The sequence below is a fragment of the Micrasema longulum genome, unplaced genomic scaffold (assembly GCF_059751315.1).
Source record: "Micrasema longulum isolate JH-2025_06_02 unplaced genomic scaffold, ASM5975131v1 h1tg000196l, whole genome shotgun sequence".
NCBI lineage: Eukaryota > Metazoa > Arthropoda > Insecta > Trichoptera > Brachycentridae > Micrasema > Micrasema longulum.
The window spans coordinates 125,559-269,737 of NW_028277401.1; the positions used below are offsets into that span (position 1 = coordinate 125,559).

The following is a 144,179-nucleotide window of genomic DNA, read 5'->3' on the forward strand; positions in this document are numbered from 1 at the left end:
GTAAATAAATTTTATACGTCCGTCGAGTTTTTTTAATCCAGGCGACCTCCCAGCAATAATTTTTTCGCGTGCATTTGTTTTCATATCAGCCCTGTCGTGGGGGTTAAGGGCGCATAAATATTCCATTTCTTTAGCGGAATCCTTCGTTAATTCGTCACGTGACGAGTGTAATCCCATTTCCCCGCTTACGACGACAGCGTTATTAGCCGAGACCCGTTACAAGGACAAGTCCGACCGTTACATGAGCGATAACGGCGTAATTTTTAAGCGGCCCTGATCCCGCCCCCAGTAGTAATTACTGATATTAGCATACTCTGCATATATTCGCTATAAAAGTGTAAACATAAAAATTATTACAAAACCCTTCCTTAATGACTCTATATTTCGCTTAATTTTAACCGGATGATCGTGAATGAAGTATTCGAATAGAGTAAAAGCAGCCGCCCTTTCCCGAAACTGTTTATAAAGGCAAATAATAATGTTTTCTTTAGTTTCGCACATTTTTCTAAGGGACGCGATATTTATTTATATGCCGATACACCAGTGGCGAACGGTTATTTTATTTACTGGTAAGCTATTGAAAAATATAATTTATTTGTAGCTTCATAGTAGGTACATAATATAAAGTGAATTTTGGAAATGAGAGAGCGGATGAACGAGCAAGAACCGGCACCTTTCTTCTCAGAATTTCCCCTTAGCTTTGCCAAACGCTGTATAAAACAAAATACGCAGTAGCGTTGGGAGGATCATTACCGCGCTTCTTCTACAGGTAAAATCACTAAAATGTTTTTCCCAACGCTGGCTGATGCAGCAAACTTCCGTCATCATCACCAAAGTACTTTCGAAACGACCCAAATTTTTACCGGACACGGAGCTATGAGAAGTTATCTATATAGGTTTAAATTAAGGAGTGATGACTATTGTCCATGTGATGATATTTCTTCACAGAGTATCGAACATCTGTTATTTCAGTGCCCATTTTTCAGTTTGCAACGCCATAATCTTGAAGCAGAATGCAGAAAAGATGGAATATCCTTAACAGATATCCACACTGTAGTTAAAAGTAGTTATCACGCGCCATTGTTCTTGAACTTTGCAACAATGGTGATTGGACTCATAAAGGTAATAAACCAAAATCAGTGATCGAACATCCCATTTCCAAGACAACAAAAAGGTTTTTTTTTCGAGTACCTTAGCCTTGTACATGACACGTAAGGCTACTAAATACAGGGGTCCAAATATATAAAAAAAATAATAAAAAAAACATAGTATAAAGTAAGCGATAAATACTATAAATTGCTATTTTTTCTGTGGTTCTCAGCTATGAAATCTACTCAAACGACGTAACTTTGTGATATATCGTGTAGCTATACTATCCGTTATTTTAACACATAACTTATATAAATGTTTATAAAATATAGCACAATGAATTCAGTCAGTATTTGGTATTCTCATTACTTTATTTATTTAACAAATTTACGGACAATGTCCAATTTAAACAAATTATCTAACGAAAAACAATATTAATTTAGTAACAATATAAGAAGGAATACAACAAAGAAAAGCAAAGACAAGTTAATACATTAGACATGCATTATGGAATCCAGGTTCATTCTACAAATATACAGTCAATTTATTGGGAATATTTCTTCAGCCTATTTATAAAAAAACTCCATTTACAATCAAAATAATTTAGATCTTATTTTTCATTTACAAATCTAATCATTCTGGGTAGAGGCGCATGGAAACCATAATAAAATTAGTCTTATGATGACCGAGGAACAGAATTTCATTATTTCTGAGTCTACGTGAAGGAACATTCAGAGATATTTGCTGGAGAATAGTCGGGACATCAAATAAACTATTAAGTATCTTAATCATGCAAATAAATTTACATTAAATCGACTTTGTGAGAGACTGGATATATCCAGAAAAAGTTCCATGCCGGTATAGTTATAGTGATCTCTTGTGATTCCTAGTTTGAACGCAATTTTTCTTATAAATTTATGCTGAACTGATTCGATGCGATTTATATGAGTAACATATGAAGGAGACCATTACGATTGAAATGTCAACTGGCCGATTTGTTCTAATAAATTAATAATGCCAAAAACAGTCGCGTCGAGCGCCATATGTGTTGCGAGTCATATTTCAAAATGACATCTCAAAGAAAAATAGCCCTTACGAAATAATGTTTGAAATACTGTTTTCCAAATCGAAAATCTTCAAAGAACTTGTGTAATCTGCAAGTTTACTCTAGGAGAAAAATCCCGCCACTGGGTTTAAGGTGTTCAAAATATAGTACACTTAATTAAATGAAGTATTTAATTTTTTTTATTATGTCACAAGAGGCAAAATTAGCAATTTACAACTGAGTCCTGGTCCCGACCCTGATGTATGGGAGTGAAGTATGGACTTGAAAAACAGGGATGAAAGTAGGCTGAATGCTGTCGAAATGCGATCTCTCGGGATAATGTGTGGTAAAACTATGTTCGATAGATGCACAAATGTTGCGATCCGTACATTATGTAAGGTTGAGACAAGTATTATCGACAAAATCAAAGGAGCTTTGCGCTGCTTTGGACATGTAGAACGAATGGACAGCGAAAGAACGGCTAAGAATATTTACAATGCGAATGTTGATGGACGCAGAAATAGTGGAAGACCGAAAAAGACCATGGCATGACCAAATCCAACAAATACTTGAAGACGGACATGTCAAAAGTTCGAATAATCGACGCGCGTGCATGAGAAGATGTATGAATGTAGAGGAAGCGAGATCTGTATTCAAAGATATAGTGATGTGGCGTTCTATCCTCTTAACCTACCCTTACGGGGAAACGGCGTAATGGTTTGTTGTTGTTATTTTTATTTATATTTTGGATAAAAATACAACTTCAGAATATTCTGTATTTTGCTTGAGGTGACACGATGTTACATCTCCGCGTGTAAAGAAATTTTATAGCGCAGCCTTTTTAAATTTTGGGTACATGTTGTATATATTTTTGAATAAAAATTACTTTCTCATTAAATATTTTCAATGTTTTTATGACCTTTTCTTAAACATGTTTTGATATATTTTTTTTCTTTTTATTTCAGACGTGATTCACACCATCAGTGCCCCACATGGCCAGGTTCAGCGGATCGTGGTCTTCAAGAAAAATGGCGTCCAAGCCATGGTTGAATATCCTTTTCAATATACTAATCCAAAATTAATTTCACTCTTAAAATATATTCTGGTCTTCCGACTCACCGTTTATTTACTCGGTTTTTTAGGTCTTGTGTTGAGAAACGGGAGATTCTTAGGGGTGCCCAATAAAATAGTGACCGATACTTGCAAATTTCTCGTTTTTGAGAGAATGCGCAGATGGTTTGTAAATTAAATTTTTCAAATTGTCCAGTGTCTCTCGGTATGAACTGAACTAATGTTTTGAGCCATCCTTTCACATCAAGGGAAAGTAGTGTAACCCTTGATGTTGAAATTGTCAAACGTAGTACCGACCTACTAACAATCCTTTCACTGTTAAGCTAGGGTTTCCTAGGACAGCGGTGCCCGTATCTTAACGGCCGTAGTGAACGGTAATGCGGTGGACAGCCGTCGTAACTGTAACTAGAGAGTGGTTTTATTTTTTAACGGCTTTATCAACACCGTTTTCCTAGGAAACCATTTTTTAGGCACCGTTACGACGGCTGTCCACCGCATCACCGTTCACTACGGCCGTTAAGATACGGGCACCGCTGTCCTAGGAAACCCTAGCTTAACTTGATGAAATTGATGTAGTCAATTACCTTTAAATAAGCGGTGCTACATGCATTATTGTGGGATTTATCTTTTGGTGACTTTTACGAAAGGCGTCGGAGTTAGGAAATTTTAAAACAACGAAAACTCTAACGTTGTTAAATTTATTTATTTATTTATTAATATACACGGCACGTAGTGCCTTTTACTTAACAAAAAATATATATTGTATGGAAATAAACACTTCAATGCAGTAGATAAATGAAGAAAAAAAGCATAAAAAGTTTAAATGTACATTTATTAGCTCCACGTCTAGTATTTAGTAAACATGGATAAAATACTCGTAAAATAGGAAATATTTCATTAGTTACGTAAACCTTGACGAAGAAGCTTGTTTGCTTTGAAACCGGTCGGTAGCAAAAAAAATTGTGGTTAAAAACAAAGTTGTTTTATTTATTTTATTAGAAATCTCCTTTGAAGGAGTACTGAGATGCTTGAGAAAAACTTTGAAAAAAGAATTGTGAGATTTCTAATAAATTATGCTTCACTTACTCAATGGAGAATGCTGAATTTGCGGTGTCAAGTGGTATAGTTGAAATCTGTTTTTGCAAGATTTAGAGACGGTTTTGAATTACGCTATTATTTAGATAGGTATGTTTTTATGTAATGTTTATTTTGGCATTAACACTTTGAGCACCGACCGAATACACATAGAATTTACCCTGTGCCCGGCCCATTTTTGTGAAATTTCATGCTTTGTGAAGGGGTTTTTAAAAGTGTCGTAATTATGAAAATACTAAGTTAAATCAATTAAAACTTCCGAAATTTATTTAAAATAATTAAGTAAGTAATTTTTGTATGACGGTTTTGCCAACATTGGCCTTTATTCAGAGCCACATTGCGCATTGCAATGTTCGCACATATACAGGGCCTCACCCCTTTTTTTGTGCTTTGTATTCCGGAGCCGTGTAAACACGTGATTGTAATAGCCACGCGTTGTGTCCCGGTCCCGTGTTTTCACGTGGTTTACCAGCAGCGAAAAGATACTAATAAAAGTCTCTAGATGTCAATAAAATACACTTTTTTAGACAGCTGGGAAACCACGTGAAAACACGGGACCGAGATACAATGCATGGTTATATAATCACGTGTTTACACGGCTCCGGGATACAAAGTGTTAATAACTAATTTTTCGTTTTTGGTGGAGATTTAATTTAATTCCCCTTATTTACTATTATAAATTCTGGCAATATTATTTAAATATTAAATGTGATATAATACTAGGAGGGTAATAACCTTTGATGCCTCACTCAAGTTATTTCGATAGTCGTCTATAATGTATTGTGCTTATATTTATATCCACCCTGTCATAAATTCTGGACTTAACGATTGGAGTCCAAAATAGATCATTCTAATTGTGACGTCAGACCGGCGATATCTGTGACGTCATTGCTAAAATCTCACACTCATTGTATCCAACATTCAGACGTCTATGGGTTTAAGTAAAAATATTTTTGTAGTCGAAAGGAAATATTGAAAGAATGTTAAATGGCGGAATTATTGCCACTAGCCGTTTGACCAAAAACAAATAAAAATCACAGTAATGAAAATAAATAAACAATTTTTAAAAAATAATGAAAAAACAAAGTAAAAAAAATAATTAGAAAATACAATCCCGGTCACTGGTAAAAATTTATAATTAAAAGTGGAATAAAACTAAATGCGTATTTTTATTATTATTATTAAAATGCAGTTTCACCGAGAAATGTCTGTAAAAAAACTCAATCTATTAAAATAAAAACAGTAAAAAATAATTTCTGGAAAGCTGTGAAAAACTCCAGGAGTAGCAGTGAAAGCGGAGGCATGACAGTTGTTAAAGATAAGGATGGAAAAATGGTGACTAGTGAGAGTGGAATAAAAGAGAGATGGAAGGAATACTTTGAGGAAGTTTATGAATCGCACACTGGTAACTCGGGCGGTGCCGATGTATCGACATTATCCGAGGTGTGTTTGAACGCAAATGATGAGGTAAGTCAGATTAGTATGAAAGAAATTATCAGTGTTGTCAAATGTATGCGGAATGGTAAAGCGCAAGGGTATGACTGTATTGCAGCAGAGTTTATTAAGTCGGGTGGCAAATTAATTCTCACATGGCTACATAAACTTTTTAACTTGTGTCTCAAGGAGGAAAGGACTCCACCTGATTGGAGGAGGGCAGTTGTTATGCCGTTATACAAGGGAAAGGGTTCTAAGGTGGAGTGTGGGAATTACAGAGCTATCAGTCTTCTGAGCGCTGTCGGCAAAATGTATGGAAGAATACTGATAGAAAGAGTAAGAAACGTGACCAAAGAGAAAGTATGGGATGTACAGAGTGGATTTATGAATGGTAGAGGATGTATGGATCAAATATTTGCATTACGCAATATGACAGAAAAGTTTTTGGCGAAAAACCAGAAGCTTTTTTGCGCTTTTGTTGATTTGCAAAAAGCATTTGATCGAGTTGATAGGAAAAAATTATGGATGGTTCTATCGGAGTATGGAGTGAGTGACAACCTTGTCCGCGCTATTGCTTCTTTGTACAAAGATAGTGTAGCGTGTGTAAGGGTAAATGGGTCATTAACTTCCTGGTTTGACATCCCTAAAGGAGTCAAACAGGGATGTGTAATGTCACCGTGGTTATTCAACATATACATGGATAAATGTATGAAAGAATTGAAAAGTATGGATGTGGGAGCGAAAATGAGTAATCTAACTGTCAGTTGCCTTCTGTACGCCGATGACGCAGTCCTCCTAGCTGACAGCGAAGAGGAACTGCAATCCTTGGTTACAAAGGTTTACGAAGTGTGCAAGGAGAGTGATTTGCTAATGAATGTGCAAAAGTCGAACGTCATGGTCTTTGAAAGAAATGTAACTATGACTGAATGTAAGATTGTAGTAAATGGAGATAGTTTGAAACAGGTCGAAGAATTTGTATATCTGGGTAGTATGTTTACTAGAGATGGAAATATGGACAAGGATATTGAAAGGAGGGTTAGTGCCGGTAACAGAGTTAATGGTGCCTTAAAGTCTGTCGTAGCAAATAAGTGTCTATCGCAAGAGGCTAAATTAGCAGTTCATAATGGAGTTCTGGTACCAACCCTAATGTATGGAAGCGAAGCATGGAGTTGGAAAAAAAGGGACGAAAGTAGACTGAATGCTGTTGAAATGCGATCCCTCAGGCGAATGTGCGGAAAAACAATGTATGATAGGTGCCCTAATGTCGAAATTAGAGCAGAATGCAAGGCTGAGTTAAGCATTATCGACAAAATTAAGAAAGGTCTTTTGCGATGGTTCGGTCATGTGGAGCGAATGAATGATGAAAGAACGGCTAAAAAGATTTATGATGCGAATGTGTCTGGTTGTAGAAGTCGAGGAAGGCCGAGAAAGACATGGCATGATCAAGTACAACAAATTCTTGAAAGTGGTCATGTGAAAAGTCGGAATAATCGACGTGCGTGCATGAGAAGATGTATGAATGTGAAGGAAGCAAAGGAAGTGTGCCAGGACAGAGTGGTGTGGCGTTCTATCCTCTCTGCCTACCCCTCCGGGGAAATGGCGTGATGGTTAGTTAGTTAGTTAGTTAGTTAAAAAATAATTAAAACAGTAGAAACAGAAACATTATGTTGTATTCCAATTCAAGACAGGGCTCATGGCCTCATAGAGTTTGGGATACGTTATTTTAAAAGTCTGCTACACTAGCCACGGGGCCACAACCCGACCCAAGTGTTTCCATCAACGAGAATAACAGTGTCTATTTATAAAGCTTATTATTTTCATATTTTCTGTTAGAGGATTAAGGTCATTTATATACAGTAATAAAAGAAAAAAATTGGTCCCAAAACGCTAATCGTAATCGGTAATCTATAATGGTCCACATCCAATCCACAACCTACGCTGTATTCTACAGGAGAACAAGGAACTTAATAGCTCCTTGGCTGTGTGCTTTGTAGATAACGAAAAAGCGTTTGATAGTCCGCACAGACCCATGCTCTGGAAAATACTAGAAAAACTAGTCGAACTTTTCAAAGCCCTTCACTCAAATAGCGAATGCCGAATCAGAATCAAGGATGTTGTGACAGATCGGTTTGAGGTCACCACCGGAGTTCGTCAAGGTTGCGTCCTTGCACCGTTCCTTTTTATAATCCTCATGGATTTCATCTTAATTCTACTAGATCGAAGAATAACCATCTCCTCCTCTCGAAAACTCTGCGACCTAGAGTATGCCGATGGCGCGATTATAATTAACGATTCAGTCACGGATCTTCAGGCCACTGTAGATAGCTTAAATAGGTACACCGCATTTAAAAATCAGTATAAAAGCTGTCTGGAGATCGGATATTTACTTAGTGAAAACCAAATGCCGCCTATATAACGCCTGCATAACACCTATTTTTCTCTACGGATGCGAATCGTGGAACCTCACTAGGGCTCCAAACAGCAAAATTCTGAGTTTTGAGAATAGGTGTCTCAGAAGAATCTTAGAAGAAATTAGAGCAGAATGCAAGGCTGAGTTAAGCATTATCGACAAAATTAAGAAAGGTCTTTTGCGATGGTTCGGTCATGTGGAGCGAATGAATGATGAAAGAACGGCTAAAAAGATTTATGATGCGAATGTGTCTGGTTGTAGAAGTCGAGGAAGGCCGAGAAAGACATGGCATGATCAAGTACAACAAATTCTTGAAAGTGGTCATGTGAAAAGTCGGAATAATCGACGTGCGTGCATGAGAAGATGTATGAATGTGAAGGAAGCAAAGGAAGTGTGCCAGGACAGAGTGGTGTGGCGTTCTATCCTCTCTGCCTACCCCTCTGGGGAAATGGCGTGATGGTTAGTTAGTTAGTTAGTTAGTTAGAAGAATCTTGGGTGTGCGGTGGTGTTACTTTGTGAGGAATGAAGTAATAAGAGAACGGACGCAGAAAACTCCGGTGACAACTGTCATCAAGCGGAGGCGATACGGTTGGCTATGTGCTGCGAATGCCTCCTGAGAGCCTTAACCACGCTTGCCTACTTTACAAGGCATCAGGTTCTCGACGTCCCGGACGTCCGCTGCGTCGGCATTTCGTGTCAGAACTGCGGGGCGCGAACCTGACTTAGGAGGATGCACAGGAGCTGGCAGCCGACAGAAATGCTTGGAGGATCTTTGTGTACACCATATGCTTCAACTAGGGAGCGGACATGGAATAATGAAATGAAGTAATGGTTTGACACCTGATAAACATCGGCAGAATCGTGAATGTTATTGTCTTAAGTGGGCACTTAAACCAGCCACCGGCAGGTCATAAGCCCCGTAAATGCCTAGACTTTCATATTACCTTCTCGAAAATGTTTTCCCTCTGGGTTGCAACAAATTTAAAACAGTTAAATCACTCATTTTCACTGCCATTCTTAAATCTTTCGGTTCTTTCATACATTTGTCGTTGATCGTTAATTTGAATATAGAATTTCTCGAGACTTTGTCCTTTATATTTCCGAGTTCCGGTTCTAATGGATACAATAATTTAGGCAATTTTCCGGAATTATGATATCCGACTGTCCGCCTTATGATTGGCCCTAATGTACGCACGGGGCATGTTGAGCATTTCGCGAGCCCCGATCTCTATTCCGATGGGCCAATTAAGAGGCGTTCGACCGTTTAAAATTAGAACATTTTGAAAAATTATGACGCCAGACGTCGCGCCATTATGAATAATTTAAAAATAAAATTCTCTTTAAAATAATAAAATGTACCTTTATATTCATTACCAAATAATTAGTATTATGTGTTGTGTGTTAACATAATTTGTGTCTGTTTTGAATGAACACCAAAAGTAAAATAAACTGGTTATTTACGTCATCTGAAAGAAACATATCTGCTCTAAAAGATATTGTGTTTGCTTTTTTTAATTTATTTTTTATTTAATGGGGATATCAACATGTAACAAAAATATAACAAATAAAATATACAGAGAATAAAACCAATGACAGATATTCACAGAAATACATTAAATACACGTACAATACATACTAGTGTGTTTGTGTGAGTGTAAGTGAGTGAGAGGGTGGGTGAGTGGGTGTTATATTGGAATGAGGGTGGAGATGTGTGTAAATATTGCACAAGTGTCAAGTGTCGAAAATATAAATACATATAAAATATTAAGAATTAGAGATAAAATAAAATAAAATAAAATAAGATAAAATAAGACTTTATTATTGAACTATTATGTACTTTATTATGTAGGAGTCACCCGGAAACTAATTCTCAGTGTCGGCACTTATTAAGGACAATGCAGAAATTAAAACATCTTTATTTTTACAACTCGGTTACTATTTATCGGCCTCGTGGTGTAATGATGTCAGCATGTTTCTACCATCCGAGAGTTCTCGGGCTCGATTCCCGACATAGTTAATATGAAATATTTATTTAAAAGGATTTTACACTAGAATATTTCATAGTCCCTGGACTAGTACCTAATGCGCAAGACTGATCATCTTACTAATATTGGTGTTTTTTGTTGATATTTCTTGGTAAAACTCCATAGTTAATGATTTTGATAAAATTATAAATAAACTTATCAATAAAAAATTTTAATTTTATTTTTTACTTTTTTGTTGTTTTGACCAACGAGCGCTTTCGTCTAAGTAGGCATCTTCGAGACTGGTAAATTGTTTACAACGTTTACAGCTTTTATACCATTTCTAACATATTTTGGAGATAAGAAGATCAAATAAGTATTTTAACAGGGGACAGAAAACATTAATATTTACAACTAGTTTGCCAAACAGTTATTTTTTTAATGCTCAATCCCAATTTCGATCCAATAACTCCCAAAAATAACTCTTAAAATGATAAAAGATACTGACTTGATAATGTCGCCACTTTGCTAATTAAATTGTCGATATGAATTGTCCATGTCAATTGTCTGTCTATTGTTAGTCCTAAGTATTAAACATGTTTTATTTCAGTTAGTCGTTCAATATTTATGTAAGCATCTATTTTATCCTTTCTGCCTACCCCCACGGAAACGGCGTGATGGTTTATTTGTTAAAAATCGAGGAGTTTATTCAGCCCTGACACGGAAAATATTTTTATGTATTTCACTATTTTAATTTCAAGATTATTTACTTTGTGAATTTAAACCGGTTGCCATCGGCTATTAGTTGCCTGTCAGTTTGTTCGCATATCCGGTTCCCGGCCGGATATGACCCGCGCACACACGGCCCGGCCTGCGCCGGACGACGCGGCGCGGTGCACAGCGCCGCGACGCCCCCCGGAAGCGCCTTCCCGAAAGGCCGCACTAAAACCGGACGTCCGGGGGTCTTTGTCCTGGCGAAATTGTGTACAGGCGACGTTTTAAAATTGTCGTTTTCGAACGAAAGCATCACCGTTGAAGGCACGTAGCGAAAATACATCAAAAGCAAAAATTATGTGCAAAAAGTTTACTGTGCCTTTTGTCAATTACATTTATTTGTACCACGACATAGGAATGTTTTATAAAAATCAATCTGACCAAAGCGTTAGTTAACCTAGCCGGACCGAAGGGGGGGATTCGAATCCCCCATAGACTGATTTTAATTCGAAAACTCAAATATTATTGAAGCTATTTACCGTATATTTTTTATAATCGTGAAATTGATAGAAATAATCATTTTCCTGTTTTTGTTTTTAAATTTTAAAATAGTGTTTTTTTTTTTTTAAATATCAAATCAAAAAAAGACGTTAATTATCCAAGGGCCAATTTTACTTTATGAACATAAGCATTCGGCATTCGGCAAACTAACAAAAAATAATAAAATACACGAATGAGTAAAATATGTGTACGCGAAAACATGAATAAATTATTGCACGGTCATAAACACTTCCAACGTTTTATTCTCCTCTGGGGTCGTTTGGTCCCCCCGTTCGGATCATGTGTAATTTTTGGATGCTAAGTGAGGGAAAGGTTAACGAACTAACGAACCCCTAAATGTGTTGACTTAATAGAAAAACACAAACTTAATTACCCTTTTTTTTTCTATTTTATTTTAATAGCATAATTATACATTTTTAAGATTTAAACAAAATTTCACTTGTTATATTTTTACTAAAACTAAAATCCCACCAAGCCACTTTCTGTAGCTTGTTGGTGAAGATTATATTTATACTAACTTAATAATATTATTTACATTTATAAAAAAAAATGAATAACAGATAAAAATTAACAGCCGGAAAGATCAGAATAAACATGTTTATACAAATAATAATATATAAATTTATTTTTTAAATACAAGAAAATATATGAAAAAATAAAATATTTACACCTAAGCTACTATTTATATATAAACTCTTGATCGAATAGCCACTCTCTTATTTTGCTCTTGTTACAATGTGAGTTAAATTTAAGTTCTCTTAATAAATTAAAAATTCTAGGTACTAAATATTTGAGAGTTCTATTTCCATATTTATTACATACTTTTGGTACTACCAAGCCATCATTAGACGTGAAGCGTGTATTATGGTTATGTTTGAGAGGAAACTTGAATGTATTACTATTAAATTGTTCCAAAATGATGCAAAGCCACAGTAGTCCTCGAACAGGCAGAGTTTTGATTGTTTTGTACAGGAGATCATTATTACTTCTTTGTTCGATTTAAAAAATCACTAAGATAGACCAGATCTTGTCTTGAAGTAGTAATTTTTTTTTGGCCTAGCTTTAATTTTATTTGATTAGTGCCTATATTTATTGTAAGAAATTGTATTCACCATTGTTAGAATGGCCTGCATAAGTCCGTCAATTAATTAATAAATAAATAAATTAATTAATTAACATTTGGTCAAAGGTGCAATAATTATTTTTCTGCCAAATTGTTTAATATGCTACCCCGTACAATTATGTTAATGGATTTAAAAAAATCTTCAAAAAAACAAATCAATCTCTCTCTGAAGCAAATTAGCAGAGAAGAAATATTTTAAAGAGTTTAAATCGATGTATGTAAATTAAATTTTGAACACTGCGCTGTGTACAGTCCTCCCTAGAACAAGTTTCCCTTGCGAGACGGACTCTTAAATATTTTTTTTATTTAATAAAATCTTATGGTGGAAATAAAAACAATAGTATGCTTTAACTTGGGAGCTGACAATAATAAATAAATTCTGTCTCTTTCCCGAGGATTTAGCGAGGGGTTGGTAAATTTACAAAATTAGATTGAAATTAGTAAATTTCACCGTAATTTATGCCAAGTATCCACTAATAGACCTTACCACCCCTAAGCACGCTATTAATCACCCTACATTGCTTTTTAAGTGGGTTTCGCGCACATCCTTTTGAACGTGGAGAACTCTCTTTTGAAAGGGTTTTATAGCCAAAATTATACGGGGTTAGTCAAATTTACAACTTATATACAGATGTTAAAACCATAACCATTTGATTAAATTAAGGGACAGGAGAACTATTAATAATTTATTAGTTCTATTTAAAATCGTTAATTCAGTATTCTGGACAGCCCTGAAATTTTGGCCCTCAATGCTACTTTAAATAAAGTACCAGTAAGAGTGACTGGGTAGTTCAACTTTATCACTGCAACAGTCATATCTCAATATATTCTAGCAATTCAGTACTGAATCGTCTACATGCGCTGGGTAATAAACATGCGGATTTAGGTGACATATTTTTATTGAAATTTCCAGCTTATAAACAATTACTTGTAAAACATTTTAGTGTGGAATCAATATTTTAATTATGTTCTTTCTAAGTAAGCATTGAAAAAGTTGTTACTGTATATACTCCACTGTAAATAATGTAATGTAAAAGGTACTTGTACCGTTAATTCTTGAAAAAATAAATAAATAAAATAATCAATCAAAGATTTTTAAACTTAAACTTTATTGATTTTTATTTTTTTATATTTTTTTTAATTTTTCTTAATTTTGTCTTAATTTATTTTTCAACAAATTTTCTATTTCTTTTTTACATTTTTAAAATTTTTATTATTCTCAGATTATTTTTATGTTTTAAAGAAACTAAACTTAAGACTGTTATTTTTACATTGTTGTTTTTGGCATACATTTTTCATGTTTTGTTGCTAAGAAAAGCGTGCAGTTTACAATTTCAATTCAACGTTATTAGTTAAAAGAACAGTCATTCAATAATTATGTTTTATTGATATTCCCATTGTCCATTCGTAGGCATTAAAATTTTGCTAAAAACGTACTGGAGAAATTCAATATTTACAATCAAAATATTTTTCCTTAAAAATTAAAAACTGTAATGCCGTAAAAAAGGTTTGAACTTAACTAAATTAACTTTTGATTTTATTTAACTACACAATAATTTACCTAGAATTAATGAAAAAAAAAATAGTTTAAATTTAAAAAAGCGTAATCTGTCGGTCAAAAAGTAATTATATTTTACTTATATAAATCTTTAAAGTATGTTTTTTTTACCAGAAATACCTTAGAAGTCAATTCTAGTTATCTTATGTTTATATAATTACTTTATTTTTTTAATGGCGCGATTTTGAAATATTGGCTTTTAAAATGACAAAATCGCACGATTTCCGCACATTTTATCAGAATACACCCGTAATCCTTTAAGCCCGACGAGGCTAGTGGATTAAAAAAAATATCGTACTAGTCTGTTTCTGAGTCTGTTTGTTTCCATAAAACTTATGGGTTTAATGACGATTTATAATTTAAGATATGTTTTAAAACATCACCATCGCCTAATGCATCTTTTTCTTTGGATGTTTTGACAGATGACGGTATTCCGACTGCTCGACTGTCGGCCGCCAACTTTTAAACAACGAGCAAACTGTCACAACACGTGAATTATACATTTCTTGACACGTGCACTTTAGGCGAGTTTGTTCCGATCGTTTATTCACGGCGCACAGTGTTTCGTTTCATACAAGCTAGACGTTCAAAATTGCGAAAGGTCTCTTTGATGTGAAAGATGTATTTCATGCGACGATGAAAAATTGAGTTTTATATAATTATTTTGGGAAAAATAAAATCTCAAGAAATTCAAATGTACGTAGTGTTATAAAATCGTAACATATTTGATTTTTTGTCAACTTAGGTATTATCATTCATAAGCATTTAGGGTGACACGATCAGGTTAAAGAAGTTGGTCGTAAACTTTATAGCAGTTTGCACTCTCTTAAAAAAATACAGAATTTCTTGCCAATTGATGTTAAGCAAACATTAGTCCAGAGCTTACTTCTTCCACTCCTTGACTATGCGGATGTATGTTATCCAGATGCTAACTCTGAATTACTTGATAAGTTAGAACGATTGCAGAATATTTGCATTCGTTATATCTTTGATTTTCGCAAATTTGACCACATAACCGAGTATCGCACGCAACTACACTGGCTCAGTATCAGGCATAGAAGAAACATTCACATTCTATCACTTCTTCACAATATTTTAAATAATCCCACTTCGCCTGTTTATCTGAGAGAGCTCATCCAACCTCTTTCACAACACGGACTATTTCTTCGTTCTAGTAACGCGAGAACCCTCTTAATACCCTGTCATCGCTCTAATTTTCTTGCCCCCTCTTTCACATTAGTAGCCGCTCGATTGTGGAATAATCTACCTACTAATGTTAGAGACGCCCCTTCTTTATTTATATTTAAGTCAAGATTAAAATGTCACTATCTAAATATTTAAATAGTTCCTTTATCCTTCGTATTTCCTTCCTATTGCCTCTCCTCTCTTCATACTATCGTGTTAATTTTTAATTCTTAAATTAATCTTTCTATAAAATTGTAAAATGCAATATGTCCATGTATTTATAATTTTCTCAAACTGAACGGTTTGGGTAGGTAGGAAGAAATTGCCTTAAGGCAATATGCCCGCCCTTATATGTATATATATTGTATATGTATATTAAGTGTCAAATAATAAATAATAAATAATAATAATATTTATTCATCATCATCAATACCTTTCCGCACCTGATGGTGCATATGGCACTTCATTTGTACACCAATCGCAGCCTGTTTTGATCATTTCTGTCACATGAAGGCCTATGAAATATTCTGGTTTGAAAACACTCTTTTACATAAATATTTCATATCAACCATGCCGGGAACCGAACCCGAGACCTCTCGCATGATAGGCAATCGCGCTGACCACGAGGTCGTATCCATTCGTTATTTATTCATAACATTATTACACACTGCCCCAAAAGTATCTTGCTTCGAAAAACTATAACATGTAAAAAAAAATCTCTTGCCTGAAAAGCATCTACGCAGTGTCTCAAAATAATCTAATAAACATGATGCAAGGTTTTGCAAGAAAAAAACGAAAATCAATTGAATTGAGCAATAGTTGCTGTGTAGCACACAAATTTTAAAAAAATACGGTTTTTGAAGTTTTTGAGAAGAACTCTCGAGAAGGGAAAAAACAAAAAAAAATCGGTCCTAAAATGACCGAATGTGTTATTTTTTGCAGGAGAACCTACGTCGTTTCAAAACAAAATATGAGAAAAAAAAAACTATTGAACATACTTTAAAAAAATTTAAAAATATTTTTTTTATTTTTTTTTTTATTTATTAATAAAACATATAAGACATGAATATCATGATATTATATTCCCAGGAGTTGTACGAGAAAACTCATTTGGGACGGTACATAAAAAAAATAGTACATTTCTTGTAACAATACATAGTATACATTTAAACAATAAAAATTTTAACAAATTTTAACAATCTATGAACTTAATATTAAAAAAGGAAAGAAAACATTTAAACAATCTGTGAACTTAATATTAAAGAAGAAAATAAAAACATTCAAACAATCTGTGAACTTAATATTAAAAAAGAAAGGAAAAACATTTAAACATTCTGTGAAATTAATATTAAAAAAGAAAATAAAAACATTTAAACATTCTGTGAACTTAATATTAAAAAAAGAAAAGAAAAACATTTAAACCTAAAACACAATATATAGACTATTCACAGAAACTGAGCTAAAAACTATCACTTTCAAAAAGATTCAAGAAATAGGTCTTCATTTCTGGTCTATATATATATATTTGGACCCCTGTATTTAGTAGCCTTACGTGTCATGTACAAGGCTAAGGTACTCGGATTTTTTTTTGTTTGTCTTGGAAATGGGATGTTCGATCACTGATTTTGATTAATTACCTTTATGAGTCCAATCACCATTGTTGCAAAGTCCAAGAACAATGGCGCGTGATAACTACTTTTAACGACAGTGTGGATATCTGTTGAGGATATTCCATCTTTCCTGCATTCTGCTTTAAGATTATGGCGTTGTAAACTAAAAATTAGGCACTGAAATAACAGATGTTCGATACTCTGTGAAGAAATATTATCACATGGACAATAGCCATCACATAACATACTTTTCAAAGTAATCTCCATTTTTTATGAGCAAAAATATACACTTAAAACTTAAAATTCAACCTTGACCGTAGCGCTACAATTAGCGAATCAATGCAACTGAGTAATAACAAATGAATATACATATATACTTTGAGATGTAATCATTAGTAAACGAATGAATAAGTCAGACCAATTAAGCGTGCACTTGTCAAGCTGATTATCCTAGAATACTTCCATGATTTTTTACTAAAAACAGTAAATTTGTTAAAACTTAACGATAGAAGAAAAATTATAGACCTTTTCAATTTATTCAAAATTGTAAATTCAATATGGGTGCCTGGAAGAATGACTAGACAGGTGCCACCGTTATGTAGCAACAATTCACGAACAGTGTATACTTGTAATGCCGTATTAAATAGACTACATGAACTCGGCAATAGTTATTCCCACGTATCTGATATATTTAGTGTAGGGTATTGTTCGTATAGAACAAACCTTTTGAACTTTTTCAACGATGGTGAATGGTAATTATATTTATTTATTCATGCATTTCATAATATATATATATATATACAGTTTTTTGTTCTCTTTGCCCAGCTGTATGAAATATTACTTATGATTTTCTTGTTGTATTTCTGTAGAATGATTTATTATTTAAACTTTCTACTGAATATGCTGTATATTTTTTTAAATATAAAGCTTGTATAATTTTTAGGTTTAATTTTTTTTTTCATAAATCTTGGGTATGAGGAAATTTATGTTTTTTAAAATAAAAAATTAAAAAATTAAGCTAAATATGTAGTATTATAAATGTTTGTAAAAGGCAGATTTGCCGTTTATTTATTTATTTATTAACGGACATTGTCCATGTATACAATTTATAAGGTTTAAATATTACAATAAAATAATAGTTTAAAACATTAAAAAAAAAAAAAAGAAAAGCATTGACAAACATAAGGGACATCGAGACAAGATCTGGACTATTTATTTAGTGCTCGTTTAAATCGTTGTAAACTTAAACCAAAAAAGTCCAGATCTTGTCTTGAGTTAACAATACGACAAAGACGGGTCATAGGAGAATTAAGGCCATAGTTTGTTCTATGCTGATCGAAGAACAGTACTTCATTGTTTCTCAATCTACGAGTCGGAATATTGAATTCTACTTGTCCCAGTAATGATGGAACATCGATAATACCATTAGTATGCCGAACATATATATGGAGTCAATATTAATTAGATGTTTATGTTAATAAAATAAAAATAAATAAAATGACGTAATTGTTCAGAACTGTGTGAATTGTAGTTTGTATGAAGCGAAACAGTGTGCGACGTCTGAATTATTGGGGGTTTTACGAGATTGTTCCCAGGATTTAGAAAAATTCAACCCTTCAAATTGACGTAGAAAATTCCGTGTTCTGAGGTTTGTTAGCGCAGTGTCTTTGGAATGAACTGAATAAATATTTTCGTAAAATCTTTTCCCATCAAAGACAAGTAAAGCTTCTTTTCAAACCACTGGTCGCTAAAAATAAAAAAAAACCTACTGACGGGTTTATTCAATTAATCCTTATGGATTGGAATGTAAATAATGATTAGTTGATAATACACGGTCTTTCAAGGCCAGACCGCAAGATTTCAGAGAAACATTTCTCATTTTAAAAATTCTTTTCTATAATTTAAAAATGGAATTAATTTTAAATTTTTTGGCCTAGCATCCCCTCCACAAACCTCTACCCTTCCATAGCAAAAAAAAATTGACATCTAAAACGTATTCGACCAACGAAGCGATACGCACCGGCCGCGAACAAGTGAAGCGGCTGGGTAGGGAAGGAGGGGGGGGGGGTTCGTGTAAGAGATGCTATTTCGAGAAATTAAGGATTCACTCCATTTTCAGATTGTAAAAAAAAGAATCATTTATTGAAAAAAAGGCTGTTGAAAAAATTTTAGGGTTAAAAAAAAGCAATGCAATCAGCTGTGGTACTCAGGTCGAGAATTGCAAGCGCAAACCGAAACCGTCCGTTACACGTTTGTTGTTAAGCTAATCACCCAAAAATTTTGGACGCTTTTTTCCGTGCAATGGATTCTAAGCGGTAAGCTATATGTTATTGTTAAATCATTATTATATGTTATTGTTTAATCGGGTTGTGGTCCTGTGGCTAGTGTCTCGGACTCACGGACCAAATGTCCGTGGTTCGATTCTCTCTCTACCACAACTCGATTCCATTTTCCAATAGTGAGTTATTTACAACTCGTTGAAAATGGCCCTCAAAATTAAATATTTGGGTAAATCATAAGAACGCAAATATTTCTTTTTTATTAATTAAAAAAATAAATAAGATATGATAAATGGAAATTTAAAATTTACGCAGTTTTCCCACTTTGCATGGAATGTCCCAAACGCAAAAATAAGTTTTTTTTCTAAAATAATATGTTGGGTACTGTTTGTCGGCCTCGTGGTGCAATGATCAGCGCGTTTACCTGCCATGTAAGAGGTCTCGAGCTCGATTCCTGACATGGTTAATACGAAATACTGATTTAAAAAGGGTGTTTTTACAATGGAACATTTCATAGTCCTTGGCCTGGTACCTGAAACGCAAGACTGATCATCTTTCCTTCATGTAACAAAAATGATCAGGATGCGCTGAAATTGGTGTGCCAATGCAGTGCCGTATGCACCATTAGGTGCGGAAAGAAAAATATGATAACTGTTAATATTTGTTTATTTACATTAGATTTTCTGTCAGTTGCCTTCTGTACGCCGATGACGCAGTCCTCCTAGCTGACAGCGAAGAGGAACTGCAATCCTTGGTTACAAAGGTTTACGAAGTGTGCAAGGAGAGTGATTTGCTAATGAATGTGCAAAAGTCGAACGTCATGGTCTTTGAAAGAAATGTAACTATGACTGAATGTAAGATTGTAGTAAATGGAGATAGTTTGAAACAGGTCGAAGAATTTGTATATCTGGGTAGTATGTTTACTAGAGATGGAAATATGGACAAGGATATTGAAAGGAGGGTTAGTGCCGGTAACAGAGTTAATGGTGCCTTAAAGTCTGTCGTAGCAAATAAGTGTCTATCGCAAGAGGCTAAATTAGCAGTTCATAATGGAGTTCTGGTACCAACCCTAATGTATGGAAGCGAAGCATGGAGTTGGAAAAAAAGGGACGAAAGTAGACTGAATGCTGTTGAAATGCGATCCCTCAGGCGAATGTGCGGAAAAACAATGTATGATAGGTGCCCTAATGTCGAAATTAGAGCAGAATGCAAGGCTGAGTTAAGCATTATCGACAAAATTAAGAAAGGTCTTTTGCGATGGTTCGGTCATGTGGAGCGAATGAATGATGAAAGAACGGCTAAAAAGATTTATGATGCGAATGTGTCTGGTTGTAGAAGTCGAGGAAGGCCGAGAAAGACATGGCATGATCAAGTACAACAAATTCTTGAAAGTGGTCATGTGAAAAGTCGGAATAATCGACGTGCGTGCATGAGAAGATGTATGAATGTGAAGGAAGCAAAGGAAGTGTGCCAGGACAGAGTGGTGTGGCGTTCTATCCTCTCTGCCTACCCCTCCGGGGAAATGGCGTGATGGTTAGTTAGTTAGTTAGTTTAGATTTTTTTAATGAAATTTTGAAACTTCGAAAAATCTATTTCAAATTGTTTTAGCGGGTCATGTTAAATTTTCCTTAACTCAGTATATGCACGTTCGAGAGCTTGGAGTCAGCAACCAGAGCCAAGGAGGCTTTACACGGCGCGGACATTTATTCCGGATGCTGCACACTCAAGATAGAATATGCCAAGGTAAGATAAACATTTATTTATACGCTATTCTATACATGAAATTTACTACATATAGAACGGCTCTTCTCCTGTATTTCATTGGTAATAGTTCTAGGTAACTATTTGTTACTATTGTTAAACATTGTTTAAACTTCTTTAATATCTGATGTTTTTTGATAATATTTTTTGATAAAACTCCATAGTTAATGATTATGATAAAATTATAAATAAACTTATCAATGAAACTTCTTGGTTTAGTTTCACTTTTTATTATTTTGACCAACGAGCGCTTTCGCCTAAGTAGGCATCTTCAACACTGGTGAATTGTTTACAACATTTTTTTATTTTTATTTATTTTCTTTTATTCCGGAAACGTACAGTACAGTTACAAAGTTTAATATTTTACACAATATACCTGTATGCAGAGACATACCTTAAGGTGAGGAGAGTACATTCTATTGTCTTCACCTTCGGGTTATTCTCTGCATTTGAAATTAGAATGTACTTTCCTCACCTTAAGTTTTGCCTCTGCATACGGGTATTAATTCTAATGGACCAGTGAAGTTTCCATATTATAAAGCAATTATATGTTAGGTTAATTATGAAAGTATAAAAAAGAGAAGGAAAAAGAAAAACATAAATGAAAGTTGTTTAAAAATTTAAATTTAAGTGAAAAAAGGATATTTTAAAGTTTGTAGTTTGTAGTGAGTATTTACAAATGGAAATAATTTTAAAAATGAAGAAAATTTGTAAGAGTAATTAAAAATTAAGAATGGAAATAAAGAATGAAAAACATGCTCAGATGTAAAAATAAAATAAAATAGTAATAACATTTTAAAAAAAAAGGAAAAACATAAATATACACATATTTATTTTAAGGGATTCAAAGAAACGATGAGAAGAATCTTTAAGTGAAATATAAGACAATAAATTTAGGTCAATTCAAAAAACATCTTCAAAATTAATGACACATTGTAGTAAGAGCAGCAATATATTGATTTTATTAACATATATAATATAAGTAATTAAAAGTATAAGAACATGCCAATGCAGCAGAGAAAAAAGAAAAAAGAAAAAAATATACAGTTTTTATACTATTCCTAACATATTTTGGAGATAAGATCTAATAAGTATTTTAACATTTTTTAACATTTTTTTTTTGCACCACAACAGGCCAGGAGGCCTAATTACAGTGGTGAATTACACCACAGAGCACCCAGGCTTGAGAAAAATCACATTTTAATTTTTGTGTTCTCACCGGGAATCGAACCCGGAACCTTCCGTGCGTGAATCAAACGTCTTGACCACTACACCACGGAGGCCGCCAGCTTTTCAAAAACTCCCAAAAATGAACCGTTTAGCGAACTAGTTGTAAATATTTATGTTTCTGTTCCCTCTTAAAATACTTATTTGATCTTATCTCCAAAATATGTTAAGAATAGTATAAAAACTGTAAATGTTGTAAACAATTCACCAGTCTTGAAGATGCCTACTTAGGCGAAAGCGCTCGTTGGTCAAAATAATAAAAAGTAAAACTAAACCAAGAAGTTTTATTGAAAAGTTTATTTATAATTTTATCATAATCTTTCTTTATTAGTGTTTTTTTTCTTTTTTCGTTTCTTTTCTTGAATTAATTTATAAGTACGAAATATATCGCTTCATCATTTTTTTTACATCATTATATATTTTTATACATAAATATATATTATTTACCTAAGTATTAGTTTAAAATAATAATACATATACATATATATATTTTTTTCGTTTATTGTTATTCAAAATTGTTTTCTTAGTTTTCTTTTTTTAACTGGTTCAAAGCATTTCTAATACCAAATTATATTTTTTTTTATCGATAATTCTATAACTGGTAATATTTTATTATTTTATATAGTTTATCTTTTTTAGACTTTCTTAATTTGTTAATTAATAATATTTTTATAAATTCTCTGTTTTACTTATAATTATGCTTACATGTATGTATATTTAATTGTATTTGTAACTAATATGTAAAAGGCACTAAGTGCCGTTTATTTCAATAAAATAAAATTCTGAAATTCTAAATCGAGTGGAAGAATTTGTGTATCTGGGAAGTATGTTTAGAGATGGAAAGACTGAGAAAGATATTGAAAGAAGGCTGAGTGCCGGGAGCAGGATGAACGGTGCACTAAAATCTACTTTGGCAAACAAATGTTTATCGTAGGAGGCAAAACTAGCTGTTCACTATGGAGTTCTAGTGCCAACTCTAATGTACGTGACCGATGTATGGGATTGGAAAAATAATGATGAAAGTAGGTTAAATGCTGTCGAAATGCAATCTCTCAGGCGAATGTGTGGTAAAACGATGTATGACAGGTGCACAAATGTCGAGATCCGTGAACTGTGTAAGGCTGAGATATGCAATATCGACAGAATCAAGAAAGTGGCGCTGCGTTGGTTCGGACATGTAGAGCGAATGGACAGCGAAAGAACAGCCAAAAGGATGTACGATGCGAATGTTGATGGATGCAGAAAACGAGGCAGACCGAGAAAGACATGGCACGATCGAGTCCATCAAATACTTGAAGATGGACGTGTCAAGAGTAGGAATTATCGTCGTGCGTGTATGAGAAGACGTATGAATGTTGAGGAAGCGAGGTCTGAGTGCAAAGACAGAGTGATATGGCGTTCAATCCTCTCTGCCTATCCCTACGGGGAAACGGCGTGATGGTTTGTTGTTGTTGTTGTTGTTGCTGATTTTTTAAAGTTTTGTATTTCTGAAATTACTCCACGTGTGACGTCTTAAGTTCGCTTCCGCTCCCTGCAGAAGTAAGCAACCATTTGTTTTTTAAATATTTTTGTAAATTTTATTCGTTCTAAAAATTTATTTTAATGTGCAAATATTTATTTATTTTTAGATAAACGGCATAAATTGCCTTTAACATATATTAAACATAAATATGAAAAAAAAAGTACAAATATAAAAACATAACAAAAAATTATAAAATTGCATAACTATAACAATAGTAACAAGTAGGTAAATACACATAAGCAACCAAAAATATTAACGAAATAAATACATAAATATGAAAAAACAAAAACAGGAAAAACATTTTTAAATATAAAGAAAAGTTTAAGAATAATATTGCGAGAGAAAAAAAGAAATCGGACTCGTTTTATAACTATCAAGTCCAGAACCAAATACATATATCAGCCTTGTCCTCACACTGATTGCCATATCTATGGAGCCTAGGGATAGGCGAGTGCATGTGATAGTTGGTCCTAGAACTTGCAGAACAAAAAAAGGAGATCTGTGGCGGGTATGTCGACCAGGTACGCGGAAACACACCAACTCCAGCAAATCTGGACAGTCAATGAATGAATGAATTTTTTTAAGTATGTAGTATTAGGTCAGTTAGGATTCTTCTATCGGAAAGTCTTAAAAGATTTGCTGAAGATAACAATTGATTATAATTAAACAAAGCAGCTGGAATTTGTCTTTTTGCTCATACTGATTTCGGATGTGACAGGGTTTAAATAACAGCCTGTATTTTTTTTCTGTTACTTGAATTACTATGCTGAATGATTACTATGACTGCCCTCTTCACGAGATGTATCAATCAAACCCCAACACCAATTTACGGAGTCATGGCTGAAAGCTCTATCCCCCCCAATTCCACCTCAATACCAAGAAAAAAATACTTTTCAGCAGGGTACTTTCAGACTTGAATGAATGGTCAAGCCCGGTTGTTCATTTCATTTCAGGCAGCCGGTTCAAAAACCGTTTGGATGCTGTGTTGACGGCTAAAAAACTTAGACAAAAAGCAGTACACGAGATATAGGCGCACGAGCAAAGGTTGCATGCCTATTATAAATCGGAATAATAATAATTCCTGTATTTTTTTGTTTGTCAAAACGTAAAAAAATACGTGTTACTCGAAATGGCCACACTTACACGGCAGTTATAAAATATTTTAATGCTGTGCTACGAAGTATTCAAAACTCGAATTTTAGAGAAATTACTTAGATGCTTCTACCGAAATAATTCTCATTCATATAAAGTGGTCATTGGTTTATATAATTCTCCCCAACCAACAACCCTAATTTGCGGGAAGAGGCTTAATGCGAGCGGTTTCTTCTTCATTATTCAGAATATTGCGGAAAGATAATGGACTAATGCTAAACGCGAACCAACGAAATAATGCCCAATTTAAGTTATAAATTAAAATACTCGGTACACTTCCACTTGCTTATTTGACCAATTAGCGCTTTCAGCCTCTGTTAGAGGGCATCTTCAGACTGATAAATATTTTATACTGCTTTATTTATTTATTTACGGACTCTTGCACTTCATTTAGTTACACTTTTGTGCAAATTTATGTAGACCACATACTGGTATCAGTGGCAAATGGTGATTTATTTACAGGTAAGCTATAAAAAAAAACAAATATTTGTACCTACATAGGAGGTAAATAATATAATGTAAGTAATATATCCTATAAATTGATATTTTTCTGTGGTTCTGTGTGATACAACAACTCTCATCCATGAAATCAACTCAAACGATGTTACTATATTATTATTATTATTACCATACCTTTATGTAAATATTATTCTGTCCCAAAATGAGTTTGTTGTAACTCCTGGGAGTACAAAAAAAATGTTATGATTTAATAAATAAAAAAATTAAAATTGAACGGCGCTTGTCGATTGCTGGTCGGCCCAGCTTTTAGTGCGCTGCGAACTACCGGAGAGGGCGCACGTGATTATTTGTCCGCTTTTGACCATTTTGGAAATTTACCGTTACCTTTCCAGTATTATAACTGTCGATGACTGTAGTTGTGGAGGGGGACTGTCACAGACAGGTTCTCTGTCTCGTCACCCTCCACGCAATGTGTCTGGGGGTTCGGGGTCTGCTACTGTACCTTTTCGGAGGCGGAAGTTTAGATTTTCGTGCGTGGACTCGGATCAACAAAGGCGCCAGGCATAGATAGACATGATCATGGGTGTAATTGTGAAAAACACACGTAAATTTGTACGAAACGAGATGCTCTAGGTGATGGATACATGCCTCCGACGGGGAGTATTCCCCAAGGGATGGAAGCGTGACACATAAAGGGAATGACAAGCTGAGGTCCGATCCCGGGGTTTATCGGCCGATCACGGAAGGTTCATGAAAAACTGATTAGGGGAAGGCTTGATGTCTCCCTGTTTCCTCCCTGTGACCGTCACTTTGAATTTGTCCGAAGGAAGTTGGCTGAGTACTCCATCTTATATGCATTGAATTAAGTGAAGAATAGCAGTAAAAAGTACGTCATGGGGCCGATGGTTCTCTTAAAACTGAAGAACGGGCTTTGTCCGGGGAAGCCTTTTAAGATTATTGCTAATTATTTTGTTGATAGAGACGTGTCGATCAGGTATGGCGATACGTGTGTAGTTCAACCATTTACTATTGGCTGCCCTCAAGGTCCGGTTCTTGAGCCGACCTTCTGAAACATTTGATTAAATTACCTTTTATTACCTCCGCTGCAGAAGGGTTGTAGGGCGTCGGCTTATGCGGATGATGCTCTACTTCTTGTCACGGGAGGATCGAGAGGTATCGTAGACAAGAAGTTTAGCGATGCTTTGAACGACATCTTCAAATGGGGTGAACGGAACAAACTCTCTTTCTCGCCTCACAAGACTATTGGCTTGTTGCTGCGTGAGAACCTGAATAGAGAGCGAAACCCCGTCGAGATGGACGGGAAGAGCATCAGGTTTCAGGACCATGTCCAGTATCTCGGTGTTATATTTGACAGATCTCAGTCGTTCCTCACGCAAATCAAGACCGCCTCGGTAAAGGCTAAAAATTTGTTTTTCTATTTACGTCGCCTAAGCTGTGTTGAATGGGGTATTCGCTCTCCAGCCCTTCGGATCATATATTGTGGTTCCTAAGTGGTCCAGGTTACGTATGCGGCCCAGGTATGGGTTCATCGTTTGGATGTGGGGGTGGCTAAATGAACACCAAATAGAACATTACAAAGTGCAAAAAATAAGATGTCATGGGTTTTAATTGTATATGTTATCTTTTACTGTCGAGATGGGGTTCCGCCAAGAAAAGATAGATCAATTAGGGTTATATAGCCAAAAATAAATTAGGAACTGCTGCTCTAAGGTAGCAAACACAATATCTTGTAGGGTGGAAAATTTTCTTTCGAATGACGTATAACGTATAACCATTGTGTTTTATTTGTGGTGCCCATTTTTTTATTTGAATACAAACAAACACAACTTACGTTAACACCCAAAGAAACCAGTTACTCTCCTCAGTTTTATTCCCCTCAGTTTTATCAATATAACTTGAGATGGGTAGATTATATGTGAGGGGGTGAGAAGAAGCAATGCAGAAAACATGAAGTGAATCTGTTGGAACAGATAAAATATTCCATAGAAAATGTAACCGACGAACTTTGGCCGAAACTTTTCTAATATGTCCCGAAGCGGATTCTCCGGTATCTCTTGCGGAGTAAGTTTGCTACAAGTTTGCTTTCTTGAGAAAGAATAACTCTCTATTTGTTCAGGATTGATTGAGACATTTCATCCAAACCAAATCGTTTCGGTGTTTATCTTAATTCTTAAATTTTGCAAAGTTACATCGGGGGTGCGTTGCGTAATTTAAGAAATCAACCTCAAATGCTGGGTAGGAAATTAAACCAAATTAATCAAATGAATGCGAAAGTATTTTTTCAGTTGAGCATATTCACCAATGTTCTTAGTATGTCCAAACGTTTGCAGACATTCTGGATCCCTTGGGAGTTTTCTTGGACAACTTTCAGCAGCTTTTTTTGTCGATAGGCTTTCAGCAGCCAAAATTAAACTTATGATAACTTTCTGCGGGCAAAGTTATGTGAGTGGTTACTTTCAGCGGCTCTGTTTATACGTCGTTTGATTTTCAGCAATCAAATTAGGGCCGGTTTTATAAAAATCCGTTCGTTAACTTGATACCATTTTTAACTAATATTTGTTATACCGGCCGATTATTGCGTTTTATAAACGTTCGTAGCGTTACGAGCCGTTAAATCTATGGTTAAATGGTTACTGGCCGATTTTGGCCGGTTAAATGCATAACGATCCGTTACCTTCAGCTCCGCTGCCGTATTTGACATGACAGTTGTTTTATCACATTGTTATTTGATCAAATCTCCGCCCAATTAACATGCAGATAGTCATTATTTTGGGATTTAGTTTAATTACCAGTTTTATATGTTTTTTACTCTGCATGGAGGTACAAAATCAACTTTAATCTAATGGATAAATATTCAGTCGTTAATTTTTAAACATTTTAAACATGGTTTATTGATATAAATGTATACTAAAATAACAGATAATAGTAAAAACTATCCATCGCTCGCTTTTAATCATTTTAATTTCAATTCATAGTACTCTCAATTCATAGCTCTTTTTTGTGTAAAAACTTTCGAGTTTTAAAAGAAGTTTTAAAAGAAAAACTTGAAAAAAAATGTCGAGTTTTTGCATTTGATGTATTTTTTCATTCAATGCGAATGCGCACCGTTCGCATTCGACAGAAAGAGCTTAGATAAAAAGTTTTTCCATAGACAATTGACAAAAAAAATATAGAAGCTGCGACTAAAATTTCAATTTCTATGAAAATGCTTACCGGTGACCGTTCGTTAACAAAAATGGTTTATAGAACACAAAACCGTCGATTATCGTAACGAACGACCAACGGTTCGTTACACTTACGGAAGTTTGATTAGATGTTTATAAAACCGACCCTTAATGTACTTTCAGCAGCTCTGTTCAAGTGTCATTTGATTTTAAGCAACCAATGTTAAATGTACAGTAACTTTCAGTTGCTCTATACATGTTACGATTGATGATGTTCAGCAGTCAGAGTAAATATTATAACTTTCACTCCCTCTGTTTATATGTCGATTGACTTTCAGCAGCCAAAATTAAGTGTATGATAATTTTCAGCGCTTTTTCTGTCGCTTTCATTCACTTTCAGCAGATAAAATTAACCTAAAGGTAACTTTCTGAAGCCGAAGTAATGTGCATGGTATATTTCAGCAGCTCTGTTTATGCGTCATTCGATTTTCAGCAGTCAAGGTAATGTGTATGATAACTTTCAGCAGCTCTGTTTAAGTTTCATTTGATTTTCAGCAGCCAAAGTTAAATGTAGGGCAACTTTCAGCTGCTGTTTATATGACGATTGACTTTCAGTAGCCAATTTTAAATATAGGATAACTTTCAGCAGATCTATTTTATTTTCGTTCGTCTTTCAGCAGCTAAAGTCAAATATTGGATTACTTTCAACAGACAAAGTTAAGTTTAAGTAACTTTCAGCAGCTCAGTTTAATTTTCGTTCGTCTTTCAGCAGCCAAAGTCAAATGTTGGATTACTTTCAGCAGCCAAAGTTAAGTGTAGAGTAACTTTCAGCAGCTCTGTTTAAGTGAAAAGCACTTTCAGCAGATCCGTTTATGTGCAGGGTAACTTCAGTGAGGTCACATTGTTTTTATGATTTATTATTGTTTATAATGTGAAATAAATAAATAAAATAAATGAATATATAAAGGAAATGAAAAAAAAAACAAATGAAATAAATAAATCAAATTAAATAAACAAAAGAAAAATAGATAAAATAAATAAAATATTTAAAATAAATAATAGTTTTATGGTTTTTCATACTTTTTAAGCTTGTATTATGTATATGTAATTTCAATACGCTTTTTTTAAAAACCTAATACATACCTACATATATTTTGTTAACGTTTAAAACTTTTTCGTTCTTGTAATTTTTTTAACATTTGCACTCTCCTACTCGTTCATATTGTAAATATACATGTAATTTTTAAACTTTTATATTTTTTATTTTATTTTTATTTAATTTTTTATTTTTTTGATAATATTTACAGGTCTTTATTTATTTTATATTCACACTCTTTATCAAAATACAATTCCATGTTCACTTTGCCCAGCTAACAAGGGTACATACCCCGTTCCAAGCTAGGAAATTACATTTTAATATATTATAATAGTTAACAAATTTATGTAGAGCACAGACAAACAAAATATAAACTTATTCGGATACACATTTTGATTCATATACATACAGACATACACATATAGTCACACATATATACATACACCCATGCGCATACACATACATACATTCATAAAAACATAGACAATTTATTTATGCGAAACTTCATGGTTGTCATCTATATATATTTTTTTAAAATTATTCTTTATTTTTTATATTTTTTTTTTGACATCCAGTAAGATTCTCCAATCCGTGGCATGCATCAACTTTTCTGACTCCCTACGACCAATGTCATGAAAGAGCGAGGTCAACACCTTCCGTAACTTTTCAACACTCCCGTCTTTCCACGATTCTGGCAAAAGGTTATGCACCTTTTTGCCTACGTAATAGTGTTGTCTCGATGCCAGAACAGTGTTGACCCCTTCACTTAGTATCAGATCCCTATTAGAGCATCTTATATTATGGTTGTGGTTGACGCTCGGGTAAATGTCTCTATTTATGTGTGTAACCACTACCGTTTTCTATATATATTGTTGAATAATATTCAGTACTCTGAATTCTTTGAAGAGCAAGTCACTTGGATAACGAAATGTTTTTTTTTTTAATGACTCGGATTAAAGATTTCTGTGCAATTGCTACAGGTTCAAGGGCGGTTTTTTTAATTTTTAATTTTGTTTTTTTATTGATTGTATTATGTATATATCATTTTGAATTCGTTTCCATGCCTTGTATTATGTGTATTTTGTAATTTTTTGAAACTTTTTCAGACCCTTTTAATTTGTAGTGTATCACAATTTCTATTCTGCTTTTGTAAATAATGTTATAGTTTAAAATATAAAAATAAAAAATATATATTGTTATCTGCATGTCCCTCAATAAGATTTTTTTACAAAAACTCCTTTGGAATATTGTATACAATTATATATAATATGTTTTCAATACAAATAAAAAAAATTAAAAAACAAATCAAATGTATGAAATAAATAAACCAGCCAATAACAGGTCATATGTCCTTTATATTTCCTCCTCCGCTCTATTTCCTCATCCCTTAACCTTCTTACGAGCTCTTTTTTTTTTCATGTCTTATATAATATATTTTTTTTCTCTTTACTGTGTAACATGTTCTCTCATCATATTTGCGAAAAACTTTAACTGGATGAATGTACTATTTTTTATATTTTGTATTCTTATATTACAACTGCTGTTTTTCCTTAATAAATAAAAATAAAAATATGGCTAGAGTTCTACATATATTCCCTTCTCTCAAATGTTCCGTATACCTGTTGTTATTTGTTAATAAATGTATGTTTTACATTTATTTTTAAAATTATATTTCGGTCTTACATAATTATATTTTTTTCTGAATAAGCTAAAATAAGTGATAAATATAATATATTCAGAATCAGAGCATCGTGAGAGTTTCAAAACATATTAATCCTCTATGGCCCGGACTATGATAGTAAATAATGTTACCCAATAGCCACATCCTTTACCATATTTCCTATGTTGTGACGGCTCGTCCCTGTAGCGGTGGATTATAAACAATATGTATGTTATGCCGAAGGGGAACTGTTATTATTTGTCGACGGTTTATGGACAATTTATTGACAAAGAAAGTTACAACTTCATTATGAGGAAGTTACGTTTAACAAATTAGAACAGGGATGAAGAACATTTAAGAGAAGGGAATATGGAAGTCTCGGCATTTACAGGGCTTATGACCTGTCATTGGCACGTTTTAGTGGCCACTTTACACACTGTGTAACATACACCATTTCGACTATGTTTGAAAATCTATTTTTCTTCGATTGTCCTATCTGTTGATTTAAGTCAAGTTAAAGCAGATACAAGAATTGAAGAAATATGGATTTTCAAACATAGGCAAAATAGTGAATGTTACGCAGTGTTGTGATGGCCACTTAAACCAGCCAATGACAAGTCATAAGCCCTGTAAATGCCTACACCTAGACTTCCATATTCCCTTCACAAAAAAATTTCCCTCTCTGTTGAAATAAATTTAAATATGAACAACTCCCTAGGGAGGAAATCCAGCCAGTCTGCAAGCATTAGGACATAATCAAACATTGTTGAATTACTACCTGGTAAAAGGAGAAGTATAAAAATTGGAAAATTGTTTTCAGGCGTTGCCTAGTAGGTGATTTGGTTCAGCCGGATGAATCTCACTCACGTGATAAAGGTTTCAGCTCTTTGACTTCACAAAAGTCAACAGATGGAAGAGTTGAGGAAATGTGGATGTTCAAACATGGGCAGAATGGTGAATGTTACACAGTGTGTAAAGTGGCCACTTAAACCAGCCAATGACAGGTCATAAGCCCTGTAAATGCCTAGACTTCCATATTCCCTTCACAAAAATTTTTCCCTCTCTGTTGAAATAAATTTAAATATGAACAACTCCCTAGGGAGGAAATCCAGCCAATCTGCAAGCATTTGGACATAATCAAACATTGTTAAATTTGGAGCAGCTACGATAAATAAACGAGTTTTGAACATAATTTTTTTTTTGGCAATAAATTATTTAAAAAATTAACTTGTGTTGACTTTACGGGACAATTGATTGAAATACGCTCTAAGAGATATGGACTATCGATAAAATTGTTTAAAATTTTGAAGAGGAAAGACAGATCAGAAACGCTTCTACGTTTAGTAAGGGAAGTTAAACTATGAAAGGAAGAAGAGTCTTCGTACGAGTCAAAATATGCAAGAGATTTACGATCCAGAAGTTTAAGAAATCTATTCTGTATTTTATCCAGTTGCGTATAATAAAGCCCAGATTTCTGTAAGCCTTATTTATAGACGCCTGAATATGGGAATCAAATAAGAGTTTTTCATATATAATCACTCCTAAATCTCTCAGCTCGTTTTTCCGGACAAGACAATTTCTATAATTTCTATTTCTGTAACTGACAGGATAGCCAAAGTGCTGAAGAAACAAAATATTGCAACAACGTTTGGGACTGTGGGAAAAATAAAAGACCATTTAGTAAACCCAAAAGATAAAAATCCTCTGGAAACTGAAGCCGTGTACAAACTAAGTTGCCAAGGATGTGATAAAGTGTATACTGGACAAACAGGGCGCACAGCAAAGAAGAGAATTGACGAACACAAAAGAGCGTGTAAACTTGGGCATCCAGACAAATCCGCAATAGCGGAACACTTTATAGACACAGGACATTTTTTCGCCTTTGAACCAAAAATTCTACATAAACCTAGTAATTATAGTGCACGAATAATAAAAGAGGCAATTGAAATACACAGACATCCAAATAATATAAACAAAGACGACGGGCTTAAATTAAATTCAACATGGTTCTCAGCACTACATACGACAAAAACGAATAGAAATGTGCCTACTGCCGGCTGCGACACAGTACAAATTACTAGTACATAAACATAATTATTCTTTCCTACAAAACTAGAAATGTGCCTACTGCTGACTGTGACACGGTACAAATTACTAGTACATAAACACATACATTTCTATATATATCCCTACAGAGATGAGGTAGATTTTTTTCAAATTCAGGATTATGGATATTCGAGCGTTTACAGGGCTTATGACCTGTCATTGGCTGGGTTAAAAAGGCCACTTTAAGTAGGTACTACAACATTACGCTTATTAGCGAATATCCACACAGGTAACATTTTTGATTTTTGTATATATGTTACTAAACGAGAAACCATACATTTAAACCAACATACATTTCTCTATAAAACACACAGTTTTCCCTGAAGATGGCTCCTGCAACGGTAGCCGAAACGTCGGATCAAATCCAACATACACGGTATCACCCAAAAAAGATACATAATATTGATAACAGTGACCGTGAAAACCTTCGCACCTATTCAAGACAATTTCTAATTCGGAGAAATTGTTATTGTACGGTAATGTTGTAGTACGTCTCGAAACCGGTAGACATAGAAAAGTCGGTAAGTGGTTATATAACATACAAATATTTAATAACATTAGTAAAATGTTTGACCACAAAGTTACTTTTCTCTTTTCTCTTTTACTCGATTTACTCATTTTTCCTTACAGCATTTAAATGTTACACCGACACCGACGTAATGGATTTTCAACTGCGCCTACATATGTCAAACGTCTGCTACTCATTTAAAAAATAATAATAATCGTCTGTCATTTATAAAAGTCAGTTTCTCAAAGTGTACTTTATAGACTTATTAATCACGAGTTGCTCTAGAATTCTTGTGACGAAAAAAATATTATATTTAACATCAAAGCCTACTTGATAAATAGGGCTTTTCTTCGGCTCCCCTTAGATTTTCGGGAGAAAGTAGCAGGTTGAATAATTTTGAATCGGGCTGAATTCTATCAAAAATATTTCGAATATGTTCTTATTTCCTCAATAGTAAAAATATTTTATTGTAAACGTGTCGCTCCGGCGCATTTTTTCGGCCGAAAATCTCGGCAGATTTTTAAAATTATTATTTAGTGAATTTTTATCATATTTTCACCGGTCCGCACGCTTCTGGTCACCTGGACACTTGCATTTAAAAAAATAAATTTATAATTTTTTTTTTAATTAACACCTTGAGAGTTTTCGACTCGTGTTTTTAACATTAAATTCAGCAAAATACAAAGTAAGCAAACCTTCTATAAGAGTTTCGTGTGCAACAGATATGCCGGATGGGCCGGATAGGCCTCTGACTGAAAGTGAATATTTTTTATTTGAAATTTATTTGTATATAAACCCTCGCGAATTACATTAATTTAACAAAATATTTTTTTCCTTTAATTCTATGTCTAGTGTTAATGATAATATTTTAAACATGTTTTGTAAAGGTTGTCTGAGTCTTTTGTTTAGTTTTGTCTGGTAGTTTATTGAATAATTTCAGTCCCTGGTTTACTAGTCTCGACTGTCCTTGTCTCGTTTTAGAATGTTGTTTATTATAATATATTGTTCTGATATTCTCGTATTGTGTCTCGTATGTTTTTATTTTTTTATTATTGAAAAAATAAATATTTGAGTTCTTATGCTTCTTTACCCAAATATTTCATTTTGAGGGCCATTTTGAACGAGTTGTAATTGACTCACTATTAGAAAATGAAAATCATTTTGGGGTAGAGTGGGATTCGAACCACGGATCTTTGATTCGTGAGTCCGATACACTAGCCACGGGACCACAAACCGATTTTGAACCGTTTACTACAAGTTTCAGTTCTTTGTCTTCAATGACACCAGTGGCTAATTTATGAATAAATTTTAATGATTCTAGTTGAAAGAGTTCAGTTATATTTAATTGCTTAGTTTGTTTTAAAAGTTCTCTAGTTGCAGTTAGATAGGGAAGGTCATATACTAACTTTAATATTTTATTTGGTTGTCTTTGTAGTCTGTTTATGTCATTTTGATATCCTGCTCCCCATAGTAGTTGCGTATAACATATTTTAGTTTTTACTTAGGCTTCATACATTAGATTTTTTCCGTTTTTGGAACAAAGTTTTTGATTTTTAAAAAAAGACTCGATAATATCGCCACTTTGCTAATTAAATTGTTGATATGAATTGTCCATGTCAATTGTCTGTCTATTGTTAGTCCTAAGTATTTAACATGTTCAATTTCAGTAAGTCGTTCATTATTTATGTTAGCATCTACTTTATGACATTTTTTTCTAGATTCAAATTTGATAATATTGCATTTTTTAAATTGAGTGTAAGTAAGCTTGTGTTTGTCCATTTAGTCAACATAAGTCTTTGTTTATGTCATTGTTTGTAAATACGTCTGTTTGATTTTTATAGAATAGTACAATGTCGTCGGCATACATAATAATTTTTCCCTTGAAATTGTACGGTGACAAATCATTAATGTATAAAATATATAATATTGGACCCAAAATAGATCCTTGTGGTACTCCAAAATTTACTGTTTGCAAAAGCCTTTTTTTTTCATTTACATATGTATACTGCTTCCGATTTGCTAAGTATTATTTTAATAGTTTATTTATTTATTTATTTATTTATTTATTCACACTTTTTATCAAAATACAATTCTATATTCACTTTGCCCAGCTAACAAGGGTACATACCCCGTTCCAAGCTAGGCAATTACATTTTAATATATTATAATACTTAACAAATTAATATAGAGCACAGACAAACAAAATATAAACTTATTCGGATACACATTTTGATTCATATACATACAGACATACACATATATACACACATGTATATATAAATATACACATATATACACATGTACATACACACACACGTACATACACCCATGCGCATGCACATACATACATTCATAAAAACATAGACAATTTATTTATGCGAAACTTCATGGTTGTCATCTATAAATATATATTTTTTAAATTATTCCTTATTTTTTATATTATATTTTTAACATCCAGTAAGGTTCTCCAATCCGTGGCATGCATCAACTTTTCTGACTCCCTGCGACCAATGTCATGAAAGAGCGAGGTCAACACCTTCCGTAACTTGACAACACTCCCGTCTTTCCACGATTCTGGCAAAAGGTTATGGACCTTTTTGCCTACGTTATAGTGTTGTCTCGATGCCAGAACAGTGTTGACCCCTTCACTTAGTATCAGATCCCTATTAGAGTATCTTGTATTATGGTTGTGGTTGACGCTTGGGTAAATGTCTCTCTTTATGTGTTACTTTAATAGTTTTGATCTCCTGTTCCTCCTCATAGCAGTTATGTATAACATATTTTAGTTTTTACATAGGTTTCATACGTTAAAAAAAAATCCGGTTTCGGAACAATTTTTTTGATTTTGAAAAAAGACTCGATAGCGACAAATAATTTTTTAATTATAATAATTACATTGATATGCGTAAAATATACGAGTCTAAAGCTGGTGCTGCAGGCTTCATTTTTTGTTTCTGCTTCTGTCGATATCGCGAATCGCCGCCGCGCCGCTCAACTTAGTATGATTTATACGTGCGCCATATTCCCTGATCACCGCGCGCCTGCATAATGGAAACGCACTGAAAAATTCACCGTCCGCCGGTTGTTATTAATGCGGCAATTAATATTTCCCCCTTGAAATATGGACGCGGGCGCGGGGCGTAGCGGATCCGAAAACCAGCGGCGGCCCGCGCAGTCGCCATTTTATTTTCAATCGGCCGGTCTGACAAATTGGAACTGTCACGCTTTGTTGATTACCTTCTCGATATTCGTTCGTTTTATTTTCGCAATATGAAATGTAATAACGTTATTGCAAAAACTCATTAAGTTTTGTATTATTTATTTATTTAAATGTACAATCCAGCACTACTGCCAATGAGGAATTCCACTGTTTTCTAATTTATTTATTTTCTATTAGCGTACTATTTAACTGAGAATTTTTTTATTATTTTTTATCAAATACCGCGCCAAATGACTGTAATCAGTATGTCACTTTTCAGTAGTGACGTCATGAAACGGTTGGCGTTCTTACATTCACTGACCGCGGTAGGTTGTTTTTCTCCAGCCAATAACAAAACTGACAAGAATCTATGGAATATTGCTTTGATTACATAATTTAGTTGATCGTAATTTGCTCATTTCTATGTAATGGTTGTTTTTACGAACGGTAGATCTGGGAACGCTGTTGAAATGTCAAAACTTTTCAATCACAAATTGTACTATTTTTCTCTATGGTCAAAACGTTCCTTACAAGGTGCGGGGGCTTTAAAGTGGAAAACGGAAATACTACACGATTTTAAAATGAATACTATTTTTAACATTTTTTATTTATTTTTGCGTGCGTTTTTGAGATATTTCATCCTACTCCAAAATTTTCAAATATTCACGTGTACTCGAAAACATTTTAAAAATTTAATTTGGGTTGGGCTGGAATTCCTCATTGCAATGTACCTATATTCATAGAAAGCTTTGTTTGTATGTGTGTCCTCGATAGACTGAATAACTACTGGACCCTATTTACGTGAAGTTTTCAGCGAAATGTAGATCTTAGCCACGAGCATATTTATAACTTAACTAGCGGACCCGTCAGACGTTGTCCTGCCCAAACGTTGCGCGTTGGTTTGCCTGCTATTAGCTTGGAAAAAGATTTTTAATTAAAAACTAAAAATTGTTAATATTGAATTTAAGTAGGTACTTGTTTATGGTTGAATTCCAAAACAAAAAATAAATATTTTTTCAAATATGGCATTCTTTTTGCAAACTTCAAACTCCGCTCTTCTCACCAACAGAGGGGTGTACTTATTTAGGAATAGGATTTTTTTAAATGTATTGAATGTAATATTATTTTAGTGTTACCAAAAATCCAGTAAAAAGAAATAAATGCGTAGAAATTTTAACGAATTTAAGGAAATAATCTGATTGAGATCCACAAAAAACAAATGCTGTTTGTAAACAAACTTGTTTTTACCGTTTTCTATTTTTGTCCTATTTTTACTATGAAAAGTCAATTAAATTAAATTTCAGAAATGAATTCCTTGACTCTGATTTATGCAAAAACGATACCAAACACGACCTAGTAGTCGAACTGACTTTGATTTAAATCGTAGACTGACGCGCGGCAGATAGACACTTTGACCGCCCCCCCCCCCAATGTGTATTTTTAATTTTTATATAAAATTGTAAAATTCAATATGTCCATGTACTTGTAATTTTCTCAAACTGGACGGTTTGGGTAGGTAGGAAGAAATTGCCCTAAAGCAATATGGCCGCCCTTATGTGTATATAAACTGCAGAGGCGAATCGTGTATAGAAGCGATTATGCGCAGCTTACCATTATATTTGGCTGACCATAATAATGTAATGCTATTATAACTTTAGAGACAGAGGGAAACGCTGCCAACCGGGTTTAAGCAACTCAGTTTGACCAAGTGAACAACTGTGCCAAGCGGCTTGCTTTAATCACATTTTGCAAGGTCTGCCTTATAGATGTGTAGAAACGTAGAAACCCCACTATAAGGAAAGATTTGGATTATATATAGTTTTATTATTAATTAATGTTATTTATTTTGTTTTCGAGTGATTTAGTGTTAGATAATTTGAGTCTAGCCTGTTACTAATAAGTATTAAAAAATTATGTTAAAAAAAATTTTACTCAGTACTTCATAGACCCTTATTTATTTTAAATTGTACAAATTGAGCCATATTTCCCTATTGTTGACGAAGAAAAGAAGAATTAAGTTTGTTATGGTTTTGCATTGTGTTTGCATGGCAGAATTTATACGATGAAACTTCTCCGGGTATAAGTTATAGTTATGATAATTGTTATCAGAAGTTAAGTTACTCGGGAGTTTGGAGACGGATAGAGCCATGTTTCTCGAGCTGTGAGTTGTGAACCTCGGAATAAACGCCGTGCTCAACGGATCAGAAACCTGAACGAGAAATTGTTCAGAAATGAGAGAATGACCATTCTTATTCCGAATAAGTTTTTTAATATAACCCTTATCGTCATCATTTCTCCTTTTGCACCCAATGGCGAGAAATACACCACAAACTACTAAACTGCTAACTACTAAACGTGGACACAATACGAGAATATCAGAAAAATATCATATACAACCTTCTAAAACAAGACAAGGACAGTCGAGACTAATAAGCCTTGGATTGAAATTATACAATAAACTACAAGACAACACTAATCAAAAAAAAGACTCAGACAACCTTTACAAAAGACGTTAAAAATATTTATTTGTGTATCTGGGAAGCTTGTTTACTAGGGATGGAAAGACCAAGAAAGATATTGAAAGGAGGGTGAGAACGGTGAGTGCCGGGAACAGGGTGAACGCTGCACTGACATCTACTTTGGCAAACAAATGTTTATCGCAGGAGGCTAAACTAGCAGTTAACAACGGAATTCTAGTGCCAATTCTAATGTATGGGAGCGAAGTATGGAATTGGAAAAATGACGATGAAAGTAGGTTAAATGCTGTCGAAATGCGATCCCTCAGGCGAATGTGTGGCAAAACGATGTTTGATAGGTGCGGTGCACAAATGTCGAGATCCGTGAACTGTGTAAGGCTGAGATATGCATTATCGACAGAATCAAGAAAGGGGTGCTGCGTTGGTTCGGACATGTAGAGCGAATGGACAACGAAAGAACGGCTAAAGGGATCTACGATGCGAATGTTGATGGATGCAGAAATAGAGGAAGCCCGAGAAACACATGCCATGACCAAATCTAACAAATACTTGAAGATGGACATATTATGAGAAAGACATGGCACGTAAATAAGCCTTTAGTATAATTGTGATATGAAACAGAGCTTTGTGATTTTCCTGTTATTTTTACCCTTTAAAATGTATTATTATTTAACTTAATTTTTACATTTATTCTCAATTCAAACATTCGGAAAATCATCAAGGAGTTTCCTACTCAAATCCCTCCCACTAAGGAAAATCCAGCCCTCAACTTCTTTCTTGAAAATAGCTTTTGTCCTTGAGAGCTTAATACACTCTTCCAAAATATTGAACACTCTCGGTGCGATAAATGAGAGATGTCTCTGAGCAAAAGTCGAACGGGTTTTGGGTATGACATAATTCATGCTCTGGGAAAACTCGTCCGGACATCTTGCTGAGACCTCTCCTTATTGTTCGACCAGAAGTGCTTCTTTTAGGTACAGTTGTCTTATATTACGCACTAGAAGTAAGGAATTATTTTTTTGCAACAATTCACGGACTAACTTCGTAATTCACTCTCCTATACCCAGGATACACAGGTATGGAAATGAATTAGATCAAATATTCGATATTTTCAATCAAATTCTGTTCACGAATTAAAACGAATTCTCAATCGTTATTTATTAGAAAAATAATGGATTTATTTTTAAATATAATATTAATTTAACTTTGTTTCCCGGAATACGTGATTTTTATTTCTTTATTTAACATGTTAGACATAATTTAAATTGTACATTGGTGGATTTATTGCCAAATGGCAACTTCTTCCAACCAACTGATGATGATGATTTCACTAAATAAAAGTTTTATTTAGTTAATTTAATTTAAGTTTTTTTTTTTTTTTTTATTGTTCAAAAACTTATATTTTTTTAAAATACTTGTGTTGTATTATTTTTTTAATTATTATTATCTAGTTATTCTTAACTTTTCTGTGTTATATTTATATTTAGAACATAAGATTTTCTCATGGTTATTGTTATATTTTATTTATAGATGTTATGTTTCTTAATAAAAATAATGATGAAAGTAGGTTGAATGCTGTCGAAATGCGATCCCTCAGGCGAATGTGTGGTAAAACGATGTATGATAGGTGCACAAATGTCGAGATCCGTGAAGTGTGTAAGGCTGAGACATGCATTATTGACAGAATCAAGAAAGGGGTGCTGCGTTGGTTTGGACATGTAGAGCGAATGGACAGCGAAAGAATGACTAAAAGGATCTACGATGCAAATGTTGATGGATGCGGAAAACGAGGAAGACCGAGAAAGACATGGCACGATCAAGTCCATCAAATACTTGAAGATGGACATGTCAAAAGTAGGAATAATCGGCGTGCGTGCATAAGAAGATGTATGAATGTAGAGGAAGCCAGGTCTGTATGCCAAGATAGAGTGTTATGGCGTTCTATCCTCTCTGCCTACCCCTACGGGGAAACGACGTGATGGTTTGTTGTTGTTGTTGTTGTTATGATTCTTTTTTACTTTTTGTTTTTTTTTATTATATCTTCACTATTTTTTTTAGTTTTAATTATTCTTTTATTTATTGTGCACTGCTGTGCCTTTTTCTGTAAATTATTATTTTTTGTAAAAGGTTCCTTGAACCGTTGATGTATAAATAAATATCCGGCACCATCATGTATTGGAACAACTGTACTGACGGGTATGTTGGAGGGTGCCGGAATATTATTATCAACAATAATTTCTGTGAATTTATGAGAGGCTTTAAAATGGATGCCTCACAACCCTCCCAGCCAGCTATTCCATAGGTTGCAGTGGATTGAAACAGAGCAAAAGACACACTTCTGAGAGTGCCAATATCCAGAATGTCTCTAAGAGAGCAGAATAGATAGCACAACTTTCAGCAATTGGATTTTTATTACAGGGCGCAAACGTAAAAAAGTAAACTGTCATCAATGTTTGACATGAAAGTATTACCAATCGAAAGCCAATTAATGTAAAGCAAACATTAGTCCAGAGCTTACTTCTTCCACTTCTTGATTATGCAGAAGTATGTTACCCAGATGCTAAATCTGAATTGCTTGATAAGTTGGAACGATTGCAGAATGTTTATAAACATAAGAAAAGTGGCATGGTTGCTCGGATTACAAAGGGGTAATTATTCCTATTTTGAAATAGAGCAATCTCTTAATCTGTCTTCATTGGAGAGACGTAGAACTGAGATGGACCTTATGTGCATTTTCAAAATACTTAATGCTTTAAGTGATGTCCCATCTCTGTTGCAATTAATTTCTTTTCATGTTCCCAACCGTGTCACCAGAAGTCATAATCTGCTATTTATAAAATCTTCTAAGAGCAACTTTGGTTTTTATGCCCCAATGTCCAGAATGTGTAGATCAGTCAATTCATCACACGACTTGGAATTTTTTGGGATAGATCTTCCGGCTTTTCGTAGATCTCTTCGCGACTAAACAGTGTGGGATGAAGTTGGATTGGCATGGTTTAGCTCAAAATTTAGGTCTTTCGTTTTTTTTTAATATATTGTATACAATTATTGTTTTGCCCTTGTTTGTCTTTGCTAAATAGTTTTACGTTCTTTTTGTTCAGTTTCTTGCATTTATGTTTCTTCATGTAACTGTTGTAATTGGCTTAGGCCGTATATATAATAAATAAAAAAATAAATTATAGCTTTAACCTTCGCAAATTCTACCACATAACCGAATAGCGCACGCAACTACACCGGCTCAGTATCAGGCGTAGAAGAAACATTCAAATTCTATTACTTCTTCAAAATATTTTGAATTATCCCACTTCGCCTAATTATCTGAGCGAGCTCTTCCAACCTTCATCACAACATGGACTATCTCTTCGTTCTAGTAACGAGAGAACCCTTTTAATACCCTTTCACCGCTTTAATTTTCTTGCCTCCTCTTTCACCGTAGTAGCTGCTCGATTATGGAATAATCTACCCACTAATTTTAGAGACGCCCTGTTTGGTCAGATCCAACGCCTTTCAGGTATTGTACACTGATAACAGAGGGAATTAGAGTTTAGTGGACTGTATGGAAATCGTTACTCACTTTAAAAGTTCTTCCGATTATTTCCTTTATGGAGCACTTCACTATTGTTGCAGCACGGATACCGGTATCGTGTAGATGATGATGAACTGTATTATTAGGCCTGTTTATACAACACTAACTTCACTTTGTACGAAATATGCTGACGCAGGATATGATAAAGATTTATCAGAGTGACAACTTTTCACATGTGACTTGCTCACAGGACGGTAGAAGAACAAGAATTTGAAATAGGAAGGATTTGGGAAGGAACGGGATATCTAGAATCTTAAATGAGTTGCCAGTATAGAAAATATAAAATCAGTACTTAACACGCCCTTTTTTTGTATACATTTAAATGGGGCTAAAACTCCGTTGTGCACTGCCAGTTTAGCTTCGATTCTGTCTGTAAATGCTATTCTATGGCTCAAATTTGTTACTAGATACCGATTTAATAGTAACTACAAGAAAAAGCATTCACATTCACATAATACAAGGCTAGCACAACGCGAAAGCTTGTCAGTATCGAGGTTTGTAAACAAGTATGGCTAAAGATCACTTTATTATAAAATTACTTAAACTTTTAATAAGATTCCTAAGATGATTTTAAAAGAAAATGTTGACAAGGCTTTTAAGAAAAAAATAATTAAATGGTTAATGTGTAACAAAGCTTTATTTTGATTATTATTTAATGTCATCTGTTTTATTTTTTATAAATAAATTTTGTGTAAAAATTAGGTATGCTTTTAGTTCTTAATGATGTTTATATTACTTTTTAAATTTATATAATTTCTCTAACGTTTCTCTTTGTAAAGGAAAAATAAGAAACCTGCTGACAAGCCGGTTTCGCGGTTTAGTGGGTTTCATTATTTGTCTTTTTATATTTTCTGTTCATGTTTTTACCTTCTTTAATAAAAAAAAAATACATTTTTTTTATTAGCAATTACTGTGCGTAGTGCTCCATTCATTATTTTGCCCGCATTCAGTCTCCTTTCAACATCTTTTCCTACTCTTCCATCTCTTGAAAACATGCTTCCCAGATACACAAATTTGTATATATAGTGTTAAATAAATCAAGTTCCATCACGACAAAAATAAAACATCTGTTACTTTTGATTCGCCATTCAATCTTGTACGACCAATCCAAGAAAGGCGAAACCTCTATTGTTGCAAGTTAAATTGTGCTGTTGCCGCTTTATTTAACTTATTTCTCGAACGAAAGAATATTTTCCGCCGTATCGGATAGTTGCGAGTTATCAAAAATGTCGACTATTTCAAACACTCGTAACTTTCCGCCCGGAGAAATGGCTTGTGACATTTCCGCGGCGGAACTTTTGTATGGCCCCTTGCCCCCACCCCTCGTGCTATACACCGACCCCCGCTCCTCTTGCATTTCTCCGCCCCCGCCGCCCTTCTCTCCGCGAAGGAATGCCTCGAAGTCTCCGGTAGTTCGTGGACTCTTCGGGCGAGAAGCGCATTGAAAAGAAAAAGCTGTTTTTGTGTACCCGATGAAAACTTTGACGCTGCCCTCTGTACACGGTGACACGAAACCCCAACTCCCCTATGTTAAAAAAAAATGTTTCGTCTTCATCAAACCCTTGTCCGCGCACGATGACGCATTATTCTGTTGTTGAAGGTGGGGATCAGTCACTGGCGGCACCTGACCGAAAACATTGGCAGTGCATTTATTTACATTTTGTCAACTTGTAACTTGCATATTAAGTTCAATAATATTATAACAATATGACAGATCTGACGTGATAAACGGGTAATAGTATGACAGCCCGCGCATCGGAACCAAGAACGCTAAATTCGCCTAACATTATACGCACGTTATAGGATACTTAATAAACTAAATTCGTACTAAAATCATGTCACTACGCATGTTCAAAGTGACATTGCAAACGCACTTTAAACTTCAAATATGCGCATGCGTTGGCAATGCCCGGAGTATGTATATTGTCTTCTCCCTCTAACGCACGATTCACCAGTATGAAGCGTTGTCTACCTCCCTCAAATGACGATCTTAGGAGAAATTACATATTTCATACAAATTCAGGGTAAAAAATTGTGCAAAACAGAACATGCCCAGGGACGATTGCGCATGCGTAGACAAGATGTGAAAATCGTCCGCTAGAGTCGATTTCGCTAGATCTTTTGGCGCTAGTATTAAATATTATGATGTTTACGAGTATAATATTGCAACGAATGCCTGTTTTTTTGTAGCTACCTATAATATATTTTTACTATCCATAAAATTACTCATTTGTTTGCACATATTTTTACTTGGCAGTGCACTGCACTTATGCACATACTCAGCACCGCCTCTGGGATCAGTGCTATACTCTTCAACCTGTGAAGATCTATTGTGACCGGTACTCGTGAATAGTTCTCGCCCTCCAAGTCCAGGTCTTTAAAGAGCCTGGCTGCTTTATTTACTTATTTATTTTAGATAATATAGCGGTATTTTTTAAAAAAATATTTCAAAGGCGCTGTACAGTAAGCATCCCAACACGCCTTGCAGCTACAGAATGCATAGTCGTTTGGGATTATAGTTCCACATTTTCATTAAGATAAAATTTTAATAATTTTATAAGAGCTAGATTACTACACATCTTGCAGCTACATAGCGCACGGACGTTAAGAAATCTAGCCCCCAATTTACGCTGCACAAAAAATGAGTAAGAAGTGTTTTTAATTTATAAAAAATATTTTACATATTTTTATTTATTTATTCACAATTTTTGCTTACAAATAATAATTAATAATAATAATGTGACCTCACTGGGGTTTCCCGTGCCGAGGACACTTAACAATATACTTTTTTTAAATTACATTTAAGAATAAACAAAGAAGACTAACTTAAAAAAACGAAGATAATTAACAAATATTCAGACAGTTTTGAAAACAAGTTACATCTATATTATTTATATTACAAAACACACAATGAAAATAACAAAAACCTAACATAAGCTATACACTTGTGGAGCAGTCGATTCAATATTGGTATGGGCGAATGAGACAATCCATTTTACTTCTTCCTAGCTCCACTATCCATTTTTTTATAGCCTTTTTGAACATTTTCTCGTTACTAATTGTTTTAAAAGATAGTGGAAGTAGGTTATAGATTTTAATTGAATAATACTCAAAATCCTTTTGTCCGAAAGTGGATTTAGTTTGTATTTGTTTAAGTTGTCTATGTGTTGAGGATCTAGTGATCATATTATTTGTATGTAATGTATTGTGGGGGTTATGTCTTTCATTTGAGTAAGAGTAGTTTTTGAATCTGTAAGTGAGTATTGTTTTAGCGTATAATTGTTTTGGTGTCATAAGTTGTGATTTATAGAATATTTCTTCAGTTGATGTCTGTATCGGGACTCTAAGTATTATTTCAATTATGGATTTTTGTGCAACAAATACATTATTTAAAACTGTGTCACTCGCACCACCCCAACCGATTATACCGTACTCTAAAATTGATTGGCACAATGCAAAATAAATCTTTAAAAGTTCCTGTACATTAATTATATTTCGAATTGTTTTGAATATATAGAATCTATATTACATGTCCTGCAGCTACAGTGCGCATAGGCGTATAAAAATCTAGACCCTGTTTACAGTTGAAATTTAATTTAGATACAATATGAAAGCTAGCATCACAAAAAAGTATTGCAGCCACAAAGCGCATCGACCAGTGGAATTCCAGGAATATAAAATGATTTTAAAATGTTTACAATAAAAAGTTACAATAATAATACATCGAGCAAAGAACTAGTAAGTTTGGCAAGTTTAGTGAACATGAAACAGCACAAAAAGTAAACGACAAAAAACTAAACAAAGATAGGATTCCTCGTGGTTTACAAGATCACGAAAGCGGTGACCGATAATCGAAGGGTCGGTGTTTTAGGCATACAGGGTCCATTGTCTTTTCCCTAGTACATAACTGTAAAAACATTTGGTTTGCAGTTGCTTGCGTTCTGGGAGATAGAAGTTGCACGTGTGTGTAAGTAGTGTAGGTACCGAGGGACTGCTGTGTGCAAGGCGAGAATTCTTATTTTGCAAAATCTCCCTCTGCGAACCCCAGATACATTCAATTATCGGGCTGTTGAGTAGGAGGCGAGCCTGTTTACATCCTCAGGTTAAACCAGCGGTCTTCCGAGGATGCGGCTTCTTTTATGATGTAAAGCATCACACTCACCAGAGGCGGTTCCTTAGTATGTGCATAAGTGCAGTGCACTGCCAAGTAAAAGTATGTGGAAATAAATTAGTAATTTTATTAATAGTAAAAATATTTTATAGGTACAAAGAAACAGAGATTCGTTGCAATATTATACTCGTAAACATCATCATATTCAATACTAGCGACGAAAGAATTAGCGAGATCGACTCTAGCGGACGATTTTCTCATCTCGTCTACGCATGCGCAATCGCCCCCGTGCATTTTCTGTTTTGCACAATTCTTTACCCTGAATTTCTATGAAATATGTCATTTATCCTAAGATCGTCATTTGAGCGAGATAGACAACGCTTTATACCGGTGAAACGTGCGTTAGAGGGAGAATATAATATACATACTCCGGGCATTGCCAACGCATGCGCAGATTTGAAGTTAGAAGTTCGTTTGCAATGTCACTTTGAACATGCGTAATGACATGATATTATCACGAATTTAGTTGATTTAGTATTCTATAACGTGCGTATAATGTTAGGCGAATTTAGCGTTCCTGGTTCCGATGCGCGGGCTGTCATCTGTCATACTAGTGCCCGTTTATCACGTCGGACCTGTCATATTGTTATAACATTATTGACCTTAATTTATAAGTTGACAAAACGTAAAGAAATGCACTGCCCATGCTTTCGGTCAGGAGCCGCCAGTGACACTCACATAGACCTTTTATAGGCGTTTCCTCATCTGCACTGTAGAATCTACATCTAGAAGTTTCAGAAATATTAATTCTAGCAAGGTATTGTTTGATCTACAGTGCCCTGGGTGGGCTCTAGTGATAACACTCACTTGATTTCGGCTGAGTTTTAGTAGGTCGAAAGCAAACCTTTGCGAGTACCTTTTTATCAGCTACTTTGCACGGTGTTAACCAGTTTGAGGAACACATTTGGGCAACCTTCCCCAGGGCCTATTGAGACTGTCTCAGCTCCCAGCCTTGCTAATTCGTCAGCTTCCTCGTTACCGTCGATGTTGCGAGGATGCGTAAGGCAATGCATTGTTAAGTCAAATTCATCGTGTCTCAATAATTTATTACCGGACGGTACAAAGGTCCGAGGCTCGAACCCCACTCTTCCCAACTTGATTCCCATGTTCTATTATTGAGTTATTTACAACTCGTTGAGAATGGCCGTCAAAATTGAAATATTTACGCTAATATTTCTTTTAAAAAAATATTCTTTCTGTAATCATGTGTCCTTGTGCATTATCTTTTTTTTATTTGCTGCCGCGTTTTCCGGCGCACCCGCTCCCGCCCGCGGGCACGTTTTCTCATCACAGCCGGTGTTTTCACACAGCACTGGGTGGCACGCCGCGGTCGGCCCAAAGCCATACAGTCCCGCAATCCAAACACGGTGATGTTCGCTGTCAAATAAAACGGAACCTTTTGTAAAAAAAAACTCAGCCTTTTTTATCTAAATTTGTTGCAACAGAGGGAAAACATTTTTGAGAAGGAAATATGATAGTCTTAGTATTTACAGGGCTTATGACCTGTCTTTTGCTGGTTTAAGTGGCCACTTTACACACTGTAACATACACCATTCTGCCTATTTATTTATTATGGATAACTTATATAGCGCCATTTTCGTAATAAAATACCTCAAGGGCGCTTTACATGGTGATTCTATTGTTAAGTTAATTTAATTGAAGCTTTTAAATTTGTAATTTAATTAAAATAATTTATTTTGTTGTCACGTGCTACGGATTTATTCAAATGATTTAGAGAACAAGTGGGTTTTAAGTTTTTTCCGAAACATCACTTCACTTTCACAGCCTCGCACCTCTGCTGGGAGAGCATTCCATGCCATAGGGCCTGCGACCGCAAATGCGCGTTCACCAAATTTAGTGCGCTGTTTGCGTAGAGGTATAATAACTTTTCCTCTCGCCGTAGACGTAGCTGATCTAAGCGTGAGACGCCTGTCAGCTAGTTCATCTGGAATGCATAGTTCCCTTAGATATTCCGGAGCCGAGTTGTGCAGTGACTTATACATAAGCCAACAGAGTTTGTATTCGACCCTCTGTGGAAAACGTAGCCAGTGTAGTGTTTAAACATCCACATTTCCTCATTTCTTCCATTTGTTGACTCTTTAACCTTTATCATGCGGGTGAGATTTATCCGACTGAACCAATTAACCTACCAGCCAACGCCTGAAAATAATTTTTAAATTTTATACTTCTTTTACCAGATGTTTTGAGTATGTCCAAATGTCCCGTCGCAATAGCTCTTCACAGGTCCACCACTAAGAATGTCCAAATGTTCAAATCATACGACATACTCAAAACAGTCTTTTTGATTATTCTTCTTCTTCTGTTCCACATCCGCTTCTAAGTGGAGCATGTGGACATCACAAGTTGCCTCCAGGAGACCCTATCGCCAGCCAGCACTCTCGCTTCTTCCCATGTCAATCCAGCGTCCCTTAATTCCGCCGAATAAAGTCTAAAGATCGTCATTGACGGCCTTCCAGGACGGCGCAATCCCGCAGGTTTAAAGAAGAGGCAACTTTTTAAATTACTAATTTGTAATTGTCACAATCATTCAAATAACTTAAGATAAATTCAAAAACGAATTTCTGCATACGTTTTAAGCAAAATGTTAATGTCCTCTAATGGCCGATATGAATATCAAAAAATTTATTACAATTTCAAAAAAATGATACGATAATTTTTTTTGCAAACAACGTTTTTTTTTTTTTTTTTTTTTTTATTTATTCAATAGCATAATTATACATTTTTACAATTTAAAAAAAAATTCACTTGCTATATTTTTACTAAAACTAAAATCCCTCCGAGCCACTTTTTGTAGCTTGTTGGTGAAGATTATTTTTGTTGAATTAAAATTGTAAGCTACACGCTGTTCTTAACATCAAAACATTAAAAAATGTATGTCAAAAAAACAACAATTTATTTATTTACATATAAGTACCTAAACTTATAATATTAGAAATCAAATACTGATTTGAGTCTACTGAACTCTTTATTTTATTTTTACAAATATAGAAAATATAAAAACAAAAATTTCGTGACAATTGTTTCGCCTTGTTATGGCATTTTCAAACGAATGCGAAGATTATATGGATTGAATGTCCTTACATAGTTATATAATTCAAGGTACTTAAGTAGAAAATAAAAATAATCTTATGAACTATAGCATGTAGGTACATTAATCATAATTGAGGGAAAAACCAATGGTTTAGGGCGAGGCTAAGTGTTTAATAGGGAATGGGGATTTTGGTATTTATATTTGAATTTCGGGATAAATATAACAACGTAATTATTTATTGACGTACATGTATGTATTGTGAGATAATTAATGAAGCTTTATAGTTTTACAACATTGGATAATTGTTGTCGAAAAAATTATTTCTAATATAATAAGTTCAAAAATGTCTAATATTATAAGCATAGAATTAAGAATAGTCCAGAAACCGCATACGCACATCAAACAGAAGGCGACTCAACTACTCATAAATTAGTAGGTTTACGTTTTACCCTATTAGTTTCTTTGTAGACGTCGCTCAGTACGCAACTCTTGATTTGAATTCAACTATGCCGTGTTGTGTCCTTTTAAAGTGTAGAAATACTGCTAGGATCTTAAAGAAACTGGATGGCATCACATTTCATGTGTAATTAACAAACGAATGTTTAAGTAGCAAATGAATTACTTAAAAATTGAATTATTTTTCCATCTGTCAAATTGTCGAAGAAACAAATTGGAAATTTGTTGCCAGGGTAGATTTTTTTTTTACCCTACTTTGCTCATTTAATATAAGAACTAATAAAAATTAGACCTCGGATTAAACAACGCCGTGGGGAACATTAAAACATCAAATATTATTTAGCAAGATATAAAAATATCCGTTTTGTGTCAAATAAAGTTTGTTTTATATTTAAGTTCAAAGTTCATAAATTCAATTATTTTTATTAAATGACCCTTTATTTATCTAATCTGTTGTGTCAATCAATGTTTCCGCGTGCACAATAAAATTTTAGAGAAATTAACAGATTGATATTCTTTTTACCTTACATTTGTGTTATGATTATTTTTTTTTCCCGTCAAGCAACATTACCCGGTGACTTAACGTATGCACGCGGCGAAAGTGTGCCTAAAGCTAGGGTTTCCTAGGACAGCGGTGCCCGTATCTTTACGGCTGAAAATTAAAGCATACTTCAGGGGCATGTATACCAATATAATAAAATAACAATCGCACTCTCCAAACCCGCGAAATTTGAAAATTACCGTTATTTTTGTGAACATACCTCGTACCATCACAAATATTATACAGGATCAGAAACACAACAATAATAATTATAATAATAAAAACAAATATACGGTACATCAATATGGTAAACAGTCAACTAAAATATTCAGAAACTTATCATATAATGTAAAATGTTCATTGATACCGAGACTGCATAGGTTAGGTAACACTTATAAAAAGGCTGCAGACATTCTGTCCAATTCTTTACCATCTTATAAGTCCACAATATCAAGTTTATTTGTAGCTGCTCGTCAAACTATTATTGACAATTCAATTTCATAAATTAAAAAAAAATACTTACTTGTTTATTTTTATTACCTTATACTTGTTTTTTATTTTTTACTATTGTATCAAATTGCATTGTAGTATTGGCAAATACGCATTTCATAGATACATATTTTTATTTCTTATTTTTTCGTGATAATATATGCTTGCTTGTTTATTAATTTAACTAAAAATGTCTTTCTTGCTTACCGTAACACTTTATTTATTGTTTGATTTACAGAATTTATTTCATAAGCTTATATCTTTGCATTTTTTGTTTATATGCTTACTGTTTTTTCTTGCATACCTTTGTTATTATTGTTTTTTTTTTTTTGACTTTGTAAAACTTTTTATCATATCCTTTTTAACTAATTCCACATTTTTTTATGTAAATTCTGTTTATTATTTAGTATGTTAGCATGTTTTTCATTTTTATTTTTTGGAAATGCCTTTTGGGCGTTAATGAACAAAATAAAAAATAAAATAAAAATATGAAAATCACGCCAAACTTCTTAAATTCTTTGTGTTTTTGTTTCAGCCGGAGAGACTAAATGTGTTCAAAAACAACCAAGAAAGCTGGGATTATACAAGTAAGTTCTATTCTCTTTAATATCTAGTTTATTCCTGGCGAAAAGCAACATCTTTCTGTTCCAAATTATTTTTTTAAATAATTTTGAAAAAAAAAACTGGAAAAGCAAGAATGTTTAAATTAGTAGGTAATAAACGAAAAGCCACGAAAAAGTTTTGTAAAAAATATTTAAAGTAAAATAATTGTGACAAAATGGGTTTCATGATAAAAGACAGGGAGGACAATTGACAAGCCTTAAAAGCCGTTTACTCGCGGCTAAGGCAATATTGTTTTGTCTCAGGACTCGACATTGTCCACGTGTAAACAGCAATTTGTAGGACCAAAAATCGTCCCGAGACATCGCCACCGAGATAGATGGACGGGCAGGCTATCTCCGCGGAACGACGATTACCCCCACCGCCGCGCGCGGCATTGTCCTCGTGTGAACACGCACGGATATCACCTTGACAGAAGCGATTTGCTCGACGCGAACGTGTCGCTCCAGAAATTTTTTTTGGCGAAAATGGAGGCGGATTTTTAAAATGATTATTTAGTTCATTTTTTAACAATTCGTACAAATGGAGTAGTGTAATAGAAAACTAAATAAATAAACATTGTTATATTATGTCAATCTTGATAACTGAATGATCGTATCGGCCATTCGATGGCATTAAATTTTTAAAAATGAAATATTTACTCTAAAACTTACTTTAAAAATGAAATATTACATCCAATTTTTTTTTTTTAAAGTGTAAAAGGATATTTAGGGTTTTCGATTTGTTTAAAATATTTATAACATACCATAAACTAAGGCAAAAAATAATTTATTTCCATGTATCGTTTAATCATCGCTACGATTTTTTAGTTTTGTAATTTATTTAATTACTCCGCGCGTGACGTCACTTGTTCCTCCGGCGAGCTGTCCTGATTTATGAATTGAGGATAACTATGTAATTTATTTTATTTTATTTATTTTTTATTTTGTTTATTAAGAAAAATATTTAAAAATCTTTCTTTTAATCTTCCTATTGCCTTCGGGGCCCTGGACTGGCACCTGAAGCGTAAGACTGATCACCTATCCCTGATCACCCTATCCTCCATTTAACAAAAATGATCAATAGTTGAAAAAAAGATGCGCTGTAATTGGATTGTCAATGCTGTACTTATGCGGCATTAGGCTAATCAAAAAAATATAAAAAAAGCGAATAAGCAAATTATGACGGTAAATAAGCTATGTGGGCATTACAAGTCAAATTAAAATTAAATAAATACTTATTCAAAAATAGTTCCGGAATGCATCGATTCAGTTTGAATATGAGAGCCAACCATTCCCGCAAACAATTGTTTAATATGCTTTGAAAATTGTACGTGTCCAATTATTGAAAGCGCACAACTTAATTATTGGTAAACCCCATTTTGTATGGATTAGAAAATAGAACAAGAAATTTGTCGGATTATAACTCGGAAAATTACATTTTTAATTTATTATTTATTTCGACGGCTTACGCCTTTGAAGTATAAAATAATATTAAAAAATCACAGTGGGATAGCCTGAACAAAACCTTCAATTAAAAATATGCTCTGAAATACTTGAATCGGTACACCATATAAAATATTCCGGAATAATTAATGATATATAAAATATTCGGGAATAATTAATGATATATAAAATATTCGGGAATAATTAATGATAAATAATTTAAATGGACAGAACACATAGAATATATAACGCAAAAAATTTGAAAAATTTCACATATCTTCAAGTCGATACGTAACATCTTATCCCTAATTAAACTCAAACAACTATATTATATTTTATGTAACTCAATTATAACTTATGGCATAATAGGATGGGGAGGCACTAATAAATTGATATTAAAACCTCTCGAATCTGCTCAAAAATCAATCATTAAAATAATGTTTAAAAAGCCCTTCAGGTACCCCAGCGTCAAGTTATTTGAGGAATTTGAGATCTTAGATATAAGGCAATTATATATTTTTAGAATAATAATATTTGTGAAAGTAAATTATTCTATCAAATCCCAAAATTAACATTCCCACACTACCAGAAGTCAAACTAGGGGATGGGTCATGGGGTCCATTACAAACTCTGAATTCGGGCAAAGAAATTTCAGGTTTATGGGCCCTAAAATATTAAATATGTTACCCAAAGATTGCAAAACCATGACCCGGATTCAATTTAATAAATTTGTAAAAAAAAATATTATACAGCACTCCATTATAATAACATTATATTTGTATGCATGGGTTTTTTTATACTTCAAAATGCAGTTTTTCGAGAATATTTCAAAAACTGGAGGTGATAGGCAATTTTGGTTTTCACATTTGTAATAAAAAAATAATTGTGCATCAAAACCATCAAACTAAATCTTCTGGCAAAAACATTTGTTGTGTTGTGTAGTATTTTTTTTTTTGAAAGTTCAACTGTAATTAAACGCCAAGGTTGCAAGTGAATAGGAGAGAAAAAAATATGAGCATTAAGTACTAATTACAAACGTAAATAAACAAAAGGTTTTGTTGCTAACACTTTAAAACGCATCGAGATAAAAAAATATTTCCATTTTACCCCATACATTTTTTTCGTTAGTATTTTTTTAAACAACGTTAGACTCAAAATAACGAAAAATTGAACATCACAAATATTGTTACAAATTAGATTTTCTACATCAAACAATTTTTTAAAAATCGAAATAATGACTTTGGTTCCTAAGTCCACTGTTTTCCAAATCCGGACCACTGTGCGTCGGTCTCGTCACCTCCGTCAAGCCGTTCAGAATGTTTTCTCTCAATATTCAAAATCGCGCAATGGCAAATTCAGCCATCAGATGTGGCTCCCTGCAAGCGCTTCCAGGGTCTCTCACTGCTGCCAGGCCATATAGTCGTGAACTCGCCGAAACAAAAAATTAAATTAAATTAAACACTGAATTTACGTTTTATACGAATATTTTCTACGTCGCGGTTAACAGTTATTTCGGAAGACTACGATCGTTGATCCTGGCAGTAAGTGGCGGGTAGCAGAGGTAGAGAGAAGGGCGAGCGATCAGTGCGTCGGTACTTTAATAGGCTTACCTACGTCACTGATCGTCTGGTTTGCTAACGCCGCAACTGTCGCGTTCGTAGGCTGGCGGTTCCTATTTCTGAGGCACCACACCCTTTTGCGTTATTTTTCCCGCCTCAACGACCCCTAAGGTACTATTTCCGTTACATGCAATACGGGCCTCGTCGTGCATTGTGTACGCGACCGCCATCAAATCGCAAATCGCCGTACAACGGTATGCCCACTTCCCATTTCCGCCAGCCGGCTCTGGTTAGATATTTCCGAGTGCCGCGCCGTGACACTAATTGATCCGTGGATTAATTAAACCCTGCGGCGGCCATGTGCCCCGTCCTGCACACACGAGCGGGGATCATACCGTTTCGGCCCTGTCAATTAATTTATTTATTTTATTTATTTATTTATTTATTTATTCACACTCTTTATCAAAATACAATTCCATATTCACTTTGCCCAGCTAACAAGGGTACATACCCCGTTCCATTATTGTTTCATTATTTGGGCCAACTTGCCTGCGACGTGAAACAGCACCCATTTCAAATAATATTCATTGTCTGACAGAGAGGAAAAACATATTTTAGGGGGGAACGTGGAGTCTTAGCATTCACAGGGCTTATGACCTGTCAATAATAATCATAACAATATTTGTCTGATTTACAAAGCCCAATTTATAGAAGCATAGAAGAAACATTCACATTCTATCACTTCTTCACAATATTTTAAATAATCCCACTTCGCCTGTTTATCTGAGAGAGCTCATCCAACCTCTTCCACAACACGGACTATCTCTTCGTTCTAGTAACGAGAAAACCCTTTCAATACCCTGTCACCGCTCTAATTTTCTTGCCTCCTCTTTCACAGTAGTAGCCGCTCAATTGTGGAATAATCTACCCACTAATGCTAAATGCCTTGAAATGTCACTATCTAAATATTTAAATTGTTCCTTTATCCTTCTTCTTTCCTTACCATCCCCTCTCCTCTCTTCATATTATAGTGTTAATTTTTTTGTATATATTTATTTTTGTTAATCTTTGCTTTTAATTTTTGTATAAAATTGTAAGATTCAATATGTCCATGTATTTATAATTTTCTCAAACTGAACGGTTTGGGTAGGTAGGAAGAAATTCCTTTAAGGCAATATGCCCGCCCTTATATGTTTATATATTGTATATGTATATAAAGTGTCAAATAAATAATTAAATATTTTTTTGTGCAAAATCACCCAAACACAAAAATCAAACTTTCGACTGCGTTCATTTAATCAATATACGTTTATTTACTCAAATCCTCTCCTTTATTGCTTTCGCTTGATGAGGCATAGTTGAAGATAAATTCCCTCTAGCGATTACAAAGATATACTACCGACACCCCACCTTCAAGTTTTGGGTAGGTACATCGATATGAAACAAGGGGAAGCGTACGTCACGGTGCAAATATCTACGCTCTAAAATGAGATAGTTTCAGTATGACGTCATAGTTAAAGATAAAAGTCTCCCGACCGACTACAAAGATATAGTACCGATAACCCCCACCATCAAGTTTTGATGTAAGTAAAGCGGTTTATACCGACCGGTCTCTTCCCCCTCGATACGTTTATGTACGCATTAAAAGTGTCAAAAATTTTGTTCCACCGACCAATTTTTCATTTGATTATGATTTATTAAAAATTTTAATCGTTTTGAGGTTGGCACCTTTTTTCTTAAAAGTCCATAAAAATTTGAGAGAGAAATGAGTAAATTTGAAGTCGAATTAAATTCTGAAATAACTGTCAGTTTAATAAAACGAACGCCTAGATTCGAAAATAACAGTTACCACTGTAAAAAAAGAATTTAGTTATTAGATTTTTTCCATCTGTTCTACTATCTTTCTGAGAGAACGTTTCGAGAGTCGCCTTTGTGATCGCTCAGTACTGCCTCAGTACTACCCCATTTATCTATGCAGACGATCGTTAAGCATATCGTTTTGACAAAATTAAAAGTCATACAAAAATCATATTTAAGCTAGCTCTTTTGGCTTGAATTGGGATTTATTGGAGTTTATAATAGCTTTGAAGTGGGCACTTTCTATCACAGAAGCCTATTTAAAATATAAATGAGAACTATTTTTAATGTTAATGACGTAAGGAACGCGGACAAATTGTTTGCGGTCATTCATTGGCTTGTTTCGATCATATGCTGTCGATATGACAAGTAGGTAGAACATACCGAGGTAAGATACAGATAGTACAGAAGTTAAGTATACCGTCTCGATATATACAGATGAAGATATCGTTCATAATCGAGGCACTGGCGTCGGCACGGGCGTCTTGGTGCTCCAGAGAGTAGATACAGTTTTCTATCACTGACGACATAAGGGGGCTTGAACTGAATGACGGATTAAAAAAAAAAAATACGTATATATTTTTTTATAAATTTATTTCTATAATATAAATTATCAGTATAAATTTCATAAAAGCTACATGTTTTATAAAAATTCTTTACATATCTACTTTTACACATCTAGTAAATGTTATCACTGTAACTCTCCAAAAAAGAGAATAACTCTTGTGCTTGGAGAGTGACTTACACTGTTGCAGTTATTTGTTATTTATTTGTTTATTTATTTATCAATATACACGGCACGCAGTGCCTTTTACCTTAAAAAGATACAAAAAAAAGAATATTTTACAATACAATGATATTTGTTCATAAAATTATAAACTCTAATAAAAAAAACAGAACTTTGGAAAAAAATTGATCGGAACCAGCATGAACACGATCACAATACTAGAGAAAAGAACAAAATTAGACTTCCATTTAGGAAAAAGGCACAGTCACAAAATTCAATTTTATTTAAAGCAATTAAAAAGTATTACGAAACGGAAAAAAAATATTTATGAAGAAAAAAACATATCAAAATTTAAAATAATGGTCAAGACATATGTGATAAACAATTTATAAATTAAATATATTTGCAATGTTATTATTAGAACACACATAACAATATGTATGATATGTGTGCCCTACTTTAAGATTTAAATAAATAAAAAATAAAACATTTCAATATAATGTGAAAAACTTAAAAATTAAATATAAGAGTATTATATTTCATAAATACTATGCATATAACACAGCAGTTTTGTATGAAGAACATATTTAGATGTAAAAAATAATTAAAATTCTAAAAAAACGCATGACCTGACATTTTTTAAAGTTTAGTTGCAACGATGCGATCCCTCAGGCGAATGTGCGGAAAAACAATGTATGATAGGTGCCCTAATGTCGAAATTAGAGCAGAATGCAAGGCTGAGTTAAGCATTATCGACAAAATTAAGAAAGGTCTTTTGCGATGGTTCGGTCATGTGGAGCGAATGAATGATGAAAGAACGGCTAAAAAGATTTATGATGCGAATGTGTCTGGTTGTAGAAGTCGAGGAAGGCCGAGAAAGACATGGCATGATCAAGTACAACAAATTCTTGAAAGTGGTCATGTGAAAAGTCGGAATAATCGACGTGCGTGCATGAGAAGATGTATGAATGTGAAGGAAGCAAAGGAAGTGTGCCAGGACAGAGTGGTGTGGCGTTCTATCCTCTCTGCCTACCCCTCTGGGGAAATGGCGTGATGGTTAGTTAGTTAGTTAGTTAGTTAGTTGCAACTTGTTCGTCGAACACCACATAACCATTTTGTCAACATTTTTCTGTAGAGTTAAACAATCATTTACAGTGTTAATTACTTTAAAAATATTCATATCGTCAGCAAATCACAATACCTCTACATCATCGAATATGTCTATTACATCATTTACAAAGATAATGAACAGTATTGGACCCAAGTGGGATCCCTGAGGAACACCACTTGTTGCAAAGAAGGAATGAGATTAAATGTCATCAATTTTTACCGTCAGTATTCTACCAGTACCTAGTCAGTATTAATACCCAGACTAGATAACTTATTCACATGAATTTTTAAACATGCCTTGCTAAAATAAGAGTTTTTATAATTTTAAATATGAGGACATGAGAATTAAAAAAAAATAAATTATTTATACTTGCCCTTGTACCGAATTTGGTTAGTAGAGGAAGAAATACAATCAATTCGTAATGAAAAAAAATTGCTTGCTTGTATGAGTGAAGAAACACATTTAGTCTTTAAAGGATTCGGATATGTGGTGGATGCTTTCAATATTTACTCAAATCTAGCCATAGCAAAGCATTGCCGGGTTCAGCTCGTAATATAACATTATTAAAAAAATATGTAGCTACATAATCAAATTAATAACTCCGTAGCTTGTGAAATCCTGTTCTTGCCTACCGACATTTTGACAAAATATTGTTTATGAAATATGCGCTGAAATTTTCGACAGCGAAAATTGAAATTGCGAAGTTGAAATTCATATTATGAAACCGCCAGTTTATTAACTGCTCTCCGCTGTCTGCCATTCGCTAATGTGTCAATATCCGAATGGTGTAGAGTTACCCATATTTCATATTATGACGGACGTCAGGCCTCGTAACAGACAAAGGGCTTGTCATAATACTCTGCTAATTCCCGTTCGCTTTTCTTCCGCACTATGGATTTCTCGCGCACAGAGCAGGACCATATATTCTATTTTTTATTAATTTAGAAAATATACATACTAGCGGAAGGGGTTTAAAGTCTGTTCATTATTACCAGAACTTCCAAATAAACAAACCAGCCGCGTGATACCCGACGGAGAATAGCCTATGTACTATCTTCAAATTTAAATACCTAAATATTATTTATGCATTTATTCAACACTTTATATACATATACAATTTATATACATATACGGGCGGGCAATATTACTATGTAGTCTTAAATTGTGTATCTTTTACTAACCTGTATCTGTATTTTTAATAATTATTTTTCTAAATTCTTCTTATTTTAAGATTCTTTTAATATAACCGAAGGGAAAAAATGTACTTGTGTTTTTTCTACTGCAATATATGTATGTACTATATGTAAACTCACATATTTTCAACTAATATGTAAGATGACTTTTTATATTTTCTTATTTTTATTAAAGATTAAAAATATTGTGTAAAATACATGTCAGTTCTTTATATTTATATATGTAAAACATGTAAAAGCCCACAAGGCGTTTAAATAAATAAATAAATATCATCTTAATCTAAACGGCACAGTAAAATTATAGTAAATTGACATTTATTAGATTCGTTGGTACCTATTTAAATTTGATAATATCATAATGACTTTAATAAAAATATCAATAAAAATGCCTCGGTTTAAATGTATATTTTTTTAAAGTAATATTATTAGCGTTCTTATAATTTATTAAAATATTTCAATTTTGGTGACCATTTTCAACGAGTTGTAAATAACTCACTTTTGGAAAAATGGAGATCAAGGGGGGTTCAAACCTCGGACCTCTGATCCACGGGACCACAACCCGATTCGAATAATATAGTAAAACTTAGCCAAAGAGATTTTCAACAATGTTTGAGTATGTCCAAATGCTTGCAGACTGGCTGGATTTTTTCCCTAGGGAATTATTTATATTTAAATGTATTGTAACAGAGAGGGAAAACATTTTTCAGAAGGGAATATAGGAGTCTAGGCATTTACATGGCTTATGACCTGTCATTGGCTGGTTTTAGTGGCTACTTTACACACTGTGTAACATTCACCATTATGCCCATGTTTAAACATCCACATCCACATTTCCTCAACTCTTCCATGTGTTGAATTACTCCCTAGGGAGGAAATCCAGCCAGTCTGCAAGCATTTGGACATACTCAAACATTTTTGAATTAACTACCTGGTAAAAGAAGAAGTATAAAAATTGAAAAATTGTTTTCAGACGTTGTCTAGTAGGTGAATTGGTTCAGCCTGATGAATCTCACCCACAGGATAAAGGTTTCAGCTCTTTTACTTCACAAAAGTCAACAGATGGAAGAGTTGAGGAAATGTGGATGTTCAAAAATGGGCAGAATGGTGAATGTTACATAGTGTGTAAAGTGGCCACTTAAACCAGCCAATGCCAGGCCATAAGGCCTGTAAATGCCTAGACTTCCATATTCCCTTCTCAAAAATGTTTTACGTCCCTTTTGTAATTTGTTAATATTTCTTTTAGTGCACTTCTGTCTAGTTTCGAAAATATGCATCTCAAATTACCACCCTCTTAGGAAAAGAAGGCTTGATTTATTGGTTCCACGTCGCTGCCCCAGTTCTTGTATGTTCAATAGACCATTGATTTTTTTTTTTACGAAATATATACGGATATTTGCATTTAATCAGATAGTTTAATAAGACAGAAACATAATTACACAAAATCTCTTAAATATGGCGAGCAGTCTCATCTCGAGTTAAGCCGTTCTCCGCTTGTATAGCAAAGAGCATATTGGAATAATAATCATTAGTTAAGTTTAATATCTAGTTTGGCAAACAGATTTCTCCCCTCGAGGAACAATAATTAAGTCCCCCAACTAGTTTACCTTTGTAGAACCAAACTTAACCCCATCAGACCCAAACCGCGGTTACGATAAGACGTTAACAGAAATCGTTTTTTTTTTCATTTTATATGTCAAAATCGAATGCATTCGATTACTAAATTCATACTAACGTCCGAATGCAGAGATTCATTCGATAGAATTGGCAATGGAATTGATTGAATTTATTATAAGAATTATTATTAAGGGGGTTAGCCACAAATTTTTCAAGCACTTTTCTCTAAATTATCTTGGTTAAATCCTTAGAGTAATAATGCGCCAAGCTATAGAAAAGCCCGAACGTAGATAAACCATTATATGACTATTGGGTATTAAGTTAGTTACAGTTAATTTTTTCAACGGCGAGTCGTAGCGGCCTGAAATTTGAACCTCTATTTGATAAAGACTCAAACTTTATACGGATGCCTTGTGCGACCTTGAATCGACCTCTATTTGATAAAGACTCAAACTTTATATGGATGCCTTGTGCGGCCCCGACATATTTCCCATATTCAAATGTCATTATCAACAGTAAGTATACTTTATTTCACAAATTTATCCCCTAAATTGAGAAAAAAATAGTATCTGAAGTAAATATATTGACACGAGGAAAGTTTTTTTTCAATAAATGCCAAAAATTAATGAAAATCATGGGAACATATTTGAAATCAATTACCTGTAAAAATTGAGTCCTTTAACGCCTTTGACGCTCCTACTGCTGCAACCAAACATACTGCAATTCACCATAGTCGATTTTTATTTATTAAACGTAAATATCCAAGTTATTTACAAACAAAGCCAAGCACAGCGACAAAAGCATCCAAAAGAACCGTTAATCTGTATGTTGTCAAACAAAACAAATTCCCGCCAATTTGTTGGTAATTATTATTATTATTATTATGGATAAATTATATAGCGCCGTAATAAAATACCTCAAGGGCGCTTTATATAGCGATTCTATTGTTAAATTAATTTAATTAAAGCTTTTAAATTTGTAATTTAATTAAAACAATTTATTTTGTTATCACGTGCTACGGATTTATTCAAATGATTTAGAGAACAAGTGGGTTTTAAGTTTTTTCCGAAACATCACTTCACTTTCACAGCTTCGCAGCTCTGCTGGGAGAGCATTCCATGCCATAGGGCCTGCGACCACAAATGCGCGTTCACTAAATTTAGTGCGCTGTTTGCGTAGAGGTATAATAACTTTTCCTCTCGCTGTAGACGTAGCTGATCTAAGCGTGAGACGCCTGTCAGCTAGTTCATCTGGAATGCATAGTTCCCTTAGATATTCCGGAGCAGAGTTGTGCAGTGACTTACTTATACATAACCAACAACGCTTGCGTTCTATGAAACATAGTGATAGGGTTTCTCTATTGGTTGACGCATTATTACTCTGAGGTTAAATCCCGTATTTAATCTGAAGTTAAATATCAGACAGCCTTTTGGAGGAAATTTGGATAAATCAAAGACCCTTTCCTAATTGTTACCTCTTCCCCTTGCCACACGCAGAGTATAAAACGCTACGTAAAGATGGTGACAGGCGAAAACACCTTTGTACCAGTAATTTGGCAGAAAGCAAGAGATAATTTAGATAGTAAACTCTCCTATCGTGAACACATTGATAATATTGTAAACAAATCTCTCAAACTTCTCGGTTTTATCAATAGAGTGACGGCGGACTTTAAAAATATTAATACCATCAAAACTTTTTATTGCTCACTAGTTCGACCCCATCTAGAATACGCTTCTCCCATTTAGTCTCCATTCTACAGGACTCATATTGACCGTATCGAGTCTGTCCAACAAATTTTTCTAAGAAAAGTGGCATGGTTGCTCGGATTACAAAGGGCTAATTATTCTTTTTTTGAAATAGAGCAATCTCTTAATCTGTCTTCATTGGAGAGACGTAGAACTGAGATGGACCTTATATGCATTTTCAAAATACTTAATGCTTTAAGTGATGTCCCATCTCTGTTGCAATCAATTTCTTTTTATGTTCCCAACCGTGTCACCAGAAGTCAAAATCTGCTATTTATAAAATCTTCTAAGATCAACTTTGGTTTTTATGCCCTAATGTCCAGAATGTGTAGATCAGTCAATTCATCACACGACTTGGAATTTTTTGGGATAGATCTTCCGGCTTTTCGTAGATCTCTTCGCGACTAAACAGTGTGGGATGAAGTTGGATTGGCATGGTTTAGCTCAAAGTTTTAGGTCTTTCGTTTTTTTGAATATATTGTATACAATTATTGTTTTGCCCTTGTTTGTCTTTGCTAAATAGTTTTATGTTCTATTTGTTCAGTTTCTTGCATTTACGTTTCTTCATGTAACTGTTGTAATTGGCTTAGGCCGTATGTATATAATAAATAAATAAATAATGTCATAAAGACAAAAATAATATCAAGAACCATTGCCGTTACTTCAAATTTCTCTCAAGAGTATGAAACAGTTCAAAGCTTAAAAATTGCTTTTATCATCATACCCTCAGATACATCTGAAAATTTCGCGTTTTTATGATTATTTATAATTAAAAATAAAAAACGTTGTATAAATCAAAGATTTTAAAAACATGTTTTTTTAAGACAATTATTTGTTTTTTTACTAACAGAATTACTTTTATATTCATAAAAACGTGAAATTCAATATTTTTTTATGACTAGAAGTTTTATTAGAAAATATTAAAATGTATAAACTTCAAACCTCGGTCGAGGACCAAAAGTAGTATGGAATATTTTTTTAAATATTTTTTACGTTCAATGTTATCCAAAATGCAACTTTTTAGACCACTTTCGTTTTGATGTCCAAAAAAATAAAATACTTCAAATATCATCGGCCCACTCTTATGTATATGTACAGTATTTCTATAAAATGTTCTTCATCTCTGTTGTAATATTATGAATATCAATAACTCCCAATCGGGTTGAATTCATTTCTTGTCTACAAAAATTTGGATAGACGTAAAATATTGTTTGACAACAAAATTCCCACATGCAAAGACAGCGCTGTGGCGTTCGATCGTCTCTGTCCACCTCCAAGGGAAACGTCATGAAATTATGTTTGTATCAAGGGAGGCCAAAAAATAAAAAGTGAACGAGCCATTTTCATTTTGACATGTACGGCAGTAAAAAAATATTTAATTTTGTTTATATTTGTATGTAAACTCGGCCTTAATGGGTTTAAGCTTACTTAAGCTCTACTTACCTTTACTTAGACGCTGTATCTTGACATCTGAAACTCTAGATTATAGACTTTAGTGGTTGCAAAAAATATTTTATTTATTTATTTATTTATTTATTTATTGATTTACACGCCCAATGGGCTTTTACATATTTTAGAAATTACATTTAAGTGCAGCAGTGAAACATAAGTATGTAAATTTGGTTAAAATAAAAGATAACATAAGAAAAGCTAAAAGATACAATAATAAGTAAAAATCAGGAAATGTACCAACATAGGTATATGGTACATAGAAAAATATTTTAAAAAATTACATATGAAAACATACACGCATACATATACATACATATAAGTTTATACATTATTAAAGAGATACATGAGAAAAAGAAATAGTAAATAAAGAAAAATATTAAGAAATTTTACTTAAATTAATTTATAACCTTTTGAATACTTAACCTATATTTATATAAAGACAGACAAAATATATCAACTTCACCATACTCGTTACCTAGCCGGTGTAGTCTAGGTATTGGTGAATTGTAATAATAATTGTGACTGCCAGGAGATTCAAAAAATAACGTTAGCTGCCGTGTATTTCGAAGAGGTACTTTCAAACTGATAACACTAGTTAATTCCGGGACGTCCAATACGCCATTCGCTATTTTATATAAATTTAATAAGTCATTTATAATTCTTCTTTTACATAGAGTTGACATATTTAGTGTACATAATAAATTATCATAATCAATATTTTCAGCGGGTATATTAAGTTTGTAATTGATGAATCTAAGGAATTTACGTTGTACTCTTTCTAACTTTAAAATATGAACATTGTAATAAGGTGACCAAATTGTTGAATTGAATTCTAAATTACTTCTAACCAAGGCAGTAAATAGCACTTTGAGGGTAGTGATGGAATTAAAATCCTTTACGGTTCGCTGCAAATATCCAAGACATTTCATTGCCTTATTAGTGATGGTATCAATGTGAGGAATAAATGTCAATTTTTCGTCAAAAACTATCCCCAAATCCTTTATTTGTGTAACTCTTCCCAGATTGATATTATTAATGTTGTAATCAAATATTATGGGTTTTTTACTTCTTGTAAATGATATTACACAACACTTGTCGACATTTAAATAAAGTTCATTTTTCTGGCACCAGTTGTACAGCCTTATCAAATTAGACTGAAGAACTCCACAATCGGTATCAGATATTAAAAAAATATATCGTAGGGTTTCTGGCACAAGTTGGTAATAACTTACTCGCCGTAACTTGCGTACCAATGCTGTTTTTGCTGTGGGAATGCTGTTTAAGAACCAACGCCGGATTCTTTTCCCCTCTGCCAAGGATCCTCAGAACAGTTAACAAACTCTCACTAAACAGTACTGACGATGCGTTCCTAAAGCAAAGGCAAGCTTTCAAGAAGTCAAAGAACTAGGTTCTTTGGGTAGTATCTTACAGTGGCGAACGGTGATTTTATATACAGGTAAGCTATAAAAAAAGATCATTTATTTGTACCTACATAGCAGGTACATAATATAATGTAAGCTATATATACTATAAATTAATATTTTTTCTGTGGTTCTGTGCGATACAACAACGCTCATCTATGAAATCAACTCAAACTACGTAACTTCGTGATATATTATATTGCGTAGTTATATTATCCATTAATTTAACCCATAACTTATATAAAAGTTTATAATTCAATCAGTATTAGGTATTCTCATTTCTATTGAAATGTCAACTGGCCGATTTGTTCTGGAAATGAATAATGCCAAAGATGGCCGCGTCGAGCGCCACGTGTGTTGCAAGAGTCATATGTCAAAAGTATCATCTCAAAGAAAAATAGTCCTTCAAGTAATAATGTTTGAAATACTGTTTTCCAAATCGAGAATCTTCAAAGAATTTTTGTAATCTGCAAGTTAACTCTAGGAGAAAAAACCCGCTACTGGGTTTGATATGTTTAAAATATAGTACACTTATTTGTATGAAGAAATAAGCTGGAGTAATCGGCTAGTTCCTTGGTTCATTGCTGGTGCTGGGCGCGCTATATTAATATTTTTATTTATATTGGGAGAAACATACGAATGGTGGCAATAATTTATAACAAATAGTAATTATTTGTTTGTTTTTCTGTAAATAATTTTTCCGTAAAACATTATTATGGATAGACAAATATAATGGTAAGCTGCGTATAATCGCTTCGATTCGCCCCTGGTATCTTAACACGGTCAAGTTAGTGCACGACATTGGTAAAATAAATCAAAGTAGGACTCAAAATGCCGAACACTCTTCTAGTGGAACGGAAGACCTGTCGATGACTGTCAACTGGCCGGCTTCTTCTAAAGAGTTTTAAGTGGTTTCCTCTTCACTGGAGCAAATGCTAGAGAAGTTCCTGATCGGCAACAAGTGCAAACACATGTTGTTTGCTAAATTCCTAGAAGATGGTCCGGTCCACGTGTAGTGGATGGGATCACATTTCGTGTGTAAGTAGCAAATGCATGTGTAAGTAGCAAATGCATTACTCAAATTATTTTTTTTTCCACCTGTCAGATTGTCAAAGAAAACAAAATGGAATTTTCGTTTGTGTTGCCAGGATAGTCTATTTTTTTACTTTTTTTTATTAATAAGAACATGCACAATATGATTTTAGAGAAATTAAAAAATTGCCTTTTTTAAATATAATTATCTGACTTTTGTGTTATGGTTATATTTTTCGCGATATGGCAACATTACGCGGCGACTTCAAGCATGCGCACGACGAAAGTGGGGCGAAGTGGGGTATTTTCGGACACAGTCTGATGTATTCAATATAATTCTACACTCCTTCTGGACTATTCTTAATTCTATGCTCTGAGGTACATATATATATTGTATATATCCTTTTTTTTGTTCTAAAATAGAGCCCGTTCAATTTGTCAGGTGTTCCATAGGTGACACATTCAGCAATTAGCAATGTTCCCCGAGGGGGAATGCAGTGAACGGTGCAATGCTCTGCATGTTACCGTAATGATGATAAGCTATATTAGTCTGTCATCTATTTCTTCCGATGCACATCTATTTCGGCTCCAGTGGCAGTGGAGCAAAACTCAAGACGTGGAAGATCTGAGATGCCAAAAATTTTAACCGTAGAGAAACGAGGCAAAATTCAAGATGCCCTTAAAATGTCAAATTTGGAAATATTCGAGGATTTGTAGCATTCTTTAATAATATGCATGCTTCCACTTTCTTTTGTGTTGTGCCAACACAGACAGAGCTCTTGGCCTCATAGAGTTAGGGATACGTCTTTATTTTGTTGTAATGTATGTCTTTATATGAATAAATAAAAATAAAAATATTTTTTAAAAGTAGAAAAATCATGTTCTTTATTTATTTATATATATACGCCTAATTAGCATTTTTCAGAACATATTTATACATAGAAAATTATTATAAAGGAAAATAGAAAGACACGATGGTATATAGTAGACTTGGTGGGAGTGGAAGCGGAAGAGAGGTGTTTATGATTGAATTTGATTCCGTGATACAACTTGTTATCAAAGAAATCAAGACTGGTATGTTTGTTGGCAGACCTAAGGATTCTGGGCATACGGGAATGAAAACCACAGTTAGTTCTATGGTTATCAGTATGAAAAAGTTAGTTTTGTCTGAGGTTTCTAGTTGGGATGTTTAATTTCACTAAGCTCAGTAGTTCAGGCGCATCAAAGAGTGAGATGAGAATTTTAAATAGGACTAGAAGGTCGGATTTATTTCGACGATCTTGAAGAGAAGATATACTCGTATTTAAGCCAGTTTTTAGCTCATTATTTTTATTTATTTATTTTATTTTCTTGAAATAAACGGCACTTAGTGCCTTTTACATATTTGTTACAAATACAATTAAATATACATACATGTAAGCATAAGTAATACAGAGCATTTAAAACAATATTATTAATTAACAAATTAAGAAAGTCTAAAAAAGATAAACTATATAAAATATTAAAATATTACCAGTTATAGAATTTTCGTTAAAAAAAAGATAATTTGGTATTAGAAATACTTTGCACCAGTTAAAAAAAACTAAGAAAACAATTTTGAATAACATTAAAAAAAATATATGGATCATTATTTAAAACTAATACTTAGGTAAATAGCATATATTTATGTATTAAAATATATAATGATGTAAACAAAGTTGAGTTGTGATAAGTAATTAGTTGACACAGATATACGACTATATCACCACTAACATTGTATTCCATCAGAAACATATATATATATATTTTAAATAAATATACCGGTGGTAATCAATTGTGTGAAATATAACCAAAATCCTGATCGAGCGTTTTTGACTCGATTCCTGGAAAGGTGATCTTGAAATTTTTATTTGAAAAGTGGTTTTACTCTGCAATATTTCATTGTTTCTGTACTGGCAAAGCGTGAGACGGATCACTTTTATTAGGGAAAATACAGGTCAAAGAAAATCTACTCTTAGATCAGCGTTTGATTCAGGAAGAGGAAAACTTGTCGAAATCCGGCGCTCCCCAAACACTAGATTTGGAGATCGTGCTTTTGCCGCCGCTGGTCCCTCTGCCTGGAACCAATTGCCTTCAAACTTACGAATCATCGACAGTCCCAGTCAGTTCAGATCTTAACAAAAATCCCACTTCTTTAGATTATCATACCCTCAATTTTAAATCAGAAAATATAATATGATATTGTTAAATATAGTTAGAATGTAAGTTTAAGTATATAATTGTAAAGCGCCCTTGAGGTGATTTTTCACAAAAATGGCGCTATATAAATCAGCCAAATATTAGTAAAATTTCTTGTTTTTAATTTTCCTTTGTAATTTCTTTAGTTTTTGCTGATTTTATTTTATATATCTATATTTTCTTCACTTGTGTACAGGTGTATTTTGTTTTATATTTTGTTTCATTATTATTGTTTTTAAATATTATTTTATACTTCAAAGAAGTAAGCTGTCGAAATAAATAATAAATTAAAAATTTAATTTTCCGAGTTATAATCCGACAAATTTCTTGTTCTGTTTTCTTATCCATACTAAATGGGGTTTACCAATAATTAAGTTGTGCGCTTTCAATAATTGGACACGTACAATTTTCAAAGCATATTAAACAATTGTTTGCGGGAATGGTTCGCTCTCATATTCATATTAAAATATAACCAAAATCCTGAACGAGTGTTTTTGACTCGAACCCTTGGAAGGTGATCTTGAAATTTTTATTTGAAAGTTGGTTTTACACTGCAATATTTATTACAGCTAAATATTATTATAATATTATTACCTTCATGTAATGGATGATCGATATACGCTGCTTTTAGCGTACCAGTGCAGTGCCCTATGCACCCATGATGATGAACATAAATTAGAATAATTTAAAATGAATATTTGTTGCTGTAGCACTCGAGAAACTGATTGAAGGCGTAGATTTTCACGAAATTCATAAAAGTTTCAATATCTCAAAAACTAAAGCAGATTTTACACGTGGACAACACAATAGACAGGATAATACTGTCCTGTCCCAGCTCCGTGAACCGCCTCACCCGCGCGGGACAGGACAGTAAGACAAATTGACCGTAGTTCAAACGCGGAACGCCGCGAAAATTGACACGCGACAATGCGGTTGTGGGAGTAAGCCACTGTCCTGCGATCTATGCCATCTAGCTTGCTCGTCTATCTCTACGCCAATATCTTGGTCCATTATCCTGTCCTCTTAATTTATGTACGCACTAGAACAATAGGTCCGTCGCTGGGACAAGACAGTATTGTCCTGTCCTCGTCTGAACTACCCATTTTTTACTGAGGTCATATTTACATATTGTGGTGAGTCACGAGTCATGAGCTGGCATATCAGCCCTCGCAAGGAATACATTGGCTTTTGGGACATCTTTATGTATTAAATTATATATTAAAGGTATCTATAAATTAGAGGTGATTCATTCAAATGCTTTAGATTTATTCGAATTAAAATTATCGACTGCATTCGATTACTTAATTTATTCGAATGAAAATAATCTAATGCATTTGATCACTACATTTATTCGGATGAAACACCGAATGCAGTAATTCATTCGAATGAATTAACAACTGTACTGAGTGAATTAGCAGTTATTGAGGATCTTTTTTTTCAAAACACGATATTCGCCTAACGTGGCTATATAGGTTTTAAAAAATAAATCAAAGCCAGTATCAAGACGCATCGATTATTTGAAAAAAACTCGCCAAATTACGCTCAAAACCGACTTAAAAAAAATATCAAAGTCTGATGGATTTTTAAAACACGATGTTTTATCGTGTACATTGATCCCTAACTTCTATAATTTATATTGGGTGCTAATTAAATATAAAAGAAAATTATAAACTATATATAAATAATAATTAAGATTGCCTTCAGGGTTAGTTGTAAGGTGTAATTTTTTAAAACAAAGAATTTTCACGTGCTTTGAAGTGAATCGCAAAACCCCTGTCCTGAAAAATTACGTTTCAAGCGAATGTCGAGTTTTGAAAAAATCTGTCCTCAGTAAAGTTGTATCAAATAGATGAACGAATGAGTCATTCTACCACGTGTGAATAAAAGCTAGTAACTTCGATCCGTTGCAAATAGAGTAACAGATATTACTTGAATAATTTTTGTCTCGTCACCCTTGGAGGGTGTAGCCACAGAGTCCCTCCCGGATCTTAGTAAGGCGAAAAAATTGGCTAAACAAAATTAAGATTCTGAAGCTAGGTTTTGCCTAGATCCCTGAAAATTGAAAAATGGAAAAGTGGCCACCCCCTCCTCCCCATGATGGACCGAAATCGATTGGATTTATTAGTTTTGAAGTTACTTTATTTCATTAGAATGATTTTGAAAAGTCTGTGAATGATTCATTCGATTATTTAACTCATTCAATTACTTATCATTCGGTTATTTTAAAATATGTTTTAAAATATTTTATGTGTTTGATGATGACCAACATAGATTATTTTTTTTTGTATTTACATGTTTCTTATTTTTTTGTATATTTTCTCGTGCATGTTTTTAAGATTTAAAACTTTGCTGCAGTTTTATTTTGAGTGTATTTAGATTGTTATTTTGTAGTTAGTTGTTAGTGTCTTGCCGTAGGATTGAATGTAAAGGTGATTTTTTTACAACCTACGTTGATTGTTTATCGGTTAAAATGTGATCTTTTTGCAATCAAAGATAGTCTTTTACAAGCCAAAAATCATCTTGTTATATTTATAGACCATTTGAAAGAGTGGGCCTGGTTTATATTATCCTTAAAAAGCTTTTTTTCGTTTTTTTTTAAAGGGAAAGAAACACCTGACATTCGAAGACAACAGTTTGATTTTTTTCTTTATAAAATTATAAAATATGGTGGCTTTATCAACCGATTCCTGGAGCGCCTTGCCGCTGCAGTCTCTAATTGGCTCCCGATTCAGCTCGTTATTCTTGTCTGAAATGAAAAAATCAAAATGATGTTTAACTATTGTATATTTAAATTATTTTTTTAAAATGGCTTCAACGCACAATAAATATAATATGTTAAATACCCTTTTAACAACTTCATTAGCTGACTTAGAAAATAATTAAACACTAAGGAGAATAAGCTTTGGTTTGGTCCAATAGTAAAAAAAAAAATACATTGAAATTGAAACTGGAGAAAACGCGCTTTGAAGTTTTCGGTAGGAGAAAATATTAATATTTTTTTACTTATCTTTACTTGATCTCGGTTCTGTATCTTTAAAAATACTTCGGATTGGCCTCTATAACTTTGTGAATATATTCTAAGATAGTTTACCTGTAGATTTAGACATCAAAAAAAGGTTTTTTGGGCCTTATAATGCAGGCCTCAAATGAAATAAAGGTAATAATTATAATCAACAATAAGTTGTGGCCCTGTTACCAGTGTCGCGGACTCTAGATCAGAAGGTTTAAACCCCGCTTTACCTAAATTTGTTTACAATTTTCTAACACGATCATTCAAGACTTTTAGAAAATGGTCTTAAAATTACACCTTTAAAAAAAATGATAAATAATGCATTTTTTATGTTATCAAAGGGTCATCTTTAGGTGGTCGAATGACATATCACAGCAATAAAAAAACAATATAAGATAATCTTGATTCTTTAAATATCCTAAATGCATAAGATATAAAATATTTAAGGAGTTTAAGTTGATATTTTGGCAATAAAAGACTATCTTGAATTAATTTAAGACATTTCACCAGTTGAAGATGAGCTCGCAGGCCAAAACCCAATACACAGATGCTCAGTTATAAAATAACCCACACCGTACCATACAACATTCTGCACCACAGAATGCGACACAAATATTGGCTTATTACTCATGTCTCATTTTGTAATTCATCTGACAAATGTCTCACTTTTCATCGTAATCCTTTTCAAAATTTACAAATTCTAATTTGACGCTTTTCTTGTTCATACTACAACAGTTTCAACCCACAACAGTTTCATGTTCTATTAAAACTGTTGCTCGATGTCATGAGCCTATCCACATTGTGGCTTCATTCATTAATATTAACGTAAACGAAACATTTGCATCAGTAAAAGTATTGGTGCGAATTTTGTTTTTTTTTCGATCTTATTTTTATTTTGCTTAAAACCAGTTTGAACCATTTAAATTCATTCCCAAACGGGATATTCTTGTTATCTTGTAAGAGTTTATTGTTGGTTCAAACTGACTTAAATCTCGGAAGATTTTCGATCAGCAAACACTTGAAATGTTAGAATTCTCTGTATCTTTCGTGTGTTTGCTCTATCGTACCCTCAAACGAGGTATTTTAAGTATACCAAACTTCACACCAGCAGCAAGACCAGTATTTACCCATAACCAGCCTCGCCCAGCACGGAGGTATGTATCTTGACTGTTTTGTGTGTTGACTTTCACTCATCTCTGTCTCTTGCCAACGGCGGGTACCGCCGCCGTTTGGCATCAGGCGAATCTGTGTTCTAGCCAAATTTACCATTCATTTAGATTGTTTATGTTGTTTGAATTAATCTTATGACTATCTCAAATACCGCCTCCTCTATCTCTCTTATCTCAATAATATACTTGTATATCTTTTTTCAAGCACATATCAAAGACAAACACACTCGTTCTTATTATATTATGTATATTTACGATGCATCAGCTCGAGTTTTGTACTAAACGATCAAGCAGAAACAGAATTATATACAAAAAGACATTAAATTCAGTAACGTCTCAGCCCATCGTCTGGAACTCCCACGAGACCAGATGCCCGGGGAACAGATCCCACCGACAAGCGGCGACTTTAGCACAAGCAACACAGCTCCACGAATACAGATTTGTGATTAAAACATTCGACACTCATTGTATCTTGTTCTTCGCCTAACGAATGCCTTCCGTGTCCATATTAAACGCTTCATGATTTACATAACAAATATGAATAATACTGCATGGAAATAATCAGCAAATCACATTTCCCAATAACCCACAGGGGACATACAAATCGGCCTCGAAAGGGGTCAGAGCGGGTACAGCGACTGCATCACTTCATCAAACAGAACCCCAACCATTCTCCCAGATCTACGCTAGAGTAGGAAGACACCACATTAATGTGAAATAACAAAGCGATCCAACACTGAACAGAGCATCCTAATAGAATACTAACAAACATGAAGGAAAACGAATCAGCAGACAACAGAACGCTGCTTAACGCAACCAGATTCTAACCAATCCACATTGTGACAGAATACACACACTGGAATAACTAAACACAAATCACTGACCAATCAAATTATTCTTACTCCGAGACACAAAATGACACATAGAACCATACGACACAACTTCTGTGTTAATATCGAGGATTTTGGATTTGTTGAAGCCACAGTTGTAGCTCTCATAATATATTGGTTCTGTATTGAGTTCGTAAGAGTGTTGAAATTACTCTTGGGTAGATTATATATACTCTAATATTATGATGCCTTGGTTTTTACTTATTGCTACTGCTCTCTTGTATTTGGAAACCTATTGACCATGTAGGAAGCATCCTTGTTGTAAAGCAACGTGTTTTGTATTATAAAGATTAGCCCTTTGAAGCGATGGATCGTCTTACAACCGCGCGTCACGCGCCCCAGCTCCTCGGTGAATGCGAGAATCTGGACAGAGCGGACTTACTTCTTTCTGGGATTATTACTCTCACCATTGCTGTTGCTCTCCCAAAGCCATTGGGCCATGGAATCGCCGAATCAGTACCAAAAACTCTCGCAGTCGTCTAAAATATAACATCTAGACTTCTTTTGAGTAATGAATATCCATCTTCGGCCGATTTCAATTTACTTTTATGTAAATTTTTCCAATATATTTTTTAGAAAAATGTTTGTATCGAAGCTGATATTGATAAAATATTGACCGGTCTTGTAGTCTACGATGATGTTCTAAATGTGGTGACTCCTGACAGCGATTAGGTAAACGACCGAACCCTTGATGTTTTCCGGAAGAAAGTACACTGGACAGCTTCTCGCATTCAAAAGATACTCAAACTAATGAGATGCACAGAATTGGCATGATGAAGTGTGCTAACCATTGGCATAACCGCATTGCAAAGGAACTGGAGACTGTCGTTTTGTGCACGTTCGGAGATCGCAGCTGATCAGGCCGGGTCTGACCGGCTGTGGTTTGGGGCTATACGCCGGTTGTAGGGGGCGATGTCCATCGATAAATTGGAGTGTGTTTGTCTTTGTGTGTGCAGGGCCAGACTACGGAGTCCTCTATCTTTCGGGACCTGCCCCGACGTGCGTCACCCGTATTATTGGGCCGAGAGAGATAGAATTGGCGACGTAACGTCCGCTCTTCCTCTAAGGTGAGTCTTCCTCGGTTTGCTTGGTAAGGCAGACCGTGGCTGTTCTACTTTCAAACCTGGTGTCAAATATTATAAAAATAAAGCCAAAAAGGTGTAGAATTTTATACAATGTATCGCATTTTTACCATGATATTGTTTCTTGCAATTTTATCCTTATTTTTACCACTTTCTTAACCTGATTACCATATTCAGTTTTTATTATTGTTATTTGGTTGATTTCTGTAAAGGTTTTGTAATAATTGCCTTAGTTTTAACCTAATATTTGTGAGCAATGGGTATAATAAAGGATCAAAAATAGTAAGTCATATGTTTTTCATTGGTTTTAATTTAGAACAGCTAACCGGTTGATCCGAATTTTTATTTTTTCTAAGCTTACTTTTAAATATCATTTTCCGTTCTTACGAGAAACCTGAATGTTTAAATATCTTGAACAGAATTATGACGGCCTCCTACTTCCTTTCTACATATGAATAATTTATTTATGAACAGTGTGAATATGAAACATAGACTCACAATGACTTCGCATTTCCCAGGAATTAGATGGATCATAAGTACTAAAGTTCTTCTTTTCAGCTTTTTCTTTTATGCATCTCGATTTCTGGATATTTCAAAGCAAATGGAGAGGAAATTCCTTATTTCTTTACTAAATCCTCTCCTCTTCATTATCACTTCATATACATGTGTTTTGTTGATGAACCACGAGTTGATGTTTTCCAATATTTAGCAGATTCATTCAACATGTTGATTTAAGGGTCCATCACTATCGAATATGCACGCTCTTGAATAATAGTTTACCCCTTTTAAAAGAGACCTGAGTGGGAATCGTAATTTTTGCATCACATTCCCGTCACTCGTTCTTCGTTCCTGTCTTCCCATGATGTTTTGATTATTTGAAAAATATTATTATTATACTGTACGCCGATGACGCAGTCCTCCTAGCTGACAGCGAAGAGGAACTGCAATCCTTGGTTACAAAGGTTTACGAAGTGTGCAAGGAGAGTGATTTGCTAATGAATGTGCAAAAGTCGAACGTCATGGTCTTTGAAAGAAATGTAACTATGACTGAATGTAAGATTGTAGTAAATGGAGATAGTTTGAAACAGGTCGAAGAATTTGTATATCTGGGTAGTATGTTTACTAGAGATGGAAATATGGACAAGGATATTGAAAGGAGGGTTAGTGCCGGTAACAGAGTTAATGGTGCCTTAAAGTCTGTCGTAGCAAATAAGTGTCTATCGCAAGAGGCTAAATTAGCAGTTCATAATGGAGTTCTGGTACCAACCCTAATGTATGGAAGCGAAGCATGGAGTTGGAAAAAAAGGGACGAAAGTAGACTGAATGCTGTTGAAATGCGATCCCTCAGGCGAATGTGCGGAAAAACAATGTATGATAGGTGCCCTAATGTCGAAATTAGAGCAGAATGCAAGGCTGAGTTAAGCATTATCGACAAAATTAAGAAAGGTCTTTTGCGATGGTCCGGTCATGTGGAGCGAATGAATGATGAAAGAACGGCTAAAAAGATTTATGATGCGAATGTGTCTGGTTGTAGAAGTCGAGGAAGGCCAAGAAAGACATGGCATGATCAAGTACAACAAATTCTTGAAAGTGGTCATGTGAAAAGTCGGAATAATCGACGTGCGTGCATGAGAAGATGTATGAATGTGAAGGAAGCAAAGGAAGTGTGCCAGGACAGAGTGGTGTGGCGTTCTATCCTCTCTGCCTACCCCTCCGGGGAAATGGCGTGATGGTTAGTTAGTTAGAAAAATATTATTACTCTATCTATTTTTTATTTTTTTTAACTTTTTGTACATTGGCGGGTTTATTGCCAAATGGCAATTTCTTCCAACCAACCAATAAAATAAAAGTTTTATTTTTATAATTCAATTTACAGAACATATTCAATAAAAAAAAGAGATTAAAAAGCTAAAAATATATAAAAATAGAAACAAATGTATTTGTTTTACCTTAAATCAAAACTATTACTCAATGGGAGAAAGGAAAAAATAGGAAAAAGGAAAAAGGAAAGGAGGAGAGATTAAGGAAGAGAAAGGAGATGTTTCTTCAGACGTGATTTAAACAGAGATAATGTAGTAACATCTTTGATGGTGGATGGGAGATGATTCCACAGTCGAGCCGCATGGACACTATATGAGTTAGAGAAGAAAGAGGAATTGTGGATGGGTATTAAGAGGAGTGCCTTGAGAATTAGAACGAAGAGGTAAACCATGAACTGATAAGCGTTGAAATTTTTCACGCAGGTGTGATCTTCAAGAATGCAACTAAAGGATCCTTATTAATACGAAAATAATCCCTCTTGATTCTAGTCTCTCCGTTGATGATGTTTTTTGGAATTTCGTCCATTTTACGCATTTTTTAATTATTGTTTTTTTTTTATTCTCGTTTTCAGTTGAGGAAGACAGCCTTCCCAATCAGCAAAGATCCGTTCCTCTACTCCAGTCTCCTCAGTTTACTGGAGGAAGGCCTCAGCCATACAGTAAGTAACTTTTTAAAATTATTAATATTTTTTTAAAAAGCGTTGGTTGATTTTCGGACGCAGTTATGTTTAGCATCTCCAATAAAATTATACTGCTAAAAAATTACAATTTTTTTCATATTTTTAAGACGCAATGTTTTGACACCGTTTCATAGGAAATACAACGGTTTAAAATATGTGAATTTTTTTCGTTACTATCGATTATTTATAAAATAAATTCACTAGTTAAACAATGTATGTTATCTTGTTAATTACTTAATTAAAAAAATAATAAAATAGTTTTGTCACAAATTGATTACATTGTTTAAACAATAATACCTAGGTGTGTGTTCTGTTGCAATTAGATTCCGATATTTCAAGATTATGGCGAGTCATTATCGCCAAAACATCGTAACCGACAAAAACAATATTTTTCAGGAAAATATTTTTTCTTTTGGATTATTAAGGAGTATACCTTAAGAAGTAAAATGCTGCTTTTGTCGGTTGATATGTTTTGGCGGTCATGGCTCGATAGATACGAGTATGTTCTTTTGCTTTGCCGTTTGATTCATTAAATAAATAAAATTAAAAATTCTGTCATATTTTTATTTTTGTGTCTTTTAAACTAAATAATGAAAATAGGTCTGTCTCGATTTTATTTTATGTATTTAAAGAATATCGATAAGTTCTGTTGTAATTTGTAATTTTATTTATAAACATAAAATGATCATAAAAAAAAAAAATGATAATAAGTTTGATTCCTATTTTTATTGATTATTGTTGCCATTTAAAATTGATACTTCGATGTCCCTCGACATATACACGGTGTTTCAGGTCAGACCCCGAATCTTCAGAGAAACATTACACATGGTTAAAAAATCCTAATCATTTTTTTTATGTAATCTGAATTTCTCGGACTCCACAAAAAAAAATAATTTGAAAAAAATTCAACCTTTTTTACTTTTGTTATTAAATTGGCGATTTGACTAGCCCAGTCTAAATGCGAATCTATAAAAATTCCTAAATAAAATATTTAAGATTATAAATTTACACATCGGAAGATTTTTGTTGATTAAACAAAACGAAAATATGAAACTAATTATTTATTTTTAATTTATTTCAACCGAGGGAAAACGTTTTTTTTTTTTTTTATTATTATTTTTTTTTTTTTATTAATTTTTTCTTTTTTAAATTCAAAACAATTTTTTTTTTTAAATTCCCGCCAAACTGCAGAAGCAGTTTTTTTGCAGGGATTTCTCTCTTTAAACATTTTTGTAACATAATATAATAAATGTTTACATGAAATATTTTTTTAAAAAAATCTTAAAAATATCAATAAAATAAAAGTTAAAAAAAAAAAAATTAAATACAAGTTAATCAAGTCTTTTTTGAAAACGAAATATATAAAAAATAATAAACAAACACTTTTTTGACACTGTTTTAGATTGTTTGGTTTCCCCATTTTTTTATATTTTTTTTTTTTTTTTTATAGAATAAACTTAGAATTTAAGAAAAAGATTTTTAAAACCAATTTTACTTTGTTTTTATTCATATCACTATTTTTTATTTCGTCCGGGAGTCTCTTTACTATGCGAGGGAGTATATACGCCCTGGTCCTCTCTCCATACGCATTTATGGCTCTTCTTTCTATGAAGTTTCCTCTCGCTTTTTGGCGCGTTTCATGCTTATGTGATATTGGCGTTTTATAGAAATCCATGAAGTCCTCTGTTACCAGGCGATAGTATATCATATTCTGTACCGTCAAAACTTTACACATCGGGAAAAGATTTTCGTAGTCATTTTGAGTTATTAAGTTGGTTTTACTTGCTAACATTTTAAGGAATCTAATTTGTAATTTTTTATCCTATTTGTATACGTTGTAAATGTTAGCCCGTAACAACTCACTCCATACGATATAATTGACTCAACCAGCGCATGGTATAAACAGTACAAGGTGGCCCGCGGAACACAGAATTTCAAATAATTAAATTTTATAAGTACCGCTTTTAGTTTTTGGCAAACACTTTCTACATGTAATTTCCAATGAAAATTATTTTCGATAGTTAAGCCTAGATATGTATATTGTTTGACCATTTCTATCGTTTGACAGGCACAAGGTGATTTTTTTAAATGGAGACATTCATAATCGTGACCTTTAACATTAAGTATTTTGTTTTGTTTACTTGTATGCGTAGAATGAATAAGCATCACTTTTGTTTTATTTATGTTCAGTATTATCCCATTATCGTGAGCCCATTTCATGATATTGTTTAAGTCCGATTGAATATTTTTCTCAACATGTGTAATATCTTTGTCAGCGCACAAGATGCAAGTGTCGTCAGCAAATATGTATTTGGTACATTTTTCGATAACATTGGGAAGACTATTTACCTGCATTATGTAGCAAACTGGTCCTGATATTGAGCCTGATTATGAAGAGATATTATTATATTATTTGAGAAGGGATTATGGAAGCCTAGGCATTTACAGGGCTTATGACCTGTCATTGACTGGTTTTAGTGGCCACTTTACACACTGTGTAACATTCACCATTCTGCTCATGTTTGAACATCCACATTTCCTCAATTCTTCCATCTGTTGACTTTTGTGAGGTAAAAGAGCTGAAACCTTTATCACGTGGGTGAGATTCATCCGGCTGAACCAAATCACCTGGCAACGCCTGAAAACAATTTTCCAATTTTTATACTTCTTCTTTTGCCAGGTAGTAATTCAACAATGTTTGAGTATGTCCAAATGCTTGCAGACTGGCTGGGTTTCCTCCCTAGGGAGTTGTTCATATTTGAATTTATTTTAACAGAGGGAAAACGTTTTTGTGAAGGGAATATGGAAGCCTAGGCATTTACAAGGCTTATGACCTGTCATTGGCTGGTTTAAGTGGCCACTTTACGCACTGTGTAACATTCAAATTTAAATGAACAACTCCCTAAGGAGGAAATCCAGCCAGTCTGCGAGCATTTGGACATACTCAAACATTGTTTAATTATTTATTATTCACTCTCCTTGATTCAAACTCCAGATATCATTTTTTTTCTATGATATATTTTGTAGCCTTTTAATAATAAGGAATATTTTTATCATCAATGCTATTCTTCTTCTTCTTCTTCAGCCTTATTCTCTCCACTGCTGGGTGGCGGATGGCGGCCTCTTCCAAAGGTCTCCATTCCTTCCTATCACCCGCTTTCATCATCCACGTTTTACCGGCAATAGAGGCAATGTCGTCGACCCATCTTTTCTGTGGCCTTCCAACACTTCTTTTGTTTGGTCTCCACTTTATTATTCTGGGTGTCCACCTGATTAATGCCATTAATATGACTGATAAAGTATAATTTGGTATAAAAAAACCACGTACATCACGTATAGAGTAATTAAACACTATTGGACTCTGAGTCCTGTGAAAGTTTATTGATTTGATTGTGAATGAGGAATTCCAGCCCAACCCGGAATCAAATTTTAAAAATGTTTTCGTGTACACGTGAATATTAAACAATTTTGGACTAGGATGAAATATCTCAAAAACGCACGCAAAAATAAATAAAAAATGTTAAAAATAGTATTCATTTAAAATCGTAAATAATGACGTCACTCCTTATATCTACGCGTAGTATTTCCAGTTTCCGCTTTAAAGCCCCCGCACCTTGTAAGGAACGTTTTGACCATAGAAAAAAAAAAGAGTATAATTTGTATTATTTGACATTTTAATCAGAGATTACGTCAACTTTCTAGGTTTTTCTAAATCGAAACGTTCGTAAAAACAACCATAACATAGAAATAAGCAAATTACGATCAACTAAATGAAGTGATCAAGGCAATATTCCATAGATTCTTGTCAGGTCAGTGAAAGTAAGAACGCCAACCGTTTCATGACGTCACTACTGAAAAGTGACACACTGATTACAGTCATTTGGCGCGGTATTTGATAAATGTAACTTTAAAAAATCATATCTTTGTAAATAACGCACAAAAAAAATAAAATATATTTTTGCTTTGTTAAATAGTACGCTAATAGAAAAAAATTAGAAAACATTTTTCGATCCTACGTAACATTATTTTGTGGATGACCCACGTATATCAAGAAAAAGCTACAAAAACATGAATACTGTGTGTGTTATTTTGTTTCTAGAAAAATTGTGTTTACTTTATTTAATGCGATCAATCATCGCTGTGCATACGTGGGATTCCTCTGTCATCGTAGAGAAGTGGAAATTCATATTTTTACTAACCTCGTGAGGAAATCAGCGTTTTTACAGCTCTCTAAATCGCCGCGCGAACAAAATGACAAGCGCCTTGACAGTTTGGGAAATATGCACCAGTTTCCCGACTGAAATAATCTTTTATATTTGAAGCAGTAATTTACGTGATATTTTTCGTTTCGTCGGTCCCGTGGTGTAGTGCTCATCGCGTTCGCCTGCCATGCAAGAGATCTCGAGTTCGATTCCCGGCATGGTTGACTCAATTTAAAAATAAAATAAAAAAATATATGGGAGCTGCTTTATTTAAAAAAATATATATATTTTATTTTATTCAGAAAACATACAGTCATACATAATAAGTGTCAAAAACAACAATTTTTTAACATATAAAGACCAATGAAGTTTTCATAAATTATGCAAAAGATATTTTATTTTATTAACATAAACGGCAAATCTGCCTTTCACAAACATTTATAATATTAACATATTTGGCTTAATATTTTTTTTTTTTAAATCATGAATTTCCTTATACCCAAGATTTATAAAAAAAAATTAAACCAAAAATTATACAAGATTTATATTTAAAAAAATAACCTAAAAATTATACAGCTATTCAGTAGAAAGTTTAAATAACAAAACATTCTATAGTAAAACAACAAGAAAATCAGTACTGTTTCACGCAGCTAGGCAAAGCGAACAAAAAAATGTACATATTTATATATTATGAAATGCATGAATAAATAAATGTAATAAACATTAAATGTGACAAAAAAAATAAATAAATAAGAATTTCAAGTGAGAAAAGAATAATTGTTAACATTTGAGTTTTCCATGGAGGTAATAAATTAAAATAAATGAAAATACCGAATGTACACTCCGAGCCATCCACGCACACACATGAACGCACATATAAAACATACACAAACATACACATTACATGCGGCACATATACATAGCACAAACCACTCAAGATTCAGCAACTATCCCAAATAATCGACCCCATGTAGAAATTTTCTGTACAAATGCAACGTGCAGTTCAAAATGTCTACATCAATACTGAGTCCATTATAATTTCTACAGGTACGTCTAATGAATGAATTCGAGAAAATGTAAACATATTATATTTTTCATACAGAAAACTTCATTTTACTTTGTAGATAAAATTGAAGATAAATTTTAACGTCCCATCAGAATACGTTCGTCTAGGTACTATAAAATATACTAGTGTGAAAACACCGCCTTAAATAAATATTTCATATCAACAATGTCGGGAATCGAACCTGAGACCTCTTGCATGGTAGGCAACCACGCTAAGCATTACACCACGAGGCCGACATATTATAAAGAAATGTATTAACCATTGTTAAGTGGACTGAATAAGTCCGTTATTAAATTAAATAAATAAACAGGATTTGAAAATTAATATTTCTCTAGGAACTGGCTATATTGAAAAGACCAATGTTACTAAATACTTAGGACTATATATTGACTCTCAACTTTCATGGAAATACCAATATGAACATGTTAAATCAAAAATAGTACCCGTAACTGGCGTTTTGCATAGACTTCGTGGTCTGCTTCCTCACTCTGTTTTGTTTGCCGTCTATTACGCTATGATACATTCTCACCTATCCTATTTATGCTGTATTTGGGGTTTCGCTAACAAAAACCAGATTTCTGAGATTCAAGTTCTTCAAAACCGAGCTCTGAGAAGCATTCTTGGTTTGAAATGGGATTCCCATGTCAAGGATATTTATCGTAACACAAAAATACTTCCTTTCAAGGTAATGGCACTGTATGACATCACTAACACTATTTCAAACATCATAAACTTTTCTGCTCACACAAATTTAAAACTTACATTTAATCATGAAATTCACAACTATAATACACGACATGCAAAAAATCTTCACATTTCTAAATTTTGTTCCACGAAGTTCGGCAAAAGGTCTCTGGAATACATTGGTCGTATACAATTTAATAAACTGCCTGATGACCTTAAAAATGAAATGTCGAGTGGTAAATCTCAAAGACCAGAAATGAAGACCTATTTCTTGAATCTTTTTGAAAGTGATAGTTTTTAGCTCAGTTTCTGTGAATAGTCTATATATTGTGTTTTAGGTTTAAATGTTTTTCTTTTCTTTTTTTAATATTAAGTTCACAGAATGTTTAAATGTTTTTATTTTCTTTTTTAATATTAATTTCACAGAATGTTTAAATGTTTTTCTTTTCTTTTTTAATATTAAGTTCACAGATTGTTTGAATGTTTTTATTTTCTTCTTTAATATTAAGTTCACAGATTGTTCAAATGTTTTCTTTCCTTTTTTAATATTAAGTTCATAGATTGTTAAAATTTGTTAAATTTTTTATTGTTTAAATGTATACTATGTATTGTTACAAGAAATGTACTATTTTTTTTATGTACCGTCCCAAATGAGTTTTCTCGTACAACTCCTGGGAATATAATATCATGATATTCATGTCTTATATGTTTTATTAATAAATAAAAAATAAAAAAAAATAAAAAAAAAACTAATATTAAATTTATTAATGAAACGCTTGAATAGTCATTTTGTACCAAACAAACAAACAAACCATCACGCCGTTTCTCCGTAGGGGTAGACAGAGAGGATAGAACGCCATAACATCTTGGCATACAGACCTCGCTTCCTCTACATTCATACATCTTCTTATGCACGCACGCCGATTATTCCTACTTTTTACATGTCCATCTTCAAGTATTTGATGGACTTGATCGTGCCATGCCTTTCTCGGTCTTCCTCGTTTTCTGCATCCATCAACATTTGCATCGTAGATCCTTTTAGCCGTTCTTTCACTGTCCATTCGCTCTACATGTCCAAACCAACGCAGCACCCCTTTTTTGATTCTGTCGATAATGCATGTCTCAGCCTCACACACTTCACGGATCTCGACATTTGTGCACCTATCATTCATTTTACCACACATTCGCCTGAGGGATCGAATTTCGACAGCATTCAACCTACTTTCATCATAATTTTTCCGATTCCATACTTCGCTCCAATACATTAGAGTTGGCACTAGAACTCCGTTGTGAACTGCTAGTTTAGCCTCCTGCGATAAACATTTGTTATTTTGTACCTGTTTTGTAAAAGCCCTCTGGGCGTATAAATGTTGACAAGTAGGCAAAATTGTGAATATTACACTCATGCGAAGTGGCCAATGATAGGTCATTTGCCCTGTAAATGCCTTTACTTCCATATTCCCATAGGTGAAATAATTCAATTAGATGAATCTCACCCGCATAAATAAAGGTTTCAGCTCTTTAACTTCACAAACATCAACAGATGAAAGAATTGAAGGAATATAGATGTTCAAATATAGGCAGAATGGTGAATGTTACACAGTGTGTAAAGTGGCCACTTAAACCAGCCATTGACAGGTCATAAGCCCTGTAGATGCCTGGACTTCTATATTACCTTCTTCCATATGTTCGGCATACTAAATGGTATAATCGATGTTCTATCCAGTAATCTGGGACAAGTAAAATTCAATATTCCGACTCGTAGATTGAGAAACAATGAAGTACTGTTCATCGATCAGCATAGAACAAACTATGGCCTAAATTCTCCAATGACCCGCCTTTGTCGTATTGTTAACTCAAGACAGGATCTGGACTTTTTTGGTTTAAGTTTACAACGATTTAAACGAGCACTAAATAAATAGTCCAGATCTTGTCTCGATGTCCCTTATGTTTGTCAATGCTTCTTTCTTTTTTCTTTAAATGTTTTAAACTATTCTTTTATTGTAATATTTAAACCTTATAAATTGTATACATGGACAATGTCCGTTAATAAATAAATAAATAAATAAATTACCTTCTCTTAAACGTTCTTCATCTCTGTTGTAATATGTTAATTCCATATTCCCTTCTCAAAAAGGTATTTTCCTCTCTGTCGCATTCAATTAAGATCTTGGGAGGAATAAAGCCCGTCTACAAACATTTAGACACGCTCGAAACATTGCTGTTTAAATAAGTTTTCTTTCTGCGTAGCTTCGCAACATGTCGCGTAGGTAAATGAGTTTTTTTATCTTCGAAATTTAAATTTCCCTAATATTTACGCTCATTAATTATATCTGCATGCTGCGTCTCAGTCATTTCGGTCAACAGGGTTGCCAAAAACGTCAGTCGCTAATTCGTCGAATTTACGATGATGGCATAGTTTGTGTCGGCGAATGCGCGACGCTAAGGAATAATTGATTACATCAAAAATATCAAGGGGACTGTGATTTGCTTATTAGTTTTATTGTAATGGCACTAAAAAATAATAGATTTTGCTCAGTTAGCTTACATATATTTTTTAAGCTACATAATATTTTATTTTGATCGCGTTTGTCTGCGACAAAAAAACTTCTTTGACATTTTCAATTTTTTTTTAAAACTCTTGTCTGGCTATGATGACACGAGTCTCCATAGGATATAAGACGTGATATATCTCTCTTATTTATTTAAATGATCTTCAAGTTGACATTTTCACATCTGGTTTGGAAAGAAAAATTTGTACAAATATGCAAGATCTTAGCGCAAAATATATTTATCCTTACTATGCGAAGGATACGAATGAGAGAGGTGAAAATACTACAATAAATCTGTTTGAATATATAAGAAAGAGTACGAGAATATGACTTATAACAAGGAAGATAGAGACGCTGTTCTGTGGCCAGTGTGTTTGTGTGAAATAGACAAAAAACAAAATAAATTCGTTCAATCAGTCAGTTATTGGCAGTAGGCGGAAGTGCACGCTAGTCAGACAACCGGCGTATTTATTTTATTTTATTTTATTTTATTAGGGAAATCAACAGTTCTACATACATATTTTTAGTAAACAAACAGATATAGTGTATAAACTCAGAACTAATAACAGATTTTCACATAGTATACAAAGTTAGTAAAGAAAATATATATTACATATCAAATAAATACATACAATTTATACATATAAAAATGTTATTTTCATGTACTCAATAATCAAAGATTTTTTAAATATTAATTTTAAGAACATTAAGTTACTGTAAATTGGGCGGGATAAGGACAAAAATGCTTGAAGAGAGGATAAGGAGGAGGGGGGGAGATGTACATATTTATTATTATAATGTCTACTAAGTTACATAATACATTTTTAGTGTAAATTTTAAATCTGACAGAGTGATGTTTGTATAATCTATATTTTTCAATTTATGATTTTCAATTTATTTTGCTATAACAGGCCTTAATAATATTATATTTTTTATAAATTGAGGGCATTGGAAGCAAAGATAGCAAACTCCCGTTTTGGTGTTTTTGAGAAAAATAACAAAAACTGCTGCACTAATGCCAAAAAGAGTCTTTATGTTAGAAATTTTATTTTCACTAAACTTAACTTTGAAGATGCTTTAAAATAAATAAGCTTTAAAAAAACACGAATTCAAAAAACTTTCTTAATATTTGTATGGCAAGCCATTTTGAAAATTTAAATCTCAAGCCTGTCATTGATCGAATAAAATGGCTGATAGATATTAGTATGTTTGCTTCCAAACACTATTTTCAAACCATCAGAAGTATGATTTTAAACTACATTTGCAACTCAACTCCTGATTTTTATAAAAATAAAGTTGATAAACTACAGAATGACATTATAACCAATAAAATGTTTTTTAGGGGTTGCTATCTTTGCTACCAATGCCCTTAATTATGGAATAGGAATTATTTAACACTGTGTCTCTTTTTTTCAAATGTCTGAACCTCGGAATACTCTGTCTTTTACTCGAGGTAACACGATGTCACATCACCGCGTGTAAAAGGATTTTGTAGCACAGCCTTTTAAGAATTAATTTACTGTCGCACTCTGGACGTTTTTCACGAAAAGGTGGCACCAATTCAGATTGAGTAAGTTGATAACCAGGCGGCCTCTGTGGTGTAACGGCTAAGACGCTAGACTCAAACACGGTTCCGGGTTCGATTCCGGGCGAAAACACTAAAAATAAAATGTTATTTTTCTCAATCCTCGGTGTTCTGTGGTATAATCCACAAATGTACGGCTTCCCGTTCACAGATGTTTATAGACGTCGTTTAAAAATCCTTATTCAACTTGAACGATCATAGTGGAACAATATTAATTTATCGCGGTCACGTTGCCAAAAGCCATAGATTAAAGATATTATATTCTGTTGCTAAATGTGAAATCTGTTGTCAAATTAAACGCCAATGGAGTGTCAGTTTTCCGTTTTTACTTAACTCATATTTTTTTTGTATTTTCCATCTTAAATTAATATAATAATTTAACCGTGCCGAATAATATTTAAATACGCAAAACGTAAATATTTTTAATGATGACATTCCATGTTAGGTGTTCCCACGCATCAGGTTAAAGCGTGGCAATCTTAAAGAATATAATAATCCTTGATCGACAAATTTTAGTCGAATCGCTAAAACGATAAACAATCGCGGGGAGAAATTTTCATCGCGTCGTTTATTATCGATAAGTGCGGCCATTGTAATTTAGCAACTGGCTTGTTGTGATGCAAAAATTATTAGCACAAATTAAAGCCAATTTTGACTGTTAATTCGTTTGGCTGGTTTGTTTCCTTCAGATTTAATTCCTGTCATCATTCTAAATGATATAATTTCAAGCAAGTTTCAAATGTATTTCAATGAAATTAAACTAATTTCATTGAAACTACATATTATATTGTAAGATAGAAACAACGTTTCATTAATTTCTCCATTTAAAATAAACTAAATCAATGGAGGATTAATGATAAATACAAATATAATAATTTATTTTGTATGAGTACGAAGCTTTAGTTGTGGCGAACACAGTACTCGCACAGATATGGGTAATGGACACTGGTATATACATATATGTGTCATTCCCTTATTAACTATTCATCATCATTCCCTTTACGCACTAATGGTGCATAGGGCACTGCATTGGTACACCAATCGCAGCGTATATTTATAATTTTTATTACATGGAGTAAGTTTTACGCTTCAGGTACCAGTCCAGGGACTATGAAATATTCTGGTGTTCAAACACCTTTTTTATTTGTTTATTTATTTTAAAGGAACAAACAGTCGACAATGATATAGTAACATTAAAAAAAAATACAGTTTAAAGACAGACCAGCAAAGTTTCCAAATAAGAATCACACATATTATTAAATTGTGTTACAACAAAAGGGTGTGTTTATGTGTATTAGTGTAGAAGTAAGTGTTCAGGTGTGTGTAAGTGTGAGCATCATTAAATAAGAAGTGGGATCGTATCGCAGCCAGAAATAATGAGTCTTAATTTATTTTTAAATGAATTAAGGGGCATGTAAAATATATCAATAGATGAAAAAAAGCATTAGAGTTAGAGCAAGAACGATAGAGGAAAGAGTGTTGTGCATAGTTAGTGCTACAGACTGGCAAATGGAACAAATACTTATTTCTTGTCACGCGAAAGGGGACATGAAAATTGATTTTGGAGAGTAGGTTAAAAGAGTCTACTTTATTATTTAATAATTTATGTAAATATCATAATTCAGATACAGTGCGTCTATTTTCAAGGGTAAAAAATATTTTTTTTTATTAAATTATTATTTCATATCAACCATGTCGGGAATCGAACCCGAGACCTCTTTCGTGGCAGGCAAACGCGCTCACCATTACACCACGAGGTGGACTTCACATATGTTTTTAATTTTTTATTCGTAGATTTGAAGACGTTGAATTTATTCAACCCTAGTACACGTGAAACCGCTCCGCTTCCAGTTAGTGTGTATCTCACCGGTGCGGACAGGGGTGTCACCCGCTTGATTTATGACCGACGCTTTTTCGATAAAAAAAAACAGGCTAATCTTAAAACTCGCTAGGAGGATAAAAAATATTACCGCGGCAAGCTTTAACAATGCCCGGGAACATTATTATGACGAAATCTCTCGAAAGATCTATTTTTCAACAGGTTCCGTTTTTACAATTGATGAGCTAATTTCGAAACCGCTAGAACTTTACAGTTTACGAAGCCGAATATCATCATCATCATTCATAAACCCTGTCATCTATATATATGTATAAATGAATGTATGAAAGTTTGTCCTTTAGACTCGATAACTACCGAACCGATTTACTTGCGGTTTTTTGCAAAATAATCCAATTCACGTGACTTAGGTTTGTGAATAATAATATCTTCAACATGTTTATCGGAAAAGAAGTTAGGAGCGAAAATGTGTTTTTCATCGAGCCTCCAGGGTTGCATTCGACTAAAATGCATATTCCAAAAATCGGAGCATGTTGTTTTCTGTACATTAAAAAAGTTTGTATTTTAACGTTTACAAACATAAATTATGTTTAATGGATACTAAATTGATTAATTGCCGTACAATTTCCTAATTTCTACATAATAACTTGATTTTAATGGATTTTTAGTAACGGTTTAATACTTTTAGCTGACATTCAATACATTTAAAAAAAACTGATTTTTACACAAAATGCACCACTGTTGGTAAGTAACGCAGAGTTTGACATTTGCAAAAAGAATTCTAAATTTAAAAATTAACTATTTTATGTTTTGGAATTCAACCATAAACAAGTACCTAATTAAATTCAATATTTGAATATGTTTTTTTTTTAGTTTTGGAATTCAATCATTAACAAGTACCTACATAACAATGAAAAGTCTTTTTCCTTTTATCCGGGCAGTTTTTGCACGCTTTCAGGACAGTCATTTTTCTTTTCTTTTGGTATCGAATGAAATGTCAAAGTCACGTCATAACCCGGCTGGCGGTTAAAGAATGACTAAATTTGCGTTGAGTATGAGTTGAGTGTCATAATTTTAGAATGAGTAAAACGCGGTCTGACTTTTCTTCATTAACACGTATTCCCGTATTTTCTCAGCATCAGTCAGCCCAAGTAAGTCTGCCCAAACTGTCCAGACCAGTCAAGTCATCTCAACCCAATCACGCAGTCAACTCAACTTATCATCGCCATTACTCTCGTGTTTTATAAAAGTTTCGTATTCGCCATGTTATAAATACACATTGGAACACCAACCTCGTGCCTACCTCCAAATGGGGTAGGAGCTCCAACCCTCAACAACCTATATACTACATACCTTCACCTTGACGGTATAGTTGAAGATTAGTTCTCCCAAACGATTAGGAAGATACACTACCGACGCTCTATCTTCAAGTTTTGGATAGGTACATTGATATGTATCAAGGGGACGCGTACGCCACGGTACAAAAAACTACGCATTGAAGTGACATACCTTTATCACGACGTCATATTTGAAGATAAATTCTCGCGAGTGATCAGGAAGATACACTACCAATGCTTTATCATAGAGCTTTGGGGTGGGTACATCGTTATGTACCGAGGGCTCCAGTATCAGGTATCAACATAAGTTGTGTCTTTTTTTTACATGAAGAACAAGAGGAAAAATAATACATCAAAATAGTCAATAATGTATTCTCTTTGAATATTTTACAAAAAAAATAGTCGATAATTCAAAGCTTCTTCACCTTTCACTGCGCAAACATCCCGAGCAGCTTTGGCAGTTTTATTCCCTCGATTGAACGGGAACAGAAGGAGGTATCGAAAATGCTCATTTTCGTATACTTGACGAATTGAATAATTTTGAAGGTTTGATATCAAATAAAATAATATATACAAATGAAGTAAAAGTAAACACAACATCTTATGAAGCAGGAAATTTTCTTTAGAATGACGTATAAACCTTAATTGTTTTTTTTTTAAACATTTTGTGCTCATTTTTAAATTTGGGAAAAAACGGACACAACTTAAGTTAACATATAATATTTCTCACACAAAACTATATTCTTATCCGCCCTGGGACAAAAAAATGTTTCGGTAGTATTTTTGTAAGAAAATTTAGAATATTTGAGTACCCACTTGCAATAAAAATTATTTAGCATTTTTATCAGAAATAATAAATAATATTATTTACATGCAGTAAATACTTGGCATTTAATGGATAAAATTAAATATGGCTCGAATTCCCCGTGGATTTGAGATTCTATTAAATCGTTGGTCTTCAAACTCCGGCCCGCGGGCAAAAACCGGTCCGCCAATTAATTACGCTTCCTTTTTTAATTGTGTGAAATAAATTATATTTTTTGTCTTTTAGGAAAATAATTTCCTGTTTTTTTAGTTCAGTTCCACACAGTGGCGTTTGTTTATAAAACAAATTTGACAAAATCATGGATTATTTATTATTATGTAGATTATGCTCACCACCATGTGCATGGTTATTGGTGTATTTTAATAATTGGAACTGCAATCATAATATTAATACTAAAAATACTCACATTATGTGCAACAAATCCTGTTCTCTTGAACCTCATCAGCCTCTCCTTAATAATGGGCAGAGGATCGAGGACAACTTTAAATACTTTGGAGTCAAAATAACTTGATGGGATGCACAAACGGCTCGCAGCCCGCCTTGAAACTGCTGGAGGAACTTTCAAAATGATGCGTGTTGTCTGGAACTCGGTCAAAACGACATGCCAATTGTTCAACTCTTTAATCACATTTTAATTTCTGTGTTCTCACCGGGAATCAAACCCGGAACTTTCCATGTGCTAGTCAAGCATCTAACTAATACACCACGGAGGCCGCCGGCATTTTGTACAATGAACGCCAATCAAAAAGAAAAATCACTCCTGTTGGACAGAGAGCCCAAGTTGGAGATGACAAAAAACGACTTATTATGCTAACATATTACAACAGAGATGAAGAGCATTTTCGATAATCAACGTTGAAGTCAGAGCCAGAGAAGTACATTCTCGGACTTCAACGTTGATTATCAAATGGAACCGCCTTATGCATAATATTATCCTCAACACTTAATCTCAAAACTAGGAAGTTTGGTGTTTCGAGCATTGGTAAGGTACCAAGATTCGCACCCATATAGGAGTACTGACATTATACAAGAGTTGAATAATCGGAACTTATTCAGCATGCCATAAATACGCATTGAAGCATAATAAGTCAATATTTTGAGTTTGTCCAGATTTTCGTAGACAAAGACTGGATTTAACTCCCCGGGGAACTGTTAATATTAACATATTACAACAGAGATGAAGAACATTTTAGAGAAGGTAATATAGAAGTCTAGGCATCTACGGGGCTTATAAAATCTTTACACCGTGCGTAAAGTGGCCACTTAACCACCCAATGACAGGTCATAAGCCCTGTATCTACAGTAGGGATCTGCCTAGACTTTTATATTACCTTCTCTAAAATGCTCTTCATCTCTGTTGTAATATGTTAGCATAATAAGTCGTTTTTTGTCATCTCCAACTTGGGCTCTCTGTCCAACAGGAGTGATTTTTCTTTTTGATTGGCGTTCATTGTACAAAATGCCGGCGGCCTCCGTGGTGTATTAGTTAGATGCTTTCCGGGTTTGATTCCCGGTGAGAACACAGAAATTAAAATGTGATTAAAGAGTTGAACAGATGGCATGTCGTTTTGACCGAGTTCCAGACAACACGCATCATTTTGAAAGTTCCTCCAGCAGTTTCAAGGCGGGCTGCGAGCTGTTTGTGCATCCCATCAAGTTATTTAAACTCCAAAGTATTTAAAGTTGTCCTCGATCCTCTGCCCATTATTAAGGAGAGGCTGATGAGGTTCAAGAGAAATAGATGCAACTAAAGCTCTTGTAAATGCTTATGTCGTTTCGCGTCTAGATTACTGTAATGGAATATACGCAAATCTCCCAAAATATCAAACTAATAAACTTCAATCTGTATTCAATGCAGAAGCAAGGCTTATTACGGGAGTAAAAAGATATTCTCACATCTCAGAACATCTTCGAGATTTGCACTGGTTAAAAAGCCCAGAGATAACAAAATACAAGCTTTGCTGGACAGTATTCAAATCCTTTCATGAAATGGCTCCAAGATACCAATCGGACCTTTGTTTTAGGGAAACTACATGTCAAAGAAAATCTACTTTTAGGTCAGCATTTGATTCAGGAAGAGGAAAACTTGTTGAAATTCGGCGCTCCCCAAACACTAGATTTGGAGATCGTGCTTTTGCCGCCGCCGGCCCCTCTGCCTGGAACTAATTGCCTTCAAACTTACAAATCATAGACAGTCCCAGTCAGTTCAGATCCCAACTAAAATCCCACTTCTTTAGACTATCATACACTCAATTTTAAACCTGGAAATATAATATATCACTTTAGTTTAGTTAGAATGTAAGTTTAGATATACAATTGTAAAGCGCCCTTGAGGTGATTTTTTACAAAAATGGCGCTATATAAATCAGCCAAATATTATTATAATTATTGAATAAATATTTTACACCAACCATGTCGGGACTCGAACCCGAGACCACTTGCACGGCAGGCTTACGCGCTGACCATTACACCACGAGGCCGACAAAAAGTCAGCTGAATATAACTTTAAGCTAAATATATTCGATAAAACCTTGCATGACTTACAAATTCTTCAAAATAAGGCAATGAGGATTATACTTAAAATAAATATCTATTTTCACGTAGAAATAATGCACAAAGAAATTGGCTTGCTCACAGTAAAGCAACAAATTAAATCTAATGTGGCATTTTTTATACATAAAATAATCAAGGGGATGAATAAAATAAAAACAATAATAAAATTTAACCAACAATGTCATACATATGAAACAAGAGGTAAAAAAAGATAAGATTACCAATGAGGAAAAAAACAGAATCTCAAAACTCATTGTACAAGGGATTGAAGCTGTACAATGAGTTACCTGAAGAAATAAAGGAAATAGAAAAAATTAAATTATTTAAAATTAATTTGAAAAGATGTGTTATTGAGAAATTTTGAAATATAAAAAAAATATTATTACAAGTTTATATTAGTTCTTAAGATGTTATGAACTAACTTAATAAAGCATAAATAAATAAATAAACATAACAAAAGCAAGGTACAAATAATTTGCAACTTAAAAAAATATAAATATTTGATTATGCAGCATTGACATTGGAAGAGTTGTGTTTTCAAAAAAGAAAATGTTTTCTATCTCTGGTCCTAAGTTTGAAAACCCCTGTATTAAATCCGTCTACCAATATAAGTAGTCGCTGAAGGATGCCGATCGTAAATGTTCCTAAGTTTAGATGTAAATTTTATTCCCGTCGATAGAGGCCGGAATCGCGTGGCGGCGCGCCGCAAATAGACGGACAAGATAGAGCGCGTCGATATCGACGGCGCAGGGCATTCTGACCTTTAGCGGCGTGCGGCACGCGACTATTTGTGCACGGGGATGGCGATGTCGCCCGTTTGTACCGAATATAAGTAACGACAAATAAATTTATCTTCCATCAGAGTATTTCGTAGTTGTACCAGTTGAGCCAAAACCGCGACTTATTATTTATTTATTTATTTATTTTATTTTATTTTATTTATTTTATTTTATTTTATTTACTTATTTTTTATTTTTTATTATTTTTATTTTTTTATTTATTTATTTTTTTATTTTTATTTATTATTATTATTTTTTTATTTATTTATTTTATTTTTTTTTATTTATTATTATTATTTTATTTTTTTATTTATTATTATTATTTTTTTTATTTATTTATTTATTTCATTTGTTTATTTATTTATTTATTTTATTTATTTATAAATTTATTGCAAAAAAATAAAATACATACTTAAAAACAGGGGATCTATATAAAACCAATTAATGTAAAATGAAAACGGAGTGTTCTCTATTTATGATAGTCTCCATCTAACATGGCACAGCCTGTTCTAAGATGGAGATTTTCTATCTTTAGAGTGCAAGTAGTCCTATACTAATAAAACAATAACATAAAAAAGAAAAACGAAAACTACTTAATTATAATATAATATTTAATAAATACTCCATTTCGGGCCTCATATCAGCCACGATGTGAAAAACTCAAAAAAGATTTCAGTTTTTGACAGAATTTAAAATTAGTTTATACATATTACTGCGAAGAATTAAAAATTAGCGTCTATCTATGACATAATTTTTAATCAAATATTACTGTGTACAACTCGAAATTTAAATCAATTTATGACGGAATTTTAAATGAAATTTTACTCGGTAGAACTCAAAATTGGAATCAATTTTTAACATTATTTTAAATTAAGTATTTTTGTGTAAAACTCGAAATTTGAATATTTTTTTCCCAGTATTTTCAATTCTGTATGATGTAAACTTCAGTAGAGTATAGACTTAAATATTTAATTTTTTAGATAGTTTTAATCATAATATTATAAATTGAGGACAGAGTTTAAAATTAAATGTTATCGTGAAGACCCTGAAATTGGAATCTATTTATGAAATAATTATAAATTAAGGTTTACTGTGTAGAACTCAAAATTAGAATATTTTTGATCGAATTCAAAATTAAATGTTGCGACTTCTTTAGAACTCAAAATTGGAATCAAATTATGACAGAACTTTAAATTAAGAAGGTATTATTACTGTGTAAAATTCAAAATTGGAATTCTGTTTTACAGAAATTTGAATTTAAATCACTGTTAAGAACTTCCCTAATAAATATAAATAAATCTTACTGTTAAAACTCAAAATTGAAATCAATTTATGACAGAGTTTTAAATGAAGACTTACTGAGTAGAACTCGAAATTGGAATCAAATTATGACAGATTTTGAAATCAAATGTTACTGTTTAAACTGTTTAAACTTAAAATAGTACTGTTTAAACTTAAAATAGTTTTTTTTTTATCTGTGAAGAATTTCGCTACAGCATAGATTAAAAATGTTCAAATAAAAAAAATAATTTTTGACAGAATTTAAGATAAAATTTTACTCTAAATAGCTTCGCTAAAATACTATTTTCAAAAATGGAATCGGATAACGGAATTTCAAATTAAATTTGTGAATCTCTGAAGAACTTCTTAATAATACTTAACTTGGATACTCAAAATTGTAATCAAATTGTTGACAGAATTTGTGTAAAAATGTAATCAAATTGTTGAAAAATGAAGAACTGCTCTAGTTTGTAAGAATGCAATTTTATGTATTATTTGTGATGTAATGTGAAAAAATGTGTGATGGTCCAGAAACATCCGAAAAGGCAACAAAAAATTATTCAATTAGATTTTTTTTTAATGCAACTGGACTGTAAATTGAGTTAGTTAAAACGTAGCAAAAACCAAGTTAGGGTTATTACTAAAGCCCTTACAGGGCACTGCAGATTGAATAAACACCTTGCTTAGAATGAAGAAAGATGTAGGTTCTGCCCATATAAATTCTATGTGAATGTGATGCTTTGTATCACAAAAGAAGCCGCGTCTTCGGGGGACTACTTGTTAAACCCGAGGGTTTGAGAGCACTCGCCCCCTACCTAATAGGCCGATACTTAAGGGCCATTGCTTGCAGGGGGAGATTTAGCAGTATGAGAACTCTCGCCCTCGCTCAGTAGCCGGGCTCTTTAAAGCCGCAGGCGAGAACCGATTTACGGTGACCCGTCACAATAGATCTACGCGGGTCGCAGTGACGTCAAGAGCACTGACCCCATTTTTCAGAATAAGAATAAAAATAGGCTAAACAAAGATTTATTAAAATACTGTTTTTTTTTATACTTTTTAAGAATATATATTATTTTGTATTTTGAATTTTGTTTTTACTGCTCGCTTTTGAATTTATTTTTAAATAAAAAACTATCTCACTACGAAAATAATTATTTTGTTTGCATGTTATTTTCTGTGGTAATTCGTCTGTTTTTTTTTTTCAACAAATTATCTACGTTCAATTCATCATCATTCACTTTCCGCACCTAATGGTGCATAGGGCACTGCATTGGTAAACCAATAGCAGCGTATATGGATCACTTTTTTGTTATATGAAGATAAGATGATCAGTCTTACGCTTAAGGTACCAGTCCAGGGACTATGAAATATTCTGGTGTGATAACACCCTTTTAAATAAATATTTCAAATCAACAATGTCGGGAATTGAACCCGAGACCTCTTTCTTGGTAGGCGGACACCCTGACCACTACACCACGAGGCCAATCAAATTATGCACTTAATGAACTGTCAAATCGTCGTGGTTAGCGCGTCGGGATATCACTCGAGATTCCCAGACTCCATCCCCGACACGATTTTTTCACTACAATGTTTAAAAATCGTTTAAGTTTGTAAGTTAAAATTCTTGACGAAATTTCATTGTAATTTATTATAGAAATAAACCTCTGTTTTGTATAAATACATTGAATTTCTTAATAAAGATACCATTCTAGAAAATGTCGCGAAAGCCATGAAACCGGTCACCGGACATTCCAAATTTGTGGATCACTCGTCTTTTATTTCTATAATAAAAAAAACAGTATTTCAAAGTTGACTTCTAATATCTGAATAATTTTACGAATAAATAAGATTTTGTGTGTGTCCAGGCGGATGAAGAATACAGTGCTGTGTTTACTAGAACCATAACCATAGTAATATAGATGTACATAAATTAATTATAAACATAAATACGTAGTGTTTAAAACTGTCCAAACATTTTGTTCATTATCTCTGTTTTTTTCAGTTAGTCTTCTTTGTTTATTCTCAAAAAAAAACCTTTTAAAAAAAGTATATTGTCAAGTTAAGTTAGCCAGCACAAGTTATTTACGACTTTTAGGAAATGGTCTGAAAATTAAAATATTTGAGTAAATAATGAGAACTCTAATATTACTCTTTATTCTTTGAAAAAAAAAAAAAGTTTCCTCGGTACGGGTAAATTAAATAAGTGAGGTCACATTATTTTTATTATTAATTATTGTCTGTAAGAAAAAAATATTAATAAATAAATAAATCCTAGACGGGTTTTTTTGACTCACGAGAAATGTCTGCCTCGTAGTGTAGTGGTCGGCGCGTTCGCCAATCATGCTTGAAACCTCTTAGATCAGTACCCAAACGCTCTAAACACGAATCAGAGTAAAGACGAATTACCACCGGTTATTTTTTTGCTCTTGATTTTTCTCCCTTTCATGCAAGCAACCCCCTCTGTTCTATGTATGTGTTTCCATCCACTATAAACTACTTCTGTCCAGAGTTCTCCCACAGTTTGTTTCATGTGTTTTGTTTGTTCCTTGACCCTTTAGGCGACGATGAGCGACGCAGACCCCCGGAGCGGAACTATTTCAGAGGTATTGTGACACCCCCTTATCGTTTACCGACCCCCATTGTAAAGCAGCCCTTGTCATTCGGCCATCCCGCCTTGCAAATCGATCGCAAATCCTATTCCCATAGCGTGTCCGTTGGTGGGCCGATAATTTTTTTCCGTATTTAGAAATGAAGGGGGTCTAAAAAGATGCCTTTTGGAATGTAAAAATATATTTTTTTTAATATTTCATACTACTTTAGGCCCTCAGCCAAAGCTTGAAGTTTTCGAAAAAGTCATTTTTTTGCGCTAAACCGGATGTCATTTCGTATTTAAGTTAGAAAAACAGTCCAATTAAATTTCATAATGTGCATTTAACCTTATTACATAAGCATTTAAGGGCGTGAATTACACTTTTTTTGTAATAAATGGGTAGCATTGTTTTAATGAGCCATTGTTTTCGTCAGTATTAGCCAGGCGCTCAACGGAATCAGTTCCGCGGAGTGTAAACTTTTTGCATTTCGGTAGTTTTAAAACGTGTTCGAATTCGTAATGTGATTAAATTATATCTTAACTGACAAAAAAATAATTTTATCAATATTGATCATTAACAACATGTTCAGACAGTTATAAACTTCAAACCTCGGTTGAGGGCCAAATGTAGTAAGGAATATTTTTTCAAATAATTTTCACGTTCAATGTGATCCAAAATGCAACTTTTTAGATCCCTTTCACTTTGATGTCCAAAAAAATTATAAAACTTCATACGTCATTTGCCCACTCTTATGTCCACTGTAAATCTGATCTTTTAATTTCATTTTTATTTCTGTGTATGTTAACATGACCTTATAAATTTACTTTAATCCCAATGTACACTGTGAATCCGACCTTATAAACTTATTTCAACCCCTATTATGTCCATTGTGAATCCGACCTTATAAATTCATCTTTATTCATTTGTCCATTGCAACCCAGTCCTTATAAATTATTGATCTCACTACCTACGTCCATTGTGAATCCGACCTTATAAATTCATCTTTATTCATTTGTCCATTGCAACCCAGTCCTTATAAATTATTGATCTCACTACCTACGTCTAGTGTGAAGCCGACCTTATAAAATTATGCAAATTCCAATATCTGTTTTTAATCGGACTTTATAAATCGATAAACCTACACAATCCTATTGTGATATTCGAGAACGAAATATTTACAATTTCAAATCCCCTGTAAATTTCCACCAATAGAGGAATATCACGATTTTTTTTACAATTTTAAATTAATGAGGTTCTATGAAAAACTGTCGAGTAAAAAATATTTTTTAATTGATTATTTTTAATTGCCGCGAAAACGGGTCATGGCATTGGCCACGCGCCCAATACGTCACTATTCGGGTACATTTTGAACTTTGCTTGTGACCGTTTAAATTTTAATGGAACATCGTCACGAAACTTGACGTCACAATTGTCAAGGTCAAACATGTCGAGTTTTTAAGGAGACATATTTTTAACAAGATTATTTTAGATGTTATGTACGAAAATATGATTTTGAAAATACAATTGATTTTTCTAAATCAATTTCACATTTTTTTATCGGTATTCGTAGTGTGTGATATTTCCCTATTCTATTTATAAATCCACCTATTCCTAACTCACTTTTTTATAATCCGTCCATTCATATAAATTTTACATATTTTTTACCCATAAATCCACAAATTCCTAACTAAATCGCTCCAAATTTTATCTCATGTAAATTTTATATCTTTGCTACCTCTAAACTTACTAATTCCTATCTAAATCATCTGAAATATTGTATAAATTTCCACTCTTTTACCCACAAATCTACCTATTCTTAACTTAATCATTATAAATCTGACATCTCACATAAATTCACCTCCATTTCTTGCCGTAATCCTATGCATTCATATCTGTTACTATCCGACCAGTTGCACAAAACAGGTCAAGTTAAAGAAAGTTGAATAATGTTTGCGTTTTTGTCAAAATGAGCAAAATAAAATGAATAGTTTTATTTTACTTTTCACACGCGACGCATTTAGTCCATTTTGACAAAAATGCAACGATTATTTAACTGTGGAACTTACCCCTAATCATTTAAAATCTACCCTAACATTTAGACTCCCATATTTTTTACACATAAACCTGCATATTTCCAACTAAATCTAACCTCTCATATAAATTTTCCATCTACATTTTTTCAAATTCATTTCTACTCCTTTGAAATCTAAAATCTTTTCTATCATAATCTACCTTATCTAATCTTAATTCCCTTTTTTCAATCTTAACTTTATTAACTAACCATTTCTCTTTATATCAATTTTTGTTTTAAATCTTCTTAATCTTTTGCACCTTTCAATTATAAATATATTGAGTTTTTTCTCTATAACCCAACTTGCACCTGTTCCTTTATTTTACTAATAATTCCTCCTAATCTAACCTCTAACTTTATTAAATCTTTCTTAATTTGCACATTTCCATTTGTTTTTTAAAAATAATATTTTGCACTTAGGCTTTTGATTCAATGTTTTTTGCTGTGAATGATTTAAATTCAATTATTTTATTTTGTTTTGCCATAAAATATAATTATGAAAATGTATTATTTTTAATCGTATCGTAATTTTAATGATGCTGCAGTCGGCGAGAGCGTCCAATGAACAAAACAATACCGCATTCCATTATTAAAAAGTGACAAAATGCACATGTTCAACAGAGACGGAAAACGGTAAAAAGGTAATATGAACGGTTTATAGGGCTCACTTTATTCACCGTATAATATTTATAATCTTTCCACGTTTGAACATTCATACTATTGGTTTTGTCGTCCGTTTTTTTTGTGTATTTTATCGATTTATCAGCAATATTTTGAGTATGGGCGCACTTTCGTCTACTTGACATTCGATTTTAAAGGCTTGTAATAAGATAAAATATTGATTGTAACGTAAAAGCAAACACAATATCTTTTAGAGCATAAAATTCTAACATTTACTACTTTCTGAGACGTTTTACTTGGTGCTCATTTTTAAATACGAAAAAAAACGTACCCAAATTATGCTCACACCTAATATTTTAGTATAATTAAGTTGAGGAGACCTTAAAAATAATAATATGTAATTATAAAATTAATAATATCTTATGATAAAAAAATAAACGGGAATTTGACAAAAAACACAAAATTTTAATTTTCATTAAAAAAAAATTTATCCCCTTAAAATATTTGCTATTTGTGACGATACTTTGATGCCAACGTTTAATCCAATTGTCCATGAACTTTTCATGCGCCTGGAAAGGTATAGCCTTTGGCTCTCGCAACGAATTCTCTTTTATGGCATCAATCGTCTTAAAACGAGTTTCTCTCATTAGCAATTTTAGTCTTGGGAAAAGAAAAAAGTCAGACGGGGCCTGGTCTGGAGTATACGGTACTTGGCTGATGAGATTGGTCGAATTTTCGGCCAAAAACTCCGAAACAATCACTGCTGTGTGAGACGTCCTTTTATCGCGGTGTAAAATCCACATAATTGCCCTTCCACATTCTTTCAGTGTTTTTGGACCGAGGGGGACAGTGACGCGTTTCTTACCAAAAACATCTCAATGATTCAATTCAATTCAATTAATTTATTTTAAATATAACATATACATTACAAACATATATTCAATACGTACATATTATAAAAAAATACATGAAAGAGGCTCATGTCAAAGTAGTAGGAGAATCGTGCTTCGGAAAACCCCTTCGGATACATGGAACAGATCAATATCCAGAGCGATGTTGTTCGTTAGCCCTTCCAACAGGCATAACCATAGCCATAATTGGTCCTGTATATCGGAATATGAAACAATCTATGCTGACGCTGTCTTAGGTAATTATCAGGAGTATACAAACCAATGCTCATCATAATCTCAGAATTATCGATCATACCGCGCAACAATCGATAAAAATGTGAAGTCAAATACACATTCCTTCTAGTCTCTAAACTGTTGTAGCCGAGCATACCCTGGAGAAACTCGGTCGAGCAGAGCCGAGGATAATATCCGCACTCTCTCATGTAGAGATATCTCAGAAACTTCTTTTGGATTTTCTCTATCATAAGAGTTTTCTCTTCAGTTCACGTGGCCCCCAAATCATCGAGCCACTCTCGAGTCTACTTCGCACCGAGGAGTTGTAAACAGTTCTCAGTACGCGGGTATTTTCGAAAACCCTGGCAGTACGCAGAATTAGTTCATGATGAGATGCCCAACAACACAGCAAGCTCTCGGATTGGTACACATCGATTTTTGCTTTGCCGATTCGATATTTTCTTCGGCACTTGACGTTACTGGACGTCCAGTATGTTTATCATCATCTAAACATTCGCGAACCTATTTAAACCTCTTACAACATTCGTTTCTGACATACACGATTCTCCAAAGTCTATTCAACATTCCCAATGATTCGGCTAACGAAATTTCATAAGCAACACTAAATTTGAGGGACGCTCGTTGTGCCAATTTTTTATCAAACAGATGCTGACAGAACACTGAGCATCCGATCGCCGTCAAACTTTGACAGATTATCAAAAACAGTGCTTGCAAAAAAAAAACCGTTTGGATCAGCGTGAACACTTCAAATTGGAAATTCCCGTTTATTTTTTATCATATGGTACATGTACATAAATATTATTATTTAATATATTGTGTATTTCGATTGAGTGAGTACGTATCTAAGTACGATGGAACATTTTTTAAACTTTTGAATTTGGAAGGAGAGGGCTGTGAAACCGAGTCTACCGAACAAACTAACGAGGATTCGTCGAAAAGGGAGAAAGACGGTGAGTTGGCAAAATGACCCTAAGCGTGTTGGAGACTCCATATGTAAGTGTGTGAAAATCTCATGCATCCACTGTTCACACATATTATATTGTGACAAGATAAATAACAACTTAAAAATAGCGTTATGTATCTACCTTAATTTTATTTATTTATCGTGTGTGTATATGTTATAATTAATTATAAAATCCTCTTCGGGCCTGGCGTCGCATAGCATGAAACTTGTCAATTTTTTGCTCCAAAAATAATTCCCTGACATTATTTCTGATATTGACCCAAAACATCACATACCGTGGATTTGTAGGATTCGATGTTTGAGGAAGCATGTGGGCTCCTACCCAGAGTTAGAGGTGACAGAAGAAAACTATGTTGATCTTAGATGCGTGTTTATTACATGTCGTCTAAATAGAGTAACATAGAGAATAACTGTGTCGACGTTTGGCGTTAGAAACTATGCAATTCGGCTACACGCTGGAACTGAATAACTGGACTGACTTATACTTGACGTTATAACTTGACTGAAGCTGTTCAGACTGACTAACTAAAGATGCTAGCATTTTACTTCCTAGTTGGATCTTGAGGTAAAAAATGGCCGTGGGCTCGAAGAGGATAAATAGTAGAAAAATGTGATTAAACAAATAATATCCACTACTTACTTGGGTTGATTGTTATGTTCCACCCCTGACCTATTTCGAATTGCCTTATTTTTCGACGTAGCGGTTCAATTACAATGGCCGCACTTGTCGGTAATTACCGACCCGGTAAAAAATTCTTATAGATAAGTGTTCGTTGTGGACTTTTTACGACGTGATAAACATCTGTGATTGAGCACCTGGAGTTGTAGGCATTTCTTCCAGCGATGTTCCGACAGTTCTTTAGCTTCCTGGTAGAACATTCCGACCCCTGTACGACTCATCTACACAGCACATGATCTGATTGTAGTACAAACAATTATCCGCGCAAATGTTTCTCGGGTTTTGGAAATGGCCAGCAATCACTGGGGGCTAGATTAGGTGAATATTGGGGTACTTAATCAATTCAACCATTGATTTAACGCTTTGTGTGCTGGAGCATTGTCCTGATGAAACAGCACCTTGCAGCGTTTTGCAGTGGTCAACGCTCTGTTGTAACGAAACCGTTGCCGGTTTCAACTTGTCGCTCGGTCACAGCTGTTCTATCTATATTAGGCTTCATAATACATACGCATCAGCTAGACTGGTCAATTCGAACAAGGTCTAGGAGGGGACATATTAATCAACCCTCGTATTTGAACAATCACAAATGAAGATACAAAACCAAATATACGCACAAAAGTATGTACACGCAGAGAAGAACTTGCAAGAGGGTCAGCAATTCTCGGTTTCAAAGGTCTACGGTGTATGCTAGGAGAGCAATTCGCTGATGAATGTTGATAAATCGATAGTAGTGGTTTTTGGAAGGGACGAAAGTATGACTTAATCTGAGATTATTGTGAACGGGGAATATCCTGAAACAGGTAGAGTTTGTGTATGTTTACTACTGATAAAAGTACAAAGAAAGAAAAGTGAGCACTGGGAACTTGCGATCAGTGGACTAAAATCAATCTTGGCGAAAAAATGTTAAAAGGCAAAATAAGCCTTTCACAATTTGGAGTATGTGCGATCCATGCCTCATGTAAGGCTGAGACAAGCATTATCGACAAAAAAGAGTTCTGCCTTGGTTTTGACATGTAGATCGAAAGGCGCGTCGAAAGAACAGCTAAAAAGAATTTACGATGCTAATGTTGATGGATCCAGAAAACGAGGAAGACCTGTCAAAAGTCGTAATAATCACCTCCCATGCATGAGAGGATGTAGAGGATGCGAAGTCTGTATGCAAAAACAGAGTGATGTGGCGTTCTATTCTCTCCGGTGTATGCTAGGAGAGCTATTTGCAGATGAATGTTGATAAATCAAAAGTGATGGTTTTTGTATGTATGATGTATGAGAGCGAATTGGTGCTGATCGAAAGTAAGTCGAAAGTTATGGTATTTGAAAGGGGAAGTGAGGTTACTGACTGCATAATAAATGTAAACAACGAATGTTTCCAACAAGTAGAAGAATTTGTGTATCTATGAAATATGTTTACTAGATATCGAAATACAGAGAAAGGAGGGTGAGTACCGGGAACAGGGTGCTCTAAAATAAATGTTGGCAAAAAATGTTTGTCACAGGAGGCGAAATTAGTTGTTCGCAATGGAGTCCTATGCCAACCCTTATGTATGAAATTCGTCAAAATGCGATCTCTTTGTGGTCAAACTGTAGACACTTATGTCGAGATCTGTGCATTATGCAAGGCTGAGACAACCATTATCGATGAATTCAAGAAAGGAGTTCTGCGGTGGTTTGGGCTTGTAGAGTGAATGGACGGCGAAAGAACAGCTAAAAATATTCACGATGCTGAAACTGAGGAAGCCGAGAAGAGGTGGCATAAGGAAAAATTTTTGAAGATGTAAATTTCAAAAATGGGAGTCCGTGCATGAGATGCATGAATGAATGTACAGGTTGCGAGCCCCGTGCGGGGAAACTGCACGATGGTTTATTCCAAAGAATACTTACATTGCACAAAATATATGACGAACATCGAGTGCTTGGCCATAGTGGCGAGCGTTTGGCGGCGCAGCGCGGGTCGGTGAGTCAAACATATGGTTACGAGTGCAGTATCCGTAGTGACCGAGCGGGCGCGGCAAGACGCCGCGTACCGCGCCCGCGCCGTACCGCAAAACGCTCGCCACTATGGCCACTCGCTCAAAGCTACATCGTATTCCGAACGAAACAGCATGGATTTTTTGTGTTTTTTTTCAATACACCGTACGAAACTACAGTAAGCTACTCAAGCTACCAAAAAACTTTCAAAAAACATTTACAAGCTATCTTATACTGCTCTGAAAAGTCATCATCCTCAACACTCAGTAGGACGAAGAAGTGTCGGTAGACTGACACTACGATGGGGCAGCAAAGCTGGAAGGTGGCACCCGGAGACGGGACCGGATGGAGGCGTTTCTTGGAGGAAGCTCAGACCCACCAAGGGTTGTAGTGATGTGGAGAGATAGAAATGTGGCGCAACCGATGGGGTCTATATATTATTTTCACACTTTTTGTTAAGAAATCTAAAATTGAAAAGTTTTACATGTTTTACTTTACAATGATACTCTCACTTTTCCCAATATATTCAATTACCAACTCATTCCTACATGTTTGCATGCATTTACAACCCCTACCTCCAAATATAATACAAGTAGGTATGTGATGTGTTCAGAATTATAACGAACAAAGTCAGATGGACTATTTTAACATAATATTTGAATTTGTCATTCAAACTGATCGTATAATTTTATTAGAAACGATGCCTGTTGTGTGTTTTGTTTAAATGATTTTTCGTGTTACGCAATTTCGTTCAGGTATCGCTTAATGTATCCAGGCCGACGAAGAATACAGTTCTGTGTGGGAAATAGAACCAGATCCCAGGGTGGGCGTTTTCGACATGATGGCTGCTCTCAAGCAAGAATCCTGAATAAGAAAATAGATTGGAGATAAGTTTGCCTCGTTGTGTTGGCGCGTTCGCCGGCCATTCTTGAGGTGCTGGGTTTTATTCCTGGCAGAAGGATGTGAAATATTGTTTTTAAAGGTTGTTTAAACTGCAGTATTTCATTTTTTCTGAACTGGCACCTGAAGCGTAAGACTGATCACCTTACTTTCCGTGTAATAACATTGACCCTGATACGCTGCAGATGCAGTGCGATGCAGTGCCCTATACACCACTGGGTACGGATAGAGAAACAATGATTTAATGTCAATGTTACACGCTGAAAATTCCGACCTTTGGGTCTCAGTCGATTGGCCCCTTGTGCCTTTTTTCACGTTTTTTTTTTTTTTTTCATACATTTATATTATTTTTGTAGTACTCTTTATTGAGAACACTGCGCCGTATGTGCGTTAAAAAAAACAAAATTAAATTTAACGGGGTTTTATTGCATTAAAAAAAATAAAAAATAATTGTGTTTTTACACGAAAACTAAAAGAACGCTGACGAGGTGTCTTATTCTGGTTGTATTGTTACAGATATGGAGTACGGCGGGGGTGGCGGTCAGGGGCTGATAAAGGACCCCCGAGGAGGGCACAGGGGGATGCCCCCTCATCACCAGGTGCCAATCGATGTACTAATACTACTTGTCTCTTAACTATCGCTTCACCCCCATCTGTGTATAACCTTTATATTAACATGCCCTCTTATAATTATAAATATAAAATAACTCATCAATGTTTGGGTATGTCCAAATGCTTGCAGACTGGCTGGATTTCCTCCCAGAGTTATTTTATTTAAATTTATTCCAACAGAGAGGGAAAACATTTTTGAGAAGGCAATATGGAAGTCTAGGCATTTACAGGGCTTATGACCTGTCATTGGCTTATTAAAAAATTTTTTTTTTATTTTTTTTACAATTAACTTAAATGATAAAACAGAGTATTGAAAAAATAAAGCATAGTTACATAGCAATGAAATACATATTAATAGTAAACAAAAAATCCCAGAAAGGCATGGCCTGTTCGTGGGTATACGAGAAAATGTTAATTAATTTTTGCTCCCAAAATAAATAATGGACAGTTATAATATTTTTGTGTAACATAAGAAAGAAAAAATAAGATATTCTGTAAAAGATAATATGGTATTTTTTTTTATAGTAATTAAAAAAGGAAATAAAAAATATTTTTAAAAAACACAAAAATATTCCTTATTATTAAAGGGCAACAAAATAAATCATAGAAAAAAAGAGTTCGTATTTTTAGTTTGAATCCAGGATAGTGCATGTTTTTTAAAAGAAGGAAAATTTTGAAAGTTTGTAATCAATAAAATATCATCAGTAAAAAAAGAATTAAAATTTTTTCGGCCTATAAAATATGCATGTCTCTGTGCGAGCCTCGATTTACAATGTGGTATTTCTAACACACGATTCCTTCTTTGACTTGATCTATTTGAATGACTTGTAAATAAATTTTGGTTCTTAAATATATATTTTAAACATTGAAAACAATATATTTGTCTGAGGTCTAAAAGTTTAGCTTCTTGGAACAATTGGGAAGAGGGATAAGTACGATTTTTGTGAAGCATTATTTTTGATATAAATTTTTGAACAGTGGCCACTTTACATACTGTGTAACATACACCATTCTGCCCATGTTTGAACATCCGCATTTCCTCAACTCTTCCATCTGTTGACTTTCGTGAAGTAAAAGAGCCGAAACCTTTATCGCGTGGGTGAGATTCATCCGGCTGAACCAAATCACCTACTAGGCAACGCTTGAAAACAGTTTTCCAATTTGTTCACTTCTTCTTTTACCAGCCAATGACAGGTCATAAGCCCTGTAAATGTCTAGACTTCCATATTCCCGTCTCAGAAATGTTTTTCCCCTCTGTTGAAATAAATTTTAATAAAATAACTCACTCATGCCCATAAAATCACAAACATATGCCAACACACTCTTATGATAACAAACATGTACTGACATATGAGCCCATTGCAGGTGAAGTGAACCTACTTACAATATGGTCAAAGCTTTTTGATTATCTTTTTTAATAAACTGTTTATATATTTTTTTAAATCATGAATATTTTGTGCATTACAAAAGTTTTTTTTATTATACGAGTATAAGCAATCAGTTTACTTCAAATGTCAGTTAGTTCATATTCATAAAAACACAAAAATATGCTGACTCACTCATAAAATCGTAAATATAAAATGACCCACTCATATTCATAAAATCACAAAAACATTTACGGACAAACTCATGCAATCATAAATATAAAATAACTCACTCATTTTCATAAAATTGAAAATATATGTTTATTTAACTTTTTGTACATAATATTATTTGTACATTGGCCGGCTTATTGCCAAATGGCAATTTCTTACCAATAAAATAAAAGTTTTATTTTTATAGTTCAAGTTACAGAACATATTCAATAGAAAAAGATTAAAAAGCTAAAGATATATAAAAATAGAAATAAACGTATTTGTTTATAAATTACCTTAAATCAAAACTATTACTCAATGGGAAAAAGGAAAAAAGAGGAAAGAGGAAAAAGGGAAGGAGGAGATATTAAGGAAGAGAAAGGAGATGTTTCTTCAGACGTGATTTAAACAGAGATAATGTAGTAACATCTTTGATGGTGGATGGGAGATGATTCCACAGTCGAGCCGCATGGACACTATATGAGTTAGAGAAGAAAGAGGAATTGTGGATGCTTACAGCAAAGCTAATAAAAAAAGCTTATATTTTTTAATGATTTACCACAAATCAGGTATTACGATGTGAATACCGATTGAATCAATTAAAAAAATCAACACTCGTAAAATCTTAAATATACTTGTTGCTCCAAATAGTTATATCAGCCACTCAATTCGACGACTTCTTCTTGCGGTGCCTTGTCAGGTCCCCCCGACGTTGGCGATCACTACAGCGAAAGTATCTCGGTCCTGCGCTACTCCGCAGCCAGGACAACTGCTTGTTGGACGTACTCGCTGTAGTGATTCCTGGGAAAAGATGACCAGAGTGGTTTCCCGTTGCCTTCTCTAGTGGATTTTTCTGTCGGGGTTACCTTACCTCAACTGTTTGGTTCTGGTTTGGATGCGCCAGAAACTCGCCTTTCATCCTCTCGTTATCTGCTGTGATCACACCGTCATGAGTGTGATCCTTATAGATATAGTTTTAAGTTGCCAGAATTTCACTCGTCCATGCGCTCTGTAGCTGCAAGACGTGCTGGGATATTTATTTATTGTACAGCGCCCTTGAGGTGATTTTCACAAAAACGGCGCCATATAAATTATCCAAATATATAAATATAAATAACCGTGACGGGTTTTCAAAAATAACAAATAAATAAATTTTTGGTAGAGCGCTGTACCTCGTACCCCTAATCCGGGATCCACGCAACTGCCACATCGATCGGATCATAAATGCAATATTTTAATATTAAATTTTTTTCAACCGTAGTGAACGTTGTGTCTGTGTTTCAGGAGATGTTCCAGGGGCCGCACCACGGCGCTGGTGGCGCTCCCCCTCCTCCTCCCCCCCACCACCACGGCTGTGTGATGATGGTGTACGGACTGGACCCGGCGACGGCCAACACCGACCGCCTGTTCAACCTAGTTTGTCTGTACGGAAACGTCGCCAGGGTGCGTATTTACAACTCATGTTTTACGTATCATTCACACCCGTTCAGAGTTCACCGAAATCGGTGCATCTCGATCATTTAGAGGATATTTAAATATTGGTTTTCTGTCACTCTCTCTTAAATTTGTGTTATGATTATATTTTTTCCCATCAAACCAGTACCAGTACCAGTAAAATACTGCATTGTAAAATCACCTTTATGAGTATTTCACGTCGACTTTCTTAGAAATCGCACGCGAGACATGAACGTAAGTTGATTAGTCTTACGCTTCAGTTGCCAGTCCAGGATCAATGAAATGTTTCAGCTTAAACAGCCTTTAAAATAACAACGTTTTACATCCGTATACTGTTCTGTGAAGAATTTAAATTTGAGTAAACATTTATATACAGTCCACAACATTCTATCTGTTTTCAGCGTACAAAGCCTGAAAGGTAATGAGCTGAACAAACATTTTTTTTGGTCCTTCGAGCCGGATAATATCAATTATTTCCTAAAATTCATTACCGATTCCTATTACAGTCTTATAATATGAAGTTTTCATTGTTGTTCATTTTTTTTTCCACCGGTGACGCGCAAATTCAAATAACATTCGAAAATAATTCGATTCGTAATTCGTTTAGTAGGTAGGTAGGTACCTACACAGCATTTCTAGTTTATGTGTTTTATAAAATAAATAAAAGTTCACATTGCTTATTTGTTTTTTTTTTACGTTTTAATACTTACATTTAATTGCTATCGAAGAAATACGTTTTTTTATTATTTAAAACGTGTTTATATCAGAGGTGGTATTTTTTTTTTTACTGTTGTTTTAAAAAGTTATTCTTCCAGAACAGCAAAACAGCCAAAACAATTCACAAAAAATAAACTGTTACTTGGTAAATTAACAGTTAAACAGTAACAGTTATTTTTCGGAAACAGCTGTAACAGCCTCATAAGTAGCAGGAAGGTTGAAAACCGCTGCTCTGGTGTCATAATCCAGGGAGAAAATACGAGAATACGTTGGTATGAAGAAACGTCAGACCGCATATTCTCTGTTCTCATTTCCTCATTTGAAAATTTCCTTACTTCCTTAATGGAGTTTTTGACGCTCAGAAGACAAAATGGTTGCTTTCTCTATAAAATTTTTGAGTTAAAGGAAATCGCCCAGTTTGGGCTTGGAATTTTAATTTTGAAATATGTGTTCATCTTTTCAGATAAAATTCCTTAAGACTAAGGAAGGCACGGCGATGGTACAGATGGGAGACGCTCTCTCCGTAGAGCGGTGTGTTCAGAACTTGAACAACGTCACGGTGAACGAACACACCATGACCCTGGCGTAAGTCTACCTTCGAATACATCATATTTGTTTATAATATTTATATGAAAAATGCCATTATCAACAGAGTACGGCTTAAATACCGTATTAGCCCGAATTATTTAAAGTTGAAGTCAAATGTGATAATATTTTAAATCTAATAGCTGAAAACATAAAAAAACCATTCACTCGTGCTTGCAGCGCGAGCGAAAGAACCGCCCCTAACAAAATCCGGAGACCTACTAACTAACTGGCATCTGGCAGTATCGAGAGTGAGACGTAAAAAGATGTTTTAACCAATATGTAAATTTATAAACGAGGAATACCGGATATCTTAATCCATAGTTTACTATATTTATGGTGATATTAAAGTTATTTGATGCATTGTGTACTAGCTACACATCACCGGGAAGGGAGAGTTTTAAAGAAAGTCAGAATAAACAATAAATTTTTTTAGAAAACCATTTTATTTTATTTTTTTATTTTTTTATTTATTTTTTTTTTTAATTTTATTTGGGATTTTTACAGCTATAACATTAACAAAATAAGTAGAAAAATCTTAGCAATGCTAAAGCCAATTTTAAAAATCCACTGTAAATATAATGACACATGATATATAAGAAAAGAAGTTTAGTAATTGTATTTGTGTGACGTTTGTATTCATGTGTATGTGAATGTGTGTATGCGTGAATGAATGAGGGAGAGGATACATGTGCGTGTGGGAATGAATGAGGGAGAGGGTGCGTGTGTGTGGGTGCGTAAGTATAAAAAATAATTATTTAAAACTTGTATTGTATTAAAAATGGTACAATAAAGAGCTTAGTAAAAAGTTAGAAACCTTTTTGTTAAAATTCAAATCAAGAAATGATGTAAATTGTTTTTTTTTTTAAGTATGTTAAATTTCAAAACCGTATTCTGAAAAAAAAAGCATTTTATATTAAAATTTAACTGATACACATCGAATGAATAATGTATTTTGTTAATATTTTAATTTTTCCTTTGTTAAATATATGTATGTTGTGTTATATTCGAGGCTTGGTTGTATTCGGGCTAATGTGATATTTAGTGTTGATATAAGAACAATCAACTTATCAGAGAGTATGGACGCTCATAAGTTGACATTTGACTTCTCTTGATTTACCCAAATATTAAAATATTGGTGGTCAGTTTTACCGAGTTGTAAATAACTCACTATTAAAAAATTGGAATAGAGTTGTGGTAGAGTGGGGTTCGAACCTCGGGCCTGATGAATTGCGAGTCCCGACACTAGGCCACGGGACCATAGCTCGGTTCTTTATTTTCTACACGAAATTAACAAATATACGATAAACTTAGTCATTTTTCCCAATTTTTTTTACGACATAATTTTTTTTTTACAGCTTCTCAAAGCAGACATTCCTGTCAGAGGTGATCAATCCGTATCCCCTGGCCGACAAGAGTCCCTCCTTCAAGGAGTACATGGGCAACAAGAACAATAGGTTCTTGACCCCTGCCTCCATACACAAGAATAGAATACAGCCGCCGTCAAAGGTGAGGGACAGTTGTTATTAATTGTATTTTATTTGTATTTATTTTGTTTAGTTTGTTAATTAATCAAAATTTACACACTAGTATAATTCATCATCCTCAGTTTATTTTGGAGTACCACAAGGGTCAAACTTTGGTCCACTCCTCTTTACCATCTTTATAAATGATATCGCGAAAGTCATCAACTCGTGATTTATTTTATTTGCTGATGATTTGAAATTATTCCTTGAGATAGAAAATCCAGTTGAGTGCTTGCGCCTTCAGTCTGATATAAATATTATCCTAGAATGGAGTGGTGTACCACTAATTATTACTAATTGGAGTATCAATTCAGTGCCATATGCACCATTAGGTGCGGAAAGTGAATGATGATGATGATGATGAAAAATGGAGTACTATCAATAATATGACCTTGCACTGAAGATGTTGGGTTTTACTCTCCGAACTGGCAAGGTTTTCGAGAATCCCAGTAAACTCAGAATTCTGTATAACCGTTGATTGGGCCAGGTTTGAGAGTACGTCGGTGATATGGAGTCCGCAGAGAGTTTTTTTTCAGGTAGGCGATGCGTCTCAATACTGGGTTTAATTTTTTTAAAACCGAATCACCATGTTTGGCGAATATTGTGTTTTAAAAAAAAAAAACAGTCCTTAAAGAAACTAGGACTATCGATAAAATTGTTCAAAATTTTGACGGGAAAGGCAGATCAGAAATGCTTCTGCATTTAATTAGCAAAGTTAAACTGTAAAAGGAAGAATAGTCTTCATACGTGTAAACGATAAGCGGACTGTATAGTGTAAATAACGAATATCAGTCGATTTTGTACAAAGTTGGACTATTTGAATTAAGGAAAGGAGCACCGGAATGGACCTACCGTTGATGCGATGTTTTCAATATTGGCGCTCTTGATGATGAAAGTTCACTGCGAATTATTGTACAATTTATAACAATTTTCGCGATGCGCCACACTACCAGAATTCCTATGCAATGTGATGTAATGTCAACATTTTGTTTATTTTGTTCCAAATCCAAATTTTCTACTTTTGTAAATCTTCTAGCTTGATGTACCTAACGGTAAGTACCATATATATAGGCTAAGGGAAGGATTTAAATAAAGGTAATCGGCCAGGAAAAATATCGATGAATGCTGTTTTATAAAAAACTAAAATTTTATTTAATGCTGTTATTAGTTCGATGATTTTCTTTGACTTATGTGTTATTTTTCTCTTGCAGATTATTCACTTTTTCAATACCCCTCCAGATGTGAGTGAAGAACAGCTGAGGCAGGTATTTGCAGACTACAACGTCACACCGCCGCTACAGATCTCCAAATTCCCTCTTAAGAGCGAAAGGTAATTTACTTATACAAGATGTTTGGTAGAAAGTGGAACAAAAAAAATTGTTCATAGAGAGGAGGCCATTTGGAACAATTTTTTCTGCAGTGGCCTGTCCCCAAATGTTACCATTTTATTTCTGCGATTTTCTAAAATGTTGTTGTTATTATTTTCCCAGATTTTAATTTTGTGCCTTAAATAAAAAAAATAAATCTAAGGCTTATATCAGCTTCAAATAATACCCTGCTGGAAAGAAAGTTTTTCTTGGAATTGAGGTGGAATGGGGACGTGAAGCTTCCAGTTGTGACCCCGTAAATTGGTGTTGGGATTTACGTAAATCCCCTTTTTACGTTTTTCAAGGGAGCAAGAAACATAAATTGTAAAACTGAGGAAAACACTAAAGTGAGGAAATGAAAAATGTATTGAATAAATAGGAATTATATAAAAATAAAATTAATTTGCCACACTATAGTGTGAATGTACTCCCAGAAAAGTTGTAAAAGCGGTACTTGGGGATTATTAATTGTATTTTTTTTACTGTTTTCAAGGATTTCCATAAAAAAAAATGTATTTTGTATTTTTTCAAACAACATAATGTAATCTGTTTTTTTTTATTTGATTTAAAAACAGCATGTTAACATTATTTTATGTGCAAATTAAAAATTACGAAAATAAAATGTTGAATTTGCATAAAATAACGTACAATATTTTTTCCCCTATATGTTGGGAAATTTAATTTATACAGTATCACTTTTTTTCTATGGCATCACTAATACAACTGTCATATAGATCGCTGCAAAATTGTTTCACACTTTTATGACAAATTTAAATATTTACATTGTTACATTTTGAACATCGCAATCGAAAATCTTTATTGTTCCTAAGTGTTTGTCAACTGCGTATCATGATTTGTAACAAGTCAATATGACTTTTTTGTTCAAATGAAAACTAATACTAACCCTAAAGGAAGACACTTAAACTAAAAGGGCAATTACACTGCACCTGCTTTGAATTTAGGTTAAGACAATAATTTATCCTTTATTAGTTGTTTACCTGTTTTTATTCTTCAGTCGCGTAGCACACGCGGTGGCGCGCGGACCGCGGCACCATTTTACGACGTAATTTTGGCGTTTTTGACACATCATATGAATTCCGAAAAATTTTAAATGTCAAATTGGGGTGGTGAAAAATGTTAATGGGGGGGAATATTTGTATGAGAATGTATGAAGAAAAATGGGTCCTGGAACATTTCGGTGTTAAAAGCGGGAAAACGTAAAATTGAGGAACGTAAAAACGAGGTATCTGTAGGGTCCATAGTCCATAGTCGATGACACACACTTAAATTGTTAAATTAGTTCACCTAAAAGAGACTAATGACCGACGATGCAATGTCATAATTTTCAATCGAATCCTATACATTCGTAAAATGCAACTCTTGAGTATTTCACATGAAATCGGAGGGCATCGCCCTGCAGTATATTCACATCATCCCTACTATGAAGAAATGAACTACAAAGGAACATCGTCTATAAAGAGACCACAGGACGCAGCCAAAGTCAGTCAGTCAGTTCAGTTCACGTCAGACCGGCTCGACGACATCACACAGTTCCAGCATGTAGTTCAAGTGCAGTTTCTTCGACTCCTTATCGACGTAACACTCGTCCGACATAATTAATTATTTATTCATCATGTAATAAATAAACATCAAACAGTAACCTCGTGTCTTCTCTGTCAATCTCTAACTGGGGTAGGAACTCCAACCAAACCCTCAACAACATTATCCTACATATCTTATAAGTTTCTATCAAGTCCCCTCATGTAACAAAACGTTCATAGTAAGCTGTTATGAGGAAGTTTAGTGGTTTTTTCAAATCGTATTATAGACGCTATGAAGATTCGTAATTTTAAAATTACTCAGCTGTGACATCGCAAGTTCTCGTCGGAGAGTTCTGCTGATTGGCGAGTTGGTTTTCCGCTAACCGGAAATCTATCACAACTCTCTATCATTGGTTTATTCAGAAGAACTTGTGACTTAGTTTATTTTTATTAAAATCATTTTTATTGATTTTTCAAACATTTTTGAGAAACTTCGACATGCAATTAAATGATATAATTTTTACCGCACGTGAGAAAAACATTTTTTATTTCCAATTTTGCTTAGCACTGAAATTCGTTCCTTCTGAATAGGGAAATGACAGTGGTGATATTATGATTTTGCATTATTTCTAGGTCTTCGTCCGGTCTGATGGAGTTCTCTAGTATCTCACAAGCCGTTATGGCCATCATGGCGTGCAACCACGCTACCATTATGCACCCAGGTTTGTCGACAAATTTTATCTCTTTTGGGAAACTGTACAAAACGAATACATATATATTTTTTAATGTATTTAAAACTTGTATGCATATTTACAAAATGTATCGCCAATAATATTAGTATTGTCAAATGACACAAAAGATTTTTAAATATTTTTTTATTAATCTTCTTGAATTAAACTGCTAAAATCTTAACAGAGGAAGAGGAAGCGAGATCTGTATGCAAAGATAGAGTAATGTGGTGTTCTATCTATCCCCTCTGCCTACCCTTACGGAGAAATGGTTTGTTTGTTTTGGAAAATGAATTATTAAACAGTATGTCTATGTTTTTTTTTCAAATATCTGAACATCAGAATATTCCGTCTAGCTTGTGGTAACACGATGTTACATCACCGTGCGCATAGGATTTTTTTAGCATAGTCTTTTAACAGTTTAAGAAATATTTTTTTGATGTTTTAATATGCAATAATATGAAGTCACATTTGATAATATAAAAAAAATATTTAAAAAACCACTGACCTTCCTCATTCTTTTCTCCTTGTGTTTTTCTGCGCCCAGGTGCCAAGTTCCCGTTCCTGATGAAGCTGTGCTTCTCCTCCGCGCGCAGCATCGGCCCCCACGGGGGCTCCGGCCGCCGCTCCCCGGGCAAGGAGCGCCCCGACGGCTGCAAGGAGGAGCAAAACGACGCCGACTTCTGAGCCCATTCCGCAGCCACGCCCACCAGCCGCGAGACGTCGCCTCACGCGCCGCCTGTCGCTTGAATTGTATCGTTTATTATTGTGTCGACAGAGAAACCCGTGTCTGAGAAGAAATGTTACTTACCACTTCAAATGTATTATGTTGATCAAGTCGATCGAGCTAATCCAGTCGATCAAACCCGTGTTTGAGAGAGACATCGCGCGATTTGCCGCCGTGTAATCGGTCACTCTTTCACTTTAAATGTATCTTTTTATATTGTGTTTATCGGAAACCCCGTGTCTGAGAAAAATGTTACGTACCACTTGAAAATTATTATACTAATCAGTCGGTCAAACCAATATTTGAGAGAAACAGAACATGATTTACCCATAATGGGTTTATCGCTTATGAGGCGTGTTAAAACAAAGACAGCATATCCCACCTTTTATCGTTTTGACTTCTTTGCAATGTTTTTTATTAATTTCTGCAGACCGCAAGGATACTATATTATTTTAGTTAAAAATGAGGAAACTAAGTGGTTTTTAAAATTCTTTTATTTGTTAAAAGACTTTTGAACTACGCCAAAAAAATCTTTTCAATTTTCACATATCGTATCATCGGCACTATGATTTTTTAAAGTCTTGTATTTCTGAAATAACTCCGCGTGTGACGTCAAAGGTTCTTTTCTGCTTATACTCGATGTTGTACTCCATTGACGCCAAGGAAACCGGGAACCTTCCATAACTCTCTTATCATTCGTTGATTTAAATGAACCAGTGACGTCGTTCAAAGTAGTTTGTTCTTCTTACAATATTTTTTTCGTACATTTTCAGGAAACTTTGCCGTACAATTTAATGCTCCAATTTTTACGGCGCCCAAGAAAACATTTTTGTATCTAATTTCCCGTAGGGCTGAAGTTCCTCATTCAATGTTTTTTTTTTTTATTCCAAGTAAGTTGGATTCGTTCCGACGTTTCGTCCACCATTGCCAGAGCCATCTTCAGGGTTCACTGTCTCTTTTGTAGAAAAAATGTTATGTACCAGTAACCGTGAAAATCTACACAGAAGTTATATTTCATTGCGATTAATCAGTAAATAACTGACATATTATTAATATTCATAGATGTGTTTGATTTTTTTTTTTTAAACGCAAATAATACTGCCATTCTTTTAGTGGAATAAAATTCTGTCAAAAATGTGATTATACTTCTATTTATGTTTTGAAACCTTTGCGGTTGTCAATAGTATTTTTATTTTTCTATTCATCGCTGTATCTAATTCATTTCAGACCAATTGTGGAGACTGCGGTCTTTATTTTAACACGCCTCAAATGTATCTTTTAATCCATACCTGAGACGAACGTCTCTTGATTAATATATCTTGATTAATAATCCATACCTGAGACGAACGTCTCTTGATTAATATATCTGCGTTTAGTGGGTGTATCACTTAAGATGTATCGTTTTAAATTGTGTTGATCAAAAACGCATGTCTGAACAAATGACAGTGTATAACTTGAAATATATTGTTTTATACTGTGTTGATCAAATAACTCTTAGCCGAGACGATCGTCGCTCGGATTTTCCGCTGTTTCGTGGGTTCATCACTTTAAATGTACAATTTTATGTTGTGTTGATCAAAAGACCCGCGTCTGAGACGAATGTCGCTGGATTTACCGCGATGTGTATCGTTATTATTTTCTATATTTGTGATCAAAAAACCCAGGTCTGAGACAGATGTCATGAAATCATTAATTCTTGAAATATCTCATACTTTACTTGCAATGTCAAAAAAATCACAAACTTACAAAAACTAAAAAAAATACTTCACATATTTTTGCATGCATTTAATCATTTATTTTTAATAAACGATGCTAAATCTGTCGACAGTTTGTCAATTTTTTTAATTCTCAAAAAAAATCTTATTATTTCTATCGATGACATGAGAATCATTTATAAATTTATCTGAATGTTTTAATTTGATTGATCAAAGTTCGTTATATATACATATATACTTAAATCAAATTAACTATACAAAAAAGCAAAAATCACAAAAAAAAATGTACAGAAATAGTTTTTTCGCATGTTTGCGTGTTTTTTCGCACGTCATTAAAACAAAATTTCATTTTAGAAATTTCGCACACTGAATATATTTTGAATCACGCGTTCGATCGCCGATCTCGAAATGCAAGATTGCATTTCTTTGAAAGATCTTGACGGTGTGTCCTCTTTTTGTTCTTCTTCAACATGTCTGCGTGTCTCAATATTATAAGCGACGGCTGATAGCGAAAACGCATACGAAGAAATGAATAAATGTAACTGCAATTATTATTACGGAAGAAGTAATATTGATTAAAATCAAAATTGACCAATTTTTTGATGAGAAGTCGTCGGCTAAACTCGCTTCTGTTATTATTGTAAAAATACATACTATATATACATATATATGCTATGTATAAATATCTTATTTAAGACAATTCCTAGTTTGTAAATTTTTGTATTTTGAATTGAGAAAGACTATCTTGACATGCATTGCTCGAGAGAAATCATGAATGTTTTTTTTTGTTGTTCTGTTTAATTGTCTATTAGATGCGATGCTGTGAATATACACACCCCGTGTCTCAGGGCCAGACCGTCAAACTTCAGGAGAACATTCCTCGTGGCAAGCTTTAAAAAAATCATAATAAAAATTTTCCAAAGTCAATTTTAGAAAAAATTAAATTATGATCTCATTTCTCGGGCTAGCAAACCCCTACTCTCCCCGACAAAAAAAAATGCGATGAAAACGTATTTGACTAACGAAGCGATACGCAGCAGGCGCGGACAAGGGAAGCGGCTGGGTCGGAGAGGTGTAGGGGTTTGTGGAGGGACTGCTTGTCTGATAAATTTAGGATTTACTACATTTTGAGTATTTTTTTTTTTTAAAATGACTTTTTGGAAAAATTTGAATTAGGATTTTTTATAAAGCTTACCAGGAGGAATGTTCCTCTGAAGTTTCGCGGTCTGGCCCTGAAACACCGTGTATATGCAACTGTAACCTATTCGTTTAAATAGGTTTTTTTTTCACTTGGGCAAATGATTTTTTCCTGTAAATATGCAACCGTTACTTATCGGTTAGAGTAAATTTGCAACAATCAGTATTTGTATTTTTGGGTAAATATGCAACAGATATTTGCTTTGAGTAAATATGCAACTGTTAAATCTTCACTTAGATAAATGCGCAAATTTTATTTATTTTTTCGGATAACTAACACGCAACTTTAATTGTTTATTTGTGTAAAATGAATATGCAATTATTTCTTGTCTATTTTGTGTAAATACGCAACTATTACTTATTTACACGCCAGTAACTTAATTATCTTTATATATATAATCATTCTTTACGTGTGATCTCACCCAAGTCCTCCTAAACGGCTTAACCGATTTACGTGCAGTTTTCAGCGAAATGTAGATCTTTGCGCTGCGCGTGTTAGTAAATATTAAAATTTTCAATTGAATGTGTAAAAAAAAACGTTAGAAGCATAAATCTTTTTTTCATCGACTTACTAGGGTTGAAGCATACACAAAAAAATGGAAGGATGCTGTTTATTTGTGTTTAAAAAAAGTTTGTTTTTGAATGTTTACAAACAACATTCACTTTTTATGGATCCCAATCAGACTCTTTCCTTACATTCCTTATAATTTCTTCCCATTCATTTTTTCTTACTGGATTTTTGGTAATACTAAAAAATTATTAACCGACATTTGATATATTTTTGAAAATCGCATTCATAAACAAAGTGCACCCCTGTTGATGAGAGGAGCCGATTTTGACATTTGCAAATATAATTCTGTATTTGAAAATTAATTATTTTTAGTTTTGGAATTCAATCATAAACAAGTACCTAGGTACCTACTTGTCAATGAAAAGTATTTTTCCAAGCCAATGTTCAGGCAGGACAACGTCCATCGGGTCTGCTACTTTTGGATAAATATGCATTTTTTTCTGTTTCCTTTGGTTAATATGCTTTTTTAATCTGTTAACTTGGATAAATATGCAACATTCTTCTGTCTTTTGAGTCAACACACACCTATTAATTGTCGATTCATGTGAAATGAACATTCAATTGTTTCTTGTCTATTTTGGTGAATACGCAACCGTTACTTATTTACACGTCTGTAACTTGTATATTTTGGGTAAATATGCAATTTTAATCTGTTTATTTAGGTAATTATGCCATTTTAATCAATTAACTTGGATAAATACGCAACTGAAAGTTTTCAAAAACTTGAAATGTGTAAATATGACGAAAAAAAACTTGATTTTTGGATATTTAAATAATCGCTTTTTCATTTCGCATTTCATAATAAAGCAATATAGTGCCCTGATTCAGAGCCAGAACCTGCCACAGGTTTAGTCGGCACAAAGAAACAGACACTCGCTCACAAGGGAGGGAGAATTACACGCTCGTATTAATTTACGAACGTGTATATCTCCGCCCCTTTTCAGTAAGTGACGGGGCACTAAATCCCATTAGATCTGACGCTGCCCAAATTTTACTGACTGCCTTAAAATGTAATATGAAAAAAATATTCACTTATGAAAAAAGCACCAGAAAACGTCATGTTTTAAATCTAAATTTCATAAGTAATCCAAAATTAATATGTAATCATATGATTTGTGCCAGTGACTGATAATAATATTCACAGCATCAATTAAATGGATAATGTTTTATGTATTGTTTTTTTTTTAATGATTATTATTATTTAGTATGTTATTCATTCTGTCTAGGAATGCAAACTCCTATGCACTATGATTAGGAATTAATTTTAATAGCAGCTATTGTAATCATTTAAAAAATCATTTGTAATTATCAGAATCAGCGGAGTCATTCATTAATGTATACGTTTTTATTCCAAAGTCGCTTGAAATGTACGTCTTAATTTAAAAAATCTTTCTTCTAACTCAGAGCAGTGTTCAATAAGATTTCTTTTAAGTTGAAGTTTAAAAAAGAGCATTCGATTCAAGTGAAGATTTAGTAAGCCCTTTCTCACATAATCTAACAAACGCCATGCACATTTAGTCAACATTGTACAATAATTCGCAAACAATGTGAGGATGCTATTATTATGGATAACTTATGCGAGTAAAACGATTTATTGTGCCTCATATGCAACGGATTTATTTAAATGATTCAGTGCTTGGCCATAGTAGCGAGTGTTTTGTGAAGCGCGCGGGCGCGGTGAACTCAAACATATGGTAACAAGTGTAGTGTCCATAGTGACCGGGTGGGCGCTACAAGGCGCGGCGTACCGCTCCCAAGCACTTAGAGAACAGGTGGGTTTTAAGTTTCTTTCGAAACATCACTCTTACAGTTTCGCACCTTTGAGTATCCAATGCAATCGGGCCTGCTACCGAAAATGCGCGTTCACCAAATTTAGTGCACTGGGCGCGTACAGGTATAGTAACTTTTGCTTTCGCCGCAGATGTAGCTGATCTAAGCGTAAGACGTCTGTCAGCTAGTTCATCTATGGTGGTATTCTGAATCTTTTCTGTCCCCTAGGGAGTAGTTAATTTGTAGATTTTTATTTTTTGCATGCACCTAAACTTTGCTTCATTTATGCCCACTTTGATGATTAAATGTCAAACAAATACAAACACATGAAACTTAATATGTATATTTTCATTTAGACCATTATTGCGACTTTAAGCATTGCCAAAAACACTTAATCATTCCTTTCCGCACCTAATGGTGCATAGGGCACTGCATTTGTACACCAATCGCAGCGTATCTTGATCATTTTTGTTACATGAAGGTAAGATGATCAGTCTTACGCTTCAGGTACCAGTCCAGGGACTATGAAATATTTTTAGTGGAAAAACACCCCATTAAATAAATATTTCATATTAACCATGTCGGGAATCGAACCCCAGACCTCTTGCATGGTAAGCAAACCGGCTGACCATTACACCACAAGGCCGACAAAAGTTAGGTTAAATTGACCAAACCATATTAGTTTTTTTCCATTTTTTCAACAATTTTAGACATCATTTGACGTTTAATCTTCAGTGTCGCCATTTTATGGAGTAAAGTGTCGTCGTAATAAAAAAATAAAAATATCCAAATCGATCATTCTCTAGGGGGTAGAGAAGATTTAGAATACCACCCCTGGAATGCAACGTTCCCTTACATATTCCGGAGCAGAGTTCTGCATTGACATATATAATTATCTTTGGTGCCACGTAGCCAGTGTAATTTCTGAAGCACCGGAGTGACATGACTGAACTTAGAAAGTAAGTCTCGCTGTGGTGTTTCATACAGCCTGAATACCACCATCTCCTCATGCACGCACCCCGATTATTTCCACTTATGACATGTCCGTCTTCAAGTATTTGTTGGATTCGATCGCGCCGTGTCTTTCTCGGTCTCGGTTGTAAAGAGAGAGGGTAAAATTTTCGATTAAGAGCAAATTTACAATTTATCGTAAGCGCATGTTTGCAAACAAATTGACTCAACGTTTATAAGTTTTTTCGTCTCCTTGTTTATGCACTATGGAGTTTCAAGTATTTGATTTGATATGTTTTAAAGAACCAATTGTCATGTAATTTTTACGAATGCATCAATATTTTCAGAACGTTTGACTTATTTATTAATATTATTTTTATCACGACAGACTTAAAAATTCTCGGTTACGTTTGTCCTTCTGCATGTTTAAAATGTAATGTAGTTTGGGGCGAAAAATGGTAATTTTAAAAGACTTTTTGAAAGAAATTTTTCGCCTTTAGTAAAAATTGTATGATTTAGTTATCCAATGTCTTTGTTAGTTTTAAATAGATTCTCACAAAAGACAGGTTTTCTAGCGTAAGTTTTAATTTAATTTCTCTAGTTTCTTAAGCTTTCGTATCATTGGATGATTTACGAGTTATTCTTTTGTTTAAACAATCGAATCGGCATTTAAAAATGAAGTAAAAAAATATTATTTTGATGATTATCACCTCAAGGACGCTGTACGTTGAACATCACAACACATCTTGCAGCTACAGAGCGTATAGACTATTGAAATTCAGTTCTAAGTTATAAATTAAAGTATGTAAACAAATTTGATGATGAATTTAAATTAATGATGAAATCTAGTTTGTAATTCGGCGTTTGGGATTCTAACAAATAATGCCTTCACCCAAAACGCAGTCAAGCGCTTTGTAACAAAATTCAATCGAAGCATACGAAACTAATCTTTATTCGCATTTATTTGAAATAAATTTTCCATTGAAAGGCAATTTATCTTTTCTTGTCACAATACACAGCTAAACGTTTTGTAAGAAAATTAATTCAATACTTGAAACATGCGAAACTTATCTTTACTCGCATTGATTTGAAATTAGTTTTAAAAAGCAATTAGTCATTTTTATCGCCGATTCGATTATTAGTTTTTACGTAGTTAATGTTTATGATTTGTTTTCCGTTTTAAACTACTTTTTATTTGTATTTTTCAAGTCGAGCAAATATGATTTGCTCGACTTAGTTTGGATATTTCTTTTTTTAAAAAACTACACTTCCTTCGAAGTATTTGGCCATATTGAAGTAATTTTTTCTTTAAGTAGATAAAATCAAAACTACTTTTCTTCATGTTTTCCCCGTAGATTTAATCATAATTTGTATTTTCTTAAATATTCCTAAAGGTATACTTACTTTTTCGTCGTTAGATCTAGTTTTGTAATTTATGTAGTAATTTTTGTTCCACTGCGTAACGCGGTCTTTTCATTTTAATTTGTGTTTAATTCTTATTATTACGAATAAATAATGTTCCAATTATTTTTGTTTTTTTATTATTTTCTTTTGTTTCATGTACTAGGTATATCCAGAAATTAAGTTCCGTTTGACAGTTAAACCTTTCCGAGTCTAAACATGAAAAAAATCTGTCGAGTCCCGAGGTGGTCACCAGGAATACCCCAGCTAAAATGCTTTAAATACGACTTTAAAAATAGATAAATTTATGTCATTATGATTGTCGTGGTAGTCTTTATAAAACGGTTTCATAATATTTCGAGTTTTCTGTGAAACTTATTTATTTAAAAAAAATGCTTAATGACATTGCTTTCTTCTCGCTGCTACACGTTGAATAACACTGATATAAAGTCACGCAATCCGTTATTGGGGAGTTGAGAGGCGGACTGCATGTAAAATCTAGCGCACGAAATCAGGATTTTTGTAGTTATTGCTGGAAATAAACTACCAAATTATTGCAAACTGACCAACGTATCGAAGATTATTAAACTGTAGTGCAAATGAATTCTAATGTTTGCTGTTTGCTTGAGGGAAAAGCCTGGGGAACCCTAGATACCTCCGTAGACCTGGAAGGGTGAAAGAAATCAAGAACCTACATAAAAAAAATGTGGAAAAATCTTCAGATCTTAAACTGTTTTTTTTTTTAAATAACTCCCACCATTTTGTAGGAACTTTTAATAGTGCGTCATAAGCTGTTGTATTCCCTCTTTATAAAAGGGACACCCACTTTCGTCGTCGTGCACATTATCACGACCTGCATTGAATTGTCTCACCCGTCTCCTTACCATTGAATCACATATTCAAATTCCAAATAATGTAAAATATAACATAAAATATTTAAACCGTTGTTTTAGGACAACGTATAATACTCTCCAACAGCAAGAGTATTTGCCTCTTAAACATAGTTTTTTTTTTTTTTTTTGCACCACAACAGACCAGGAGGCCTAATTACAGTGGTGAATTACATCACAGAGCACCCAGGCTTGAGAAAAATCACATTTTAATTTTTGTGTTCTCACCGGGAATCGAACCCTGAACCTTCCGTGCGTGAGTCAAGCGTCTTGACCACTACACCACGGAGGCCGCCGTTTCATTGATGTGAAAGACGTCGACCTCCAACGTGATCATGTTCAGCTGCCTGACTGCTCTTCCAATCGGCATAACCAGAGGCAGGTTGGCTGTGGAAACTGGGAGGTAAAGCAGTCTGGGCTGACGCTGTTGGAGATAACTGAGAAATCCTTGGCCTGGATCCTATATACTCCAGGCGCAAGAGATCACTTTGTAGATTCTTGTAAATGATTAATCTATTTATACAATCTTATATTATTTCCTTTTAACAATGACGTGTGACTGGCAAGGAAGCTAGAAGTCGAATGATTCCGTGATCCGAACGCTTGGTTGTTATAGCCTCTGTGTTCCGCGATACACAGACACTACACTAACCATCAGGATAAAATTAATACTCTCTAAAATGGCTTGAGTAATTTCTCTATAAAACCTCATATCAATCTGAAAAATTGGGTCAGTGTGAGCCCATCCCTTCTAAGTTGCAAACTGTTGGTCTCAAGCATGCCCGGGAGGACAGCGGTGGGATAGCGCCCCGGATAACTTGTTCTCCTCACACCTCTCAGATCTGTTGATGAATGTGGACTGGTTTGATGTTCTTCTAAGACAGACCGCGGGATTTTCAATTTAATTTGGCATTTTAAACAAGCACCACGAAGCGTACACAACAGTCAGCTAACTCGTAATGGCACCGACTTCTCAGTAGGTCAGGGTAAGTACCACGCATGCGCGTAACTACAATTGCAGCGCTGCGATGGCGAGAAACACAATCGGAGCGTACTTTCTGGATATACCTCATATTTTTAAGTTATATTATTGCACATTTTCCATTTCAAAAATTTAAATGGATGGATCTTTCAAAATGAAGTATCGATGGTGGAAAGGGGAAAGTAACATAACGACATGTAGCAATTGTACGGAAGAGCCAGAACAGTGTTCCCAATTCGCCCGGACACAGCACCACAACCCGGTTCAAATTCAGTACTTTATGCACCATTAGATGAAGTAAGAAACTAATCAATTAGTTTGGATGAATAATTCAAATTTAAACAAAAATACTCTGTTTTTAACCACTAATTATTGATTTAATTACCCATCGGTTTTGGAGCTGCACATTGTCGACGGCAATCCATCATCGCATAGCTCAAATTTAACCACTTTTGTTTTTAAAATATTTATACTATTATAAATTAAGGAGCCTCATTTAAAAGAATAATTCATTATTGAAAAGTAACACTGAAATATTTTAGCTAGTGAATTAAAGTCTTGAAATTGAGTCTTATTTCTTTGCTTTGCTTTGCTTTGCTGAATATTTTTGAAAATTACAAGTAGTCTTAAGTCGAAGAAGGTATGAAGTGAAGAGTGAGGGGGGTTGAAATTAGATCATGTGTACTTGTTTTAAAATTAGACAGGAGTGGACTGTAGGAAATATTATTTATTTTTTATTTAAACTAGTTTTTTGTTTCATTACGTTATATGAATTTCATTTTTAGTTTGCATGAGTTTTTTTTCAGTTCAAAAATGTTCATGATTCTCTCATATGAAGCCTAAACTCATAGAGGTAAGAATATATATATCTAATAAGTACATATCTGTTCAAAACTAATATTTTCACAGTATAAATAATCTAAATTGTATAATATTATTATAAACATACATTATTATATATAATGCACTTATTTTGCATTATTTTTTCCATCACTGCATCAAAGAAATTGTCAATTCGGACCATCAATAAAATGCATCAATTCTCCTCACATATATTTTTTGTTACTAAAGAACTGTCAAATTAACATCTATTTTCTTGCTACAATATGGTAATTAATAAATAACATAAAGCTGTCATCTAAAATTTAATTGTATTGTAATATTAATAATAATTAATAACATTCAAATAGGTTAGGTTTGATATTTGGAACCGCGCGCTTTTCATTCATTCGATCGGATGTCATTTGTTTTCGATAACAAGATGGCCGCCAAATGTCAAACCTAACCTGCAGTGACATTTTGACTGCTAGCCAACATGTTTGTGGTAAGGTTAATTATATCGCTTACATAAATAGATTTTAGGTGATTTAACGTCAATTATAATGCATACAACTTAAGATAAACATGAAACCTAAGGATCTCTAACTGTATAATTGTATTAATGTGAAATTGGAAGTTAGGTCACATTTTGACAGCTGTAGATTATTGTAACACTGCGCACGTCTCACTTGTGACTTAATTATCCGGTTTTGATAGCTATATTTCTGTGTATCGTAGCAAATTGTTCTAGTACACTAGTTGCAATAACTTTATTTCGTAAAATATTAACGTTGTTTATTACAATAAGGTGACCAGACTTCTAATCCAGGAAATGGCAAGTAAAAACTGTAATATACATTAAGCGAATTTTCTTTTTTTTATATATCTATCTACAATTTCCATTTGTTAGGGGTTTTGAAAAACTTCTAAATTAGCAAATAATTCAGTGATGTCAACAAACATAGAATTAAGAATAGTCCGGAAACCGCATACGCACATCAAACAGAAGGCGACTAAACTACTCATAAATGAGTAGGTTTACGTTTTGACCCATTAGTTTCTTTGTAGACGTCGTTCAGTACGCAACTCCTGGTTTGAATAAAACTATGCCGTGTAGTGTCCTTTTAAAGTGTAGAAATACTGCTAGGATCTCAAAGAAACAGGATGGTATCACATTTTATGTATAATTAGCAGACGAATGTTTAAGTAGCAAATGCATTACTTAAAAATTGAATTATTTTCCATCTGTCAGATTGTCGAAGAAACAAAATGGAAATTTCGTTACTGTTGCTAGGGTAGTAATTTTTTTTACCCTACTTTGCTCATCTAATGAGAGAACTAATGAAAATTGGACCTCGGATTAAACAACTCTGGTGGACATTTGACAGACATTATCTTCAAAACATCAAATATTATTAAACATGATATAAAAATATTTGTTAAATGACAAATAAATTTTGTTTAAAGTTCATTAATTCAATTACTCTTTTTAAATGACCCTTTACTTATCTACTCTGTTGTGTCAATCAATATTTCCGGGTACACAATAAAATTTTAGAGAAATTAACAGATTGATTTTTTTTTTTATCTTACATTTGTGTTATGACTATTTTTTTTCCCATCGTGCAACATTACGCGGCGACATCACGAATGCGCGCAGTAAAAGTGGAGCATAGCGGGGGGATTATTGGACACAGTCCGGTGTATTCAAATATGATTCTACGCTCCATCTGGACTATTCTTAATTCTATGGTTGCTATACAACGCACTTAAACACTTCAATGACTTACCTGATTACTTGGAAAATTATAATGTTGTAAAATTCAAATCAACATTAAGTAGCAGGAATGATAACTACACTAACCAGGCGAGACATAAAGTCGTTGTCGTCGTCATACTACAACTAGGTAACTTCAACATCAGCATTTTTGAGTTACCCACTTCTACTCTTAGAGGTGGGGGTCAGTGCTATGCAAGCTGCTGACGTTACTGCGACCTGTGAAAATCTATTGTGACTGGTCCCCGTGAATAGTTCTCGCCCTCCAAGCCCGGGTCTTTAAAGAGCCTGCCTACTTTTTTTACATTTAAAAATAATAATATTTGGACCCCTGTATGTGTCATGTACAATTTATTGCATAAATAAAAGACGAGTGATAATTTAACCCACAAATTTGGAATATCCAGTGACCGGTTTCATCGCTTTCGCGACATCTTCGAGACTGGCATCTTTATTAAAGAGTTCAATGTATTTATACAAAACAGAGGTAAGGATAGATAATTCAAAGTTATATGAAAGTAAATTAAATGAAGTTATTTGTATCTTAAGGATCATTATCAAAATTTTTTCGGGTTAACTAATGAGTTGATATAATGCTATTTTAATGAGTTTAAGTATTTTATTTTATTTTTAGTGTTCGGGGGTTTTTAGTGTTTTAGGGGATATTACAAATTTGTGGATTAAAGTATCATTCGTCTTTTATATATATAATAAATTACAATGAACTTCCATCAAGAATTTTCACTTACAAACTTAAATGTCATGTACAAGGCTAAGGTACTCGGAAAAAATCGTTTTTGTTTATCTTGGAAATGGGATGTTTGATCACTGATTTTGGTTTATTACCTTTATGAGTCCAATCACCATTGTTGCAAAGTCCAAGAACAATGGCGCGTGGCTACTGTGTGGAAAGAGAGACTTTACATTTTGCTAAATCTCCCCCTCCAAGCCCAGATCTGTTAAGTATCGGGCTATTATGTAGGGGGCGAGCTCTTTAACATCCTCAGGTTTAACCAGCAGACCCCGAGGATGAGGCTCCTTTTATGATGTAAAGCATCACATTCACATAGAATGTGCATAGGTGTTTCCTCATCTGCACTGCAGAACTACATCTAGAAGTTTTGGTCATTCTAGCAAGGTGTTTGTTCAATCTACAGGGCTCTAGTGAGAGTTATCCACTTTACAACACATTGTATTTTCCCCCATAAATGCTACAAATCTACAGTGATTAATTACAATCATATTGCGATGATTCAAATGCGTGATGTGTCTATTTGTAGCATTAATGAAGGAGAATGAAACAATCTGTTTTTAGTGGGTAACTGGCAATGCTGATTTGAAAGTTATCTAGTTGTAGTAATTACCCAGCGAAATGACTTGATATATGTATATGTTTACACAATCCTAGCAGGTTTTAAAAAATTACAAATAAATAAATAAAAAATGCTTAGTTAAAAAATTAATAAATTACTATTAGTTTGTAAACAATGCAATATTTACTATTGGAATAATTTCAGTCAGATATCTGGTTATCTTACTCTCTTAAATTGATCTGATTTGTTCTCTATTTGCGTTGTCAAACGGTTACGTTTTGGATAAGAAATTTTAGGCTAAAATTAAACAAAGCCACTCTTGTACTTGATGTTTATGTAAATCTGAATCCGTGTAGATAATTTTCAGAATAAACATATATACGTTTAAGTAATAAAACTAGAATTTTGAAATATTGATTTTTGTACTGCCTCCAAGTTATCTTGCTGAAATCGGGTACTGCAAAGATTATTATGGTTTCATTTTGTAATTTTGATTTGATTCAAATCCTCATACATTTTGATAGTAAAAAATATTGGTATTTTAAAAAATTTGATCGCCTATCATTTAAAATAAAATAAAAACATACATTTCGTATATAAGATAACAAAAAACATCACCTATCCGCACCCAGTGGTGCATAGGGCACTCTAATAGTACTCACAGTTTGATACACAAAAATAATCAGGCTAAGTTTTAGGTGCCAGTCTACCTTATAAACAAACATTTCACGTAAAACCTCTCAGGAATCGATCCCGGGACCTCAAGAATGGTGGCCGAACGCATCAACCTCACTACGAGGCAGATCTTTCTTCATTTGATTTATACATCCTCTAGTCGACAGCGTTTGTCCAGAGTTCTGGTTCTTTTTCACACTTTAACTGTTTTCTTTATCCGTCTGGACACAGGTAGTGGCTGAAACAAAGCGTTTTTATTTTAATTTAAAAATGTGTTTGTTCCAATGAAATTGAATAATCTTTGCTGTACTAAAAAAATTAATAGTTTATGTCTCTCTGTTGACTATTCTTCTTAAAATGTGACTATTTTTAGACCCTCTTATAGGTAATCAAACTAGGTGTAAAATACTGTCTTTTCTCATAAAATGGATGCTTAAATGCGATAATGACCAAACATCTGAAATATAACATTAATTTTGTACGCTCGTTGCATTTATACATTATAATTTGGATACAAAGCAAAGGGTTTTTGGAGATAAAATTTTTGACAATAAAATCAAACATATCCTAGAAAACTTTTCGACCTATGGTTTTGATACTCGTATGTAATTTAAGCTTATTAATCCATTGCTTTTCGCGACTAAAGAAAGTTAAAATATGTACGTTTGTTGGTGAAAATAATTTTTAATAATTATTTAAATTTACTATAGAAATAAAAGATGAATTAAATCCTCAAATTTGGTATACCCAGCTACCGATCGCATATTGTCAAATTGTATACACTGACTCAGACACCCCTAGAACGAGCTGCAGTGAGATTCTAAACGCTCTCTTCCTAGAGTCAACGCTTTCTCTACCAGGGTAGACCACGGCCAATTTTTTTTTTATCCACTTTCCTCTGCGAATTTACATTTTTTTTGCACTGTACCAGGCCAGGAGACCCAATTACAGTGGTGAATTGCAGCGCTGAACACCCAGGCTTTAGATAAATCACATTTTAATTTTTGTGTTCTCACCGGGAATCAAACCCGGAACCTTCCGTGTGCTAGTCAAGCATCTAACTACTACACCACGGAGGCCGCCGGCATTTTCTACGATGAATGCCAATCAAAAAGAAAAATCACTCCTGTTGGACAGAAAGCCCCGAGATGACAAAAAACGACTTATTATGTTAACATATTACAACAGAGACGAAGAGCATTTTAGAGTAGATACAGATACATTTTACTGTAGATACAGGGCTTATGACCTAGCTGCACTCTTTTGCTATTTTCCGTAATATATACTCCCAGATATTTGAAACTCTCGACTCTTTCGATGATTTATGCAAATATGTTGATAAATTTACTTTAAAATGTACCCAAAAACGTTTTTTTTTTATTCAGATAATAAATAAAAATACAATATTACAACTAAATACAAATTTTTACATTAATAAAATGTTTCCCATTACGTAAAATAAATAAAAAATTCTTGTGTACATAATGGGGAGTGACGTCTTACAATAGTTTATTTTATTTTAATTAATAATATTTTTAGGATAACATATATAAATAACAAAAAAATATATAAACAATGTTTTTAATCAGTGTTACATAAAGAAGAATTATAAATTTAACTTTTCACTTCTTTCTTAAATATGTATATTGTATTCCTGACTGTACTTTTTATTATCTTTGTTCATTTCATTAAAGAAAAATATTCCTCTGTAAGTATAATGATGTGCTGTATTGGTTATTAATTTGTAAAGATTTTATAAGCCCTGTAGATGCTTAGACTTCTATATTACCTTCTCTAAAATGTTCTTCATCTCTGTTGTAATATGTTAATATTAACAGCTCCCCAGGGAGATGTATCCAGTCCTTGTCTACAAAAATTTGGACAAACTCAAAATATTGACTTATTATGCTTCAATGCGTATTTATGACATGCTGAATAAGTTCCGATTATTCAACTCTTGTATAATGCCAGCACTCCTACATGGGTGCGAATCTTGGCACCTTACCAAAGCTCAAAACACCAAACTTCTGAGTTTTGAGAGTAAGTGCTTGAGAAGAATATTAGGTATAAGGTGGTTCGATTTTATAACCACTATTGAAGTCCGAGAACGGACGCAGCAGCCTCCCATAACGAGCGTCTAGAGGATGCGGCGGTGGACCTGGCTTGGACACATGCTGCGCATGCCTCAGGAGAGCCTAAACCAAAGTTGCCTCTTCTTTAAACCTGCGGGCTCACGCCGTCCTGGAAGGCCGTCAATGACAATCTTTAGACTTTATTCGGCGGAATTAAGGGGCGCTGGATTGACGTGGGAAGAGGCGAGAGTGCTGGCTGGCGATAGGGTCTCCTGGAGACAACTGGTGATGTCCACATGCTCCACTTAGGAGCGGACGTGGTAAAGAAGAATAAGTTCCACCTAGTATCACAAAGGCTAAACGTGTCAATATCAATCACCGAAACAAAAAGTCCTACAATATCCAGACAACCTATAAGGCATAAGCTGACTGTTGTCAACGAGCCAGGGGAACAGGTCAAGAGTTTCAGATATCTGGGAGTAGAAATCTCAAGTCAGCGATTTGTATACTGAAATCCGAGAACAGGTCAATAAAGCATCACTGTGTCGGGGTGTCTGAGGAATGTAACATGGAGCAATAAGGATATGCGTATCGTTAGCAAGGTCAGAATATGCAAGACATGTGTGAGACCCATCATGACATATGCTGTGACGGCGCCGGCTGACACTGGTCGTACCGAAGGGCTACTCGTAACTACTGAAACGAAGGTCTTAAGGTCCATTACTGTGCATATCGTGCAATGGAACAGATCCAGACGAAGATACTGGAGGGACTATTTGGGCAGGACGAGCAGTGACAGACTTGTGTACGCTGCAGCTACTCATTGGTAAAATCCCATCTGGGCAACGTCCGCCTGCAAGACCACCAGAGATGGAGGAACGGTTTGACCTCGTCATCTCGGGAGAATAACCAATTTTCTGTAACACAGATCTTACGATCTCTTAAAAGATAAAGAAGAAGAAACTAATTGAACCGATTTGAACTACTTCATGTCTCACCTAAGGATGCTACTACTTTAATAGTAGTTGTCCATAGTGCTCTCTTTACTTCCGAGTGGAGAATTGAGGTCATCTGTTTCCCTAGCTGTCAGCAATTAGACATCCGTGCTAGTAATCAGTATTTTGGATGTTTTGATTATTTTGTTACACGATTCATCTTAACACAGTTTTTGGCATGTTTTAAGGTTTCTATTTAAATTTTTAAATCAATTCTGGTTTTTGTGTCTGCTTTTCCCGCAGCATCCTATATAAAATATGCGTGTTTTTAATGTCTTTAAAATAAATATATACAGACTAAAAGATATAGATTATTAAATTGAAAGCACGGCCTTTGTTATTTTCCTATACTTATAATTAAATTTGAGTTAATTAGTTACATTTGCTTTATTTTCTGTTTTTTTTTTATTAGGCGAGCCAGTAACGAAAGAGACTCATTATGGGAGGGGAGGGGACAAAAATCATATAGGTTCATTTTTTTAAAACTAATTTGATTCTAAAATGTTCCAAGACGCACAATAAAAAAGTCATTGCGGAAAATTCCCCGCAAGTACTCTTTTTTTGGCACAAAATTAAACATGTTGTTTACGCTTCATTTAATGGTGAGCTTCACGATGAAGTTGGCTATAGTAAGACTCGATGTAAAAAAGCTAAGATAGCACCATATTTCGGGAAACAGCAAGAGCTTATTCCAGTCCCTATCATTTTATTTTTTTTAATATCCTAAATACATCATGAAACGTGGCAAAACGGCTCATTGCGGTTTCTCAGTTTTCAATAAAATAATGCTATTTTTTCCCCTAAAAAAAAAAAAAAGTTTGTAGGATTTACGCTTGTTGATGCAGGGAGCTTTTACTTTAGCTGGTGATGGCAGAAGAAAGCGACGTATGCTTCGATGCGTACTTATTGCATGTTGAACAAAATACAGAATCTGGTTATGAAGCGCAAGAGTAAACTACTCCCGTGAGTCTGTGACACCAGCCACGGGACCACAACCGAGTTTGCTGCGTCCATTCTCTTATGACTTCATTCTTTACGAATAAAATGTTAAAAACTTATAAAACATGTCTCCTTGTTCTATAAATTGTAGGGATCAATATGAGGCTGGCAGAAAAACTTAGCAATGAGCACGTTTTTGTCTGTTCAAGGAAGGAGTTTTTTTTTTGTTAAAAGTAGATGTTTTTGTTAATTTTTTAAAATTATTGTATAAAAAAATATTTTACATTAGATGAAAACCTATTTTATAAAATATAAGATCCCAGAATCCCCACAAAACAGTTTTTTTATCTTTTTTTTTCTCTATTAATTGTTTATCAGCCTGTCTTTACGTCGTGTACCTTTGTTTTAAAACTAATATAAAACCCAAATAACGGTCTGTTATTCAGTAATATGAACTTATGTGTTTTTTCCCCTCTCATATTAAACATATTTCTTACAGTCAATGAGAAGTTCAGTGGTTTTTCATATTTTTTATTTGTTAATCGACTATCAAACTATGCCTAAAAATTATGTATTGTATTGTTATGATTTTATAGTTTACTCCATCCCTGAAGTCAGGAGTTGTCAGTTGTGCTGTCAATTATAAGTAAGAGGATTTGCAAAAAATAGTCTCTAGAATGTATGATGTATGCCTGGAGAGCGAATTGGCGATGAACGAAAGTAAGTCAAAAGTGATGGTATTTGAAAGGGGAAGTGAGGTTACTGACTGCATAATAAATGTAAACAACGAATGTCTCGAACAAGTAGAAGAATCTGTGTATCTGGAAAGTAGGTTTTCAAGAGATGGAAGAGTAGAAAAAGATGTTGAAAGGAGAGTGAATGTGGGCAGCAAAATGAACGGCGTACTAAGCACAGTAATTGCTTATAAGAATATGTCAATTGAAGCTAAACTGGCAGTGCACAGCGGAGTTTTAGTCCCCACACTTATGTATAGAGGTGAAACATGGAACTGGCAGAGAAAGGATGAAAGCCGAATTGAACGCGGTTGAAATGCGATCTCTTCGACAAATGTGTGGGAAACAAATGTATGACAGGGTTACGAATGATGAAATCAGGCGCGAGTGTAAATCTGAGTCAAGTATAATTGATTAAGAATGGATGGTTTGGTCACGTAGAATGAATGGACGGCGAAAGAATGGTAAAACAAGTATATATGGCGAAAATGTGCAGTAACATGAGACGAGGACGACCGAGGAAGACGTGGCATGATCAGATAAACCAAATCCTTAAGTCTGGGCATGTCAAAAGTAGACAGAACCGAATGGCATGTATGACAAGATGTATAAATGTGGCAGTCCATTTTCTCTGCCTACACCTACGGGGAAATGGCGTGATGGTAGTAGTAGTAACCCCGTAGTGTCACAATACACTGAACGTTGAAAAATGAGCTACCTGGAAATCTGAAATTTTCACAACACAACAAATCTGAAAATGATCGGTTGATTCACAAGAACTTGTCAAGTAGTTCAAAATTGTTTATTTTTAATAAAACTATTTTGATTAATTTTTTTGTATGTTTTTAAGAAACTTCACGGTTTGTACCGCCCAAATGCCCTAATTTTTGACACATGTAAAACATCAGTTTTTATATCCAATTTCCCATACCACTAAACTTCCTCATTTACTGGAACTTTTATGTCATGAAACCAGTCGGCTTCAATTATTTTATTAAGTGATATTAATGAACGTCATTGGATAATTAAAAAAAACATTTATCAGATATTAAAAATAATATCAAAATACATAAAATTAAAAATGAAGAACATTCCAAAAAGTATCTTATTTCGATTTTTCTATGGAATTTAGAGTAACACTTACCTATTCGCCAATTAAAAATTTATCATGATATTATAAAATATAATTGTATTAAATGTAGCTTTGATTGTGTGTTAAACCTAAAATAGGTCATATATCATTAGAAGTATTCTCTTTAATATTAATTATCTAGAAAACATGCTTAGCAGGTATTTAGAAGATTAAAATATAGTTGTTCTCTGCTTTCTGATTAAAACATTGAACAAAAATCATTCAAGTCTCTTTCGAGAAAAACATGACAACACTTACTAAATAAAACATTACAAAAACGACATAGCACTGAGGATATTATTTGGAAATATTATTTTGGCTTCGGATATGAAGAAATGCTTTAACCCGGCGTCAATGAACCTATTTTACACTACTGTTATTATGGATAACGTATATAGCGCCATTTTCGTAATATAATATCTCAAGGGCGCTTTACATAGTGATTCTATAGATAAATAAATTTAATTGAAGCTTTTAAATTTGTTATTTAATTAAAATTACACTAAATTTAGTGCGCTGTTTGCGTAGAGGTATAATAACTTTTCATCTAGCCGTAGACGTAGCTGATCTAAGCGTGAGACGCCTGTCAGCTAGTTCATCTGGGTAACATAGTTTCCTTAAATATTCTGGAGCAGAGTTGTGCAGTGACTTATACAAAAGCCAACAGAGTTTGTATTCCACCCTCCGTGGAAACGTAGCCAGTGTAATTCCGCGGTGAATGAACTGAGTGTGGGACACTCATAATTAAAAATGCATTATTTAATCTTTTATATTTTAAAATTTGCATCTCATTTTTAATTAGACAATTATTCAATAAATTGTGAAGCTATGTGAAAAAGAAACAAATAAAACATTCTTAAAAAAAAAAATCTAAATAAACTGAGATTCAAATAAAAACTTCAGAGGGAATATACGTAGATACAATTGAAAAATAAACAAAATTTTGGGCACAGCATAGATTTTTTTACTTAGGGATACCTTTCTGTATAACATAAACTATGAACCTGGGTGTGAGGCACACTTTGAACCTTCTATCTCAGCCCACGCGCAAGGCACTACTAAAACAAAGCCAGCTTTCGATACATCAGTTTATTTTGCGGCCACTGTACGGGAATGGATGCGACATTGTCAATTCTAAAAGTAGTGGGTGTTTAAAAATATTCCGGGTGTCCCCCACCCAGGTTTGATGACGCCAGGTTCAGAAAGGAATAATTGATAGTTGACGCAAAAAATAAACAGATGGAAAAATAAACAAATTTTCTAACTTGACCAAAATAGGACCACTCCTGTTCGTTCTTCTCCGTCACCAGTGAACTCCATGCTAGAGAACCTGATGCCCAAGTCACCGAAAGATTCAATAATCATGCCATCAACCCAGCTTATTGAAGGTTATTAGCTACTTTAATTTATTCTGGTCTCAGTGAAAGGATTATTAGTACCACATTTGACAATTACAATATTTGGGTTAGAAAGGCAATATTACTTCCCTTTGGTGGGAAAGGACAGCACAAATTTTTGTTCCTTGTTGAGAGTCTCCCATTTCTCAACCCAAGAGACGGAATAATCTAAAACTCCTACCATTCTTAAACCAAGTCTGATTTCCAGACTGGTCTAACATCTATTAGACCGTCCGCCATCTGTTGATTTTTTGCTAAGTAACTCAGCAAAAAACTTTAAATAGTCAAAATTATATCAAAATCATCGCACTTAAGTCCTAAGAAACGCCAGTTTGATTCCAAATGGTGTCCTCAAATTTACAAAATATCCTGTAGCAATTTGAAAACATTGAAACATATTTGTGTATCTTTTATTAATATAGAAATTACATTACATTTAATCTATGTGTACGTACAACTGTCATCAATACTTGTTTAGATGTAGTAGTGTGTGTTCATACCGAAGAGTTTCAATTTCTGGTAAAACTCCAAAGCTAAAGTTAGGAGCTGGGAGGGCGGATTGAAACTCCTCGGCGTGAATCTGCCACCCGTGTTTATTACACTATGACAACATTATCAAACATTATATAAATCAATTATAAATAAAATACATGGCAACACTAACAAAAGATACTTTTCATTAAACACCTCACCACAACCGACCCCTGGATATATCTTATCGACACAATAAAATTTTCATTCAAAACCAGCGGAAGAATTTTAATTTTGGAGATTTATTTTTTGCTGATAGAAATTATTTATTAAAAGATCATTAATGAATTATTTTTAATTATTCTCTTCCCGCACCGAATGATGGATAGGGCACTGCATTGGTACACCAATGACAGTGTATCTTGATCATTTGTGATACATGAAGGTAAGATGATCAGTCTTACCTTTTTGAATAAATATTTCATCTCAATCAGACCTGAGACCTCTTACGTGGCAGCCAATCGCGCTGACCATTACTCCACGAGGTGGACGGAGGATTACAAGAACAATTGATATACATTTTATAAATAACATTTTTTCAAAACGCAAAGGAAATTATTAAAGAAATAAATTTCAAACATAAAATCAATCCTAAGATTAATAAAAATGTTTTTCGCACATGTTGAAAATTGACAAATAATAAATTTATTAAGTTGATGACAAATTTACATAATCGAAAACTCCACAAAACATATCAAAAATATAAATTCTTCGAAATAAATTGCAACTTTTTATAAGTTACAAACAATTACAGTACATTTCTACAGTGGATCCACAAAGTACAAAGGTAACATACATACGAATAGATTCAAAACTACACTGTTTAGTAACAAAGATACAAAATTCGGAAACAAAGTTGCATCATTCAGTAACAAAGATACATTCCTCAAAAACAAAGATTCATTGTTTAGTAACAAAGTTACAATATTCAGAAACAAAGATAAATTTTTCAGCAACAGAAAAACATTTTTCGTTCACAAATCTAACTGTTTAGTAAAAAGGGCCAAATATTCATAAATAGAAATTAAATTTTCAGTAACAACGCTACATTATTTATAATGGTAATAAAGCTTAATTTTTCAATACACAATTCAGAAACAAAGTTACATCGCTCAGTAACAAAGATTACTTGTTTACTAACAAAGTTACATTTTTCAATTAAAAATGTTTTTCTGTAACAAAGACACATCATTCAAAAACAAAGATTCATTGTCCAGTAAGAAATTTAGAATATCCAGAAACAAATATGTATTTTTCAGTGACAATGCTTAAGTATTTAACATATTACAACAGAGATGGAGAATATTTTAATATGGATGTCTAGATATTTGCAGGGCCTATAAACAGTCATTGGCTAGTTTAAATGGCCAATTTACCCACTGTGTAACATTCGGCATTATGCCTTTATTTGAATACCAATATTTCTTAAATTATTTAATCTTTTGATTTTTTTAATTAAAGAGCTGAAACCTTTATATCAATATATCCTGCGTCAGCAGACAATATTCATCTGAATTATTATGATATTTTCAGGCCCTACATTGTTTAGTTATAAACTTACCAACAATATTTTGAGTTTGTCCAAATTTTTGTAGACAAGGACTGGATTCAACTCCCTGGGGAGCTGTTTATATTAACATATTACAAGAGATGAAGAACATTTAAGAGAAGGTTATTTAGAAATCTAGGCATCTACAGGGCTCAACTCGAGAGTTGAATCCAGTCCTTGTCTACAAAAATTTGGACAAACTCAAAATATTGTTGATAAATTACCTGGTCCATGAAGAAGTATAGAAATTGAAAAAATAACATTTTCAGGCGTTGCCTAGTATGTAGGTGAAATAATTCAATTAGATGAATCTCACCCGCATAAATAAAGGTTTCAGCTCTTTAACTTCACAAACATCAACAGATGAAAGAATTGAAGGAATAAAGGTGTTCAAATATAGGCAGAATGGTGAATGTTACACAGTGTGTAAAGTGACCACTTAAACCAGCCATTGACAGGTCATAAGCCCTGTAGATGCCTAGACTTCTAAATAACCTTCTCTTAAATGTTTTTCATCTCTGTTGTAATATGTTATAATAAACTTTTTTCAGTTATAAAGTTAGAATATTCAAAAACAAAGTTACATCGTTCTGTAACAAAGGTACAAAATTCTACTGAATTCTATGAATATTACTATAAAGAAGCAATTTCTATTTTTTTAAATACACTGTCCACCCATTGGCGTATAATTAAATAGACACATAACAAGCGCCGCTTAACAGATGGCATTTCAATAATATAAAACTACCAAGTTGAATTAGATGAGTTGTCATTTTTTACTGTTTTTTCATTCTTAGTAACAAAGATGCATGCTTCAGAAATAAAGAATCATTACTCAATAACAAAGATACACTCAGAAACAAATCTGAACAATTACAAAATTCAGAAACACGATTCATTATTCAGTAACAATAAACAAAGTTGCATTGTTCAGTGATAAAGATACGAAATTCAGTGACAACGATACAGAATTCAGAAACAATGTTACATTGTTCGATAACAAAGATACAACATTCAGAAACAAAGTTACATCGTTCGATAACAAAGATACAAAACTCAGAAACAAAGTTACATCGTTAGATAACAAACATACGAAATTCAGAATTGTTACATCGTTCAATAACAAAGATTCAAAATTCAGAGACAAAGTTACATCATTCAATAACAAAGATACAAAATTCAGAAAAAAGTTACATCCTTCAATAACAAAACAAAGATACAAAATTCAGAGACAAAGTTACATCATTCAATAACAAAGATACAAAAATCAGAAACAAATATGTTTCTATTTCAATGTGTTCATGTTTTCAAATGTCAATGTGTTCAGCAACAAATCACATTGTTTAATAACAAATAGTTACATAATTTCCTCTCAGAGTCCTTTCAAATTTAATAAAATGTACTGACTTAAAATTTAATCTATATCTTTTTGGTCTGTTATATATTTAAATATTTATGCAATCTAATTTTGTGTTATAGTTTTATAAACATATTTAACCTATATTTGATTCAAATATGAAATTATTATTATCGGGACCACTTTTTAATGATTATAAAATATTTTATTCAATTAACCGATGTATCAGAATTATATATATATATATATTATATTTGTGTTATTGAACGAGATTTTCCTCTTTTATATTGCTGAGAAAGATATTGAACTCCTTTCCTGGTGAGTGCCGGGAACAGGGTGAACGGTGCGCCAAAATCAACTTTGGCAAATAAGTGTTTGTCGTAGGGGTCCTTGTGTTAATTAATAACACTTATGTATGGGAGCAAAGTATGGAATTGGAATAACAAGAATGAAAGTAGGCTACACAAACATCTCGATAGGTGCGCATTTTGCAAGGCTGAGACATGCATTATCAACAAAACCAAGAAAGT

General features: G+C 33.8%; 1 protein-coding gene across 8 annotated transcripts; it reads left to right on the forward strand.

Moving 5' to 3' along the window:
* Positions 1-3,098: 3,098 nt before the first annotated feature.
* On the forward strand, positions 3,099-120,712 carry sm (heterogeneous nuclear ribonucleoprotein L). Of its 8 annotated transcripts, none has more exons than XM_088243208.1 (12): positions 3,099-3,179; positions 20,776-20,881; positions 52,321-52,372; positions 78,302-78,388; positions 99,670-99,714; positions 108,567-108,661; positions 111,521-111,679; positions 112,872-112,993; positions 114,352-114,502; positions 115,731-115,849; positions 118,061-118,149; positions 118,703-120,712. In XM_088243208.1, the coding sequence occupies exons 1-12, from the start codon at positions 3,127-3,129 to the stop codon at positions 118,840-118,842; spliced, it is 1,218 nt and encodes a 405-aa protein (XP_088099334.1). In that variant the 5' UTR covers positions 3,099-3,126; the 3' UTR covers positions 118,843-120,712. The 8 variants fall into 8 exon arrangements, with proteins under 8 accessions (XP_088099334.1, XP_088099332.1, XP_088099336.1 ...); XM_088243206.1 differs by lacking the exon at positions 99,670-99,714 and adding an exon at positions 104,424-104,489 and having other exon boundaries at positions 108,567-108,649; XM_088243210.1 differs by having other exon boundaries at positions 3,105-3,184; positions 20,785-20,881.
* The last annotated feature ends 23,467 nt before the right edge of the window (positions 120,713-144,179 follow it).

Bases quoted from the DNA above. Each gene is read 5' to 3' on its own strand.
- sm (XM_088243206.1), top strand. From the start codon at position 3,127: ATGGCCAGGTTCAGCGGATCGTGGTCTTCAAGAAAAATGGCGTCCAAG. The intron at 3,180-20,775 runs GTTGAATATCCT...TCCTTAACTCAG, and splicing joins AAAATGGCGTCCAAGCCATG to TATATGCACGTTCGAGAGCT. The intron at 20,882-52,320 runs GTAAGATAAACA...TTTTTGTTTCAG, and splicing joins TCAAGATAGAATATGCCAAG to CCGGAGAGACTAAATGTGTT.